This window comes from Phragmites australis, chromosome 2 (assembly GCF_958298935.1).
Source record: "Phragmites australis chromosome 2, lpPhrAust1.1, whole genome shotgun sequence".
Lineage (NCBI taxonomy): Eukaryota > Viridiplantae > Streptophyta > Magnoliopsida > Poales > Poaceae > Phragmites > Phragmites australis.
The window spans coordinates 40,685,763-40,828,390 of record NC_084922.1 but is presented as its reverse complement, the minus strand read 5'-3'; the positions used below and the strand labels follow the sequence as shown (position 1 = coordinate 40,828,390).

Below are 142,628 nucleotides of genomic sequence, written 5' to 3'. Positions count from 1 at the left end.
GGCCTCCAGCGGATGTCGTTCATCGTTAGCTCATCAAATTAGTGAACGAAGTTCGGGTACGCGCGATGTGTCTGCACACTAGACCAAGACGGCTGTGGAACCAAACTAAGTTAGACAAAAAAAAGGAAGTAATGAACAATTACGTGCAAAGTTCAAAGCTCTTACCCTATGTCTACACCACAACGATCCCATAGTCGGGCCGTTGACACTGTCCGTAGGGAACTAGTACGTGCTATGGTCCACAACGGGTTTGTCAACGGTAAAGCACTCGTATGACCACATCTGAAGCAGTACTAGAAACCAGGTGAGAATCGTGTCATCGCCCGTCTTTATGCAGGTGTCACATAGGCCACAGTACATCGCAGCTAATACAATAGAAGCCCAACTATACTACGGGACCTCCCCCGGGTTGGCATCTGCAACCTTTTTAGCGTATGGGATCATGCTCTTCGAGACTGTGTTACTGTCGGCCTCGGTGAACATGATCTATTCGAACAACCACATGAGGTACGCCTCCAAATGGCGGGAGATATCCTCTCGCATGCCAGTGGGTGGATGTTGTCTACCTATCAAAGAAGAAAGAAATACATATATGTTCATAGGTTAGTAACGTAAAGGAGATGACAAAATAGTACAAGATGGACATACCACAAAATGAACGAGTAAGGTCTTTATCGAGTTGTGCTTCTCTGTCCCTGAAAAAACCCTAAAAGAGGCTAGGTTGTCCCTTCGTTGAACGATGACAAAGAGTCCCACCAACTCATGGCACCACACCATGCCCACATCTCTAGCCCCAACAGCGACACCCACGCAAGGGAGGCCCATCAGGAGCTAGACATCCTCGAGCGTGGGTGCCATCTCTCCACACGGGAGGTGGAACACGTGCATCTTGGGATGCAACCTATCGACACAGGTCGCGAGCAAGGCCATGTCGTAGCTGAACCACGTGGGTGCCTCCGATCACCCACCAATGCGTCCACCTCCACCAGTCGACACAATAGAAGTAGCCCAGCATCACGCCCACCTCCATCCCGTGTGTCGGATGAGCTCATGAGGGTTGACGTGCGTTGGATCCCGAGGTTTGTAACATTTTATGTGGCTTGTTATCGGTGTTGCTGGCTATTTGTATTATGTTTGTAGGCACCATGATGCAGTACGAATGGTGCCTAACATTGAACGAAGGGTCAAGCAGCTCCTGTTACGCCATACCTGTATGTTCAAAAGTTACTTATAGTTTCATAAGAAAAATAAACTAAGAGTAACAAGTAATCGTGCAACATATAACATGAGATAATAGATTGTTCAAAGTGTACACAAATATGTTAAAGAATCACAACTTAACATGTTACAACCTCAAACATAGTGATAGTGTCACTACTACAATAGCAAACTACAATGTTGTGCACACTAATGTCCATCACAACGCGAATTACAACATTAATCAAACTCAATGAGTCGACAAAGATGACAAATGATGGGGACGAGGACGTCTCCCATCTGTAGCTGAGCTGGAAGGACCTACTTTTGCGGGGTTAATACTTGGAACGGCAATGACACATTTCTTGTAAGTGTGCTATGTTCCGTTACACTTGCTGCACCATTTCATTCGACAATCGGATTCTGCTTCTTCCATATCATTGTGGATCCTCATAGTCATGCGTCGTCTCTTCTTTTGCTTCATCTTGTCGGTATCAAGGATGAACACACAATCGGGCCAAGGTTCCTTTGTAAAATAATCATAAATCCCAAAACCATAGACCTCATGGTTCCAGGTGTAGAACATGGCTTCCTTCTTGAATTAGTCAGAGATGTACCTTTGAGTCATCATCCCTTTCACACCACACACAGCAATCACATGTGAGCATGGCTTGTACAGTAACATCAGCTTGTAGCATATGCAAACGCATGTGTCATCGAAGAGGGAACGCTTGCTCCCCGGTCAGGCGCGCGCGATCGGCTCGGCACATCGCTGCCGCTAACTATGCTTGGTCGAGGAAAGCATATCGTGTTCGTTCAGCAGGCTTCGTGACCGGACGTGCACCATACTATCATTCGATCACCCTTGTGCAGTAGCGAAATTCTGCGAGTCTTGTGCTGTTCATCAGAAATATCCGAAGCTTTAATTTAGCCAAAAACATTGTACATCAAGATCCCTGTCATAGTAGCAAAATTTTGTGACTCTTGTGCTGTTCATCATGAAATTATATATATTTGTTGCTTGATGTACAAAGGATGAGCAAAGCATGAAGTTTAACCTGTGTTCGGTGACACCATCAAGAGTTGATCGGATAGGTGTTGTCGATGTACAGTAAGTTGATGCAGTGCCAGCCTGAAGAAGATGTCGATGTAGACTTGGCCGGTGTGTAGACGATGTAGTCGTGGGTGAGTCAGTGCAGCTGGAGGCGATGGTGATGACGACGGCGGTCTTCAAGTCGATCAGCGCTGCATTAGGATCGGGAAAGATTTGTTAGGGCGTTTAGAACCTCATGTGATTAGTTAGCCTTGCTAGGCGCCTAACCCCCTTATTTATATGGCGCTGCTCGACTCGGGACCGCAACCATATGTTGGTTACGCCTCCAATCGTGGCGCGTATGGGGACGGGACTCCCCCATCTCTCGGTCTCGTCAGTTAGGATACATTAGCTGTTTGCCAAGATCAATTCCAACATTCTCCCTCTTGATCGTAAGGCTGACATCATAAGCCCACTCTCAATTGAAACAACACTCCAAGGCAAAGCATTACAGCAGCTAATGATATACCGCTGAAACACAAATACCTATAGTGTATCACTCCATCTCGAAATGAAAATTCATTATTACTAATGGGAGTTGGTTTGCATTATGGTCCACTTATCCATAATCATAGGCGTTCCAATAACCCCATGCAGGCAACATGATCACGAAAAATATGAGGTGGTAAGCCTTTAGTGAGTGGATCCGCAAGCATTGACTTAGTACTTATATGCTTGACACTTATTGTTTGAACCTGGATTCTATCTTTCACAATATGATACTTAATGTTGATGCGTTTGACAGCACCACTCGACTTGTTGTTACTCGTATAGAAAACTACGGGTTGATTGTCGCAGTGTAATGTAAATGGCTTTGAAATACTGTCGACCACTCTTAATCTCAGGATAAAGTTCTTTAGTCATACAGTCTGCCCGGTAGCCTCATAACATGCTACAAACTCAGCTTGCATCGTTGACGATGTCGTAAGTGTTGGTTTGTAGCTTTTCCACGAGATAGCTCCTCCAGCGAGGGTGAAGATATAACCTGACGTGGATTTCTTAGTATCCACACACCCCGTAAAGTCTACATCCGAATAACCAACAACTTCAATGTTATCGGATTTTCTAAATATGAGCATGTAGTTCTTAGTGCCTTGCAAATAGCGAAGGACTTTCTTAACGGCTTTCCAATGGTCCAGTTCTGGATTTGACTGATATCTTCCAAGCATCCCGGCCATGAAAGCTAAGTCAGGGCGTGTACATACTTGAGCATACATAATGCTTCCAACAGCTGAAGCATAAGGAACTGACTTCATCTGGTCAGTTTCATATTGGTTCCTTGGATATTGAAATGTCCCAAACTTATCGTCCTTAACAATAGGAGCAGACGTGGCAGAGCACATATGCATATTGTATTTCTTCAGTACTCTGTCAATGTATGCCTTTTGAGACAAACCTAATACTCTTTTGGACCAATCTCGGTGAATCTCAATGCCAAGAACGTAAGAAGCTTCACCGAGATCCTTCATATTGAAATTAGTTGAAAGAAATCTCTTAGTCTCAAACAACATATCCTTATCGCTGCTGGTCCCCTTAAACTTTACATAAATGCAGTTATCAACTTCATTTTCTTTAAAGCCAAAATTTTTAATGACTTTATCAAACTTGAGATACCACTGCATGGGCGCTTGATTTAGATCATAAATAGATTTCTTAAGACGACATCTGAAATGTTCCTTACATTCCATGACAAAACCTTCCAGCTGAGTCATGTAAACATTTTCTTCTAAGTCACCATTAAGGAATGTCGTATTTATGTCCATTTGATGCAGCTCTAAATCATAATGCTCTACAAGCGCCATAATTATTCTAAATGAATCTTTACTTGATACAGGAGAGAAAGTTCCATTATAGTCGATCTCTTCTCTTTGTGAAAAGCCTTTAGCTACAAGCCTTGCTTTGAACCTTTCGATGTTCCCCTTAGAGTCATGCTTTGTTTTATAGACCCATTTACAGCCTACTATTTTGGCTTCGTCAGGGATTTCTACTATGTCCCATACATCATTATCACTCATAGACTTCAATTCATCCTTCATGGCACTAAGCACTCAGGCGAATGCTCACTCTTCATGGCATCTTTATACGAGTTAGGATCTTCTGCTTTCCCTATGTCATTAACATCCTCATTCATATAGACAACATAATCATTCGAGATGTGTTACGTTGTGATCTCCTGATCAGTTCATTAGGCACTGCAAGACCAGGACTGGGTACTACAGGGGACTGCTGAGGCAGGAGTAGAAGAAGCAGGTGCCTTGAGCGCCCTCTCCGCTGTCTTGTCATGCTTAGCGATGAAATGCAACTTCTTCTTAGAGTTGTAATCTCCTTGGAATTTCCTTTTATTTTTGGGGATGCTAACTTGATTAACAAAATCTTTCTTTTCAGCCCTCAGTCTCTCTTCCTCTTGAACACACATCACGATTAAGTCGCTCATAGTCCATTTCTCCTTCCAAGTATTATAGTTAATCTTAAATGGAGAAAATTCAAGAGGGAGAGAGGTCATAATGAAATGGACAAGAAAACCATCAGAGATTTTTTTTTCCATGCCCTTCAGTTTGGCAGACATGTCTGTCATCATCATGATGTGTTCTCTTATGCCGCCAGACCCAAAGTTGTACTTAGTGTTGAGGAGCTTCTGAATCAATATACTGACATAAACTTTAGAGTTGCCTTTGAATTGCTCCTCCACGGATGCCAAGTACGTCTTAGCCTTTTCTGAGGTTGGGATTACTCCCCTTATAGCTTTTGAGATCTAGTTCCTCATAATCATTAGTGACATGGGGTTGGACCGCTCCCACTTCTCACAAAGTGCATCATAAGTTTTCTTTAGTTCATCATAATTCTCCATGCCAATGGCGGGAGCAGTCAGAGCGTCAACCCTGAGTGCATAGTCAAGGTCCAAAACTCCAAGGATAATGGTCATCTTAGCTTTCCAAGCGGGAACATTATTCCCTGTAAGTTGCTTTATGCCGTCAATTGTGGCGGTAACAGAGGAAGCGTTAAGAACTGGAGAGGAAAAATTGGGCCAGATTAGAAATTTATCATAAGAAAATAATTTGCACAAAAATAACCCTACGTTGCTCTGATTAATCATGCCAAAGAATTAAAACTCTAATCCGCATCACCATTGGGTAGAAAACGGAAAAGAATTTGATTAAACACATAAAATAGTGCATAATTACAGTCAACTTTGGTCAGAAAGTAATTATGAACCTACATAAATTGATCATAAAATTCTCCAAAAAAATCTTCACGTTGGTTCCAATTCAACCAAATAATTAATTCATAATTTTTTTTTGCATAAAACATCATTATTTTGGGCTATTTTCAATAGAAATTCCATTACATAAAAGTTAAGACGTTAATAAATCACTGGAAAATCCGGGAAAAAGAAGAAACCCAAAACTTGGCCTTGCAACCCAAAAACAAGCGTGCAGCTCGTTTCCCTGTGCGTGTGTTGGCCCGGTCGAGAGCGTAGCCCAACCACCGCACCCGGCCCATTTTTCGCGAGCGGCCAAGCTCAGCCCAGAGCATCGGCACCGTCCATCGCGATCGAACGGCCCACCGGTGATCAAAACCGCCGGCCTCCCCGAAAACCCTAACCCTATCATTCACTCCTCTCCGTCTCATCCGAGAAATCCACACGGCCTGGAGAGGAAAGGCGGCCACTGGTCCAACAGCACCGGTGAGAGAGAGAGAGAGAGAGAGAGAGAGAGAGAGAGAATGAGAAGAGGGCGGCACTACGGGCCTACCCGCCGGAGCGCACGTGCGACCGAGGTCGTGCGCGCCTCCGTCGGTTGGTTCTGTGGTGTTGCTCGTGTTGATGGTGCGTGCGGCGAGAAGGGGTTCCAGGCGGCGGAGCTCCGGCGAGCACACACACAAGACGGAGACGCAAGCTTCCGAGGAAGATCCACATGCACCCGAGAAGGAGGAGGCGAATCCACCGGAGGAGGAGGCCAATCCGATGACAGCATAAGCTCGCAAACACGTAAGGCCCCCCTCTCTTCTTGGTTAGGGCTTTGATTTGGGATTTAGGGATTGGATTGGGGATTTTCTTTAGAATTTGCATTAGGGTTTTTTAGGTTTCCCTAATTACTCTCATTCTTTAATGCTACCCGAGGCCTAATAGAGCTAAAACCCATGCCAGATTTGCCCATTCCGAACCCCAAAACACACATGAACATGCATTAATCTGAGGCAAAGAACCCTAATTCATGAACATGTGTTCTAATCCATCACTAATTAGGCCTAAGATAGGTCAAACATAATCATGAGCATTTAAACTGAGCCTAATATGAACTTAAACACATAATTGATCATCAATATGCTTAATCCGATCAAAATTAAGACTAATTGACCACTAATAGGTGTCAACCGAACATAATGAAGTCTTAATTAAGCATAATTAGGTCTGTTTAGGACTAATTTTGGCTCTGATACTATTGTTATAGCTTACGAGTCTTAACTCATAATCATTAGCCCTAACAATAGACACACGTAATTGCGGAAGCATGAAGTCTAATCTGCGTTCGGTAACGCCATCAAGAGTTGATCGGATAGGTGTCGTCGATGTACAGTAAGTTGATGCAGTGCTGGCCTGAAGAAGATGTCGATGTAGACTTAGCCGGCTTGTGGAAGATGTAGTTGTGGGTGAGTCGATGCAGCTGGAGGCGATGGTGATGACGGCGGCGATCTTCAAGTAGATTCAGCTCCGTGTTAGGATCGTGAAAGATTTATTAGGACGATTAGAACCTCACAAGATTGGTTAACTCCGCTAGGCGTCTGACCCCCTTATTTATACAACGCTACTCGACTCGAGACCACAATCATGTATTAGTTGCGCCTCCGATCATGATGCTTATAGGGACTGGACTCTCCCCATCTCTCGATCCCGTTAGTTAGAATATGTTAATTGTTTGTCAAGATCAATTTCAACACAATCAAGTGACATCTCCCGTCACTGCCGCTTCACCTGGACGAGGAGAGGGCGAGGCTGATTATCACGTCGAAGCAACACAATCAAGTGACATCTCTCGCGAGTTGATTAGCAGTGTCCAGTGATTAACTCACATCCAGACATCCAATCAAATAATACATGAATCTCTGTACAAAATCAAATGGCTGTAAATGACCTACGCTTATGGAAAAGCCGGCTAATCCACATATAGCAAAACTGTTAAAAAAAAAGATAGCATTTGAAACGGTGCTATGCCCTGTGGCATCGGAACGTAAACTTCGTGGCGTCTCTGAGGTTCCTCACAAGTTTGCAATGTCTGCCACAAAATCATATTGCCCGATCTACGAGGACTTTTACAGACCTGACGTCCCAAGCAATCAGTTGGCGTCCAGGTACGCCACATTGCTCGGACGAGAGCGAGACACGAGAGGATAAGAAACGGCCGTCGCAAAGAAGCTGCGGGACCTTCCTGTCCTTATCCCGTCCCGTCCTGGGCCGGCGCGCACCCCGATCCCAACTCCAAGGAGTGCACCGAAAGAAAGCAATCAAAGTTCTCCCCGGGTCGGGCACTGGATAAACGAAAGCAGCATGCCGCCGTGCCGCGCCAACGCACCCCACCTCACGCGATCCCCAGCCGCCCGCGCGCGCCACGCCCTCCGCTCCACTCCTCCCCCACGCCCCGCGCCCTTCCCACCGCCTCGCGAAACCAAAGCGGCCTCGCCTGCCACCCCCGCCCACAAATATTCCCCGCCTTTTCGCTCGTCGAGTCATCTCCCACCAGGCCACCACCCGAAAACACCGGCATCCGGCTCCATTCTTCGCCCCCTTTTATACGTGAAGCGGCCGGGCGATCGGATCCTCTCTAGCTTCGCGTCGCGGGTCAGCTCGTTTGGTCCAGAGCATGTGCCACCCGGGGCTGCCGCCTCTGCCACCGGGCTGCGCGGTACTCAGGCGGCGGGAGCCGCAAGCGGGCGCATCGTCTCCGCCCTCGGCCGTGCCGCGGCCGCACTACTACTGCGTGTGCTCGCCCACGGCGCACCGGGGCTCGTTCCGGTGCAGGTGGCACCGCGGCGGCTACGAGTGGGGGCGCCGTTGGCCGCGCGTGGGCACCCCAGGGCGTGCCGAAGGCGGGCCGGACATACAGGCGAGGACGGCGGCGCCGTGACGGTCCTCGTTCGGCGTCGGGCAGCCGGGGTCAAGCTGTATGTGTGTGTGTATGTGTAGTGTTGGTCACTCGCCTCATGGCGCCTTGTTCTGCACTGTGATGATGTAAACTGTACATAGTGCGAAGTTGTCACAAGTAACAGAAACAAACATGTATACATGACTCTATACAGGTTACAGCTTTAAGATTTGTCCAGAAACTGGCATGCGGTCGTGTATTGATTCAGCCATGAGAGAAGAAGAGCATCAATCGTCAATCGAATCTGACACTCAGATTTCAGAGTCAACTAGAATCGAGTTCATGCATATGCACAGGCTATTATTATATGAAAAAGGATTGCAGCCTGATAGCTGTCAGTCCATCGTGATCCGGCCGGGACCTCCCTTCAGTGAGCTGTACAGCTGCCTAGATCGTTTGAAGCCGAATATATCTGTAATCCTGTACGTTTTCGGTGGATCAGCTTCGGCGATCGCCTTCTTGAACTCTGCCGAATGGTTGCAGCCGAAGACTTGCACGCTTATTGTCCTCCTTTGAGGTGCGTCCACTTTTATGTACTGATCGAAGAATTCAATGAATTCTTCTTTCTTGAGCTCTCTTAGGGAGCAACCTGGCAAATGTTATTCGAGATCAGGTGTCTTGACAATTAATGACATGACTTTCTTTTAGAAAGAAGTTATTTTCTGTTTCCTCTAAATAGCATTTAGTAACAATGATAAAATTTTGTGAAAGTTTGCTCTCCTCTTACAGTATTCTTGTTTGCTTCGTACTTGATGCCATTTTTCTCTCATCATGTCATGCATTGTTGTCAAAAGGAGAACACTTACCTTGGACTCGACCCTATCAAACTTGAGAGCTCCTGCCTCGATCTCTCCCCAGTAAAAATGAGATTCCTCCCACAAGTTTTTAAATTTCTCCAGTTTGGAATCAATCAGTGATTTGACATTTCTCTGAAATAAGAAGTCCATGTCAATGCCAGCAGTGCAAATGTCTAGTCGAATAATATCAAGTAATGCCCTCTGATTATGGACATAAAATAATCAAGTATTGCATTAAAATGAAACATTATGGATATGACATCATATTTCTGCAATCTTTTTTCTAATTTATAGTTCTTCATTATTTTGATCCTTGGTACTAATACTGTATATCCCTTCTATGATGTAATGATGTAGACATCTTGTGCCAGTTTATAATCCATTCTCTAAATCAAGTTTCCTCACCAGTTCTGAGTCTTGTAGTGGATGTCGCTGCTTAACATTCAGTAAAAAGATTGTAGATAGCGTTTTGTGAATTAATTATGAGAGGGATATTTGGCATTGAACATCACATAACTAAGAAAAACATGAGAGCTCCATTAGCTCTGAAGGGCAAATTGGAGCCACTAACCTTAAAATCCTTGTCGGACAGTTCGTGGATTTTGCTTTCAAACATCTTGAAGAATTCATCAACTCTAGCATCAAGGTAAGAAGGATCCTAGCTGTCCAATATAACATCAGCAGGAGAAAACAAGCGAGAGTTTATCATATCAATTACTCTAGCTTTGAACTTGTACCTTTACTGTGGACTGATCAATAACAACATGGAGTGCCCGGACTCCATAGTCGGATCTGAAGAATGATAACATTCATGGTAAGCTAGGACTCCAAATGGTCAAATTCAAATGTGAACTAAACCTTCATGCTATTCCTAAAATGAGAAAGTAACAAGAAATACATGGAAGACAAAACCTCTGGCATATACCTTAGAGAAAGACTTGTTATATACCCAAGCTGCTCAACGGTTCGCAGCTGGTTGAAGGTAGGCTGGCTGGCAATTAGAGAGAATAGCTGAAGTTTGATATTCGAAATGGCATCGTCCTGATGTACCTGAATATATAAAACATGTTAGTATCCTTACTGTTATAGAACGTTACTGTTACAGAACGTTATGCATTCATCTTGGAACGTTTCTTGACTTTCTTCCTCCTTAAGATATTAGGGTCATACTAGTTTTCTGCCCCGTGCGTTGCAACGGGTGCCGAAAATTTCCCATTACGGATGTTATTGACTATCTCCTTGATTCTCTACCTCGTATAAAGGATAAATGGATAATACATTAAAGAAAATAAAAAGGGCCAAAATGGTCAGGCTTTATACATCTCACACTCAGTTGCACTGCTATATTTACTAATTAGATATGTTATTAAGTAGCTAGAGCATCACTTGGTGGTTGAAGAATACAGCAACTTCCCAATAAAATCTGTATGGGGTAAAAAATATTATTGTTAAATTGAATCCTTGTTGTCTTTATTTTTGCATGTGAGAACAATATTGTATCACAAAGCTTTAAAATTGGAAAAAAAGGTTAAAAACTTAAAGATTCTACAGAGTTTATCCACAGCGTTCCAACTATCATTGGACTGATAATAAGCAGTAAATAGTTGAGAGCAGGATCACCAACAATTAATCGATTTGGTGAACATGAGTTTTGCACCAAAGGTTTGAACGTACCAACCACCAATCAGTAATAAGTTTTTGATCAATATTGCATCTCTAGCACCACGTAAGTAGCCCTCACCTGAATATATTGGACGATTGACGAATTCTCATTTTTCGGATTTAAGCCCTCAATTTGGTAGTAGCATTTTAACTCATTTCAAGCATGATAACCCTTTTAGTCAGATATTGTGATGGAGACATGGGTTTGAACAAAGAATTGGGGGTATTAAATATAGTGTCTTCAATCTCCTGGACTATAGATTTTGTGTCACTTGGTTCAATATTCCCTACAAGGTGAATAAGTAAGATTAGAAATGCTTCCCATTTAAGTCTCATGGAAATATACTTAAACCATGATTAGCATAAGTCTGCCAAACCTTGAACATAGCATTCCAAAAATGTCTTCGATAGAAAGTGTGGTACAAACTTCGCAAGAGAATCTGATTCAATCTTAGAAAGAGGTTCAAGTTTCTCAACTACAGGCCACTTTTTGTCTTCCAATATCAAAGAGACATAATATGAAGCTTCAGAGTATGGTTGGATGAAATTGAAATTTTAGTAGCCCTTGACAGAAGTTTCCTGAGATTGTAAGATGTTGGTCAGCAATTACTCATGAAAGAAATCATCACACAAAATGACAAAAGACCATTATGTTCAAGAGTTTGAAAAGACCCGGCGCAGCACAGGTTATCCTAGATATAATATAGAGAAACCACAGGCCAAGCATGAGGTTTGAAGAATATATTGCAAGCTGCAACTCCTGAAAGTACAATTGGTAGCAACAATCCACAGTATACATTGCCCTATTTTATTGTAATTACGATGTGATAGAATCTGCACTTACGTGTCACTGACTATGCATGAATGCATCACAAACTGCACCATAACAAAGCAGTTAGACCATTCAACTGGATGGGATTGAGCTACTTTAGACCATACCCATGCTACACTTAACAAAGCTTACCTTTTAGTTTTTTGGCTGGTGAGAAATAAAGCACTGTATTGGAACTGAGAATGCCGTCAAGTTTCTAGCATTCTCTATGACAAGAGGGTGCCACAAAAACTAAAAGGTAAGCTCTAAGTGTAGCAGAGATGTATATGTTGTGATGGATTTGTGACCATATAAGAAATGATCGGATCCAAAATAATGATATAGGCAATATCAATTGAAGAAAAGCTTGTCCAACATCAGTTGGGATGGTACCGATCGATAAGCGCGTGAACAATGCTTGTGGTGTGCGTGTGTTTGTGATGAACTCAAGAACACAGTGGTTATCCAGATTCAAACCTTCCAAAGGATAATAGCCTTACGTCCTATGTATTTTGTTATCAGTGTTTCTGAACTGGTTACAGATGAGTCCCCCTTTGCTAGACCTGTTCTCCTCTTTATATGCAAGAGAATGAGAACTTACAAGTTGGTCATTTTTTGCTGACCCATATCTAGCTATATGTACTTTTCTTAGGCCATCATCACGCAGAGCGTGTGCTCCGCACCTTGCGCCGGTGGTACTATAGGGCCCTTCCCATCCTCTTGGACGCCTACACTCTTACCTTACCTCGGTAACCATGCATGTCCTCTCGCTATGCGCCACAAGCTCATCTGCCAAGCCATTATGTCCCAGCCTTCCGTGAGTCTACCTGCAAACTCATCCACTTGTTTGGTTGTTCTGCAGACCATGTCTCATCTATCATGTGGTGCTAAGTTGGTTCGTAACACCCCACTCCATAGCAATTAATGCTACGGGACGAGACACTGTACATCTGTGCCGGCCACGACTTTGTTCGTTGGAGGAGGAGCCTCGAAAAGGAAAACACTTAAGTAGATATCACTAAATACGACTAGTAAGGGATGGTCATGGGATCACATTAAATCACAAGGAGGCTAGTCGTGCAAACCTCGCGCTGGTCGTGCAAGCTAAGGGCTGGTTGCACGATGGACCAGGGTTCAGGATATATCCCCCGCCAGACGTCATATCCCAGATGGAACCTGTTAGCTAAGATGTCCCCTTACTTAATACTCCGACATAAGCCAACTCAACACTTCAAAACAAAATTATTGATACTTTTCATTCCACAACAGTGGGAGGCCGCTCTGGAATTCAAGCTACATATCAAAGACTTAAGAAGCTCTTTACTTGGATTGGCCTCAAGTCTGCTGTAGAAAATTTTGTCAAACAATGTGCCATATGTCAGTAGGAAAAACATGAGAATTGCAAGTTTCCAGGTCTTCTTCAACCATTGCACATCCCTGCTAGTGCATGGCAAGAACTGTCAATGGACTTCATTGAGGGATTATCTAAAGCAGATGGCTATTCAGTTATTCTGTTAATTGTGGACGGATTCACTAAAATTCCCATTTTTTACTCCTGCAGCATCCATTTATAGCTCAACATGTTGCTAGGGTATTCCTCAATAACATTGTCAAGCTTCATGGAGTTTCACTATCCATTGTTTCAGACAGAGATAAAGTCTTTACAAGCAATTTCTAGCAAGAGTTGTTTAGACTTATGGATACTAAATTGTAGTTAAGCACGACTTACCATCCATAAACTGATGGTCAAACCGAGCATGCAATCAATCGTTGAAAATGTTCTTGAGGTGTGCTATTCACAATTCACTGACAAAATGGTCCAAATGGCTAGCACTTGAAGGGTTTTGGTACAACACTAGCCACCACTCCTCTCTCAGTTGTTCCCCTTTCAAAGCCCTCTATGGTGTTGAGACAAATTATGAAGCCATACCTAGTCTTCAGACATTAGATAACCCTGATGTGTCAGTCATGTTGCAGCAAAGGCACTTATATTCTGAATTTCTGAAGAATCAATTGGCCCAGACACAAAACAATATGAAATTGCAAGCCGACAAGCATCGCACACCCAGACAGTTCTAGATTTGTGATAAGGTGTTACTTAAGTTGCAACCTTATGCTCAATCTTCTCTGGTAAACAAACCTTGTTCTAAACTTTCATTCAAGTATTTTGGTATGTTTCTCATCACATACCACATTGGCTAGATCGCATACCGTCTTGTCTTGCCTTGCTTGATACTTGTAAGATCCACCCGGTATTTCATGTTTCACAACTGAAGCTATTTGTGAGCAATTATACTCCGATGTTTGCTAATATTCTTGACTACCAAGATTGGGATTCAATGAACCTTCAGCCCAAGCTCATCTTGGATCGCCGAATGGTAAGGAAATGGAATGCGGCAACGACACAGATTCTGGTCAAATGGCTGGTCTTCTCTCCCGGAATCAAAGGCAACTTGGGAAGATTATACGTTGTACGTCAACACTATCCCACTGCTCTAGCTTGGGGACAAGCTGTTTCTCAAGGGAAGGTATTGTCGTGGCTGGCGGTCTGGATGTCTCTGGCTCTATAGAAAAGAAGGCGGATTTCTAAAAGTACGTTATTGTAGCTTGCCCGACAAGTTGATGAAGGTAGCGTTGCCCAGCTGATGTGTGCGCGCGTGAGTTGGAGTGGTGTCCAGGTTGTATACCTGGAGTGTGGGCCATGTTGGCCAATGAGTGATGAGGAGTATAAATATTGAGAATATCGTTTCAAATTAGCTTTATGCAATAAACATGTATCTGATCCTCACCAACTTATTCTTGTTCTTCCTGTTCTTCTTCTTCTCTGCAAATCTCTCTCTCCTGTGAAATTCGCTTGCTACCCGCAGTGGCTACAGTGCCGCACTACGTGCCAAGCTACCGGCTCCGGTAACATGTCACGAGCATTCTATTTGCAGTGCAATTTTTCGCTTTCGCGTAAGTAAAGTTGTTCGCCTCGTTCGAAGGAGTTCCAATGGCGGTACAAACACAAAGGTTACAGTACCATTTGCTTACCTTTGCCTGCTGAGGTGTAATCGCATTGCACCTGAAGCGGGATCCAGACTCCAGAGGCGCACGTATGCTTCGGTGACCAATCAGAAGATGACGGTACGTGAGCTACGAATCGAACTTCGAAATTTTGCTCCAAAAGATCAAAAGTAGCTGGTTAATAAGTTGATTGCGACTTGATTAACGAGCATGACGAATATCTCGGCTCATTCGGCAATCGAGCAGAGCTAGAAGGACGGCTCGCCCGACTCGTTATGGTATGTAACAAGCAAGCCAGGCGCCGGCTCCAAGCGGTCAAGCTTTTCGTCCATCCCTAGCTGGCTAGAAAAGCATTGTTGAAAAAGGAAATTGGAAAAGAACAACGATCCCGTCCGACTAACCCTGCACTACTTGAACTATGGAAGCATCCACAAGTATGGATCAATTTCTCCAGGCAGAGCATCTTAGAGGCAGAAAATTCTGTAGTCCCATCTTTTATATTAAAAACCTTTATACATTTCTCCACGAGAGGATGCACGTAGTAAACCGTAGACGCAATTCTTCTGAGTCCCACGCTTTCCTGCAGAACATGACGCACCGAAATTGAACGGGGCTACGAATACGAAGAAGGCGTTGTCAGCGATCGTCAACCAGGACCCATCGCACTTGGCGAGCAGTGAGCAGTCCCAGAAGGGGCGGAGCAGCTACTTGACTACTTGTACAGCACCCGGCCTGCACCGTGGGCGCCTGGACGGCGCGCATCACAAGTCTTGTGCTCACAGTTCACAGTTCCAGCGCGCGAATGGTGAGTTGGTGACACTTCTGGTATTAAAACCTACAGAATCACAGTTCCGGCACAGAATAAAATAGCCGAAGAACTATACTGTTAGCTATTGCTGGCACCAATTGTAAATGCGCATGTACATAGTAAACTTAACGATGGAACATATCGTTGTAGAATCCTGCCAAGTCTCTATTGTATTTCCTTCCAAAACAAATAGAACCAGGTACCAGTGATACATCTCGGTAAAGCAATCGTGCTTCATAAACAATACCTACTATTTATCCGTGTAGATGTTCGAAAAATAACAGGATTGATTCTCCTCCAGGAACAACCAGTACAGGCTCAATGACAGAAGGTCGCAGGCACCATTTGGCGACGCTAAACACATGTTTTTGTTCACTGTACAGATGAATAATTACTAATACCAATTGAGTGTTGAAACTTGGTATCATCTGCAAGGGCTTAGGCAGGAATTAAAGGCTATGGAGGAGAACCTGACCAGCTAGCAGCTGAATAAACACCACCTGTTGCACACCACTAGTTAGTGTTAGAATGGTCCGGGGTTGGGGAATCAGTAATAAGCTCCAACTCTATATCCTGCTGCTTTTTTAGATAATCCTGTGCTGTTGATGTGATTATCTTAACAAAGAAGTTCACAAGCACAAGCCATACTATACTGTTCCAGACCAATGTAAAAGAGAAATTCCACTGTTTGTCCTGTACACGGTATATTATAGAACATTAATGAACCGGTAAGAGAAAAGGAGATGAACAAAACCAAGATAACAATTAAGGGGCAGCTAAGACAGGTAATCCAAGCTCAAATGACCACGGATTTGAACTGAAGATACCAACCTCCATTTGTGAGGACGGTGAGACTGGTGCTGGTGGCGATAAATACTTCTCTTTGGCAGCGTGGAGTTTGGCAATCACAGATGGCAGGGTGGCAGAAAACCCAGGAATGTGACCAAATATCCAGATTAATTCCTTTTCCATAAGATACAAGAGTTGATTGTTGCACAAAGACACAATAAATAGTGTCTGTGGGAGAAGAAAAAAATGCATGTCAGAACAAAGGGTGCTGCAATTATTAGTGTCAAACAACCTGACAAATCAGGTATGTACAAGTACAAGCCAAAATGACTAAATAATTCGGTTAAGTCAGGTACCGTAAGAAGCTTAGCCAGAGAGGTTTCTCAACTAAGTTCACCGGGATTTTCAGGACTAAGATTAGAAGTACATCACGTAATTTTATACAAGCTTTAGTGAACTTAATATTTAATTTCAGTGGTTTTTTATCTTCTCTTAATATGGCGACCAAATAAAAAAGAATCAAACCAAATCTAGTTCAACATATTAAATTCAGTAACGAGTTATCATTAGGTTTATTTCATTTTCAGGTTCAACATTTCTTATAAAAAAAATCGAAATTCCAGAAGAAGAAAATAAAAAAGGGCAGGGATTGAACAAGAGCACGTGGCTGACTGAGCGCTCACCCTACTAATATAGAGCAAAGCAACTTAGGCAAATCCTGCCATATTTTGTGCTGAAATTATATCCAAAGGACCAGCATTGAAGGCCAAACATGTGTAAATCCTAAAAACCAAAGAAGATTCTCCATTTGCAATCTATTTCTACTTCGGTTTTTGCTGAGATAGCTTGTAAGGTTTCAAAATTCGAATCCAAGTGGACAACAATGATCACATACAACCCTACAACGCATAGAAGAATAGTTCAATCTTATGAAGTTACTACAAGACTGTCTTCTCAAAGCTTAAAAAGACTACTACGGTACTACCCACACATTCATATTAATGGAAATCTCTAAAAAATACACAAGGCCAAAGGTGACAATGGAGTGTGTGGCAACAAGTACAACAAAGTCACGTAACACAGTCGCACGTTAGCAATTATTATAAAAGTATGAATATAAGGTAGATGCCTCACCTGAATATGAGTCTTGATGATGGCCTTCCCAATCAAAGTTGCAAAAAAGAACTGCCAGAAGTGGACGCCAAATTGCCCACACATAATACCAGCAAGGTCAAAGAGTGGGTTTGGAACCTATAAGGGCAAGAAAATAAGGCAAATTTTTACCTATCAGGGACTAGAATAAAATATTCCTCGTAGAGGAAACTTATGGCAGCTATTGTACAGAGAATGCTTCTTTAGCTTATTTGTTGGTGTTGTTTTTATCAAATAGACAAATACTTCTATACAACATCCATACAAATTGACAAGACAGCATGGCAGACAGGAGACTAACCGAAGCAAGTATCAAGATAGTGAAGAAGTTGAGATGTTGAGAGTGAGAAAGAAGCCATCGCTTGGTTCGATTAAGAGTGGATGCTACTGGCCCATCTTTGGAAGTAGCAGCATCCAGCTCCTTGACAGCTTTTGACTCACTTCCTGACAAGCGAGCTGCAACATGGCATAACATCCCTTCAGAATAGGCAGCTTAAAAACGAGTAAAAGAACAGAAACTGAAATGCCACGAATAGCCTTTCTACTCTTTCCAATAATTCACAGGCAACACTTCTAGAAATGGTTTTTCTAAGATTCATCACACACACAGCTCCACTGCACCTCTAATGTACTACCCTAAATAAGCAACTCTAGTATGTCAAGATGAATGGGAATGGCACTGTTTTCATTAATTGATCATAAGAGTTTTACACATTTAAGAGAAAAAGAAAACAATAATTCAATGTAGCAAACACTAATTATGCAATATTTAAGTTGATGAACTTTAGGTGCCTTAAAAAGGACATAAAGTCCAATGTTAAATGAATATAGTAACAAAAGGACAGCATGTTACGTAATACAATAGCAGAAGAGATGTATCTGTTGCTGTTGAAACAAATCAGTTTAAAAGCAGCACAGAGGCTAGTAATATTATTTGTACAGAGATTAATGTTGTAGAGCATATAATAGAATATCATTACTTTTTTATATAAAAAAGGCCTTGCAATTTTACCTGCTCGTGATATAAAATAAGGTGGGAGCTCGCCAAGCGCAGTCCCAATGCCCCAAAGAACTGCTTCCAGCTGTATCTGAGGTAGTAAGTCGAAGACTGGGATCCTTACTGAATGAGCTGATGCTGGGTACACAGGCGGTCCAAATTCTGAACATTTCTTGTCAAGCCACGATGGCCCAACTTTAAGCTGTATGGTATCATATGGAGCCATTTTCAAATCAACCCGGCCACATTGAACAGCTTTAATAGTGAAGAGAGCAATATGAGGGCCCAGATACAGCACAAACGTATGCAAACCAGAACCTGCATTTTAGAATTTAAATCATCAGCTTTAAAAATAAGATTATTTTTCTGTTTCAGCAATAAAATGTTTCAGATTTGCGTGTTCTAGTTTCTAAATTTAACAGTTGGCGAGCACTAATTGCAACATGTGTTGGCAAACAAACCGGGTGATCGTATAGCCCACAGAAAATCATGGCAGCCAGTAAAAACTCCACCAAACAACAAGAAGAACGTGCATAGCGAAAAAAGCCATATCCTTCCAGACTACTAATAGTTAACCAAATAATATTTTAGAATCTTGACAGAGTGATGTTTCAAGACTAATGGAATATCCACCGATGACATAATATACCTTCCAAAGACAGGAAAGGAAAATGCATCAGCATTCTGCGTATTTATTTGATGTGGCTGCTCTGCACAGACAGCTAGGTACATACAACATAAGTTTATAAGTCCCAACACAGTCAGATTAAATGCTAACTATAGTACCAGTCGAACTAGAGGGCGAATGAATATAGATGGAGGAGGTGAACATCATGTGCAAAAGCACCATTCACAAAAACTCCATGGCACTAATTTTAACTGGTTAAAAGGTTCATTCAGAATATAAATCAAAACAGAGAGAATAAGTCTGTGAACTGGCCAGGATCCCACGAAAACTGTATACTGACAAGTGAAAACTAAATACTTGTCACTTTTGACTTTAATGTTTAAGTTTTGACCAATAATAATTTTTAAAATTCAGTGAAGTGGCAATACTATTGTTAGATTTATCATCTAAGGCACTTGAAGTATGTTACATATTCATAACTGTTTGCGTATGTATTTTTTAAACATTTACAGTTAAAGTGTAAATAACAAAGACAAAAAGGTGACCAGTGAAACCACTACTGACTGCAAGCTTGTGATATTTATTTCTCCAGTAGGTCAGCAACATAATAATATAGAAATTGCTGCCCATTGGTCACCTTCATCTTAATAAGGTTGCAAACACAAACTAAACAGGAATTTGTAGTACATGTTTTCCTTAAATGCAATAGATTTAGCAATAGTTACCAAAAATAAAGTATGCCGACTATCCTCTTTTTTCCCGTCTAACGAACTTAGAACAGTAAGTATATATGCTTAAAGCTCTCAATCACATCCACTGACTATGCAGTTAAGAAATAATAACCAAAATACTAGTAGGATCAAAAGGATCAATTAGCAAACACCAGCAACACTTTATTCATTTTATTTTGCTTTCTTTTTTATTGTAATTGAACTCCCAATGTTGTGAGGTGCAAATAAAACTTGCCTAGTCCAATTGATGAAGCCACACCTAATGAAACCCACCACAGCACAAATTTTGCATAATTAAGGAACTCCTGCATGCGTTTCAAGAAAACAACGTTAGTGCTTACATTACCAAGATGCTATCAAAAAAATAGTATTTCAAGAAAATACAAGATCTTTAAAGTGTATATCATCTTTGTTCAATATGTTGACTTTGCAGTAGGAACTCTATAAGAGTTAGAAAATACACTAACAGGTGTTCTTATCGAAATGCCTAGTTGTATCAGCATAAACACCAGAGATTTAAAAAAACATTAGAAGGAAATGCAACACACCTTCTTATGCAGGTCATCTGAAACAAAGAGTAAGATTCCAGGAGCTACCACCAGAAGAATTAGGAGAACAAACAAACCACCCTTACTCAGGATATATGTTGCTAATCTTTTCAAGTACCGTAACATGGCTAACATGAAAAAATGTAATGTTCTGAGTGGCTGCTTTGTAAGTGTCAAATTCTCCAAGTCCATTTTGTGTTTCTCCCGAATTTCTACAAAATAAAGAAATACATGAGATAAAAGAAAACCAGACCAACAGCACCAGTCATCACAACAACCAAAAACTAAATTAGTTCAACTACTAGTATTGTAGTATGTCTGGTTATCAAAAACGACAACTCACACTGCCATTGACAAATGCATAAATCGGAACATAGGTCATCATTTGTTACAAGTTGCCTTGCTTTGGAGGGAAAACAAAGGTTTAGTGCAGGCAAGCAGTTAATATGGTACCAGGGGATCTCAGCCCTTAACATGATACAACATTCACACCATTGTCACAAATTCAGTGCACCAAAAAAAAAAAGGCAAATTGATTAGCTATTCTTTGATTTCAGATTTTGAGTTGTGCACATCTTACTGTGTCTTATATACCAAATAAAGTTCTTTGTACAGCCAAGTTTGATGCAAATTCATGGTGTCCTAGTGTGCTATCGAAAATACAACTTAGTTATTCAACAATCAATGCAACACATCATTAAATTGCAGAAATCAGAAAGTAACACCCACATTCCCATAGTTATCAAAATTGCAGAAACCAGAAACTAAATAACTACATTGTCGTCGCAAATTTGCAATGCACCAAAACAATGTAGACAAGGTGGTGACTTGTTTAGCTATTCAATGGTTTCAGACTTTTGAGTTGTGCACATCATGCTGTCATTATATAACAAGTCCTCTGTAGAGCCAAGTTTGATGCAATTCATGCGATACAAAACCAACTAAGCCATTCAGCAATCCAAAATAGGCATCATAACATGCAAAATTCATATGCGCTAGTTGCAAGAATATTTGCCATAATGGCATCAAACATGCTTTACCATAATACTAAATTAGTGCAGGGTATGTGCAATGCACTGATCCGCATTAGAACCGGAACAAATCGTTATATTCCCAAACACACAGACATCACCATGCAAGCACCAACGCAACGAACCGGACATATTGCACTTCCCACTTCACAGTTATCCCCAATCTCACTCAACTACAGGTCCACTCCAAATTTTTCTCCCATTATACACCGATTTCAAAGAAAACCAGTCAAACCGAGCAAGGAAGCTAGCTAGGCCGATCTAAAACACCTCACAATGCCTTAGCGCCCGCACGCATGAAACCAAGCCAAGGATCTCACCGGGGATGACGCTGCCGCCTACGTTAGACCAGCACCGAGACGGCGGTGCCGCCGCAGACATCTTCCGGCGCCCCATCGCTCCCCCCTCCGTGACGCGCGAAAACCCTAGATCTGGCGGCTCGAGGGCACCAGAGCCACCATGGGCGCCCGGATCGGACCCGAAGCTCCTCTTAGGGCCCGGGGGCGGCCGCAGGGGATGAGCCGGATCGCTTGCTAGATCGGAGAGGCGGCCGCGGCGGAGGCGCCGAGACGGTGGTAGTTCCCTCCCGTGACCACGTCGCGCGGTTCGTTTCAAATTTTTTTTTCTTATTTTCCTTGCTCCGGTTGGTCTTTCTGGGGGTAAGCGACGGGGCCGTTTTTTCCGTTGTTGCGGGTGGGGGAAGGAAACAATTTTTGTGGACTCGCGTGCTGTGAAACTGGGCCCGCTTCGGAGAGGCTACTGACGCTGCAAAGTGGGGCCCGCGAGTTGTCTGGCGTGGTGGGTCCGGGTTTCAGTGACGGGCAGTGGCGTGTCGGGGTGTGCGCGCGGAGTAGAGCTTGTGAGCTGCGCGCCGAGACGCGAGGAGCCGGGAGTTTGTGAAGCCGGAGACGTGCACGGGAGGGGTGCGGTGCGTGCGTGGGCGGGATGCCTTGTTGCTAGCCGTCGCTTGCGATGCCTTCTACTTGAAAAAAAGGACAATGCTGTACCTCCATTTCCCGACGAGGATCGAGTTTGCGAGAAAGAAAATTTCCAAGGTTCACATTTCACTCCGATCTATGGCACGGAACATGCATAGATCAGTAAGGCCTGGCCTGCCTGTAACGTGGCTGAACCGAGCCTCTGATGTATTATGCATTGCGTTATTACTATCCACTTCACGTAGAATTTAAGAAGAAAACATTAAGTATGTTTCAGGTAACAAAGAATTTATTTATTCAGGTAGAAACTTGAGCGGAATAGTTAATGGTAGTGATATAGTTTATACTATATTTTTTAAAGTGGTAGCGTTGAATGCACAAGCCTTATGATTTCTCATTTTTTTTCTCAATGCAGTGTGTTTGTTTGACCGTATCTCTATAACAAAGTAGTTGATAGTTTAGTTGATTTTGGTGCAAGTTCTATGTCCCTGAAACTCGAGTTGTTGATGGACAAATATTCCTGAGTTTGTGCTTCATTTAACCGTTAGTCATGATCAGCTTGGTGTACTTTGTTAATGGAAGTTCATTTGTATCTAAAGAAAAAGAACGATAGTTGCCTTGCTCCTCATAGGAGGGGGGCATGTGCCCCTTGTGCTCATCAAATCCATGTACAAAAATCTCCTCTTCTAATTTGTGTTGAGAGTATGAAATAATATAATTAAAGTATCTACAAGCTACATTATTTATGCACTGTTGTCTATACGGCTATATCTACTAATAAATATTGCAGAGAAAGAAGTAGATGCAAAATGCACTCGTATTCATCTCAGTTACAGGTACATATACAAGCGCAGGAGGGCGACCGTGAGTAACAGATTGGCCTACATGCATGGATCATGTGCGTGAGACTAGGAGGGTAGGCGGCAGTGCCGTGAGAACTGGTAAGAGGCTAACAAACTAGCTAACGGTTTGGTGAACAATATATGTTCTCCTATACCCTCACCCACCCCCACCTCAATTTGTGCATTCTCTGTGAAAATGCACAAGCTGGATCGGAATTCATCAAAGAGCGTCGAAGGCAGTCCCTTTGTCATGATGTCCACAAATTGGTGTTGAGTCGGGACATGTAGGACACACAGCTGACCGAGAGCCACCTTCTCGCGAACAAAGTGTATGTCGAGTTCAATGTGCTTGGTGCGGCGATGGTGGACCAGGTTCTCCGAGAGATATACTGCACAAACATTATCACAATACATCACAGAAGCTTTGTTGATGTCAGTGTGCAGCTCGTGAAGAAGATTTCTCAGCCAGCAACACTCTGCCTTTGCATTCACCACTGCCCAGTATTCCACCTCCGCGTTGGACCTTGAGATAGTGATTTGTCACTTCGAGGACCATGATATCAGCGACTCTCCAAGGAAGACGCAATATCCGGATATCGAGCATCACGTGTCTGGACACTCGACCTAGTCCGCGTCCGAGTATGCAATCAGCGAGGTCGACGTCGAGCCAGTCAAACGGATGTCGTAGTTGAGAGTGTCACAGAGGTATCGCAATATGCGCTTGACAAGGGCCCAGTGCTTGTCATGCGACGCTTGCATGTGGAGACAAGCCTGGTTCATGCGACGTCTGGCATTGTTAGGGTTAGATAATGAATAGCGTCTACTATGCTCTAGTAGAAAGCAACATCAAAAGCGAGCTCGCCATCATGCATAGACAATTTGGGCTTGGTGTCGATTGGAGTGGATGCTGGTTTGCAATTGCTCATCCCTGCGCGTTCGAGGATGTCTTCGGCATATTGGACTTGATTTAAGAAGAACCTATTTTTTGTGTGGGTTACTTGAATGCCGAGGAAAAAAGGAAGTGGTCTGAGATCCTTCATTGCAAATGCGGAGCTGAGCTTGGTGATGATTTGTTGGAGGATCATCATCAAAGAAGCGGTAAGGATAATGTCATCGATGTATAGAAGAAGATAGGCCATGGTCGAACCGTTCCTGTACATGAATAATGACGAGTCCACCGGTGGAGTGGAAGCCAATTGTGCGCATGTGTCCAGCGAACTGTTGAAACCAGGCCCGTGACGGCTTTTTCAACCTGTATAGTGACTTGGTGAGTAGGCATACATGATCAGGGTGTTCAGCATCAACGAAGCCAGCAAGTTGGTAGAAGTATATGCGTTTAGCGATTTCACCGTGCAAAAACATGTTCTTCACGTTGAGTTGTTGGTGTACTGGCCAGTTGTGCGATACCGCGAGATGAAGGATTATACAGATCATGGCTGGCTTGATGACCTGCAAGAAGGTCTGGTTGAAGTTAACTTTGGATCATTATGTAAACCCACGGACGACCCACCTAGCCTTCCGGTGTTCCAACGAGCCGTTGGGGCAAAGTTTGTTGTAGAAGAGTCACTTGCCGGTGATGATGTTCACTCCATGTGGTCGAGGGACCAGTGTCCATGTTTTATTGTCTTGCAGGGCCTCAAACTCCTTCATGGCATCTAGCTATTCAAGCCGTGTTGTCGGTGGGTGAACACCGCAAGCGAGGATCCTGAGGGACCCCCTTTGAGATTCGGCCGGGGGGCTGATTCTGGATCTACCTCATACGTGAATTTAATGCGAATATGTGAGATCTAGACGGGACGGATGATCGTCGGCTAGTGAGAGTAAATTCTCAAGGGATTTTAGACAGGTTCGAGCCGCACGGAGCGTAATACCCTACTCCTATGTGTATGCTACTAATGCTCTTGGAATGCCTTCTTCTGGATCTCTGTGTTACAAGGTTTTTTGTCTAAGTCTAGAGCTTCGGTCGTGCTCCAAGCTTGGTGAACCTCTGCTCAGCTTGGCTTCTCAGAAAGCTTCTCAGACTTGTGTGTTTTATGCTCTCACTTGTTCAGACTTGTAAAACTTGTCCTTCTCCGGAGTGCACCCCCCCCCCCCCGTTATCTTGTTTGGGGAGGCTTGGCGTGCCTAGAAACGGGGGGCACGGGTCCCCATGAGCCATAAATGGAAAACAACTATCATGGGCTACAGTTTGATGTTACAGGAGGTTGAAAATGCGCCCTCGGTCGGTCTTGTCTCCCATTACGCCAACTTTAGCAGGTGCAGGGGGGCCACCAGGCAGCCGCCGAACAACCCCGCATGCCCGCTCGGTTATAGCAGGTCTGACACAGTAGGGGGCAGGCGATACGCCTCGAGCTCAGCGGTAATATCTCCGTTTCCTTTATGGGCCCCGCAGGGTGACGCGCGATGGGACCGGTCGTATTAAATGTCCCCACGCCTTCCTGTCAGGCGGTGGCAGGGACTGACGTACTTAGTACGACAGGCGTGGGGGGGGAGTGGTTGGAAGTGACAGGTCACGCTCTCTCTTAAATGCAGCATCGGATCTCTCACCAATTAACACCTCACTGTTGAGCTCTTGTGGGGTCCACCGGCAAGGGGGGCTTCTCAGGTCCTCGGGGAACTCTGGGTGCTTGGAGGACTACTGTTCATAGCCCCGAGTGCCCTCTCCCGGATATATCTTTTCTCGGGTCCTCGAGGAACTCCGGGTACTCGGGGACCACTGTTCATGGCCCCGAGCACCCCTCCCAGAACTGGCTCTTCTCGAGTCGTCGGGGAACTCTGGGTACTCGGGGACCACTGTTCATGGCCCCGAGCACCCCTTCCGGAACTGTGTCTTCTCGGGTCCTCGGGGAACTACGGGTACTCAGCGACCACTGTTCATGGCCCCGAGCACCCCTCCCGGAACTGGGTCTTCTCGGGCCTCAGGGAGATGGTCCCCGAGGGAAGGCACCACGTGGCATTCTGTTGTTCTAGCCTCGGGACTCGGGACTCCTGGTTCCCATGTCACCGACACGTGTGGATAGAGATCGGCGTAGTAGATGGCGATTGCATGGCGACATTCGCATATCGTGGGTTGGGATTAAAGATCTAACTCGTGCATGTGTCACCATCAGGTGGTGAGGCGGTGCTATAGTTGTAGCATGTGTTGAGGCTGTGGCGTGGCCGATGGACGGAGATAGAGCTAGAATGTTAGTAGATGACATGGTGACTATGTTGTGTGCTAGAACGGCCTACTTAGGAGCCGTCACAAGTGTGGCATCGTTTAACGGAGCATCGGGCGCAGGAGGCATCATGGTCACGATGTCATTTGTTGATGTTGAGGGGTGCATAACGGGCACCGCCGAAGCTGATGAGTTGGCATATTATGGTGGCCAGCATTGGCTGGATCGCGTGGGAGTCTCTACCGTCACGACACACGTAGTGGTATAAGTAATATGTCTTGGATGGGAGGCGACGTGGAGCTAGTGGGCGTTGGCCATGGAGCTACGACCTGCTTGAAAGGAAATTTCGCCTCATCGAAGTAGACATGACGGGAGGTTAGTGCACGCCATGTTTCAAGGTTGTAGCACATATATCCTTTGGTTTCAGCCAGGTAGCCGATGAAAATGCAATGAGTGAAGCATGGCACTAGCTTATGTGGAGTTGTGGCTGTTATGTTTGGGTAGCATAAGCACCCAAACACACGTAAGTGCTCATATGTGGGTGGGCAGCCAAAGAGGAGCGCATAGGGTGTGTGGTTGTTACATGATCGATATAGGAGCCAGTTGAGTAGGTATGTTGCTGTGGCAAGGGCATCCAGCCAAAACACGGGCGGCATAGAGGCATGGAAGAGGAGGGTGCACACACTATCATTTAGTGTCTGGAGGACGCGCTCAATGCGGCCATTTTGCTGCGATGTGTACAAGCAGGTGAGACAAAGCACAAAGTCGTGAGCGGAGAAGAATGAACAAGACGCGGCATTATCGAACTCTTTGCCATTGTATGTCTGTAAACTCATGATAGATAGCTGAAATTGCGTACAAAAGCATGAAAAGAGATTAGAGCATGGAGGACATTAGATTTATGTTGCAAGGGGGGAAGTCCATGTATAATGTAAGAAATCATCTAAGATAACCAAATAAAACTTGAATCCTGAATTGCTTATTATAGGGAAGGTCCATACATCAAGTGTAGTAGTTGAAAGGGAAAAGAGTAAACATTCTTCAATGTGGGAAAGGGCAACCGTACATGCTTGCCAAGATGACATGAATGACACGTATGGTTGTCAGATTTCTCACAAGAGTAATCAAAGGACTATAGAATGTGATGTAGTGGAGCATGCCCTGGATGACTAAGCAGGCGTGCCAGAGGTCAATGCTGGCATGGAAGGAGTTGTCGTTGGCGAGTCCGGTGAATGGCGCACGAAGCGGGTAGAGATCGCCGGTGGAGTCACAACGGAGCAGAACCGTCCGGGTGCGAAGGCCCTTGATTGAGAAACCACACGGGTCAAATTCCATAGATACCGAGTTATCTTTAGTTAGGGCATGGACTGAAATTGTAAGACCCCTTTCTCAGGATCTCCTGTGCCTCCTGTATCAGTCCCTGGATCAAGTAGCTGATACGCACAGTACAACAGTTGTAATATCACAGTCAAGCTTGAACATAAGTGTTACGGTTACAGAGTACAAAGGGTTACAAACCATAGCGTATATATTACAAACTTGGCCGAACGACCAACAAAAGCACAGTGGAAAACAGAACCCAAACCACAAGCAGCTAGGGTGCGAACACAACTTTAGAGACTACTCTTCAACTCCGTCCTCGCCTTTGACGTTGGTGGGGCTGCCTCTTCATCTGAATGACAGCAAGAGTGAGCACAGAAGGCACTCAGCAAGCCCCATACTATTTTAAGGTGTTGATAAATGCATAAATGGGTGATTCAAGGATAAGGCTTTACGGTTTAGTTTTATGCGTAAAGCGGTTTATGCAGGTATTCTATTGTATCATTTATTATTGATTTTAAATAGTTTAAAACCAGCTAACAAGCTTTATCTGGGGCTTTTTTGTCCTGGGAGGGGTTACACCTCACTCCGCAGTCCCTATTATCACATCTGGTATACATTTAGTATCATACAGCTTCTAGCGGGGTAAGCCAGGAAACTCATCACACGGACATCTAGTCCACACACTTACTCATCAAGACACACGCACCCAGAGTCTAGTCATCAAGGTTACTGCTTTCGCATGTCCATGGACGTGGGCACAGCTATTCGAATAGATTTACACTCTACAGAGGTTGTACAACTTTACCCATGCGATATGCTCATCCTCCAACCATTGCAAGCGGAGGAGCGAATCATACCGAGATCCTCTAAATACCTTTCCTGCTGGGCTTTTCTATGAGACACCCCAAGTACTAGAGACCATGTTCAGAATACCAGATTGGCTAGGATGTCTCTCGAAATATTCAACAGAGGGCTATATGGACACTTGGTTTCTCGCTGCTCCCCAGCCCCCTAGTATTATGCCCAACTCAGTCCAGTGATAGAAGAGTCAAGTCTTGTTCATTTAGGACGCATGGTTGCACGGGGGTGGCTAAGCATGACGGCGCAATGACTCGGTCCTTAATCGGCCAAAGCAGGTATCTTCTGGCAATGAACACCACAAAGGTGACTAAGCCACCAGGAGCGTCCTCGTCTAGAGTACTACTCCACCTGCCCCCGCCAAAACAGTTTTCACCCATTTTTATACATCTCTCACAATATCCCACACGATGTCAAGGATTTCACAACCATCACGGAATTCATACCATCAAGGATTCATAGTATATGAGTTAACATTGATAATAGTAATTCTTATCTTCGAGGAGAAATGTTTTAAAAGTGACATCTCTGAGGAAATGTATTCCATCCTAAGCATGCTAGATATCAAGGCGTCGCCCATCGTTAATATATTTAAAAACAGGTATTCTGAGGGTGATATGTATTCTGGATGATGACATGTAAGGTATGTCATTGTTGATAGGATTAACTACTACAAGTAGTTTGAAAGAAAATACAATATATAGCACATGCGATAATAAGTCTGGATTTAGTTGATCATGTATATTATTTGAAAATCATAGGTTCAGTATGATCAAGGAGATAGGAGTTGCCTTCTCCGAAGTTCTCTTCAGAGTCTTGGTTGTAGTTTGGATCCTCCTCGTTCCTAATGCTTTCTGCGTAGCACTCGCAGAACTCTGGTTGCTCTGCAATTACGACAATGATCAATAACGGCTATACTAGAAAAGAACTAAATAATACCAAATGGAAAACCAAATGAGCCCTAATGGACAACATAATGTGACAGATGAGTAGATCTCGATTTTAGATGAATTTCGGCGAAAGAATCGCCGAAATCGGAGCCAGAACGGATAAGTTACGGCTCCCAGAAGTTTTAATCTAAATTAAATCGGAAAAAATATTAAATGGCATTGTTCATGAGAGGGACCCACTGGTGAGGCCCACTGAACAGTACCTGGGCCCACATGAAAAGTAATGGGTGGGACCCGCATGAACAGTACTATTTGGGCCGATATGGGCCTAGACTGGGCTGAGTCCGGGCCGGGCTGCACAGTGTTGGGCGCCCGCTGGGGTGCGACCCTTAATGGCTGGGCCGGTCTGGCAGGTCGACGGTGCTCGAGCCGAGTCTGGCTCACTCGGCCAAGCCGGGTCACGGCTATTGGCAGGCCCACGTGAACGTGTGGGCGCGTGGCGATGGCTGGCGCAGCGCGAGCGGCGGAGTTGAGGGGAAGGAGTGGCCAGTGGCGAGAAATCTCACGATGGCGCGTGCGGGGAAGCTCGCCGGCGTGGGATTCCGAAGGGGGTTTCACGATGCGAAATCGACACTGAGCTTCTTCGCGGAACGGTGAATGCAGTGAGGAGCATGTCGACAGCGGTCGGCGACGAATTCGGTGCCAGTCGGCAGCCGAAGGGGCACCAGCGTGGCCAAAAATCGGGCAGCGCTCCCATATACAAGGAGGCACCAATCCGCACCGAAGGAGGGGCCTACGGCTTCTAGACATCACGATACAACGACCGGCGACACACACGGGGCACTAACACGTCAGCGGCGAGCTAAAGCGCGGTGGCGGAAGTTATACACATGGCGGTGCATGGCAACCAGCCAAGAGAGAGCTTGGGGGCGTCTACGCGCTATCTAGGAGGGGGCGCCAGGGGCTTGGGATGCTCACCGTGCTCAAGGACGGCGAGGAGTGGGATGGCGGCCGGAGATTCGTCGAAGAGGTGGCGGTGATGCTGATTGACTGCTGGCGCGAGCGGGCTTCTGTCGAGCTCCTGGCGAACGGATGGTGGCTTAGGGACGACAGAAGGGCTCTAAAGCTCACTGGCAGCACGTGGTCGGAGGTTCGACGGTGGCGAGGTGTGAGGGTGTGAATGGGCGACGACGGCGATGGAATGTGGGGAAAGGAGGAGAAGACAGACTAGGACGACGCTATTTATAGTGGGAGAGGGAGCACGGGAGGGGACGGTGTGTGCGTGACGTCGAGCGGTCGTCAGTGGGCAGTGCGACGGTGAGGTGGTGGAGCGGCGCCCACTATTTTTCCCGCAGCGTGGGCGCTCTGTGCCGGCCACGTGCGGGCAGGGCGCAAAAGTCGTGCGTAGCCAGGCCCTTGGATTGCGGGGAAGAGAGAGCAGAGAGGGAGGGAAAAGTGAAGAGGATGACGGCATGGGGGAAAGGGGCAGGTGGCTCGCCGGCGTGGGCAGCGCCAGCGAAGCGCAGCGTAGCGCTGGAGGAGGAAGGCGATCACGCGGGCGGGGCGTGGATGTGCGACACATGGACAGCTCAGCGCGGGCGGGGCGTGGATGACGCTGGCGCGCGCGCGGCCGCTCGGCTGGGCCGGCCGTCGTGCTGTTGGGCCGAGCGCATGGAAGAAGGGAAAGGAGAGCGGGTCGGCTGGCGGGCTGAAAGCAGAGAGAGAGGAGATTCGGCCCAGGAGTGAAAAAGAAAAAGAAAAAGGATAAGGAATTAAATTCAAAAGAGAGATTTGAATTTGACTTTGGATTAGGATCAAATCAATTGGAAATTTTTGAATTATGAGTTAGAGATAAAACTCTGAGATTTGGGAATATGATTTGAATTTGAATTTGGACTTGGGATGGAAAGAATTTTAAGAACGGATTTGAATTTGAGAGATATTCAATTCAAACTACCACTAAAAAATGCATCAAAACCAAAAACCAAACGCAGACGAATCAACTTAAGGCAGAGATTACCTTAGTATAAAATTGAAGCATTTTGGAATACTTAGCTAATTAATAACAGTACCAATACTCACACACATACTTCCTTGATTTTATTTGGTTTTAATTTACTATAAAAAATTTAAATTTGCACTAGATTTTGCTATTTAATTAATATGCTAAATTCATTATGTCACAGAAATCAAGTTTTTGATTAACTGAGGTGAAATCAAAACATTGTTGAGATGTAAAGGGGATAAAGAGGTAGCGATAGTGGCTCGACTGGCGAATTGAATAGGCAAAGGATCATCATTACCGAGTTGTGGTCGATTGGCGGGTCATGTTGTTGCCACTGTTGTTGGATGCACGATTTCGCTCATTTGACGTCTTGCGTTTGTTTTGGCGCTCACAACCACCGGACGGAGAGTTGGACGTCGAGGAGGGTGGTGTGGTAGCAAGGTGTCTTGGAGTGGTGGAGGAACCAACCACCAGGAGTGCCGTGTGTGCCATGCGGTTCTCTTCCTATGACATATAGGATCTTATTTGGAGGAAGCTAGGTGGTGGCACCTGCGATGTCAGGACGAAGATGGCATGACCGACTTTGGAGTTGAGGCCTCGCAGTGTGTTGATCATGAGTGCTTGGTCGGTGATGGGTGAGCCGACATCGCGCAACGTGTCCACGAGCTGCTTGAGGCGACTATAGTAGTCGTTCACGGACATGTCCCCTTGGTAGAAGCTGTGGAACTCTTGCTGGGCGTAGACGGCGTGTTACAGAGAGTTGTCGAGGAAGAGGTTGCAGATCGTCGTCCACACGCCGTATGTTGAGGCCTTTGGCTGTGTCACCATGTTCATGATCTCCTTGGTGACCATCGAGTAGAGCCATGAGATGATACTGGAGTCCGTCTGGATCCAATGGGCGTCGTCGAGCATCACGATGATGTCCGTCATGCCGTCGATGTGGCTAGAGAGACCGAACTTCATGAAGGTGAGCTCGAAGAACGTACGCCACCGCATGAAGTTGGTTGTGGACATGACAAGGGTGATAGGCACATCAGCGTGGATGTTGATCATGGCGATGGGCGAGGGGCTGTGGTGCAACGACATGGGGAAGAAAGGGGTTGGACAAATTCCCAAATCATCCAGAGGTGGAGGAGCCAGAAGGGCTCGCCATGGAAAACGAGAGGGAACGGAAGAGTTAGAGATTGGATCAAGGTTTGTGTGATACCATGTTCAGAAAGAAGTAGATACAGAATGTACTCGTCGTATTCATTTCAATTATAGGTACATATACAAGTGCAATAGGCTACATGCATGGCTACTCGTGAGTTACAGATTGGTCTACATGCATGGATCATGTAAGTGAGACTAGGCGTAGTGCTGTGAGAACTGGTAACTGATTCTTTTCATTAGATATTGTGGAATTCAAGGAAGTTGTATGCCCTGTAGCTAATAAAACAATGTCGAGGCCTACTTTGTTCATTCTTTATTATACTTTGTTTCTGCATCTTTTTCTGTTCAACTTATTGGCTTCAGAAGTTTATTCTCACAAGGAATCGTCTCCATGTGTTTTTGCTCTTGGTGATGCCCAATGTATCTGTACGTGTACCCTTATATGTTCGATACATAAATGTTATGCAGTGCGAGAAATTTTATGTTATTTCATGGATTGATTTATGCAGACTGATGTGCATACAGGTATGGCAGACAACTTGTAAGTGAGCGTAACACTTGAATAAGCTTCTTTTATTCAGTGAAACCCACGAGGAAGCCATGATGATCAAGTTCATACTGTCACGCACGCACTTTTCGTTCTTGATTTTTTTCTTTTAACCGAGTTCATTTGCCGGTTTTATACACACCAAGAAACACATTGATAGGGCGTCAGGGAGCGCACCTCAAGTACTAGCACCAAATAAGTAAAAATTAAGTGGCAGCGACGGTGATCGAGCAATAGTTGCTTCCTTATGACCATTGTTAGGTGCTATGTCAGATTTCTCAGCTACTGTCCATAAAGCAAATCACACGCATTTAACATATTTTATTGGCCACATGGATCACATCAAACGGATCCTGAACGGCCCACCCAGTTAATATATCAAACGCATTTGGTTTGGCGAAGCTTTTTTACGACGCGACGTGGTGCCTGCAGATCCTTCAGCTGCTGGTAGACTGCACAATGGTAGCCACAAAAGCATGGCCGCAACCGCGCGATCGATGATGGATGGACAGGGCGAACGGGAAAAATGAAGAGCTAGCACACGTGGATAACGAGCTCCTTTTCCATTCCACGTCCGGTGACTGGGAGGAGATGGCGAGGCTCGGTCGAGGCGTCGGTTGTTGCTTGCTGGCTAGCTCACCCGTCTGGTAAAATCGATGGCGTGCACCGTAAGAATTACCCGAAGCATGCGTTCCCACGCCTCCAGGCAAGCATCATGGATGCGAAGGAAAGGGGGTGGGGGCCTGGGGGAGGGGGGGGGGGCTTGTGGCGCAAGCGTTCGGTCGTTCGGTGCCCTTGCCTGAAATGTTTATTTCTTTAACCCCGGGATATGTATCTTGCTTAATCCGCTGGTGAACAAGGCGCAGAAGAAACCAGCGACGATTGATGACTCTGCCGGGTTGCCTTGTTTAGTACCTTGATCGGGCAAATGAGAAACAGTGAAGTCCTATACAAGATGCAGTAGCAGTACTAGTTTATTTGGCGCGGGAATCTTGTGAGGGAAGGATCGCACGCGAGAGATCGATCCGCGATAGCGACGGGACACCGTAAGACTATGCCTTAAGGATTCTGTTCGTAAAGGAATTATTTATTTTAGCGTTTCAATAAAAAAATTTCACGTTTCTTTCACGAAGAGTTTTTTAAATTTATTTCTTTTAGTATGGGATTCTCTCTATTTTCATTTTACAAATATCTTTCAAACAAATTACTACAGATGAGAAAAAATAAAAAAATAGAAAAAAAGAGAATTAGAAAGAAAACGAAATAAAAAGTGATTAATATTCTAAAGATAAGCATGGCAGCGCTCAGGGCGGGGCTCATCGATCGTATGATTGAGGCGCAAGGGAGTCTGGTGCGGCAGGGAGCACCGAAACGGAGAATAGTGTGGGAGGCTTTACCCAAGTGTAAAGCAAGCCGAAGCTGTGCGGGTTACTTCAGCAGCTGGTTGTTCATATACACTGAGTCCACTGACCAGTGACCACACCACGCCAACTGCCTCTTCTTCTCTGCAGCAGCAGCAGTTCTTCACATGCTCGTCGTCACGACCCATGCGGTTTCGCTCTGCTATAGATATGAGATGCTGGAGACGACGGCCAAGGCTCGCCATGGGGGGGCTACGGTCTCTGCTCTCCCCGCTGAGGAGGCTCTGGTGCCGAGTGAACGCAGTGCGGCGCAAGAGTACGTGGTTATACGCACTTCTCCCAGTCCGTTCTTCCGGTTACTTGTTTCTTCTCTTTCTGAAAGATGTTTTCCCGGTTCCTGAATTCTGATGTCTGAACGACAATTCTTTGTGCTGTGTGCAGAGAGAGGAATCTACATCCTGTACGACGACGTGAAGTCGTGCCAATGCGAGGACGTGCACGTGCTCTGGTCGATCCTCGTGGAGTCCCACGGCCTGCCGCCACCGACGCCGACGCTGCCGGTGTTGAGGCTGAAGCGATGAGGGACGATGAACGCGCCGGCACCGCCTGAATAATAGTCGAAGGTCGACATGGCCATGGGAGGTGAAGTAGTAGTGTTTTTCTGAATTCTGATGTACACAATGTTAGTGTGTGTGTCGCCGGCGTGCTGCTCTAGAATCGTCCTGCATTAGCGCCTCTTTTGGAGGCTGATGAGACGAGAGTGGCCTGCGGTAGAGTGTAGCTGCTGCACCGGTGGCTTCATGAGTGCGGTGATGGGCTTCTTGGAGCGCACCCCTCGTTTGATTTCTCGTTTATTCTAGATTGTATTTGCATGCAGTCCTTCAGTTCGTCTCGCGTTGGAAGAGAGCGACAGAAGTAGGCAATTTTCTGAACCTGCTATCACCATTTTTTTGTGTTTTTGTTTATCTTCGCTTTGTGGCGCCTCCAGTTTACACTCATTTCGTACCGACATTTGAGCAGCATACTGAGCCAGACTGCAGGGATATAAACATCCAAAACACACTTATTAGAACTTGCATACTTGGTAGCCGGCCGTCCTCTTAGAACTGTACAAACTCTGTCGACATGGGCCAGTCCAGACCTGGAGAACTTGCGCTGGCCTCACAATGTTGGGCCGGCCCAACTTGCGAAACTACATGACAGGCCTTCGACCCTGCTAAGCCGGCGAGACAAAACCCAATGCCCAGCCCAATGGCAAAGGGTGATTGATCCAAGTGATCTTGTTGACACGGCAGAGGACGATCGATCGAGCGCGACCGATCGCATAGGCGAACGAGGATGGACAGCATATCACAGCGAAAATCCATAGCATTTTGGAGCTAACCAATGGTACCAGCTTGACAGTTACGAACGGGTAAAACGCACCCACAGGGGCTGCCACGGTGAGCCATCTCCAACTCGGACCTAACATCTCTCTGCATCGTTTACACCGCCGCGCCGAACCGAAGACCAGGCCAGCACAGCACGAGGCCGGCACCGCAGAGTTGTGCCCGTGTGCCACGCGCGCGCCGCTCCGCCAACGCAGCGACAGGCCAAGCACCAACGCCAGCCGGCACCGGCGCCGCAAACCACCCTCATCTCACGGTGAACCACCCACGCCAATCATTGTGAACAACCCGACCGCATTGCTCATTCATCGAATCGACAGCGGCAACAAGTCGGTAGCAGCTTCTTGCCGCTGCTTTCTCAGCTCCTCGCCTCCCGATCCACAGAAGCTAGCGAGAGATGGCAGGACAGATGAAGGCCAAGATCCTCGTCGTGGTCGTCGCCTTGTCTCTGGTCGGCACGGCTTCTGCAGCCGACGCGCCCGCCCCGGCTCCCACGTCCGGCGCCACAGTCGCCGCGCCGGTCTTCGCCGTCGTGTCGGTCGCCGCAGCTGCTTTCGGCTACCTCTTCTGCTAGAAGTGTGCATAGCCCACAAGCTTATTATTATTCGTTTTGAGATTTGTTGCTTCTTGAGTGCGTGGATGTATTCATATATTTCATCTCCTGATTCGAGGATCACTAAATGACAGCCAAGACCACCCGATGCGATCATGCGATTGTCACCGTCTTGGGCTCAGGCCCAACTACGGACTAGGCCGTATTGGGTTGGTGTGGCCCATTCGGATGATTGGCCTGTAAGAGCTAGACGTCGTCCAGGAGAGTAACCAAACATTGAAGAACCAGAAATAGGAACCTAACGGTGAGCTGCAGCTAGACGAGTCCTTAGGGACTTGATCTACCCTTTCCCTATCCTCTCCTCTTCCCTGTACTTCCCAATCCACTCTCTAAGCTTTTAGAACTTTCTCCGAGACTTGTATTGGTTGATTCGACTATTAAACTCCGATTTGAAATTGTTCTTGTGTGTGTTGTGTGGATTTAAGTGCTTAGATCATTCAGGTTGGTAACAACAAATATACTACTTATTTTCATCTGCTAGCTCACGCGGTAGTTGGTTTGAAATTTTCCTGGGTGAAATTGAGCAAGGACAGACTAATGAGATTTTTCATTTCAAACTCAAAAAAAATTTCTGGGTGAAATTGGGCAGTCCCTCTCGACCCGCATCTCGTCGGAGTACTGCTGCTTGAAAATTTCCCTTTCTAGCTAGAGGTTTGTTTCGCATACAAATGTGCTACCTTGTTACAGACCCGAGGGCCATAGACAAGTTTAGAATAACTAAGTTTCTACTACTCACAGATTCTGAGTCTCCTCCTGCGATCAAATACTTTGAGGGCAAGTGATCTTCCGTTTCGTGCTAGTTTTCCCGCCAAGCACATAGGAACGGAAAAGGCTCGGCCCAAGTTCCAGCTCAGTTCCCTTTTCCCAGCCTTCTCACTTCTCAGTCGTTTCTCTCTCTCTCTCTCTCTCTCCAACCCCCTCCCCCACAGCCCCGTCCAGATCCAGATGGGACCTCCACTGCTGCTCCACGCCGCTCTCCTCTGACCCCGCCCTCTCCACCGTCCCCACCGCCGGCGTGATCTCCTCTTTCCCCACTGCCGGTTTGTCCCACCGTCCCCTGCTGCCGTCCACCTGGAGTGCAGAGCAGCCGCCGGTTCCCCGCTCCACCCGCCGCCGCCGTCCGCAGAAGAGCCCCGCCTCCTGGAGTGAAGACCCGCCGCCACCGCACTCCACAGAAGCTGCCGCCTCCGCCTCCGCCGCCGCCGGAAGGAAGACCCGACTCCCTGGACTGAAGCCGTCCAACCCCCACCATCAAACATACATAGGTACGGATTGGGTTGTCCATTTCTTCAGTAGCAGACGATCTAATAGGAGGGGGGGGGGGGATTTGTCTAATACTAATCAACAATGTACAAATGCTAGAGTGATAAGGATTATAGCGCGGGCAGTTCTTGTAGAATCAAAAAGGTATTTGGGCCTCTTTGACTCCTATCTTCGGAGATACTAGAGGTCATACGAGCGGGTTGCTAGATCAAGGCCAGACGATGGCTATCGCCTACGCTTTGGAAAACTGGTGCCATGTGCTCCATTCCACTGCCAAATTGATTTGGGTTGCCAGATACGTGTGCAACACAGAACGTGTCTTTTCTGAAACTACAGAACGAAATGCATGTGGTTATATGAAGTAGCTTCTAAAATGTATGGTTTTCTGAATTGACATAGGAAAATACATGTGATTCTATGGAACAACTTATAAATGCTGTCGTATTCTATGGATGCAACTAATAAATGTAGAATCTTTCACAACAATGTCATGATAATTGTGTCATAATGATGCGGTTGTGGTGGCGGTGAGATAAGGACCAGAAATGGTGCTGGGCTTGATTGACCAAATCACGTGTTTTGGGGGCAAGCCCAATCTTTTTGACTCCCCTCCATGCCCGATGGGGTCTCACATGTGTCCGACTCAAACCCCATTAGATAAACCTAATCGCTCAGCTTAAACCAAATCATCCTCACAACACATCACAATGCTCAAGAGATTCCAAAAAACGACTCTGTTTAGTCCCTTTGCAAGCTGTCTGATGCCTTTTTGCCTTGTTTTTGTGCACTTTAGTCTCTGTGAGTTCCTAGAACTTACCCAAGAATAGACTGCACTTTGTTGCTTGCTTTCTGGTTCATGGATCCATTGCTCTATAGTTTGTGCACATTATTTCTTCTCAGCTAGACAGGCGGTCTTATGCTTATCAATTACTATTGTTTATTTATGCTTTGCATATACTATACAGGTATAACAGGCTTTAACATTATTGGTTATGGATTTATTTCAGACGGGATACACTACATTTGTCTGTTTGGATTTTGCTTCCTTTTAATCTGTCACTATATCTCTTGTCCTTCAATTATGGCAGCTATGGTTGAAGGGTGTGTTGGTCCAAGTGAGCTTCACCTGAAGAAGGAACTCACTGCCTTAAGAAAGGCACGGTTCTTGCGTGATCCTGAAACATGCTCATCCTGGAGGTCCCCTTTAAGTTCTAAATCATTCTTGACAACTTCTGGTGTTATACATCACAATGAGATCAGTGGTAGTTTATCTCAAAAGCATACAGAGCCAGCTGCTGCGCCTCCCAGAAGTGAAAAGAAAAGGAAAAATGTTTATCTCTACAATTGGAGGCATCATTCTAACAAATCCAGTGAAAGTGGGATAAAGTTAGATGCGGATGATAGACAAGCCTCAACAGTATGTAGCCTGGAAAGCCCATGCATTTCTAATGGTATGGACTCTATGAGTGACACATGCCTGGAAGTTCCTGTCAGCATATACAGTGTTCAAGGCTCAAATTCATGCACTCCTGTTAAAAGAACTATTAGAAAGGTGAGGAGGAGTTCATTCTCAAAGAAAGGAGCAATCAGAAATTCAACCGTTTCAAAGTTGCTAGATCTCCATGTAAACTCTGGTGAGCAGTCTGAGGATACTGAGAACTACAACTCAGAGAATCACGAGCAGCTTCAGAAGGGAGGCTATTTTTCTCGCTCTACATCACCGCTATTTGCTGCGTCTGGATGTCTTAGCTCATCGAATCCTTCTAAGCTGTTGAGAGTGTCAAGAAGAGAAGGATCTTCCTTTTCTTGCACTCCGGTCTCCACTAGCTCCTATTACAGGTACAAAGGCAGGAATCCTAGTACTGTAGGTTCATGGGATGGGACAACGGCTGCTTCACTTGATGACGATGGGCTGAACCAACCAGGATTGTTGAGAAGTCAAAGGTGTGGCATTCCTTGCTACTGGTCAAAGAGGAGTAAACACAATGGATCTGAAAGGAGTTGTTCTCCTTCACTTTCTGATACACTTAGAAGAAAAGGCAGCAGCCTTTTATGTGGGAGTCAGACAATGCATAGAAGGAAGAAATCATCTGGCTCCAATAAATTTGGATATCTTAAAAAATCTTCCCAAGGTGTGCCACTGTTGGGTGATAGTAGTCATTTTGCTTATTCATCATTTGATTCAGCAAGTGATGAAGTCTCAACCATCTTTGGAGAAATAGATCTGGAAGCTTTGAGTCGTTTGGATGGTAGAAGGTGGTCAAGTTGTAAAAGCCAGGATGGGATTGCACTGTCTGTGAGTGGAGCTGATCATGTAGTTTCAGACCACAGAAGCTTGAGCCAGAAATATCGACCAAGGTCATTTCATGAAATTGTTGGTCAAAATTTTGTAGTACAATCACTTAGTAACGCCATAATAAGGGAGAGAATAGCCCCAGCATATCTGTTCCATGGGCCACGTGGGACAGGAAAAACATCTGCCGCAAGAATATTTTCAGCAGCTTTAAGTTGTGCTGCCATTGGAGAGAGCAAACCCTGTGGAATTTGTACAGAGTGTAGTGACTTTTTCACTGGAAATGGAATTAATCTAATTGAGGTTGATGCTAGCAACAGAAAAGGTATAAACAGAATTAGGCACTTGATTGAAAATATACCACCGTCTGCAACTTCTTCACGATACAAAGTATTTGTTGTTGATGAATGCCATATGGTATCTTCTAAAGTCTGGTCAGCATTTATGAAATTTCTTGATGAACCATTACCTCGTGTTGTCTTCATATTTATAACAATAGACCCTGAAAATCTCCCTCGTTCTGTCATATCACGTTGTCAGAAATACATGTTCGCCAAGATCAAAGACATTGACATAGTCTGCCGGTTGAGAAAAATTTCTGTGAAGGAAAACCTTGATGTTGAATTGGCCGCTTTAGATTTAATAGCACTAAATTCAGATGGATCGTTGAGAGATGCAGAGACAATGTTAGATCAGCTGTGTTTACTAGGGAAGAAGATAACACCATCACTTGTAAATGATCTGGTGAGTTATTTTTCAGATCGTTGGATATTTTTGTCCTTTTGAAGCTATCGATAGTGCTCTATTGTGTTTATATATGTTAGTTTCACTGAAGTTTTCTTTGGGACTTGCACATGTCTAAATGGAAACATGATAAGTTTATCCTGTTTGATGAACAGACAATAACATGCCGATTACCATACGGCATGTAGATATATGCTGAATAGATTTGTTTTCATTCAGGCTTTACTCAATGTCTTGCCTTTTTTTTCCCTCACAGGTTCATGAGCTTTAGCTTTCTGTTTTCTCTGGCATGAACATTCACAAACTCTTTCAGTCAGGCTTCTTTACTCAATGTCTTGCCTTTTTTTCCTCACAGGTTCTTGAGCTTTAGCTTTCTGTTTTCTCTGGCATGAACATTCACAAACTCTTTAGATTAGACTGTTAGAATGTTCTCTTTTTTGGTCAATTGCCGTACTTTTTTTCTTTTTAACAATGAATGAGGCGACCTCAGTTATCTAACTATGTTGTGTTTCTTGCTTGCCATACCAAATTGCAAAAGGATGTTTGCATATAATAATGTTGCGATTGTCTTCAGGGGTTAACATCTGTAATTTATTCATTAATGGAAATCAGAATTCAAAGATTCCGCATAGGTCCGTAGCAAATTGAAAGTCAGAATGGCAATGCCATAATCGAAACCGTCTAGCAGCTTGAACTTCTTGTTCTGTTATTCAAATCATTATGATACATGAATATGTTCTTTTTTTTGCTCGTTTTTCAATTTTAGAATTGTTGCGCTATTCAAATTAGTCACACAAACTTTAAACTTTGTTTATAGGTTGGGGTTGTATCCGAGGAGAAACTCCTTGACCTTTTGGAGATAGCCATGTCATCAGACACTGCCGAAACAGTCAAAAGGTCGAGAGAGCTGATGGATTCTGGTGTTGATCCAATGGCATTAATGTCACAATTAGCTGGGCTCATAATGGATATCATTGCTGGGACCTATAGATTAGCGGACCCTACTTGCAGTGGAGATGGAATTGGTGGTCGAAATAGTGAGTCTTCTTAATTTACTGATGCAATCCTTTCAAAGCAATATTTTTGAGTTATTGCTGTCCATTGTTTACTTATGCAGACATTCATTCAGTATCATCATGCTTTCTTATACTTGTGCATTACTTTTTTTGGAGTTATTTAATAAGGAAAACAGTAGAGGAAGGCCCTACTGTGGTATTTATATATTATATAGAAAGAAAAGTAGCACACTGTACTTATGATTCTAATGCCTGTCAGATATTGATGACTTCTTTTTAGAATCAAAATATTTATTAGCAACTTCGTTGATCTTTTGATATTGCACTAGCAATACTATATTATATAGAAAGAAAAGGTAGCGCACTGTACTTATGATTCTAATGCCTGTCGGATATTGATGAATTCTTTTTAGAATCAAAATATTTACTAGCAACTTTGTTGATCTTTTGAAATTGCACTAGTAATACTATGCATACAAGTAAATGTAATTGTCAGACAAAGTAAAATGATACATTCAACTCAGCTTCACTATTATCTTGTTTGGTTGCAACCGTAAACATTGAAACTAAGTTAATGAATTTTGATGTTTTGGAATCTGTATAAAGAAATAAGAAATGAAATGAGCTATAGGCTGATGTGCACACTAAGCATATATTGTCATGAGCATACTTTAGATGACTCTGAACCCATGCAGCGTGACCATGCCAATGCCCGGTAGCCGCACCACAAGGGCAGGGATAGGATAGATTCTAGGAACCTTTATATATTTCTTGCTTAATGAAAACGGATACAATCTCCATCTAGATATAGATGAGATGACTTGACCTTTAAGAAACCTATATAAAAAATTAAGGAAATAGATAACAACTTAATGTGATCTAATCTAATCTCTAAGGTAACAAACCACCCTGGGTCCTGGATCCTCAAACGATGTGTTCATCTACTCGGGGGTTATATCCGAATTCTGAAGTTCTGACACATTTTTGCCTTCTATAGTAACTGATGCTGAGTTGGAAAGATTACAACAAGCATTGAGGATTCTTTCTGATGCTGAAAAACAAATAAGACTTTCAAGTGAGCGTTCGACATGGTTCACGGCAGCTTTACTTCAGCTTGGTTCTGGTCATAATTCAGAAATAACCCAATCAAGAAGCAGCAGTAAGCAAAGCGCTAAAGCAACCAGTGAAACTGTGATGGAAGCAGTGAGAGAATCCTCTGCTAGCAGGACTACATTTCATCCTTTATTCACTTTTCGCGATTCAAAGAAAACATTGGATCTCAAAACAACCAGTGGGCACTCCAGTCCTCGGGGCCTTGCTTCATTATCTTCCAGGATGAGACCCAATGACAACGTGATTTATGGAGAGTGTAGGTCTGTTGATAGAGCATTACTGGATTCTGCTCAAACAAGTATTTCTTCTGAGCAAAGGCCTATGAATAGTGGAATCTCTGATAACCTTACCCGAATTTGGAAGAAATGCATAGAAAACTGCCACTCCAAGACATTGCGGCAGCTGCTCTATGATCATGGCAAACTTGCATCTCTCAAAGAATGTGAAGGTAAACCTGTACAGTGTTCTCATTCTTGTACCTGCTCATTTTAATGCTTTTAGGCCTTCCATGGCAAGCTTTAGGCCCTACCTCTGGATTAGAGCTGGAGCTTCCTGACCATGTAGGGTAGCTCAGCTCCACTGCATGACTGTAAGCTTTGATTGATGACCTAAAGCTCGAGTCGGATAATAGGTTTTGCATTCCAACTTTACAACATGCTAAAAAGTAAAAATTAAGGGTAACTAAGTTGCCCCAAAAGTTGAACAAAGTTGCATTAGATCTGTCGCTTGTAGTCCCAACTTCATGATGAAATAAATGCAATCATCAGATTTGTGATGGATATGAATTCAGGTTCCAACTTCTTGATTGGAGCCATAATTTCATAGCTTTAGCTTCAAAATAGGATAGCGCTATAGCTTGGCCAAACAGATGCTGTCATTAACTATAATTGGTTGATTTGGTAAATACCACATCCAAATTAGGTGAAAGATGCAGAACACATTAATCATATTGACTGGTGTTTAATTGTTGCACATGCCAATATAATTCATGAAATTCATGCACGTGTCATTTGTTTGATCGAACTAGAAAATGTAATGCTTCAAACATGGGGCTGGAAAGTTAGTCCACCTAATTGTTTGTTGAAGAATCGAATTGAGTTCTACGTTTTAAATCCAGGAAAGCAGATATTGTAGGAAGCAAAGCAGTTTAGGGCTATTCAATGTCTCTAAGTTACTAAATTAACTTTCTGAACCTTTTTCTGAAGAAATCTCTATTTGGTAATAACTTTAGGTGTAGGTCCCTTGAAGCTTTCACATTCTACTAGCTTAGGTCCAAAGTCGGCATTCTTAGTTACTGGCAGTGCAACCAACAATAGTGACCCGTGGATTAACAGATTCAGCATATTTGATGCTTAATTGTGACCAAACCTGAAAGTTGTGCATTGAAAGGATTCTTGTGACCAACAAGAGAGTTTTCCTCCTTTTGTTTTTCCTTATATGTGCTTTTCCTAGTGCACAAGCTATTCATCCGCCCAAACTAGATTTTGATAAACTTCATTTTCAGGCACCATTGTTGCTTTCATAGCATTCGAGGACAACAATATAAAGTTTCGAGCCCAAAGATTTGTTAGCAGCATCAGAAATTCAATGGAAACTGTACTGAAATGCAATTTGGAAGTCAGGATTGGTTTAATGCAAGAATTTCTTGCCGGAGGACGAAAGCATGATAACTACCCGGATGAAACAGTTGAGTCTGATGTCTTGAGTTACTCAGCAAACAGTGAACGACTAAAGGGAGTTCTGAACCCATCAAGAAATTTAGATTATTCTGAAGAGATTGGTAAAAAAACGGAGCAATATAGCAGTACTTCAGCTGCCGGTGGTGGACTGCGGTCAAACAATGTTCCCATGATCATCTCTGATGGAAATTCAGGAATACATAGAATAAGAGGGCAGGTGGTCTCTGTGGAACAGTCGAAGACTGCAGCTCTTGATGAGCAAAGGTTAGAGAGCGCATGGCTCCAGGCTGTTGAGAAACACACACATGGTATGTTAAATCAAGCAAGACCTGCGAGAAATCAAGTGCTTCCACAAGCTGGTAGTCACCACCACGGGAGCTCCTCAATGCCCAGGCCCACGCCCACCATTGTTCCCTCAATGCATGTTGACAAGAATCTGACTAATGAAATGAAAGCCTTAAAGATCAGTGACAGTCATGGTCCCCCCAAAAGCCAGAATGTACAAATGGAGAATGGTTATGCTATTTCACCAAGTCTCTTGCACAGAAACAACCATTTGGCGAATTGTGACAATGAGAGTGTGTAAGTAACAGATTTACTTTTTTTGACCTACATGAAACCAGCATTATTTTGTGATATTGTCTTTAAAAAATTGGCAGTGCTACTAGAAACAATAAACAGCTGCATTTTACCTGTAGAGAAGAAAATGTAGCTGCGTATTACTTACAAATGGCAGCATGCTAACAAAATTTCTTATTTTCTAGTCAAATTAAATGATGAAACTTTTGAAAGTGGCATTGAAACATGTATAAATCCTTGCATTAGACAACTCCATCAGTCCATTATTCTGCCAATTTGGAGTATGGATTGCTATATTGATTTATGCTTATTATTCACTTGAGCTAGATTAGAAATGCTACTTTTCTAACTTATGTACTTTTCTGTGCCTCACCGTTCACAACTTTTTGTGCCTTTCCTCCTTTCTAGGATTTCAGACTTGTAATGCTCACTATTTGCATGCCTAATTTACAGGGTTTCTGAGTCCGGAGCATCAGGTTGTCACGGGCTCTTCCCCTGCTGGAAAACTGAAAAATCGAAAAGAAGAAAGGTAAATCTGAAATGCGCACGTATTGAGATGTTTCTTTTAGCTAACCTCACGTCATCTCATTTGATTCCTGTTTTGTAAAACAGGGAAAAGGACAGATACGGTTGAGGTCCTCTTGAATTGGCAGTTGATGATAAAGGGAATATTGTCCCTGGGCTGCTGAAAACGGTTGAGAAAATGCCGTGCCTCACAAAGCCGCATTGCTTCATTCTCTCTAGAGGATTTATGATGACCAAATCACTATACTTTCCTTGCATCTGTGATTCTGCTCTGAGAATTCGGCATTTTCGACGCACGAACTCAGCAAGGGTCATCAAAGTTGGATATTCAGCGGAAATGTTGACGGGCATGCGGATTTTAACAAATCAATCTGATTCATTTATGTTTCTTGTACAGACATTTGGATGTGTAGTCCCTTTCCAAGTCGCAGGGCCGAGGCGCTCGGCGCAGTTAGCAAACATGCATTAGTACTTTATTTTTTGTGCATTATCTTTGGTACTTTATTTGACAGCATCCGAGTTTACCTTTCATTTGTTATTCTACCAACCCTTTTTGTTAGACAAATGGAAGACCTTATGTCGTTGACTTGTGATTTTATTATCAAATTTGTACAAGAACTGGCAGCTCCTGCATTTATACAGATTTATCGCTTTCGTATAGTTAAAGCTCATTTTACACCCTTCAACTATCTTTCGTGTTTGCTTTTCAACCTTCAATTCCAACACTAGACATCCCCTCACCCGCACACCCATTTGAAGGCGGTCCAGCTCGTTGTCTAGCTCGCGCTCCAGACGACCGTGTCGCCCTGCGAACTCGGATCCTCGGGAGTTTATGATTAGGCTTAGCCCCTCGGAGCACTTAGGAAATTAGCAAATGTATAGACTCACTGGATTACTTCATATATAGCTGAGTACACAGGTTGATCGAGAGTACATGAACCAAGATACATACACTCTCAACCGGCAAATGTGTACGCCAACCGATGACAACATACCCAACAACACCACGTGAAAATTTGAAAAATGCTGGTAAAAGGAACGATCAACTGATATATGTATACTCCGGGGCGGCAGTGAGCGCAGCTGAGCCTGCGCAGCTGGAGTCGACGCACGCAGATCAGCAGAAGAGGTACCCAACCGCGGCCGCGGCGAGCGTGCCGACAGCGAACGCCGGGGCGGCCGCGGCGGCTCCGGAGGAGGGGCCGGGACCGGGAGCCGGCGCCTCGGCCGCGGTGGCCACGCCGACAAACGACGAGGCCACGACGGCGACGGTGGCGGCCGCGGCGAGGATCCTGAGCTTGAGGGTGGCCGCCATTTCGCTAGCTAGCTTCTCGGGTTGGTGCTCGAGGAATTGTTTTGTGGGGAGGGCAGGAACAGCAAGAAGCTAGCGAGCTTTGTGTGTTGGGGATGGGAGGAAGAGAAGGGGAGGCTGTGCATATATATAGCTGGGGGTGGAGCCTTGTTTAGGCAGAGGCTAGCCTTGGAAACAAGGATTCTTGGCTGGAGTTCCACAGGCTGGCCTTGGGCTGTTTTAATTTTAGGCTTGCTATACGACTAGCTGCCTGCGTGGCCGGCCGGTTTCTGAATGAAAATGATCATTTCTTGGTTTGTTGTGCCGGGACGAACTAACTACATGTGCACCCGCGGATCCGCCAACTGGTGCAATTATCATCGACGATTCGATGCCGCCATTGTTAATTGTCAGGCGCCTTGTTGCTCGAATATCGCAAGAAATTCGTTGCCAAACGTTGGTTCCGGAGCTTGTTCGCTTGTTTAGATTATGTTTGGTTGAGTTTCATTTTCTAATTCTACATCAGATTTTAAGATTATAAGTTAAAATAAAATGTTTTAAGTATTAATTTTTAATTTAAAATAGAAACAAGATGATTCATCTAAATATACTTGATGTAATTATAGTTCTAACTTTATAAATTACTAAAGTTAGAAATAACTAGCTTTAATAAATTTTAAAACTAAAGCCCTACCAAACATGTTCTGTGATGTTACGAAAAAGTCCAATTCAGAGCACAGCAATAATATGGTCGAATCAAAATTTACAACATGCCTAGCCCAATTCACACCTCAGAACTTGTGCTCACGGCGCTACCTCGTCTGCCTGCGCCCATATCTCTCGCAGCGGCGTCGCGCCGTTGCAACTGTGGCCCCTGGCGCCCTGCTAGCTCCGCTGCAGACTGCGGTTCATCGCGGCCCCGCTTCATGCTTTGCTTCCGGCTGCTGCTCGATCCGCGCGCGACGCGACACAAAGACCCAGCGCTGTTTCCCGCCCTCTTGAGTCATCGTGCTGCCGACGCCGACGCCGACGCCGACGCTGACGCGCCGTGCGCTGCGCCCCTTCCACAGCCAGGAGCTGGCCGTGCCGTACGCACGTTCCCCGGCTCGGTCCTCTCCTCGCGCGCTCCCGTCACGACTCGTGTCTGTCTACATATCGTTACGGTGACGCCCTCGCGTCGTCCGATCCGGATTCATACGCACGTACGCACGTACCTGTTCGTTTCAGGAAAAAAAAAACTACCTGGGTGGCCAGAGCTAACTGGGGCTTGCTGGAAGTATTGCACCGTTGGGCTGGAGCTGGAGTATCATGCACGTTCGTGTAAGTGACCCAAATATATCAAACCTAATTACTACTATAGAAACCTCTTTCCCTATTGATTTTAAAACCGACAATAAACAACGAGCATTGATAGTCTGTCGGCTCGATGGATCGACAGTGAAAAGGTTATCATTGTCGGTTGAAGGATTTGGCCGGTAGTGATACTTAAGGCATCACTGTCGGTTGAAGTCTTCGGCCGGTATTGATTCACTGGAATCACTACCGGCTAAAGGTTTCAGCCGGCAGTGTTTTCCCTCTCCTCCCCCCTCGGTCCTCCCTCTTTGTACTACCTCTCTCTCTCCTCAATCTCTTCGTCTCTCTCAATATATACATACAATAATACATATATTTACGGTAAATCAATAATAAAATCATCTTCATTAATAAATAGTAATGAACACATATTAAGTGTCAGGTATTGACAAACGCACATATATACATAATAGTTCTCACAGATCACCTGTAAAAAGTCGGTCAAGTTGATCCAGTCTAGTATCCCTCTACCTCTCTCGCGATGAGCACCGTGTCTCCGCACTGACGACTGATGGCGTGTGTACATCCGGGGACTTCGGTGGGTCGATGGTGGTAGAGCGGAGGACCCGACCATACCTAATAGACCACAGCGCCACCTATGCTCCAGGCTTACCTACGTGTCAAAGACATCGAAGTCCTGAATGCCTCTATGGTTTGAGCCTTCGGCCTCCTCCGCGGCACACTGACAAGCTACCCTCTCGTCCTCTTCCTCCTAGGCACATTTACTGACCGCTGCTTCTTACTCCTCCTTCGCATCATCGCTGGAAGGCCATTCTATCGAATAGTCATCTGACGATACCAACTTCGCATCATACAAAGTAAATCATATCATTCATTAATAAATAGTAATTAATATCATTTATCAATATTGTGTCAATTGGTTAAATATAATACATTGTCAAGCCCCTTTGTGGCCTTTCTTCTTATCGAATACTCTCTACTAGAAGGTACGATGTCATCTAAAGGTCTCTCACACCTAGACAACATGATCAGTTCATGAAACTAGCCATTTGGATTGATAACATATTACAAGAAGAACCCGGTCATCTGTTCTTGAAGGACATGTATTTCTATATGTTGTAACACACTTGTTTGTAGTTTGGAGCGTTGCATTTGAAGAATCGAAAGAATTAGTCCTTAAACACGTGTAGAAATAGAAAAGAAGATATCGATATGTTATTTCATACCTCAAGATCATTGAATCTAACAACATCTCCGTCCAGGCTGAATGCGTGCATGAAAGTAAGAATATAAAACGCAAGAGAATGTTGTCAGGTGGCTACCTTATACACTTCAAGAGGAAATGATTCGTCAATGAAATGAATTGAACATTTTTATTCAGTAGGAAATGCAAGACATGAATATGGATTGTGTACCAAAAAGTCGGTTTTTACATTATACTGCTTCCTGAATGGAAATGTATAATACTCTTTTTACGGTATCTTATGTACGCCATGTACGTGAATATGAATACTAATTAAATTTAGATGCAATCATCGAGAAGATTAAATGATCAAGTTAACTTATTTAGCATATCGATGAGGTGTTGGTAAGTCGTCTTATCTCTCTTTTGTGAGTCCAAGACAATGATTGTCGGAGAGTGAACTCCTGTCGCAGGGATCCCGAGAGACCCCTTTTTAGAGATTCGGCCGGAGGGATGATCCTGGAAAAGCTTGTGTGGGAAATAAGCGGGAACGGAAATAAATGCGATGGCTAGTGGGAGACGATCACCCTAATGCAAGGAAAAGTGGGTACGCCGGGTTTTAGACAGGTTCGGGCCGCACGGAGGCGTAACACCCTACTCCTGTATGAGCGATATATTTATCCTTGAAGGGGATTCTTCAAGGAGGTATCTGGTTCTAAGGGGAGAACTGTTTACAAAGAGCTTGAGGCTCTTATGTTCTAGCTTAACTTGAGCTGGTTTGAGTGTCTGTCGATCTATCTTTGGCCTGGTTCGCCGGAGATTGTTGGTTGTCTGGTCTCTTGGTCGTCTTGTGGTCGGGGGCTGTTGCTCTCTTTCTTTTAGTGTTCTCCATCCTTTCCTTTTATAGGCGCGTCGACCTCAACATATCCTGAATGGGAAAGAGGGGACGCGAATGCCAAGGTGCCACGGAGAAAAAGGCGTAATCATTTCATCTTGGCGAAGTGACAGGGGCGGTGGAGAAATGCGGCGCGCATTCGACCACCAGCCGCTGCGGAAGCCTCTGGGCGCCATAAAAGGGGCCCACCGGGCAGCCTCAGAGGTGCCCGGTGCGCCCACCCCGTCTTGTCCTTCTGACAGGGCGGGGTGGCTGACGGAGCGCTTTGATCCTGGCAACGTTATCCCGAGGCACCCGGATGAAACGGGACGGGACCCGTGCATTTAATGGACCCACGCCTCCCCCCCCTGCCAGTACATGGTAGGGTCTGACACTGGGGCGTGGGCAGCTGAGAATGTCAGGATGTCAGGATGTCAGGCCGCGCGTGCCTATTAAATGCGGCATTGGGCCTTTGACTGGATGACACCCTGACGACGGGACCCTTTGGGTCGTCGAATGATCTTGCGCGAACCTTCGGGGCACCGAGTCCTCGGGGGCCGCCACGTGCAGCCCCGAGCACTCTCTCCCGAGCACTTCGGTGGGACCTTCGGGGCACCGAGTCCTCGGGGGCCGCCACGTGCAGCCCCGAGCACTCTCTCCCGAGCACTTCAGTGGGACCTTCGGGGAACCGAGTCCTCGGGGGCCGCCACGTGCAGCCCCGAGCACTCTCTCCCGAGCACTTCGGTGGGACCTTTGGGGAACCGAGTCCTCGGGGGCTGCCACGTGCAGCCCCGAGCACTCTCTCCCGAGCACTTCGGTGGGACCTTCGGGGAACCGAGTCCTCGGGGGCTGCCACGTGCAGCCCCGAGCACTCTCTCCCGAGCACTTCGGTGGGACCTTCGGGGAACCGAGTCCTCGGGGGGCTGGCGCGTGCAGCCCCGAGCACTCTCTCCCGAGCATCTGCGGATCATCGGGGAACTAGGGTGCTCGGGAACCAGAGGCGGCGGCCCCAAACACCTTCTCCCGGGACTTAGCGTCTTCCTACCTTGCAGGGTGGTGACATGTGGCGGATGGCCGGCCGGGTCTCGGGACTTAGGGACCCCTGGTTCTGAATACACCGACAGTAGCCCCCGGGCCCGTTGGTAGCCGACGGGATGGAGACTACGAATGGGCCCTTCGTCGCGACCGAGGCCGAGGCTGGTGCGGACGCCATGTGGCAAACTCTTGAGAGATGGCCCTTGCGGAAAAAATGAGTAGACGCGTGTCCTCACAACTTCCGAAGGGTATGATGACCATATGGGCGGCACGCGCGGTTGCCGCGCAGATCGAGGAAAATACGCCTGGCAGCCGCTGACATCGCGCGATCGGCGGGGGATTCGCCTGGCAGTTGCGTCGATCGAGGCGACACTTCGCCGAGCGAACCGTCTTGGGCGGCAGTTTTTGAATTTTGAGCTATAAAAAGGAGGAATGGATCGGACCGTTCCCCTTTTTTACGCTCTCTCGCACTTGCGCTCCTGCCTTCTTTGTGCTCCGAAGCCCTCAGGAAACTCCCAGGCAACCGGAGCATTCTCCATTCTCTCTCTTTTCACCACCAAAAAACATCCCCCATATTGCCGAGATGACGAGGGTTGGAGGAGGACGCCGGGACAAGACTTCGGATAGCATCTTGCCGGAGTCTCGTCTGAGGAACGAGGAGGCGGCGGATAAGATTAGGAAGCTGCTGGTTCCGGAGGGTCAGGAAGGAGCTGCGGTGGTGAGGCCGGCGACTCTGACGCCGGCAACGACCGTCCCTGGACGGACAGTCCTGTTCACTTCTTTCGTGGCGGCGGGGTTGGTGCCGCCGTTCTCCGCCTTCTTCCTGCAAGTGCTGGAGACGTACGGCATTCAACTGGTGCACATAAGCCCCAATTCTGTCGTGGCGTTGGCGGTCTTCGCGCATCTCTGCGAAATGTTCGTGGGGGTGATGCCGTCGGCGACGCTGCTTCGCCATTTCTTCGTTCTCCGGCCGGTGGGAAAGAAGAGGGGGCACTCCACGGCGGACATCGCGGGGTGCTGCAACCTTCGGCTCCGGGAAGGCCTGGGGGATCATTACATTCCCCAGGTGCTGCGCAGCAAGTGGGAGGAGTGGCGGCGGGACTGGTTCTTCGTCGACATCGACCCCCACGAGCGCCTCGAATTGCCAGAGAGGGCGGCGGAACCTCGGCGATCGACGTGGGAGGCACCGCCGCCAGAAGACGCGAGGCTGAAGCCGGTGCTGGAGCGCATCTTGGAGCTGCGCGAGTCCGGGATGACCTCCGTCATGGTGGTCGTGGATTTTCTACGCCGTCGGTTGGCGCCCTTGCGAGAGCGGGCCCGACCAAGCTGGTTCTACACCGGGCCGGAGGACATCACCAGGACCCAGATTGGCGCGAGCTGGGATCTAGGGCAGGCGGAGCTGCGAGGGATGACCCGAGTGATCACCGAGACGGAGGACATGAGCCGGGCGGAGCTCCCGTGGCCGGAGATGGCGCTCTGCGCCAATCCCAACCGGGTGGCCATCATGAGGCGGCTGCCGGAGTTTGACGCCCAGGGGCCCGTGGACCGGCCAAGAAGCCGGAGTCCTGAGGCCTCCGAACTCCCCGTGCTGGAGGAACTGCTTGGCGAGGAGGTCGCTGGTGGCTCGGCACGGGCCAGTGAAGGGGTCGCCGCTGGCGGCAACCGCCGTGCCAGAGAGGAGGGCGCCACTGAAGTCGTTGAGGAGTTGGCGCCGGGAGACCAGGGAAAGCGTCCCCGGGCCTTGATCCTAGTGCCGGACTCTCCGCCGTTGCCGATGGCAGCGGCGGCATTTCCGGTGCTGGAGCCGCGCCTGGTGCGGATGGGGCCTGCATCAGCGCCCGCGACCCGCACGGCGGAGACCGAGACCCGTGCGGCGGCACCCGAGGCCCGCACGACGGCGCCCATACCCCGTGCAGAGGCTCAGCCGAGCCCCCAACGGAAGAGGCGGCGGGAGGAGTCACTACCGACAGCGCCGGATCCGGACATCAGGCTCCCAGCGGCCAAATGGCGGTATCGGTGAGTCTTCTTGCTTGCTTTTCCATGGGCATTTCCGGCCCGAACTGAGTTTTGACAACTTTCACTTGTCTCTCGTAGGCCGGCTGCAGGCGCTGCTGTGACGGAGAGAGAGCAGGCGCCGGGGCCAGAGCCGAGCCTGCCCGCTGCGACGGCGGAGGCCGGCATAGGAACGGCGGAGGTGCCAATTGACGTGGCGGCCCCTGGGAGAGAGGCGGAGGCGGCGGCCGAGAGAAGGGCGCCGGCGGAACCTACCCCGGGCGCGGAGAGCCCGGGGCGGATAATGGTGGAGGTGGATGTTCTGTCGGGGCCGGCGGACAGGGCGGCCGATGCGGGAATGCGGCCGCCGTCCGAGACCTTGGCTCCGGCGGAGACTACCCCGGGGAGGCAGAGCCCGGGGTGGATGGCGGCGCAAGGCCCGGCGGAGAGCTCGGCCCCCCTGGAGGCATCCCGCGGAGAAGCCTGGGCCCCCCCAGTGCCCGGCCGGCCTGCCGATCCCTTCCTGGCCGCCATTAAAGGCGTCCAAGTAGCAGTCGGGCAGCTGGGCGCAGTGGTGAAGGCCAAGGAGGGGGAGCTCGAAGCCGAGCGCGCCCGCCTGGTACTGGAGAAGGCGCAGCTGGCGGGCGCCCAGGAGGAGGCCCGTGCGGCAGCTGCGCGGGAGCAGAAGTTCCTAGAAGACATCCGCGCGGAAGCCGCGCGGGAACGAGAAACTCTGAAGACCGCGCGGGCAGAAGCCGCGCAGGAACGAGATGACGCCGCCCGCTTGGCTGAGGCGTCGAGGCAGCAAGCTGCCGAGGCCCTTGCCAGGATGGGGCAGGCGCAGGAGAGGGAGGTGGCGGTCGCAGCCCGGGAGCAGGCCGCGGAGGAGCGGCAAGCCGAGCTGGCCCGCCGGGAGGGCGCGGCCGAGAAGACGCGCGCCGACCTCCAGCGCTGGGAAGACGATCTCCAGAAGATCAGAGAAGAATTCAAGCGCTGGGAGGAGGACGTCTCCATCCGGGAAGTGGACAACGAGCTATCGGCGTCCGGTCTTGGTGCCCGGGAGGATTCGGTGGCCCAGCAGGAGGATGTGCTAGCCCGGCGGGAGAATGAGCTGAGTCGCCGAGAAGGCGAATTGAGTCGCCGAGAGGGCGAAGCCGCTGTCGCGGCGGCCGCCGCGGCCACCAGGGCGGAGGAGAATGCGAGGCACGAGGCGGAACTGGCCGCCCGTGAACGCGCCTTGTCCGAGATGGTGGCCAAGGCGAAGCAGGCTGCCGCCCTTGCCGCAGCTGGCGGTTCTTCCGGTCCGGCCGGGGACCAGGGACTCGAGGCACAGCTGCGGGCCGCCAAGGAGAAAATCGAGACTGCCTTTGTCTCGCGGGTCAACCTTGAGCATATGCTGGAGGACATACTCCGGCGGATGCGACGGGCCGTGGAGAAGGGTGGTCTCGGACGGCTTGTCAACGACAAGAAGGGAGACGGCCCCGCACGACAAGTGTTGGGGCTGCAGCAGGTCTGCGAGCGCCTCGAGACCCTGCCCTGGGAAGTCCAGGAACTTGCTGCCCGGGAGGGGCGTGGCTTGGCACATGCCGTGGCCGAGCACGTCCTGGCCTGCTACCGAAGCAGGGACCCGAACTTCCCATTGGAGCCGACGCGGGAGGGAGTGGTCGAGGCTGAGGAGGAGGCCGCCCGGGCAGCGGTCCGGAGTATCGCCTCCGTGGTGGCGGCCGGCTTCAGGCGAGAGGTGCCGCCGCCGCCAGCCCCCGGGGACGACTCGGAGGATTCAGCCGACGCCTCTGCCGCCGACTAGGCCTTCTGTGCCCTCTTTTCTTTTGCCGTCTCAATGGATGTAAATATTAGGAGTGAACCCTTAGAAAACGCCTTGTATATGTCTTGTGAATATAATGGCAGCTTTTCCTTGGGCTCGCAACTCCAATTTCTCTGTGTGTTTGATGTTTCTTCTGGTGCTCTGCCTGGAAGTCCCGGGGAGTACTCAGTCGGGCCGTTCCCGACCTTCCCATCCCCGAGAAATGAAGTTGTTCCGATCGCTGACGTTGGCGCAGCCAGCCCTCAAGCTCTCGCGAGTCCGCACTGCCTAGGTTAAGAAACGAAGACACAGACTCCCTTGCCCGGGAGATAGATCGATCCTGCTCGGAACACGCCGTGCCTAATGAACACTTTTTTACTTTGCGACCACTCAGTTAGTAGAAGGGAGACGTGTGCGGGCGAGAATGTGACCAAGAGTCCTCGCGGTCCGGTGGTGCCCGGGCTTGAAACGGGCCGGACCGAGCACTGACAGCCTGCCCCCGAGACCTGAGCTCCGGACTACCCGAGTGGCTCGAGCGATAGGATTACCCAGGGTACACGAGGACTCGGTAGTGCTCGGGGTCCTTAAAAGCGGACCGAACACCACGACCACCACGAAGGGCTTCGGTCAGACATTATCGCAAGCACGCTACTCTTTTCTGCAAACCGCTCTGTCGTTCTGGGAAAAAGTAGACACGCGGCAGGGTTTTTTGCGTGCGAGGAGACCACCTCACCGGACAGATTAAGGCGCGAGAGCCCCCGAATATGACTCGGGAAAAATTTTTTTTACTGAAAGTAGATTTGTCTGAATATAACCACTCACCGGACAGCTGTCGGCCTTTCGGCCCACCGATCCAGGAGGGATGTGCTTCCGAGCTCGGGTGCCCGGGAACCCGATTCTTTCAACGGAGCGCCCGAGCGCCCAGAGGCCTACGAGGCTCCTAAGGTCGGGTGATCTCGACCACCCAAGCCTAAGCGGTAGGACCACCCGAGGACCCTTAGGGCCGACCAGAGACCGGGGCATTGAAGCCCTCGCGGCCGAGCTGCTCGTGATCGCCAGCCTGTGAATTAAGAGAAAAAATAGGATTTCTTTGCCTGGTGCGCTCTGCCAGTGCGGTACTTGTTATAGACTACTCTTGCTTTCGACCCGAGACCTCTCGAACACCCAAATCGGCTGACAAGAGCGGGCAGAGGCATAACCCAGAGGTCCTATGGTTTGGTGGCGCCCGGGTATGACAGACCAGACCGAGCACCGACAGCCCGCCCCGGGGGCCCGAGCTCCGGACTACCCGAGCAGCTCGAGCGATGGGATTACCCGGAGCACCCCGAAACTCGGTAGTGCCCGGGAGCCTGTCACGACACCGAACACCACAGCCTACCATGGCGGACGTAAGTCAGCGGCGACTGCTCGCATGCATACCGATCGGGATTCTTTTGTCAGCGGGGAAAAAGAGAGAGCGAACTTTTTCTCGCACAACCGAGCTCCTCACCAGACAGATTAAACATACGGAATCCAGAAAAAGTATTTTGACATAGCGATTGCTTATTGAAAAACTTAATGTGCAATATTTACAAGGTTGGGCGACAGCGACTTACCCCACGGGGCGAAGCCTTCAGACTGCTCGGGCGGGGAGAAGCCCCCGGCCTTGCTAACCTGAACCGCGAGCACGACCATCTACGGGTAGAAGCGTCGAAGATGCTCGATGTTCCACGGATTCGGGAGTGGCTGTCCTTCCTCCGTCGCCAACCTGAAAGAACCTGCCCGGGGGACCGCGATCACGGTGAAGGGACCTTCCCACACAGGGGACAACTTATTCATTCCTTCGCGCGACTGGATGCGTCGGAGAACTAGGTCCCCCACCTCGAGAGACCGGGCCCGGACATGGCGCAGATGATAACGCCGCAGACTCTGCTGGTACCGAGCCGCCCGGACAGCAGCACGCCGCCGGCGCTCTTCCAGGTAGTCCACGTCGTCGCGCCTTTGATGCTCCTGCTCACCCTCAGAGTATGCATGCACTCGAGGGGAGCCCAGAGTGAGCTCGGAGGGGAGGACTGCTTCGGCGCCGTAGACGAGGAAGAAAGGAGTCTCCCCGGTGGCGCGGCTTGGCGTAGTCCGATTGGCCCACAGCACGGCTGGCAGCTCGTCTACCCATCCCTTCCCGTGCTTAGCGAGCACGTTATAGGTCCGGGTTTTGAGGCCCTTCAGAATTTCCGCGTTGGCGCGCTCGACCTGCCCGTTACTCCGAGGATGAGCGACGGAAGCGAAGCAAAGCTTGATGCCGAGATCTTCGCAATAGTCCCCGAATAAGGCACTAGTGAACTGGGTGCCGTTGTCGGTGATGATCCGATTGGGGACACCAAAGCGGCTAGTGATGCCGCGGATAAACTGGAGTGCCGTGTTTTTGGTCACCTTGATGACTGGGACCGCCTCCGGCCACTTAGTGAATTTGTCGATAGCGACATATAGGTATGCATAGCCCCCGACTGCTCGGGGGAATGGACCCAGAATGTCCAAACCCCAGACCGCGAAAGGCCATGACAGGGGAATGGTATGGAGAGCCTGAGCTGGCTGGTGAATCTGCTTTGCATGGAACTGGCACGCCCTGCAGCGCTGAACTAGCTCGGAAGCATCCTGGAGAGCTGTAGGCCAGTAGAAACCTTGCCGGAAGGCTTTCCCGACCAGCGTGCGGAACGATGAATGACCACCGCACTCGCCCTCGTGGACCTCAGCGAGAAGATCGCCGCCTTCTGCCCGAGAGATGCATTTCAGGAGGACACCTCCTGCGCTACGTCGGTAGAGATCCCCATCTACTATGGCATAGCGTTTGGACTGCCGAGCAACCCTTTCGGCAGACGCCTCATCCCCAGGTACGAATCCCGAGCCCCACCGCAGCCCGGAGGCCGGCGATGAGACCTTCATACTCCGCCATGTTGTTGGATGCGCGGAACTGCAACTGTACGACGTACCGGAGCTCTTCACCCGTTGGGGAGGTGAGAACCACTCCGGCCCCTGTGCCTTTCAGCGAGAGGGAGCCATCGAAGTGCATAACCCAGTACCCGGGCGCGTCGTGCCCAGGATAGGCAGAGATCTCTTCTGGGATGACGCAGGGGACAGGCGTCCATTCTGCCAAGAAGTCGGAGAGTGCCTGGCTTTTGATTGCCTGGCGACAGACGAAGTGTAGGTCGAACTCCGCCAACTCAACCGCCCATTTGACAACGCGCCCGGTGCCCTCCCGGTTCCGGAGAATGGGTCCCAGTGGATAAGTGGTAACCACCGAGATCTTGTGCGCCTGGAAGTAGTGGCGCAGCTTCCGGGAGGCGACGAGCACGGCATAGAGTAGCTTCTGCGCCTGGGGATACCTTGTCTTGGCCACCCGGAGGACCTCGCTGACTAAGTACACCGGTCGCTGTACCCGGCGGGCCCGGATGGTGGCCCCACCCGGGGGGCTGCCACAGCCCCCAGGGTCGGCGGTATGGTCGGGGCTGGCCGGGCACTCGGGCTCGATTCCTTGGCTGGGAAGAGCAGTGTGTTCGGGCTCGACCCCTTGCCCAGGGGGAGCCGCGAGGATAAGTGAACGGTCGGGGGCCTCTGGGAGCTGGGACCCAGCACCCGGCCCCGAACATTCGTCGCGCTCCACCACCAGCACTATGCTCACGACCTGTGGAGTGGCCGAAACATAAAGTAGTAGGGGCTCACCTTGGGAGGGAGCCACCAAAACGGGTGGCGAGGTAAGGTACTTCTTTAAGTCGCGGAAGGCCTGCTCGGCTTCCGACGTCCAGTCAAAACGACCGGATTTCTTCAAAAGCTTGAAGAGGGGGAGCCCTCGCTCCCCGAGCTTGGAGATGAAGCGCCCGAGGGCTGCCATGCAGCCGGCGAGGCGCTGAACCTCCTTGAGTCGAACCGGGGGTCGCATCTGCTCGATGGCCCGGATCTTCTCCGGATTGACCTCGATTCCTCGGCCAGAGACCAAGAAACCAAGGAGCTTGCCCGCCGGCACCCCGAAGACACATTTCTCCGGGTTGAGCTTGAGGCGGGTAGAGCGGAGACTGTTGAAAGTCTCGGCAAGGTCCTCGAGCAGGGTGGCGCGGTCTCGGGTTTTGACCACGAGATCATCGATGTAAGCCTCGACGTTGCGGCCAACCTGCGAGTTAAGAGTGATACGAATGGCGCGCTGGAAGGATGATCCAGCGTTGCGCAGGCCGAAAGGCATTGACATGTAGCAATAAGTCCCTACCGGGGTAGTAAAAGCAGTTTTTTCCTCGCCCCCTACGGCCATGCGAATCTGGTGATACCCAGAGTTTGCATCTAGGAAGCACAAAAGATCACATCCCGCAGTTGAATCTACGATTTGATCAATGCGAGGTAAGGGGAAGGGATCTTTAGGACAAGCCTTGTTAAGGTCGGTGTAGTCCACGCACATGCGAAGCTTGCCGTTGGCCTTCGGGACGATGACTGGGTTTGCTAGCCAGTCGGGGTGGAGGACTTCTCGGATGAATCCGGCGTCGAGGAGCTTGCGGACCTGCTCGCGGATAAACTCCTGGCGCTCTGGCGCCTGCCGCCGGACCTTCTGCTTCACTGGGCGGGCGTCCGGACGCACAGCCAAGTGATGCTCGATCACCTCCCTAGGGATCCCGGGCATGTCGGACGGTTGCCAGGCAAACACGTCCACGTTAGCCCGGAGGAAGGCGACGAGCGCGCTTTCCTATTTGCTGCCCAGGTCGCTGCCGATACGGACAACCTGGGTAGCGTCTTCGCCCACCTCGACCTCCTTCGTTGGAACAGAGGTGTCGGCGGCGAGTCGGGGTCTGGATGAAGAGGGTCCCGGGCCCCCTGAAGAGCCATCAACCTCGGCCTGCGCTGAGACCAGAGCCATGTATGATTGTTCGGCGCAGGAGACAGCGCCGCCGGAGTCGGCGATCACGGAGATAGAGCCTGCGGGGCCGGGCATCTTAACCGTAAGGTATGCATAATGCACGGCCATCATAAACTTGGCGAGCGCCGGACGCCCGAGGATGGCGTTGTAGGGGAGAGGGAGCTCCGCGACATCGAAGAGGACGCACTCCGTGCGAAAGTTGTCCCGGCTCCCGAACGTGACAGGCAACTCAACCTGCCCGAGGGGCAGGGAGTGCCCGGGGGTTACTCCACAGAAGGGGAGTGACGGCTTTAGGCGTCGGGAGGATACTTGCAGCTTCTCAAAAACCTCTTTGGAAAGGAGGTTGAGGCCGGCGCCACCGTCGATCAGCACTCTGCCGACCTTGACATTGCAGACAGTGGGGGATACTACCAAAGGTAGCTGTCCCACGGCTGCAGTACTGGAGGGGTGATCAGCCATGCTGAACGTGATCAGAGCATCCGACCACCTTAGGGGTCTTGTGGCCTCCTCGCTCGGGGTTGCCGAGCATACTTCGCGTCGCATGACCTTGATGCCACGGCGCGAGCAGGGTGTGTAAGCGCCCCCGTTGATGAAGGCGACGGTATGCTCGGGCTCCTGGAAGCCGAGCTCGGCGTTGTTGGGGACGACCTCGGCATCGCCTCCTCCGCGGGACTCGTCGCGCTCCCTCTGGCGCTGCTCTACGAGTCCTTTGACCGTACGACACTCCGTGAGGTCGTGCCATCTGGTCAGGTGTATGGGACACCATTTACCTGGCTCGGGCCCCGCGCGAGCGGGGGCCCTCGCTGGAGCAGGAGCTCGGCCAGGGGCCGGGGCTCTTGCTGGAGCTGGCGCCCTAGCCGGTGCCGGGGCCCTCGCGGGCACAGAGGCCCGAGGAGGAGCCCGAGCAGGGGACCTGACGGGGCGCCGATCGACACCCGGCCGTCGCTCTTGCCGGTGATCGGGCTCTTGCGGCTCTCTGTGAGCAGGGACTTGGGCTAGCTCAACGGGAGCGGCCTCGCGCTTCCTTCTCTTTTTCTTTTCCCGCTTATCAGAGCGGGAAGAACTTGGCTGATCGGAAGCGGGGCGAGGAGCATGCCACGCCCTGGCCTCCACAGCCTTGGCGCACTTATCGGCCAGTGCGAAAAGTTCCGCAGGGGTCTCGATCTCGTGCGTACCTAGCTTCTCGAGCATCCGCTCATCACGGACGCCCTGCCGGAAAGCAACAATAACAGCATGGGGGGCCACTCGCGGAATAGTGTTGCGAACCTGGCTGAAACGCTGTATAAATCGCCGTAGCGTCTCCCCTTCCTGCTGTTGGACGGCGTGGAGGTCGCACTCCAAACCGGGACGTGCGAACGTGCCCTGAAAGTTGGCCACGAATTGGTGGCACAGGTCATCCCAGGAGCCGATAGATCCTGGGGGTAAGTTCATAAGCCAAGAGCGGACGGAACCCCTCAAGGCAACATGAAAATAGTTTACCATCACCTTTTCGCTGCCTCCGGCCGCTTGGACGGCCGTCGTGTAGATCTGGAGGAACTCGACGGGGTCGATGGACCCGTCGTACTTCTCCGGCAGCTCAGGGCGGAACTTGGAAGGCCACCTCACCCGGTGGAGCTCGGTGGTGAAGGCACGACAACCGGTGCCGTACCCCGCAGCACGAGCGGGGGTTCTCGGTGGCGAGTAGCGGCGAGCCGGGGATCCCCGGTGGTCGTGGGCCGGGAGAGAGGAAGCCTGGTCCTCTGCCCCAACCCCCTGCCGGGTCTCCCGCTGACGTTCGAGAGTGACTCGGGCATCTTCGTGGCCCCTCCGCTCGTTAAGGTGCAAACGAAGGTCCCGGGCTTCGGACATGGCCAGGGGGACGGCGCTCCGCCTGGAGACCCCTCGGCCCGTGCGGGTGTTGCCCACTGAGGAGCCGGCTCTGGCGGTACCGTGCTGAGAAGTGGTGCGAGGACTCCCGGCCTGCACCTGGCGACGAGCAGTGCCGACCAAAGCGACGACATCTTGCATCCACCGGCCTTCCGGAGTGTTTGGCGTGGCCTGAAGGGGCGGGTGTCTGAGGAGAGCATGTGCTGTAAGCAACGCGCTCCCTGGGCTGGCCTAACTGAAAGCGAGCCTGCGCCGAGGCGGCACCCGACGTGGTCCAGAGGCGGACCTAGCGGCCGGGGTCCCGACCACCTGCTGGGGGTCGGAAAGTACGTCGACAGCGGCGGCGGCGCTGATGGGCCCAGCGCCTTGATCCCCTTGGGCGGGAAAAACCGCGCGCGTGGATGGCGGCTGCCGCGGGCACGCAGCAGCGACGGGGCTTTCTCGGTCGTGGGGCAGCGCTCCGTTACTGGAAGTGGAGCCGGAACGCTGGAGACGGTGCCCACCGGCCATCTTTTCCTGTGGAAAAAAAAGTGAAACAAACAAACAGTCGGAGAGTGAACTCCTGTCGCAGGGATCCCGAGAGACCCCTTTTTAGAGATTCGGCCGGGGGGATGATCCTGGAAAAGCTTGTGTGGGAAATAAGCGGGAACGGAAATAAATGCGATGGCTAGTGGGAGACGATCACCCTAATGCAAGGAAAAGTGGGTACGCCGGGTTTTAGACAGGTTCGGGCCGCACGGAGGCGTAACACCCTACTCCTGTATGAGCGCTATATTTATCCTTGAAGGGGATTCTTCAAGGAGGTATCTGGTTCTAAGGGGAGAACTGTTTACAAAGAGCTTGAGGCTCTTATGTTCTAGCTTAACTTGAGCTGGTTCGAGTGTCTGTCGATCTATCTTTGGCCTGGTTCGCCGGAGATTGTTGGTTGTCTGGTCTCTTGGTCGTCTTGTGGTCGGGGGCTGTTGCTCTCTTTCTTTTAGTGTTCTCCATCCTTTCCTTTTATAGGCGCGTCGACCTCAACATATCCTGAATGGGAAAGAGGGGACGCGAATGCCAAGGTGCCACGGAGAAAAAGGCGTAATCATTTTATCTTGGCGAAGTGACAGGGGCGGTGGAGAAATGCGGCGCGCATTCGACCACCAGCCGCTGCGGAAGCCTCTGGGCGCCATAAAAGGGGCCCACCGGGCAGCCTCAGAGGTGCCCGGTGCGCCCACCCCGTCTTGTCCTTCTGATAGGGCGGGGTGGTTGACGGAGCGCTTTGATCCTGGCAACGTTATCCCGAGGCACCCGGATGAAACGGGACGGGACCCGTGCATTTAATGGACCCACGCCTCCCCCCTGCCAGTACATGGCAGGGTCTGACACTGGGGCGTGGGCAGCTGAGAATGTCAGGATGTCAGGATGTCAGGCCGCGCGTGCCTATTAAATGCGGCATTGGGCCTTTGACTGGATGACACCCTGACGACGGGACCCTTCGGGTCGTCGAATGATCTTGCGCGAACCTTCGGGGCACCGAGTCCTCGGGGGCCGCCACGTGCAGCCCCGAGCACTCTCTCCCGAGCACTTCGGTGGGACCTTCGGGGCACCGAGTCCTCGGGGGCCGCCACGTGCAGCCCCGAGCACTCTCTCCCGAGCACTTCGGTGGGACCTTCGGGGAACCGAGTCCTCGGGGGCTGCCACGTGCAGCCCCGAGCACTCTCTCCCGAGCACTTTGGTGGGACCTTCGGGGAACCGAGTCCTCGGGGGCTGCCACGTGCAGCCCCGAGCACTCTCTCCCGAGCACTTCGGTGGGACCTTCGGGGAACCAAATCCTTGGGGGCTGCCACATGCAGCCCCGAGCACTCTCTCCCGAGCACTTCGGTGGGACCTTCGGGGAACCGAGTCCTCGGGGGCTGGCGCGTGCAGCCCCGAGCACTCTCTCCCGAGCATCTGCGGATCATCGGGGAACTAGGGTGCTCGGGAACCAGAGGCGGCGGCCCCAAACACCTTCTCCCGGGACTTAGCGTCTTCCTACCTTGCAGGGTGGTGACATGTGGCGGATGGCCGGCCGGGTCTCGGGACTTAGGGACCCCTGGTTCTGAATACACCGACAATGATCTTGCTCAAGTCTAGGTGGATGACAAAGAGAATCTAATGAAAACTACAGAATATATCACTATAAAAAATTAGTATTAGAATTAAGTTGCCCATAAAATGAGGACACCCTGGCGTGCAAACATGTACTCATAGCTGTATGGTAAGAGTACGAATTTCTCATGTTGGTGGTCAAGCAGACACTTCAATAAGTAGTCCTCGGTGAAGTCTGGATTCTTCATTACAAGTTTCTAGTTCACAAGCCCAGGATCAATGAATCATACTTTCTTATCTAAGTCTTGTTCGTATACTTGGATCTCCATTCTACGAAAGAGAGAAGTTAGCTATGCAATTTCAAGGTACAATATCATATAACATGAATTATATGCATAAGTCTCTTACATAGTCCACGCTTTGACTATAGCCACATCGAGGTCATCTTCCTTATACAGTTCATTGAAGTGCAAGAATTCCAACCAGAAGAATCCATCCCCTTTGAGGAAATATTCATCTCTGTATCTTACGAGGAATGCTTGAAAACCCTGTCTGGATTGCTCCAAGTACTATTGCTGTAATCGACACATTTGAATTGTAAGAATTCTTTCTATATCTGGTTTGACCAAAGGTTTGCTCAACTCACGGCCATGTAACATCCAACTTTGATATATCCACTCCTATATCTACTCCCACAGTAAGTCGTGCTAGTTCCTGTAATGTTTTTATTGAATCAGCCAGGAAGACTGCAATTCTTGGAGCATCCTTAATGATTGAGCTTGGTTTGCTCTTGGCCTGCTTCTTGTTGATACATTCATAGTCAATCGGCGACTTACATGAAGTCGCCCTCATCTATTCAGCTTTAGCCATTTTTGTGAAAAATTTCAAGGCATCTTCAGGCACACAAGCTTCGGTGGAGGTGGTGGAGGATGGAAATGAGACGTGACACTGGCGTTCATAATCTTTTTTGTTTCCTCAGCAGTGAGTGAATAGATATCCTTGAGTTCCACCAACTTCTTAGATGCCACCAACTTCTTAGATGATGTCGTCTGCTTGGATGTTGCAGAACCTAATCTTGTTTTCTTATCTAGTGGCTGTCTTCTTGAGCGATGGACTTCTTTGAGGCGATGGCTGAGGAGATAGAATTCTTTTGGGAGATGGCTGAGGAGAGGGAGATCTTCAAGGCGACGACGGCTCGAGATGAAGTGGAGAGTAGAGATTCTCGGGAGCTGTCCCTAGTGGAAACACTATGTAGACCTTCTCCCATGCGATGAATGTGTGCTCGTACTCTTCTATAGTATTCGCACCCTCCTCTGCAGGGTAGTCCACCTCAACATGACGGTACTGGTCAACTGTCTCGTCTACTTCGACCACGGTGTAGCCCTCCGATATCGAACCCGTGCAAATGTTCATGAGAGTCGCAGGGATAAGCCACGCTGGAAGTCATCTTTATGATAATGTTCCTAGCACCAATGTGTAGTTAACACGGTTTCCGTGCTGTGATGAGATCCACGGCATAAGTGATGGAGTCAGCTCCTGGAACTCCCGTGGACGCACAGCTACTTCGATGACCACCGGGGCTGGAGCGTGCAACATTAGGAAACACTGCTGGTCGTTGTGAGGAACCGTCCAAATAATATTCTAATTAATCACCAAGAGGATCATTATTCATAATCACAACCTCGATGATTAACCAGAATATCATCCCGGTAGTCTCGGCACATATTTTGTGGCCAAGGATCGGAACACATGCCTTCCAACATGTACATCGCAACATAGCTTAATAAAGAGCGAGTAATAAACATTTACATTACAAGTATTAAGCATGCAACTGATTTTAACAATTTACAACAAAAACGAGCTAGGAGGAGACAAAACCCCACAACTCCTAACCACAAAAAACTACGCAGCGGAAAGTTAAACTTATAAACAACAAAAGAGAATGGCGTCGTATGCCCTTAGGCACCGTCCCAAAAGCATGACCTTCAGAGTAGGATGCACTACTCTTGCCTACCACCCTGGTCGGCAGGCACAAAGTAGCCGAAAGTCGCCTCTTCCTCACCCGCAACACTTGCATCAACTTAATGGCAGCACCCTGAGTATGAAGATACTCGCAAGACTTACACGATATGGGTATATAATATCCCGACTCCAAAGGTTATGTATTTGAAAGTGCATCTAGGCCCCCTAAGTGGGTTTTGGCTTATTGATGACAAAACGATTAAGGAACTAACATGCTTATCTAAGTTATGAACAGGTTTAAGCATTAGTTGAAAAGATAAGTGACGTTTGACGCCCGTCGAAACAAATGGAGAATCAACGAAGAGTACTCAATAGGATTTAAATTCTTTTATTTTTGAAATTGAGTCTAGGATAGCCGCTCTATTAAGAGGGTTGCATTTGATTGCTTGGTTAGTGTCTCAATGCTCAAGATATCCCTTAGAACCAACTAGCTGCGAGACACAATCACCCACGGACACCGAGTTTATTCTGCAAAATTTCACTGAGTCCGGATACTCCGGTGTTCACCGGATACTTCGGTACTCAGTATTTAGTCCGGAGTCTCCGAGGTACACTCCGGCAGAGAGTCTCGGTTACGGTTTATTTTTATTGGAAAAAGACCGGAGTCTCCGGTGTACACCGGATACTCCGGTAATTTATGGGTTAACAGACCGGAGTCTCCGAGGGAGACTCCGTCAGAGAGTCTCGGTTAGGTGTTTATTTTAATTGAAAAGGGCCGGAGTCTCCGGTGTTCACCAGATACTCCGGTAAGAAATTAAGTTTTAACCGGAGTCTCCAAGAGAGACTCCGGCAGAGAGTCTCGGTTAGCTTTTAATCTTTTTGATAAAAAGGACCGGAGTCTCCGGTGTGCACCGGATACTCCGCTACCTAGAGAGGTCAGAGGGTCCGGCTAGTCTCCGGACTTAATGTTTTTGGAAGCCATGTCAGGACCGGAGACTCCGGTGTTCACAGGAGACTCCGGTAATCTAACAGAACTGTAACGGCTAGTTCTGGCACGTTCTGTGACCGTACTGATGCCGTTTTTGGATTTAGGGCCGGATACTCCGGTGTTCACCGGATACTCCGGTCAGTTCTGACAAAACAGTAACGGCTAGTTTTTTAGAGAGGGCTATAAATGCTCCCACACCCCATGGCATTTAGTGCTTGCTATTGCTGGTGAACTTTAGACCTCTTGAGCACTTTAAGAGCATTCAAAGACCCTCCAACCACATCTAGTGCAAAGTTTGCAAAAATTTAGAGAGTTTGATTTTGGAGAGGGTTTAAGCCACTTGAGCATTGAGTTCTTCATCGAACATTCGCTGCGATCATTTCTCTTGAAGCTTTGTGCTTCTAGATGGCAAGGCATCGCCCGTAGAGACCCAAACTTGTGGAGTGCCACGGAAAGTTTGTAAACATCTTCGAATTGAGTAATAATTTCTAGTTTGATCTTGGTGGTCGCTAGAAGAAGATAGGGTTGGAAAAGACCCGGCTCTTGTGAGCTCCTCAACGGAGACGTAGGCACTTCTTTGTGAGGTGGTCGAACTCCGGGATAATCCCTTGTGTTCGTATTCGTGCAATTTGTTTTATTGTGTGAAATTTGTGATTCATCATACAAATTGCTCTAGTGATCATCTTGCTAGTGTTAAGTGTTATTCTAGCTCTGTGATATCCAGTAGACCTAGCTTCAACCTTAGATTCTAGCTATTTGCTTTAATTCGTAGTTGTTCTAGAATTCCTGTATAGACCGGAGACTCCGGACTAGACCGGATACTCCGGACCAGACCAGAGTATCTGACCTTCACCGGAGTATCCGGCAGATTTAATCCGCTGTTTTAGTTTTAATTTTCAGAAAAGCCTAGTCACCCCCCTCTAGTCACTTTCAGCATTGAGCTGTTAGCAAGAGTAAGCCACAAGGTTAAGTAAAACATATGCGGTAAGCAACCTAGACATATACGTGTGAGCACATATACTTAACCAAACATACCATTTTACCCTGCAATAACAATTAAACATAATGCATCTAAAATAAACGTAAACATGGCTGTAAGAACCAAAACCACCTCGAACCGACATACCAACCATCTCGTACCAATGCGGATAAGCAATGGCATGCTCATGACCAAGAGCGCGGCAGTTCGAACTGTTTATACACCATGCAGGGGGATACTTCTAAACCCACACGACTTGAGGACCATACGGCTTGCATGACCATGCCGGATCATACGAGGGGGTACTCATGTCAACCTTTCCCAACCAGCCCCAACAGTTTGCGGCATGCATCGCTCGGCGCAGCGGTACTAGAACTACTCCCGGAGCAAACTAGTACCACTACAAGCCTGCTCGCTCACACCGTCGATGTTCAAGCCCCAAAAAGCCACAACTGCGAAAGTACACGTCTCGTCTTACCATTAGATCGTCATGTGGTGACTAAGGAAAGTGCTAAAGCCGACTACACCGACAATTGGTGCTTAACCGGTGCAAAGAGGTCTATGGTGTCTGGTTTCCTCTACCGACCTACCCAGGGGAACTCCACATCCGGGCAGGACAAAACACCTCCTAGCACCGCCCACACCTTGTCTCATACTCACCACTCATACAACCAACACCAACAATCAACCACGGTAACCATTGTGAAAGTAATTTAACCTATAGCTCGCGAACGATGGGACGTTCCACCGCTCGACTTCTACCGAGGATCTATGCATTTCTAAGCATCTCGCATCACTTTTAAGTTAGACCTTATCATGAATAAACCCAGGCTACAAGGATATAGATCAACAATAATTCAAGGTAGAGACAATGCAATCAACATAGGTTGTACCCATAAAAGCCCGACATCGACTTCCTATATATGCAAACCTATACATAAGCATAATTTATCAATATTTAGACTTTATTCAATTCAACTGACAGGGTGCAATATGTTAGATGCTTGCCTTGATGCACTGGCTCACCAAGACGAGGTGCGCCGGGATCGTCCTCGCTCGCTGGGATCGTCAGTTCGGCGTTCTCTAAAAAGGATCAACGCGTGCAATGCAATGAGTATGAATAAAGTGCAAACATATGCCACAATATGCATATAATGGATGAAAATATTTTTTTTCTTGATAGAACAAGTCATAAGGAAACTAGCAAAATTGGATTCATTAATTTTGGACTCGCAAAGAACCAACGGTGAATTAACGAAGCTTTATCCTAATTAATTCACTTCATAAAATTAATTAAATTTTTCATGGCTGGGGACATTTTTAATAGGTATATTAGGTTATTATGAAATAAAAAAATTGGTTTCATAATTTTTGGAGCTACAGAGAATTTATTATGAATTTTAGAAGCCTCAAATCGCCTGATGAACAGTAACTGTGGAAGTTCCGCGAATTTCTGCGGAAGTTCCACGAATTTCTACGGAAGTACCGGACTGTGGAACTTCCGGAAAATTATGCGGAACTTCCGAACTTTCCAGAAAAGCTCTATTTTGGGGAAAAACTTTGCCAAATTGATTTACAATCCTCTCCAATCCAAAGGGGAATATATTTAAGATGGTTTATCGAGTCTAGGATTCACTCATCAACCTAGCAACTCGATTCTCAACTCAAATCTCATCTAAATCCTCTTTTTGTCCAAAACTTCAAAACTCATTAACTTTGCTCCACAAAATCGACCATCCAAATCACGAATTCATGCCATGAGGAGCCTAAGGGACTTACCCAAGATGCTTGTAGAGTTGGGTGACCACCGGGGAATGGAGGAAACTGAGGGAAATCGAAGAACTCTAATGTTCCTCGTGCTTCAACCAAGAACATCAAAAGACATCAAATCCGACTTGAATCTTTCAGGAAAGAGCAAACTAATTGAAGGGATATGAAGCTTATGAGCTAAGGATCGTGCGAATACTACATGCATACCTCAAATCCTTCTCTTGAGATCGGATTTTGGGAGAAAGGGAGAGAGAGTGAGAGAGGGAGTGAGAGCTCTTGCTCTCCTTGCTTTGGCCAGTTGGGAGAGGAGAGAGGCACGAGAGTGGGAGTGAGGAAGCAGGTGGGGCTGCTGCCCAAGTGGAGATGGGGTGGTGGGGTCACATGTGGAGCCCACGTTTTAAGGAAAAGGTCCGTTTTAACTGCGAATTCAATTATTTTCTCTCCCGAATTTTCTTCTCTCATCCAATTGACTTCTAACGAAGTGCATTAGTATTCCCAATTGCAATTACGCAAAATTAAACATAATGCTTAAAAAGCATAATTATGCTTAATTGCGTGATTAAGGATTTAGGACGTGACAGTTGTTCCTGTTCGCTCACAATGGCACCCCGTTCACGCATGAGGGCTTGTCATAGTGCTTATGTTATTTTTTCTTCTGTATGTCCCCTCTCCTTTTTTAGCGCTTGTTTAAGCGTTCTATCATCCTAATTTGTTCTGCCTCTTGTTCTGTATCTCGCTCTTCTTGTGATCTCTTTTGACTCTTGTAATTGCCGATGTCGCCTGGCAAACCATATTTCCAACACATCACCCCAATGCCTTGTGTGCAATCACCGTGCTCCTTGTTTCACAGGGCCAAGGTGAGCTCGTCCCTATCCTTGTCTGGCTTGAAAGATTCTTGTGCAGATTACTCGTGAGATTCTGCAAGCTTTTTTTCAAGATCTTGCATCACTTCTGAGTCTTTAGAGGTCGTAAAGGATAAGTTTCTATCAGACGAGTAAGAAAAACCCCTCCCAAGAAGACTTATATCGATCATTCACTCCAACCCTCTATCTCAGGCTTGACACCTCTCTCTCACAGTTCATCTTGCTATTGTTGTCACTTCCTTTCATTCCTCACGTACCCACGACTACCGACTTTGTAGGGTATAGGTTCTTCTTCAAGTTTGCTTTGTTCATCTCGCTCAACCTCTATGCTTCTTTCGATAACTTCTACTCCGCAAAAGGTTTGCCAATGATCTTCCAGTTGCGGCTAAAGATGCCCAAATGGGCCGTGCCTACTGGGCTGGCCCAAGGCACGATACTGTAGGCACGGCACGGGGCCATGGGTCGTGCCTGGGCTGAGCGCGCGGCACGGTGTGCCGGCACGGCATGGAACGACCAGGCACGATCCGACCCGGCATGCATGGGGCCTGCTATTTTCTATTTTCTATATTTTTTAATTTTGTAGCTATTTTTTATCTAGTTTCTATTTTTATCTCATTTTTATCTATTTTCTATATATTTTTAATTTTGTAGCTATTTTTTATTTTAGCGGGCCGGTTGTGCCGACGAACCGCTCGTGGCGCCGTGCCCACCGTGCCTATCGTGCCCATCGGGCCAACCGTGCCACCGGACCGCAATCGTGCCCGGGCCGACCCAGCACGACACGGTGGTCGACGGGTCATTTCGTGGGCCAAGGGGGAGGCATGCGGGCCAGCATAGCATGGCCCGTTACACTAGTCAGGCCGTGTCATAGCTGAGCCCATGCCGACCCGACCCTAGTGGCCCATTTGGCCATCTCTGGTTGCGGCCATTTGAGGAAATCTAGCATTATACCTTTCTGCACATATGTTCTATTCAATGTCCCCTTTTAGTTCTCAAATGAAAGGCACATGATAATTAGCATCTTACGCTTAACTACTATGTGCATATATTCATTTTGGAAGACTCGCTAAACACCGAACAAATGAATCAGATTATCCTATATGCATATGTTTATTTTAGAGCTCTCTGGAAATAATAGTCCGGTGTGTTCATTTTGTGAACACCGGATCATCCGGTAAGGCAAAAGACTCTGCTCTAAACTTTCTGTGAACACCGAACTGTTTTTCATTGTTCTCACCGGATTATCTGATGTAGCACCGGACTAATTTTGATATGAGCACCGGATTATCCCTTCAGATAATTTTCAGTAGAACAATGTTATGTGTTTTAGTCATAACTTTTCGCTCTGAACTTTAATTTTGCTCTGAACTTCAATTGTGAAGAGCTCTACATTATTATACAGAAATTCATCCCATTTGATCACATCAAAATTAATGGAACAAACCTAATTCATTTTTCTCTTTGTTCCGGCTTCGGTGACTTCTCTTTTGTTGCATCTATGAGCTCTACTAAAGCATATACTTGACAAACATATTAGTCTCATTAACTATATTATTATTAATCACTAAAATCACATACATGCCCTAAGATATTCCTCTACAATTTCCCAATGGTATGTTCGCTATAACTGTGTATTTAACTTGTACGCCGCGGCTTGTACCTGAAAATAATCCACGCCGTTCTTATACTCTGTGCTCACACGGCTTGCATCGTACATTCATTTTCTATCCATATATAATTATATCATTATTGTAAATTCAAATTTATAATATATAGAACATTTTACGATCACCAACAAATAAATTAGCTCGTTGTCTCCTTTTGCATGCTTTGGCGTCCGCTTTCAATGAGTATTTATTGGTATCATCCCTAGAAATTTTCTTTATTATTCAACCTCTTATCAATGACTCATTAAAAACATAAAAAATAAATATGTTCATACATAAAGTTTCTATATTGGAGCTTGCTAATTAATTAAAATATCAAAAATACAATTGGATCTTGCTACATACCTAAATATCATGGTGAAATTTTCTAATTCATTAAAAATCAAAATAAGGGGTAATATCAATTTGGGTTTTTTTACTAACTGAAAGTCCTTGATGTCGACTAGAGGGGAGGTGAATAGTCATTTCTAAAATTTATAACTCAGCAGCGGATTAAACAGTGTCCAGAGACTCCGGCTCAATCCGGATACTCTAGGTTCCGGAGTATCCGAGTTCACCCGGATTATCCAGACTATATAGGAACTCGAAAACAAAGTAAATTTAAGAGAATCTACTAGAGACTATGAGCTATCACTGTATCTCTAAGATGGATATGTTGTACTTAACAATAAACCTACACTCAAATACTCGCAAGCAATAATATTGAGACAAATTCTCAAATAGCAATTTGAATAAATAACTTGCAAGAATTTAAATGAAGACAAGATTTAAATCCGAAGTTCGGCCACCTCACAAAGAAGTGCCTACGTCTCCGTTGAGGAGCTTACAAAGAGCCGGATCTTTTCCAACCCTATCCTCACCCAAGCGACCACAAAGATCAAGCTAGGGTCCTTACTCAAATCGTGGGTGATACAAACTCCCTGTAGCACTCCATAATGATTGGGTGTTTTACGGGTGACCTCTTGTCGTCTAGAAGCACAAAGCTTCAAGAGAAAATATTGCGATTCGCAGCTTGGCAAGAACTCAAAATGCTCAAAGATTTTCTTTTTACTCTCTTACTCCAAATCTCACTCCTCAAACCAAACTCACAAATCTTAGCAAAGATTGGGCACTAGAGGGGTTTGGGAGGGCTATTGAATGCTCTAGAGAGAGTGAATGCACTGGTGGTTCAGCAAGCATTGAATGAAAGGGGGTGAAGAACTATTTATACTCTTCCCCCAAAAACTAGTCGTTAGTGTGCTATTCAGACAGATTCGGAGTATCCGGATTCACCTGGAATCTTCGGGTAGCACAGAAAACCACGCACCTAACTTGTCAGAATTAGCCATTACACTGAACCGGAGTATCCAGGTTCACCCGGACTCTTCGGGTAACACTTTGAGAAAAAACGGCTAGAACACTAGTTCGGAGGATACCTGGAAGATCCGGAAGCATCAGACCTCGGAGACTCCGGACCAACTAAGAGATTCCGGCTAAAAACCTTAGCTAACCGATGGTCTTTCTCGGAGTCTCACTCAGAGGCTCAGGGACTTAACAGCATCCAGAGTATCTGGGTTAACTCGGAGACTCCAGGCTTAAAATTAAATCGAAACCGAGAGCTCTTCTCGGAGACTCACTCGGAGTCTCCGGAACATTTGCACTGTCCGAAGTATCTGAGCTATCCCGAAGACTCCAAGTGCAGAAATAAAGCCAAACCGAGAGCTCTTCAAGGAGTCTCACTCGGAGACTTCGGAACACCTACAAAGTCCGGAGTTTCCAGACCAACCCGGAGACTCCGGAAACAGAGAAACATGCCCTATGTTTCCGGTGTTTGTGAGTAATGGTGTCTCTTGAAAATTGATTTTCACAAAATACTTTGAGCACTGAGATACTACCAAAACTTAGAAAAACATCACTCTTAATAGTACGACATTCTTAAAACTCAAATTCAAATTAGAAACAAGTTCTTCATGTCGCTTCTCCTTTCTTTTTGAGGGTCATTGACTTCTTTATCCTTTTCAACGGGACTAAAACATATTCATACACTTGATAAAACTATTAGTCTCTTAATCGTTTATCATCAATTGTCCAAAACCCATAAGGGACCTAGATGCACTTTCAGTAACATTTTGAGTTAATATGCTAAATATAAGATTTAACTTGGGGATTTCAACTTACTTAGCTCAAGAAGTTTCTAGAAGCTTGCTTGCTATTTGGAAAAAATTCAGGATTCACTTATCAAAAAAATAAAAAAAAAGTAAATGAGCAAATAGAGAAGAAATAAGAGATTTTGTTTGAATAGCTAGAGAGAGCTTATATAGATCTTCTTCTTGACAAAAATGAGCTTAAGTGGTTGGGGAATCAAAGAGTGAGAAAGAATGAAGTGGATGCTGTCATATGAGAGTTTGTGAGAGGGAGAGAAAGTTCTGATCAAACTGTCTGTTAGCTCGAACTTGAAGAATGTGAAAAAGGGGGCATCACTGCTGATTTATTTAACCAGCCGACAGTGATGTTATGCTATCATTGTCGGTTGGTGGATTAAGTTGGCAATAATAAGAGAGCAAAGCATCACTGTCGGCTCAATCTATCAATTGATAGTGATGACACTTATCACTACCGATTCATAAGCTACAATAACTGATTTTTCATGCAACTTACGAACTGACAATAATGTCACATCATAAATCTGATTTTGTAGTAGTGAATATACAGGATGCATTAATAATTGACACGACCAGCAATTTTAGCTGCGGTATCCTCAAACCAACAAATATATTCCACCGCCAGACTGAACAATCCCGAGCTAGTCGCGGCATTTATTGGTATGGTCGCGTCAGGATTCCGTGAGGAACACGGCGGAGGCAGATGACGGCCGTTCCGGGGAGCAGTGGCCGGGCCTGCGCCTGTGCTCGGCAGCAGGCCTCGCGGGGGAGGTGGAGTTGCGGCCCCTGTCGACGCTGACCCGGGCGCTGGTGCTGCTCCGCATCCGCTCCTTGAATACCCTGCACGACTGCATGTGCGAGTGCAGCTGCTGCGGCTTGAACTCCTTCCCGCACTGCCTGCATGCACGCCGTAAAAGATGCGTGAGGCGGCAAGCGTAATACCACCAACTCTCAAAATAGATGATATTTTAGAGTTAAAAACAAATATTAATGTGAGAGATAAAATGATCATTTTACATTCTTTTAATACTATTTATTGTGTGAAAAATAAGATTTGTATTGGAAAGAAAGTTACTTAATGGAGGAAATAAGATTGAAAAATTTGAATTAAAGTTACCTCGAAACCATAAAATACTATGTATTTTGAATATTATAGAAGAGACTAAAACATCATCTTTTTTTACGAAAAAATATACGGTGGACAAATCTCAATAACTGCTGGCGAATCGTGTTATACAGTACACCGGATCACTAATGTTCAATGGAGGGCCTCTTTGGTTTGGACCTCAAGGCATTGGTCCGGGCGGGGAAACTTAAGGCCCATTTATCCCGACCAGGCCTTGTTAAAAGCCCGTTTAGATGGGTGACATCCTAAGCTGATGCTTGACACGACGTCAAATTTCCAGTATATTCAAGGTTCGCTACAAAAGAAGAAAACTAGTTCGTGCTTCATAGTTCATACATCAATATCATCACTATTCACTAACCACCCAAAATCCCTCATGGCCAGTGTTTTAAAAAAGCACGTCTCGTAATTTTCATCAACAGAAGTTTTAAAAAAGCACGTCTCGTAATTCTCTGGCACGTTAGAGGAAGATTTGATTTTGGGGCTCATTCCTTACTGGACTCAGAAGAGATCCTAGAGAGAGGCTGACCCAACCAGGAGACCGACGAGGGCATCGTCGGCTACGAGTGATGAAGGACGGTCGGTGTGCCAGTGTAGGATTGAGAAAAATGACACTGAGTTAGCATAACAATGGGTGGTGCCAACAGTTTGGTAACGGAAGCATCGTTGAAGAGGGATGGAGAAGGGCAAGAGGTAGGGATGAGCACACGAACTCCTTGAAGGGCGGGGAAGCACGAGCATGAGGGGAGCCATTATCTTTGATATTTTCCCCATTTTTCTGTGTTAACATGCAATATCTTTGATATTTTCGCTTCGCCTAAAGTACAACCGCCGAGGATCGGCTGGGTGCTAGGTAGAGCCCGACCGCTCGCCTAGCGCAGAAACAGGTCAAAAGCGAGACCGAGCAAACTGCACGCTTGATCGGGGAGCGAATCGCACAATCGGTTCAAGAGAAACGAGCGAGCCTACAGCTGTTGCTTTGTACCGGCACTTACGAGCATCGCGGGAGAGCAGCCGGCTTGTGCGCGTCGGCCCCGTCTCGCTTCTTCCCAACATCTCGCTTGCCCTGCTGCTTGTCTTTCCCGCCCCTCCGCAGCCTCGCCTTCCGGCCCACGCTGTCACACGCACAAAATTAACAAATCATTCAAACGAACCATGCTAGCCTAGCAGTTCCAAACTCCTCAAATTTAACAAAATTATCTCATGTGTAATATAGACGTGGTTCCTCTGATGTAACTATATGAGGTGATATTGTCACTGGCACGTAGGCCAACTCGCGCGTGTATGCCTCAACTCACCGGAGGCCACAGCCATCCATGCCGGGGCACGTCGGCGTCGGCGGCCACTCGTCGCCACGCCGCGCGACGGGGAGGAGCGCTGCGTCGTCGGCGTCGGCCGCGCCGCACGTCAGGATGTTGTGGAACGCCCGCGCCACGCGCATCCTCTGCGCCTGCTTGCCCACCGCGTGGCTCCTGCCGCCCGCTCCCTGCAGCTGTTCCTCCGGCGCCTTGGTGACCGCCTTCTTGATCGCTGCTTCCTCCCGCCGCTGTTTTTGCTCGTGATGGTCCTGTGACAGGTCGGTCTTGAACGGCGCCGTACGGCTCGCGGGCTCGCCGCCACCAGGCGAATCCTGGTCGATCGGCGGTGGCGGATTCGGGGAGCTCTCGCCCGAGTCTGGGGTCAGCACCACCTCCACGGGGCGATTCTGATCGTTGCACGGCGACTCCTCCTCCTCCTGCTGCTGTTTCTTCTCGTCTGGTACAAACAATACGTCAAATTGTTAACACGCCGAAATGATAAGAAAACCAGGCCACAAACAAAATCAAAATAATAAAAGTTCAGGACTGGAGTCACCTAAAGACGGAGTCCTTGGCGCTTGGACGCAGGGAGGAGGTGTTCCCCGGACGTCGCAGCCCTTAAGCACGTACTCGTTGTCGGAGACGGGCGTGATGAGGTCGTCGTCCTTCAGGTCCTGCCACACGTACCCGGCCTTGTACTTCCTGATCAAGAAGAATTTACGGAAGGATCATGCACAAGGAAACGACATGGCTGTACTGATCCGGGCGGATCAAGAAGCTATTAACAGGTAATCAATGGAAATAAAACACTGCCGAAGAAAGGAGATTGCAAGAGAGGTATCCATGATCACCAATGCACGAAAGGAAAGAATTGCACCACAATTGGTTCATGGATCATACCGTTTGTAAGACCACGAGAAATTGTCCGGCATGTCCTTGCCGCGCAGCTCCGAGAGCCACCTCTTGACATCTGAATGGAACACGAACGGCACGAGTGAGCCGCATTGATCATGGATGCAAATGGAGTTGCCAAGGAAGGACAAGCGAAAGGCAGGCACGTACCGCGGAGGCGGACGCCGGCACGGTTGAGGTGGCTGACGCGGAAGAGGTGCGGGTGGTCCGTCCTGCCGCCGCGGCTCAAGAAATACACCACGTTGATCCTCCTCACCTCGCCGGCGCCTGCTCCCCCCTTGTGCCAGTCCATGCCCTTCTCGGTATCGCCGTCGACGACGACAACAAGAAGGGCAATCCAAGAGAACAAGAAGATGCCACCAAATCAAGGTCTATTTAAATCGCTCGCAAGATGCAGACGAGGCTGTTCTTTTGCCGCAACTAATTGGCTCTAATTCTTATGCGCAAGAGGGCAAAGAGGGAGGCCGGCGTGCATGTGTCAACCCAGGGATTCAAGAATGAAACGAAGAGCACCGAGCGTGGCTCAAAATGTTGGCCTGGGATTGGAGGATTTGCATGGTAGAACTAGAATAATACTACGGGGGAGGGTCAGGCAGGCCCCCTCCCTAGCTTAGGCTGGGGAATCTACTGAGGATTATAATACGACGATGGGTGCCTTGTGTTTGTGTTTGGATGGGGGTAATCACTATTTATGTGGCGTGGTTTTGGTGATCGATGGTGATGGTCCACCTCGTAGAGATGGAAAGGAATAATCACCGATCGAGATCGTGATGCATTCCTTGTATGTTTTTGCTTGGTAAATTTCTCTTCATCTCTTTCCTCTGATCTTTTCTCACCGCGTTTGATCAACCGTTTTGTCATCTGCTAATCGCCATTAGAGAAGTACAGTGCAATATGGACTTGGACAATCGTTTGGGGTAGTGTAACAATACTATAGGTCAAAAGTAGAAATCAAAGCTGTTCTTTTCCTCATAAACAGGGGGGGTGAAAACGCATCAATGTGGGCGGTCAATAAATAGATTTTTTTTCTGTGCAAGTTCGTCGCTAGCTGCAACAGAAACTTGAGGCGGCCGTTATCTGCATCTGTTGTTCCTCGACTCGAAGTAGTCCAACCTCGTGAGCTCCAGGAGCAACCGTGACCACTTTATCTGTATCAGAGTATGTTAAATTCGTTCAACAATGTTCATTCAACAATGGCGTTTGCATTGGCAGCATCTAACTAGCATTTCTCAAGTGCATCACATGTATCACACTTACCGTTTCCATTTTTTATTTTGTCAAAGTTCGCCAGCGCTGGGAGACAAACTGCTAACATCGACCTTATACGAATCTGGAATCTCTACTCTTCTGAAGAACTTCGATCTCCATGAACCTGCCATTTGTTTTCACAGCGTTCCCGGGGGCAAAGAAAAACCTTGCCTGGTCGCTCGTCGCCGGACAACTACGTCCTTTTCCAACTCCTCGCAGGCTTGCCACGGTACGCGCCCCTAGGATAGCACAAATCGAGCTCTTTTGTTAATGATCGCCGTGCTGGTTCGTAGACGTTGATATTGACGGTTGCAACTGCTTCAAGGTGCATTGCAGCGTCGCTTTCCAGGTTTTTCTTTACTTCCAAACTCCAAAGTCACCAAAGCGAAGTGCCGAGCGTCAGTGGCACCACGCAGAGGAACTATAGCGCGGCCCAACCCAACCCAAGCAACAAGAGCTGTGCTTGTTGGACCACGGTAGAAGTGGATTTTAACTGGCCTCGGCTCGATCGGCCGGGCCACTACTATATATTCCCCGCACTGGTGTAGCGTGAGTGCTGCCAGAAAACAAACCATCGGTTTGCAATTTCAGGGAAAGCGTACTGCAAGACAACACCCAAACTGCACGATGTAATTTCCTGTTTGCCTTCACTTATTCAGCGACTTGCATTAGATCTTAATTCTTAAACATGCATACCGTCTTGTGCTTGTGTTCAAACAAACGGTGCATTAAATATATATGCCGGATGCAGAACAATATCTGGATCAAACCATGGTCATCTATCTGATCCTGAGACCTGAACTTCAATGGACGACTTGCTGTTTGTACTGTAATCTATATATATATATGCTGGAAACATCATCAGCAAAAGACAAACAAGTTCATGTACATGTACAGATATATCTCTGGGCTGGTACGGACGCACGTCGTGATCAGGTCACAAATATGACCGACGGATCGCAGCAGCACTCGTCTATCAGGAAGCAGCAGCACAGAGCAGCAAGGCTGTGTCCAAGTTAGAGAGACGCGAATGAGCACAAAATCAAATACGACTTATTTTCTTTCAGCTAGTGATGGTTCTGGCTATATATCGATCCTACAAGCTGAATAATATTAAATCCTTTTTCTTGGAAATATTTACTTTTTTCTCGAAGTAATATCTTTAGTTTGGTTGAGAGAGGAAGCTATATTGTTATCTAATCTAGTTGCTGACAGAGTCTACTCGGTCCAGGCTTTTAGCTCATTCTGTTAGGGAGTTCGTTTTTCAGTCAGCTAGAGAAATTGAGCACGAACCGGAGCTAACGTTGGTCGTGCGCGTCCGTGTGCAGCCGATTCGGAGTTCGTGGGATGGCACGAACAGATCATGCCGAAGAAAGCTCACCACGTTTCCATTCCATTTTGCTAATAAATAGAGAAGAAATCCCGAAAAGCTGCGATCAATTCAGCAGCACAAACATCGAGCCCCTTTCTCTGAACTTCTCTGAAACTCAGTTCTTCAGTAAACTGTTCATCGTTCTATGCCTGATTTCGGTCAGGTGCTGAGCAGAATTTCAGAGGAGGCCAACAAGTAGCATCAGAACCGCTAATCGATCCTGCCGTGATCTCGCCACGATGTCATCGTCCCACGCTCCAACCCGATCAAGGACTCCGCCAAGCACTCGCCGCCGATCGACAACACCTCCGCGCCGACCACGACACCGCAACGCCGTCGGCCACGAGCAGCAGGTTCAGCGTGTTGTGAAGGAAGTCAGCGGTCCGGCCAGTGACTCGCGAGAGCTTTCGGCGGCAGCCTGTGGCCCTGTGCTAGCTGCTCATCTGCGCTGCTTTTAGGCGCTTGGAATTGGCCGTGACGGAGAAGTGTGGCCAATTTGGACAACACAGTGGCAATTCGAGCCACTTCCAGCATTCGTGCCTATGCGAGGAATTCTGTGAGTGATCAAAGAGCCTTTCGATTGCCATCTAGAAGGCTGGCGCTATTCAGGAGGCACAGCAGTGAATCGGGATTACAAGAGAACATCACGAACATGGAACGTACTGATCTTTGGTGAAGTTAACACTAGAAAATGAAAAAAAAAAGTAAAATAAAAAAACTGCAGTGCATGCTTTAGTTTTATGACATACACACTTATTTTGCTTCTGAAAATATACAAAATTACTTACGTGTTTAAATCAATTTGTTTTTTTGAAATTTGCTTGTAGCAAAATTATTCATAAATTAGTTTGTTTTTTATTGAAAATATGTAGTCCCTAGGGTGGGACGGTGGGATGACTTCAGAGTGTTGGATGCGGATAATATCGGTCTATCCTTGGCAACTTTCTCTCTTGTTGAGTAATCAGTGATTTAGCTTTTCACCATATCGGTCTATCCTTGGCGACTTTTCGGATCAAGCAATTTTAATTATCAAGAGATGTTTTTTCATTCGAGGCTAACTGTTTGCTTGTATGCCAACTGTATCTTGTAATTGACCTCAATAAATCAGTATATGCATTAGCTGTTTTTTTTCCCCTGATTGATTGTTGACTAGTGTAATATAGTTCTTTGATGTAGCTTACAGTTTTATTCAACATTTCAGGTGATGGTGAAGTATTTACATCGGGCAAGGGTACACAGGGTCAACTTGGTCATGGGAACATGGACAATATCCCTCATCCAAAGTTTGTTAAGTTCCTTGAAAATCATAAAGTGACCTGTGTGTCTGCTGGATGGAACCATTCTGGATTTGCTACAGGTCTCATAGTCTTCTATGTTTTTATGTTTGATATATTACATGTGGCATTTCTATAGTACGGAGTATATTGCATGTATTTGTTTTGTTTTTCGACAAAGATTTCATCTTTCCTTGGTATTGGCATTTTTTGTTTGAAAATAAAAAATTGCTGATGAGCTTTGCTGTGATGTTTCTAGTTCGTATGTTCAGATTCTGGACAACTCTTTCGTGTGTGGAGATGTCTCGTTTGGACAGCTTGGCACTTGTGATAACCACTCAAGGAACTTGCCTTTTGAAGTGGCATACTTTACCACAAGACATGCTGAGAAGCTTGCTTTTGGGATGCGCCATTCTCTTATCCTATTGAAAGGTAAGTAAAACCATGGCCAGTTACGGTGAACTTGGGCTCCGTCCAAAGCGAAGTTTTTCGGTTGGTTAAGCATCCATGACCGATTGTGGACTGCATCCAGGAGGAAAAGTCATGGTCTTCAGGTGGAGGATTCCTGCACTCATTGCTCGCAAGTTCCGAAGACCACATAACACTTGCTCCTCTATTGTGTTCAGGCTCGCAAGGTCCGGTGGCGGTTGCTTAGGCGTTCAGGTCCCTGCTGAGGGGATTTTCTTGGTCGACTGATGGTTGGACCTTCGTATCAGAGTTGACAGTGAGTTCTGCAAAGGTCTCAACTCATTTGTCCTTCTCATCTCTTGGTGTATCTGGTTGTCAAGGAATGATATTATTTTTAATAGCCACCGCATCACCTCTGATGCTTTGGTGACCCTTATAAGGGAAGAAGCTGCACGTTGGTGCTCTGCAGGGACGAAGAATTTGGCCATCCTTTGTGAACACCTTCGTACTTATGGTTCGATTGCCTAGCTACTGATGTCGCTTAGTCCCTTTTTTCGTTGCTGCTAGTTCCTATGCATTAGTTAGTCTTGCCGCACCCCACTTGTGTAATTTGACCGGTTTTGGGTCGTTGTACTAAATTTTATTTTGCTCCTTTTTAATACAAAGATACGTAGCTCTACTGTGTATTCCAGAAAAAAAAAGTTATCAACTTAGTTTTTTCTTCTTCAAGAAACAGCATGCTCACATATCCCCTGCAATTTTGTTACCTTCCAAAACCACCCATTCAGCAATCTTCCTGGGCCATAGCCAAGATCTACACTGACTCATTCATAATGCCTATTCTATAGTTCTAACTTCTAACATTCTTGAGAGTTGAGAGGAATTATACCTTCCAGAACCACCCATTCAGCAATCTTTCTAGGCAATACCCAAGATCTACACTGACTCATTCATAATGCCTATTCTATAGTTCTAACATTCTTGAGAGTTGAGAGAAATTATTCCCAATCCCACATTGGTAGGATCTTTCACGTCACATTGTTGAGGAGGAAGTGCCTAATTGGCGTCCATTGGGAGGTACACCACCTTATATTTATCTGTTATCTTTGCAAATAAAAGATCTGAATGAGCTTGCTGTGATTGGCAAAGGCCACATGATGTGGCGGCATGAATCAGCGGTGTTAGATAATCTTTTCATGCAGCACAAGTGATGCATATGCAGGACATGTTAGAGGTGTTAGATCATCATCACAACTGTAGGATCAGAGTTTCACCTTTCTGCACTAGTGATGTATATGCGGGAGATTTTTAGGCATTCGATCATCAAAGCTGCTGATTCGATGTGTTAGGGCATCTCCAGCGGAGCCGGTTTCTGCCGGCCGCAATACTGTACCGTCGATTTTGCTGATCCGTACGGCTGCATACGCGCTCCAGCAAAGTCGCTATCGAGCGGCACAGTATTGCGGCCAGCAAGTGGACGGAGGTTGGCAGCAGCAAATTTGCGGGAGGAGAGAGGAGACCGCATCACTGTTTACAGAGGATGCATGTGGATCCGAAAGAAGGAGGAGAGTAATAAAAAGTAGTAAATAAGATAGCTGTTGAAGATGAAAAAAATAAAGAATACTGTAATAGTATTAGGGGATAAATTTTTAAAATATTTATTAAAGATGACCTTAGATCATCTCAGAATCTGATCTATGAGAATTTAAGGACTGGACCATCTCTCTTACTTGATATATTGACATATTTATCAAAATTTCCATCTACGTTACCATTAGATGACGCTGTTAATCTTCTTTTCTCAGATAATTCAGTGTACGGATTTGGCTCTGCAAGACGGGGACAAGTTGGTAAATGCGTTTCGAGAGCCAAAAATCATATAATATCCCCAGTCTAATTGATGGTTTTCCAAACTGTAAGATAGTAAATATATATATGCCAATGGAGATCACAGTGCTGCATTGAATGTTAAGCCTTGTAAATTTGTACTCATCCACTCTTGCCTTCTCTTTGATCTTTGACTATAATTTCCCTTTCATTGCATGCGGCAGAATCTGGTCGTTTGTACATCTGGGGAAGGGCATTAACTGGACAACATGACGACGACCAACCTCGGGCGGTGTTACCCTCTTCGAGTATTTTTCTCAAGTGGCATTAGGATGGCATCATGCATTAGGAACGTGTTTGGTTGCTCCATTCCGCTTGTGTAAATATCTGTCGGTGCAGTCGTTCGTATCTAACCACGTGTTTGGTTGCCTGGACCGGTCCTCTCACCTGTACCTTTCCGTGCAAATGCATGAGCGTGTACGTGTCGGACCTGACTTGTCCAGTGAAAACACATATTTTTTATTTAACTTTAGATTTTATTTAGATACCAGAGTGATTCAAAAATTCTAAATATTTTAGTAAGTAAATTAGAGCCCATTAGCAACCCATTTTAATTAGTTTGATAAAAAATCTAAGTTAATATTTAATTAAAATTCTCCAAAAATTATAAAAAAATTCACTAATATTCTTATCATGTGATGTACTAATTTATAAAAATATTTTCAATTCTATGTTATTTGGTAAAAAAATGAGTTCCTTTATAATACAACATATACTCATGCGGACAACCAAACATAATCTCTTCTCAATCAGACTGAGCACATATAGTTAACCAAACGAACCCTACTGCATCTCTCTAGTCTATCTGAACTCAAACTGCATGACTCATACGAGTCAAGTTTAAGCATGCTGGCAACCAAACATGCCCTAGTTTTATCTGGTATGTGTGCATTGTGTTTCATTTAAATCGAACTATACTTTCTGGAAATGTTGTCAGATTTGTTGCCATTTCGTATTACAGAAGGAGAGTTGTTCACCATTGGTGTTTATCGCCACCAGAAGTGGGATCTCCCTGTGTCAGGTAATGCAGCGGTGCAGCAACCAGATATAAGTGCAACAAGCAGTACTCATGATGGTAGTCCTTTCATCTTTGACCATATTATGGTATCGAACACTCATAACTTTCAAAAGTTTCTCTTCTTCATCATCATCATCATTTGATGGTGTTGTAATACTGTTTTTCGTCAATCAAAGCCATATTTGTTCCACCTGATGATACTGTTGTGTTCGCGCCTCTCGCATCCTCTGAAATTATGTTTGACATGCAGAGTCACCCTCTTTGTCAACTTTGGAGAGGGTTCCCTGTATTGATGGAGAGCAGGTGGTGCAAATAACAAGTGGAACTGAACATTCTGCTTTGGTAACAAGTAGAAGTTCTTTCAAGGGCTGAAATTGCGCACATAAAAAAAAAAATCCACGATGAAACTGACTAATTGCTCTTGCATCCTTTATCAGATAAAGGAACAGTCTTCACCTGGGGTTGGGGAGAGCATGGACAACTTGGTTTGGGTGACACTTCTGCTCAGGTGGTTCCTCAGTAAACATAGGTGACAAGGGGCCACGTACTTCTGGTTCACTTGCGTCTATTGTGGGAGTGGATTTACCATTGCGGTGAAATCGATCTACTGTCTGGTTAGTATGTAATGTACCATGTTTTCCTTTCCAGTTTCCACACAGCACGTGAAGGATAAACACCAGATACTTTCTTGTGATGCCATTGGTCAAGCTGATAAGAAGGATAAACACCATATACTTTCCACACAGCACGTGAAGGATAAACACCAGATACATCCAGATATTTGTGCCCAAATATCTTCATGTTGTGATTGTTGTCCAATCCAGGGAAATGATGTGTGCAGGACGATTGGGTCAATGTTGGATGGATCCCTTTACCAACTGGCTTGTTTGAGCAAATATTTGGGCACCTTTCGTTTGAGCTACACATTTGACTTCTCCTTTACAGATGGAACTGAAAAAAATAAAAAGGAGTATGCCGTTCAGTGTCAGTTCATCATTGCATCGAACCATATTCTGGATTGACAACAAATATACAAAACAGTAGTGACGCATCTGGTTCTTGAGACAAAAGAAAACAATATTCTTGAATGCGCTATCTCCAAAAGGGTCAAGCTTCTGAGCACAGCTGACCTTCGAGTGAGGACAACACAGTAGGAACTAGATAGCAGCAACCAGCACCTTTTCTACAGAATCCGGCCATACGAAACGCTAGTAGACGCTGGTCTACTGGCCACATGAAGATACACGACTCTTAAGCAAACCAAACGGTCCATTCAACCAAAACCTGAATATTCTAGCCATGCATTAGCTCATAGTTGCTACTAGTCTAATCGAGAGTAAACTTAGAGAAGTGTGTCGAGAGTTTGAACGTGGAAGGGTCAGAGAAGTCCTTGATCACGTGGTGGCAGGTAGTACGATCTGGTCAAGAAAACTTGCATGCCATGCTGCCTGCCAAACGCGACGTCTGCCCTGGGATATTCCGGTTGGATGTTCCGCCTTCGATCTCGACGTCGGCGACGGGAACGGGGGCGCCAATGGGATGATTACGGGTCGGTTTCGCCTAACTTTGGGTGATCTTGTAACGGTAGCATTTGCCTGGATGGATATTCCGGGTCTTCCTGAATGTTCTTGAAATATTCCAGCTTGTTCTTCTTTCTGATTACGTGGTTTTAGCAGTTGAACGAGTAAACTTTCCGTGTTTTCCTTTTCCTCATTTTTGGTTCGACACGTGGAATTGATGTTGTGTTGGATTTGGGAGCAAAGATTTTCGACTTTGACGGCTGAAACTGAAAGTATGGCGATTCCTACACCTTTTGGGTTACCACTTTTAGAACCTAAGGACATATGATTTGATGGATACCTTGCTTATTATGGGATTGAATGACTGGATGTCATCGACAAGGGTTCATCCAAAAATTGGTGCCAGCTGATAACACCCGTTTTATCCATAGCTGATATCCCTATTTTTGATACTACTATAGAAACCTCTTTTCTTGCTCCCAAATCACTGCTAGTACCAACGGATGGATTAATTGTTAATCACTTGTAAACCAACAGTGATAAATTTACTATATATATAAAGGCGCACTATCTCCTCTGTCTGAGTTCGAGTAGAGCACATAGAGTCAACAATGATACTTAGGGTATTACTACCAGCACACACTAAGAATCGATAGTGATACTATAAGTATTACTATCGGCTGCGGCTATGAACCGGTAGTGATAAAGACTATCACTGTTTGTTCCTAAATTAACAGTGATAATCCAAAATTGGCAATAAAGCTAGTTGCGAGCTGGTAATGGTCACCTCTGTAGTAGTGCGACCATTATTTCATAAGCGTATTGTGGTTTTTCTATCACATGTGCAACGTATATTTATGCATTGGAACATGTAAATCCGATTTTTTAACTTTGGCTCTCAATTTCTTTATAAATTTTAATTTTACCTTACAATAAATGATATAGATTGATTTATTTTGAAAGATACTTCATGTATTGTAATTTTTGCTAATTTTCATACAGATGTTAGAACAAAAATCACTGGACATATTTGTATTTTTGTAAACCGTGTCAATATTAAAAAATAACCTTTTATCAAAGGGAGCGATCAACAGTTAGGAGAAGATGAAAGACATCTTTAGCAAATTAACAGAACAAGTGATTGCCACCATACAAAGTGACAGCTCATAGCATCTCATTAACCAATTTCAGACTGAATAAACTTTTTGCAGAGATGTAGTTAAACGAAAGGACAAGAGCATGGGTGCAGCATTATGGTACGAATCCAAATAATCTTACTCCCAATATGCATACTATTATGTTATTATATTCAAGCCTATCACATCACAGTAAGGCTATTAAATTGATATCTAGAGATAACTCTTCTCATACAGTGTAGTTTCTTACGGGCTCTTAAAACAATGAATTTTTGTTGTGTCTATGAGAATGGACCTAAAATGTTAGAATTATTGCCGGAAAATAAAAATCTGTTTAATTCTTTATCACGGCAACTAACAATCTTACGTGACACTTATTAAATATGCATGATACCACCCGTTAAGAGTAGACTTACACTATTTTCTCCACCTCACAATTTCAAAGTACGTGTCCATGTCCTTAAAAAGCATGTTCCATCATATTTGTCTACTGAAGGAAGTCGAAAGCGTTGTTAGTATCGGTTGCCGAGCACAAACAAAATAAAAAAGAAAATAAATAGGGCATAAACAAAATAAAAAAAAGAAAATAAAGTAGGGACACATATAAAAGAGAAAATCTACGATTTGCCATCGAATAACTACTGATTCTACAATCCGCCATCGAATAAGTTCTGTTTACTTCTATACCATCGAATAAATGTTTCAGTTTCTTATATGTCATCGGCTTCCGATACTGCCTTTCGCTATACTGTTTATGAACAGTATCCGAGAATAAAAAAAGTCACAATAAAATATGTCGAATTTTGTGCACGTTCTATAATTCATAATCAACCTATTTTAACTGTATTCACCTAAAAATACTGTGTAAAATTTAAACTAAAATTTCTCAAAATGAGGTACTTTTGTAATACTGTGCATTACAAAGAACTAATTTTTTCACCGCGGGAGATAATTTTAGAAATTATTACATCACATTAGAGGAATATTAGTAAATTTTCTCAGATTTTTTGTAAATTTTTATGAGGCTTAAAAATTGCAAGAAGTTGCAAAAGTAGTACATTTTGAAGAATTTTATTTTGAATTCTATACAGTATTTTTAGGTGAATACAGTTAAAATGGGTTGATTATGAATTATAGAGCGTGCACAAAAATCGACATATTTTTTAGACTTTTTTTTATTCACGGGTACTGTTTATACTGTTTATGAACAGTGCAGCGGAGGGTAGTATAATATTTATTTGATGGTATAGAAGTAAACAGAACTTATTCGATGATGGATTGTAGAATCTGTAGTTATTCGATGGTAAATCGTAGATTTTCTCCGTATAAAAACCGGAAACGGATGACGAGAGAAAGCTTCCACTTACGCAGTGCCCACTGCTCACAACCCCTCCGGCCCTCCCAGCCTTCGGCTGTTTCGCTTCCTCCACTCTCCCCAACGAAGCATAAAGATGTCAAAATTCCAGTCTTGAGGAGCAAAATGTCCAAGAAAGAAGCATCCCTTGTCCAGTCATAGGCTCATAGCCCATTTATTTCCGCGGAAGACAAGGGAGCGAGGGGATGAAGGGGCGCAATGGTGGCAAGATTAAGATTGGTGTCTGCGTCATGGAGAAGAAGGTGAGCGGTTGGGCGGGCCTTGTGCGAACCTGTAATTTCCTGGGAGGAATTTCGAGTTCTTCCTGGCTGTGTTTCTTGGGGTCGGTTATGCGGGGCTGCTGCTGCGGTATGATCAAATTACTATCTGAGCGGTCGATTAACCTTTTTTCCTGTTGGAAACTTCGTAGGTGTCGTGTTCTCCCATGGAGCAGATTCTTGAGAGGCTGCGCGCGTTCGGGGAGTTCGAGGTAGGACTGGAAATAGGTCGTTCTGGCGGATTATTGTGTGCGTTTTGTTTTGTTATTAATAAATTTGGTGTTTTTTAAGAACAAAAAGCTGGTATGACCAAACATTGAAAAAAAGGTTCGATTTTAAGCCAGCGCAAGGTCCACATCTGTCTCTTTTGCCCTGTTGGTGTTCAAATGTCTGAACTCTGAAACTAGTTCAGCAGCAAGTTATTTAACTAATTGTCTTGTACTGAACATCATCATCATCAACAACAACAACTACAGCTTTTGTCCCAAGCAAGTTGGGGTAGGCTAGAGATGAAACCCACAAGATCCAACTAAAAAGATGATGAAAAAACATCAAAGATAAAAAATAATATGCATGCTTTATGGATGCAGATTATAATTTTTGGTGACAAAGTCATTCTTGAAGATCCCATTGAAAGGTATGCTGGACAAGTGTGAAGGGAAGTCCTCTAAGAAGTTTAATCTTGAAGTTCTCTGCATATCGATGAAATTTAAGTAGTGAATTATGCAGGCAAAATCTTACTTGAAGCATGAGGTTAGTATAGATATCGTCAGTTAAGAGAGTGATTGACAATATCTGTCCACATAATATACATGATTTGGGAATTTTTGAATTCGTGGTGCTAAATAACTCCATTATCCACGAGCTTTATAGCAGATCTCAGGTTGGCAATGGAGACCATATTCTGGGTGATTTTTCTATTAATTTTTGAGATTTTTTTCAGTAAATCTTATCTCATGTTGATTCAATTATGCCCTTTTTGTCATCATATATAGGTTTATTTCGAGTTTTGTGCCAGCATTATTGTTACTGACACCATCTGAAGTTCAACTTCTGGTACTAATTTATTATACTAACTGCTACTCCTTTTCTTTTTAGTTGGCCTTTATGTGATTGTCTAATCGCTTTTTACTCAGCTGGGTATCCACTAGAAAAGGCAGAGAAATACGCTGCTTTACGCAGGTTAAATACCTTCCCTGACTCAAGCATGTCATTTTGTAAGCAAAGGATCTAAATATACACTGATAGAGTATTTTCTAGTACTATAAGCTTATGATTATGGTTAAAATTCTGATCCATGTGTGACTTCTGTATGGATTTACTAGTCTTAATCCAGATACACTTTCATTTTAGTCTGCAAGGTTTGCATCATTTTGAAAGAATTTTTATGGAACACCATCTTGAATGTTTCTCTGATATGGTTTCCTCTGAATTCACCCTTGACTAACAGTTCTATCTAGACCGACGCTTCTAATAATAACATTTCTGGAATTCCTGTCATCGTGGAATTTATCTGCCTAGATGAGAGTTCCTATATGCACTTTCCCATTACTGAAGAAATGAAAGAAAACTTCAGAAACCATATTTCTTTCATGTATATTTCTTTTGATTCTTGTTTGGGAAAACATGCAAGTAACTAAAGGGCCTGTTTTTGTCATAAAGAAAAATAAACACATTTGATTACAAGCAAGAGTACTCATGCTACCCTAAGGAGTTTTGTGATTTGCTGAAGTAACATTTTGTGAATATTATTCTTTAGGCCTTTTATAGTCAATGAATTGGCCCCACAGTACCTCCTTCATGACCGCAACAAAGTATATGAGGTATTAATATCACTAGCACTAGCGCTTCATAGAAGTCAGACATCTTTATTTCAATATTTATTTATTTTTCCTGTGGGCCTCAAATGAGTTTATATTGTCTCTGTTAGATGCTTTAAAGCTGGATTATTTCTTGCTATTTATCATGGGGATGACAATTTAAACTAAATGGAAAACAAAAATCTTCCACTAAGTTTTCAATCAACAGAATACAAAAAAGATGGCAGCAAGATCGTCTCTGAACGTCTCTTGAAAAACCTTAAAATTCCAAAATGTAACCTTTCTTTTTCCAGAAACTATGATTTAGTTCTTTTCCCCCCCCTGCAATCTGTGTTAACCTCAAGACTCTACTGCAACCTCCTTGACATTCTTATGTGGAATTGTTCATACAAGTAGTATCTTTTTTCCCAATAAACACAGGAATTCGACTAGATTGAGATGCTCAAGAAATTGACAACAATGAGATAACCACATTTGATTGGTTTACTCAGAGATATGTATTTTAGTATCTCTAGCTACGACGAAAAACACAAGTCTTAGTTCGTATAGCTGCGTATGCTTCATGAGTGTTCTGGAAATTTGGAACTGTTTGATTATGTACTGTGCTAATATTTGGTCATAACTTACTAGAACCTTAGTTTTTTTATTGCCCACTGTACTCCGGTATTTTGGTAATCTTATTCTTCAGGAGCACTAAAGTATTTATCTACTTGGCTTTACTGCCGTGTCTATTTCCTTTGGCTTCCTGATACAACACTGTTACTCAGTAGCAAATATTCTGGGATCCTTTCATGGGCAACAGATGATTTTATAATCCAATTATACTACAGAAGGGCCTAGTGAACTCTAGTATGCAATGTACACGAAGGCTTTATCATCCTGTACCATAGTCCAAACATATATTCTCTTGTTCCAGAATGTTGATGTTTCGGTTTTTGGTTTTTTAGCAACTTAAATTGTTTGGAGTTCCTGTTCCAACCTATGCGGTTGTCAGAAGAGAGTACCCTAATCAAGAGCTAAACTACTTTGTTGAGCAAGACGATTTTATTGAGATTCATGGGATACGGTTTTGCAAGCCTTTCGTGGAGAAACCCATTGATGGTAACAACTCTTAATTTGATATGTTTGTAATAGTCTTTTCTTGCACTATTTCTTGTTTGTTCTTCTCTGTCATCAGTCTTGAACTATGAATAACAGCAGTCATTTTCTTTTAGCCCAATGCATCAAAAATTGAAAATTTTGGCACTATATCTAAGAAGACTAAGCCTGAAGTCAAGCTAGGATGCTTCATTTGAACTATCTACTTGAGAAAAGGAGAAAAAACCCATGCTATATATCACTGTGACTCACAACCTTGCGAATATCTTGCACACATTGAAAACAGAGAACGAAAAAATGGACCGGTGATCGAACCGTGAGTTCACTGGTTCAACTACCGGTTCAAATAAAATAATAAATAAGTTTTTTGAGGTCACATTGAGAGAAAATAAATATCAAAACTGAGTATCCCTTTGGAGTTAACACTTCACATAGTCCGGTTGGTTGGTGGCTAGTGGAGTAGCTCGTGTAGCTTTTCCTCACATCTTGTGTTCGAGTCCCCATGGCTGCATATTATTTTTCTCATTCCAATTGCAAAATGGGTCCAACCGCTACCGGTTCAATAGAAAAGCCTCCGGTTCAACCTGGTTTTCACCGGTTCATACCAGTTGAATTGCATGGACTATATTTAAGCTGAACCGAAGTGAGGTCGCTGGTTCCGGTTTTTCCTGGTTCAACCGGTGACCCGGGTTGGTTTTTTGTTCTATGATTGAAAATAAACATGGAAAAATACCAGAGCCCAACCAACACTAGCTCTTAGACTTCTGTCCAGTAATTTATCAAAGTTCTGTAATGTATATCATTGACATGTGGGCCTGGGCCTTGCAATGCTACAAATCTAATTTCAAAATATTATCTGGTACTTTCAGCATATCTTTTGGTCGCAGAAGCATCTACAATAACATTGTTGAAGCTTTGACGGTTTGAATAATGCCAAACATTAAATGTATTTACAGTCTGGACATTCTTGGTGAACTTTGTATTTAATACATATTCTGTGATATGGTTAGATGACTGGCGGCAGCTTGTTCACCCTCTCAACCCAGCAGGACTCGTTCCAGCAAAGAGGGAAGCTTTGAGTAGCTGTATTAGATGGAAATTTAGGGTCCAAGGACCAGAGTGGAGGCAAATTCGCCCTCCAGGTAAATCTGGAGGTTCTGAACAGCCGGCGGAAGGGAGACTTTGTTTATTTCTTTCTTGCCTAATGAATCCTAGCACAACCGGCTGCCTTTATAGACTAGGCACCATCTAAGAGGTGAGGCCAACAACGTGGCTAACAAACAAAATCAAATCTGGCCTATTACTTTATCCCTAAGAAAGCAAACTTACTAATCTTATTTTCCCTGGTACCTTGCCTCATGTTCGTCTGCTGCTACTGCGCGCGCTACGGTAGGCGCGGTGCTACAGTGCCGTGCGGTACAGTACCAACCCACGCCATAACATTCTGAATTCTGATCGTGACAGTAGTTTATTTTCCCTATTCTTATCAAATATTGCACACAGGTTATTTTTCATAAATTGTGTGTTTATATTCAATGTGGTCTGCACCTCGCACTTCTATTGCGAAGAACTTTCCTCACTAACTATCCAATTGTTCTGTAATCAATTCTGAACTTTGGATCATTTCTGTATGTGAGTTAGTACCGATGCATCCATGCATATGTCAGTGTCTGCAATGTTATTGCCAAACTGTTGATCTCTTGACTGCAATGCACCTATTTTCTACCCTATCTTTGTAAAATGTAAAGTAATAGAATAAACATGTTCTGCTCCTTACAATTTTTATTGTATGAAGGAGATGACCATAATATAATGATATACTATCCTAGCTCAGCTGGAGGAGGAATGAAAGAACTGTTCCGTAAGGTGAATATCTGTTACCATTAATTTGCTCTTATTTATTTGTAGAAAAATTTGCAAGCAGGATCTTTATTTTTACAGAAAATTCAAGTCGATGCCATAGCTAAGATATGAATGTGGCCACTATGATATTCTGTATTTCTGTTAGCAACTTCAGTCATCCCAAGCAGTTATAGATAATATAAGTCAAAATAACCTAGCAAGCACTGCTTTATATCCTAATATTTTGCTTATCTATTTTGTTCTTGGACTGACACCAAAATCTTCCTCACTGACATAGAGTTTACAAAAATCCCAGTAAACTAGTATCTTTGATACTTGTAAAGTGTAGTATAACAATAGATAAATGCCATGATATTGGCTTCAAATGGACAAATAATATTTGGCTATTTTTTCTCAACCAGGTCTCTTGTTACTAAGGTTACTTCTCGGATATAAATGAATGAATTGATGTCTATTCTTCATCTTTGCATTGATGTTTACTTCAGAAACCGGCAAAATGAACTGACCAGATGAAAATTTTGTAGGTTGGCAATAGATCTAGTGAATTTTATCCAGATGTGAGGAAGGTGAGGCGAGATGGATCCTATATTTATGAGGAGTTCATGCCTACAGGGGGAACAGATGTCAAGGTGACAAACCTTGCTGACGTATTTACTTCATCTTTTTCTTTATTTTTTTCTCATGCATAAAATGTACGAAAGAAAGCTGTACCAACATAGCTAGCCCCAAGCCCAGGTTAAGGAGGAGGGTTGTGATAGGCTTGGCGAGCCAACGTAAGAAACCCAACCACTCTTATGGAGATAAAACCCAACAAAAATCCGTTAGGGCGTAACCCTCTTAGCGACGCACCATATCTGAACCCGGGTGTGGTGTTAAATGGCAAGGGCAGGGCCATCACCCCTTTGGTGACACGTCGTATCTTGATCTGGATACAATGATAAGTGGGCAAGGATCGGGTCGTCGCATCCTGAGTGGCGCGCTACATCGGCACCCGGGTGTAGTGAAAAATGAGCAAGGGTCTTCACATTTGTCTCGACGGGTGCGAAGAGTAAGGAAGCTAGCCGAACCAAGTAAGATCCGTTTAGGTAGTTGGAACGTGGGGTCCCTAACAGGTAAGTTGCGAGAGTTAGTTGATATTGCGGTTAGGAGACGTGTAAATATTCTAGGAGTCTAGAAAACTAAATGGAAGGGACAGAATGCAAAGGAGGTGGAGAATACCGGCTTCAAGCTATGGTACACGGGGATCGCAAGTAGAAATGGAGTTGGCATCTTGATCGACAAGAGCCTCAAGAATGGAGTGGTGGACGTCAGGAGGTACGAAGATAGGATTATCCTTGTTAAGCTGGCTGTTGAGGATTTGGTTTTGAACGTTATTAGTAGCTCGTATGCCCCTCAAGTAGGTCACAATGAGAGCATCAAGAGGCAATTCTAGTAAGACCTGGATGACATTGTTAGTATTGTGCCTATTAGGGAGAAGCTCTTCATAGGAGGAGACCTTAATAGCCATGTAGGTACATCTAATGTAGGGTTTGAAGGGGTGCACGGGGGCTTTGGGTTTGGCGATAGGAACCAAGAGGGAGAGTATGTCTTGAACTTTGTTGTGGCCTACGATCTGATAATAGCTAATACCTTTAGAAAGAGAGAATCCCATTTAGTGATCTTTAGTAGTGGCCACCACTCTAACTAGATTGATTGTCCTTGCAAGAAGAGAGGATAGACATGCTTGCTTAGATTGTAAGGTGATACATGGAGAGTGTGTTGTCCCTCAACATAAGCTTGTGGTGGCTGACTTTCGCTTCCGCATACATGTTTGACGGGACAAGGGTGCCAAAATCGCAAGAATGAAGTGGTGGAAGCTTAAAGGAGAGGCGGCATAAAATTTTAAGGAGAGGGTTATTAACGAGGGCTCTTGGAAGGAAGGAGAGAATGCAAACGATATGTGGATGAAGATGGCAACTTGCATTAGGAAAGTGGCTTCAGAGGTGTTTGGGGTGACCAAAGGAAGCAGATGCGAAGCTAAAGACACTTGGTGGTGGAACGAGGATGTTCAGAAGGCTATCAAGGAGAATAAAGAATGTTTCAGATGCTTACACCTTGGCAGAAATGCAAACAACATAGAAAAGTATAAAGTGGCAAAGAAGACCGCAAAACGAGCTGTGAGCGAAGCAAGGGGTCGAGCTTATGAGGACCTTTATCAGCGGTTGGGCACAAAAGGAGGAGAAAAGGACATCTATAAGATCGCCAAGATCCTTGAAAGCAAGACGAAGACGTCAACCAAGTCAAATGCATCAAGGATGGGACCGGTCGACTTCTGATGAGAGATGATGAGATCAAGACTAGATGGCGAGAGTACTTTGATGAACTGTTCAATGGGGAGAACGAGAGCTCTACCATTGAGCTGGATGAATCTTTTGATGATACCAACATACGATTTGTACGAAGAATTCATGAAGCTGAGGTTAAGAAAGCTTTAAAAAGGGTGAAAGGAGGCAAGACGATAGGCCCTGATAGATCCCCATTGAGGCGTGGAGATGTTTTGGAGACATTGCGATAGCATGGCTAACTAAGCTCTTCAAGCTAATCTTTCGATCAAACAAGATGCCCGAAGAATGGATGAGAAGTATATTAGTACCAACCTTCAAGAATAAAGGAGATATCCAAAGCTGTACTAATTACCGTGGAATTAAGTTGATGAGCCATACAACTCAATGGGAGAGAGTTATTGTGCATCGCCTAAGAAGAATGATGGGCATTTGTAACACCCTACTTTACAACTAAACATATTTTATTTGAATATGGAAATTTTTGGCAGTATTTCCTCTATAGTTGCGGTATAACTGATCACACAATTCACAGGCAGACAATATATGATATAAACAACGTAACCACAACATATATCTATCTACACTATATACAGGATTACTTCTTCAAGTACAAAGCTTATTACAGCACGAACGATATACTGCCAAAAATATGGTTTTCAAACATAAGTTTAGATTATCGGTATTGTGATAAGGTAGTGCGTGCAACTACCAAGTCCATTCCCAAAAAATGCACGTCAACAACCTAAGCGTACCTGAACAAAAAGTGAGTTAACGGGGTGAGATAAGCTCAGCAAGTAACGGCTATAAATATAAACATATCTCACTAGATTAAAGAGTATTTCAGATACAATCATTTTTCTCACCATGAAAAGCCAAAACAATCTTGATTCACCTGTCAACGGAAACACAACAACAAACTCCAATACGGTCTCCCATATATCATGGCACTAACCCCTTTCGGATTCTGTATTCTTCAAACATTATAATAAATGTATGAATTCCATGACGCAACTCCATTTGAGAGTTTTGCGCTGGACGATGCCAACCTCTCATGCAACTCCATATACCGGTACGAATCACGCACAATGGCAGTGATCGGCCTTTATCACCATATGAAATGCATAAATGCAAATGTATGTATGTGAATTGACGTCAATTCTTATTTTTCTTTTGATGATTCTTTTTCATGAGTATCACCACTACTAGTTCATAACATCAACGATATACTCAAAATCAATGAAATGACTTTGATTTAATTCGTCAAATGCGACATCATTCATCATATGAATAAATTGGAAAATATCAGATATTTCAATTTTATCTGCGAATGAAGTAAGACATGAATATAAACATAGCATTGAATTACACCCCCACGTTACTTGTCTTTTACCGAAGGCGACGAAGGAATTTGATTAGATACGCCGGAAGCACTACCACCTGCACAAACACATTTTAGTACTAAAGCACATCTAAAACACATATAAATGTGAAGCGTCATTCCTACCCCTGAAAAGGTCGCATACACGTTAACACTTCGGGACATGCCGAACAGAAACTCCTAAAGCATAAATTGATGTGACATCCCTACTCCAGAGTTGAATTAGAATTCTTTTACTGGTTAAACCTTATTTGATCAAAAGGAATGGATATCTAAATTTGGATGTCACATCTTCGCTTTAGCGACGGCTATCGAAAGCAATTCGGATTATCGATCACGCATCCGATGGAAATCGAATGATTCAATTGAATCTCAATTGCCTAGGGATTATGTAGGAGTCACCTTCGAAGGATTGACGACAAATCCAGCGAAATCAGAAAATTTCACAATCCTTCTTCTTTTTTTTCCTTTTTCCTTTTTTTTCTTTTTTCTTTTTCTTTTCTTTTCTTTTCTTTTCTCCTTTTCTTTTCTCTTTCTTTTCTTTTCTTTTCTTTTCTTTCTCTTTTCCTTTCTTCCTTCTTGGCTTCTTCTTCCTTGCTTCTAGCTCCTTCTCACTCGGCGGCCGGCACAGCACAGCGGCGACGACTCGTAGGCGCACGGCGGCGCGGCAGCACACGACGGCGGTGGCGCGCAGGCCGGTGACGGCAGGTGCAGGCTGGGCTCGGGCGGCGCGCACGCGGGCGGCACACACAGCGATGGGGAGAGAGAGAGAGACGAACGCGAGACGAACGCAAGAGGCGTCTGGATGGATCGGGTTGAGGGCCGATCCATCCGGTATTTATCCTCTTTTTTTATTTTTTTTAAAAACAATCAACGGTCTAAATTTATTAGGCTTGCTACGGGTCACAAAGTGCTCGGAACGGACATGAATAGCAAAATGGGTTCGTCTCGACGAGATGAACGCAACCACGGTCTCCGATCGTCCATACGAGCAACGGATCAAAAAGTCAACTATTTGGTCAAATCTCTTTTTTTCTCTCAATTATTCGGTATTACAGCATTACCAAAAACTAATTTGGTTTCATGCCTGGGAGGTTGATCATGGAAGCAATTTTCTTGATAAGGCAACTTATGGAAAGATATAGGGAACAAAATAAGGATCTGCACATGGTATTCATTGACTTGGAGAAGGTTTACGACAAAATTCCGAGAAATGTCATGTGGTGGGTCTTGGAGAAACAAAAAGTCCCAACAAATTACATTACCCTCATCAAGGATATATACAATAACGTTGTGACAAGTGTTTGCCCAAAGATGTGTGCTTGTCACAGCATTCAATACATGTCTTTGGTCTTTGGGCGTCAAAAACACGCCAATGCAGGGACTCAAGAATCTGTAGATTACGAGAAAAGGGACCGTACTCTTCTTGGAATCTGGTATTTATAGGAAATGTATCTTCACTAGGATGCCTTGCCGATGGTACCAGGGTGGTTTTGACTCTTTCACCCAGCTTCCGCGTGAAGCAATGGTGCAACAAGGCAATCATTGAGTGGCCAAACTTCCTTAACTTTGACTGCTCATATATATAGAACTATTTATAATTGACACATGAAAATAGTACCATCAATTTTTTATGAGTACTTTTAAGTATACCTTTTACTTATATATCACTATGAAAAGTTGATGGTCAAAGTTGCTTATTGGAGACCGTGTTTTGTCCAAAGAATCATATATTGTTGAAAAGAGGGAGTACCTCACTAGTTTTATAGTAGTAGCAGTAATAGTCACAGTATCTTCTTCAAAGGAAGGCAGTTATAGATAGATAGATATTTACACACTCACTTTGTTAGCTGGACAATTGTACGCGGTCGGTTCGAGTTGTGTTCAAAGAGGTCATCATCCTTGGATCTTGGCATATTTTGTTACAAAGGAATATATGCGTTTTCTGACAAAGTTCATCCAAATAAGCATAGTTGGAAAAAAAACTGCCTGGAGCTGATATGTTACTTCTAATGGAGAGTCCTCCATGAAGTTATTACCACATCTGAATACCTGGCTTCTATATAGTAACGCTCTCTGATTTCACATTTTGATTCTTTAGCATTTGTTTCTGTGTTATTGGATTGCTTGTTTTATCTTTCTTAGGATTGTTCTTGGTCCTGCAGACCTTTGTACAACTTTTGTTTTGGTATTGGAAACCTCTGTACAGCCTTATTCTCATAATAACAATATTTTCAGTGGTGTCCTCTCCTACTGTTATGCTAAAGAAGAAGAAATGCTAAGCATGGAATCTAAGGTTTGTAGGTTTATACAGTTGGGCCAGGATATGCACATGCTGAAGCGCGCAAGTCTCCAGTTGTGGATGGGGTTGTCATGAGAAATTCTAATGGAAAAGAGGTACCCTTCCTAGCCTTGTTGTGACAGTATTCGTCTTGTTCTATCAATTAAATCTCAGTGTTTGACATTCCGATCGAAACTTTAACCCCTTATATGTAGAAAAGGGTGGGTGTTTTTCCTTTATTTGCTGTTTGGTCTAGATTCATAATTTAGCACCATTGCAATATAATTTTTATCTTGCTTGAAGGTGCGCTATCCTGTTCTATTGACCCCTACGGAGAAACAAATTGCAAGGAGCGTTTGCCAAGCCTTCAGACAAGCGGTACAGTTAAAATTACTAGGTTTTTTTTTTTTTTACTTATTTTGCACATTAGATGTCCATGTTGAACAAGTTCAAACCAATCCGCAGAAGATGGCCGTGTTCTATTGAGTAATGCACTTCCTACATGGTCCATAATTTGTAATTGAAATCAATCAATAAACTGGAAGAGTATCTCGAAGATCTACTTAGCTAACTCCCAAATTACTGAACGATAGCAACTATGCTCGTTGATGCACTCTAGTTCAACTATTGCTGTTCTCTAGACGAGCAGAATCCCATCTCTAAGATGTCTGCACCAGGGTTACCCTACAGTAACCAACATGATTGTTTTAGGTTGTTTTGGTATATTTAAGATGTAATCAATGAGATATGTTGTTTAGTGTTAAGGTGTAGAAAATTCGAAGCAAATTTATAGAAAAAAAATCTAATTTAAGAAATAACTGATCAGTAACAGCTCACTTTCCGAAACTGGCGGGGCGTGAAAAGCTGTCAAAAAGGTTATTTGTAACCGTGGTCTGAATTTCCCAATCATTTCTTTCTGCAGGTGTGTGGCTTTGATCTTCTAAGGTGTGACTTGGGGGAGGCAAGATCCTATGTATGTGATGTGAATGGCTGGAGTTTCGTGAAAAGTTCATACAAGTAAGCATTCCATGTCACAGATCTGTAACTTTTCATGCTGGGTAAGACTTAAGAGTCCTTACTATGATGATGGTGAGCGCTTCCATAACTCCAGGTACTATGATGATGCTGCATGCATTCTAAGGAAAATGTTTCTTTATGAGAAAGCTCCACATATTTCATCTACCATTCCTACTAGTCTTCCATGGAAAATCAGCGAGCCAGCCCAACCATCAGTTGCTGTTAGAGGTCGTGAAAGGGGAACTGTTGGAATATCTAGACAATCGGAAGAGTTGCGCTGTGTCATAGCTGTTATACGCCAGTAAGGATAATCATTAAAAACTTAAGATCATCAAATTCTATAACCATCAAACTGCTTTCTGATACTATAAAGGCTTGCCTACTTCAAATTATGCAAGTGGGGATCGCACACCAAAGCAGAAGGTGAAACTGAAAGTAACTGAAGAAAAGCTTTTAAAATTGATGTTGAAATACAATGGTGGAAAGGCGCATGCGGAGGTGTGGAAACCGAATCAATCTTGGTTTTTGGTTTATTCATAGTGTTTGTTCATTTACTTGCTGAACAATAGTCTTATTGTTACTTTGCAGGCAAAGCTTAAAAGTGCCTTACAGCTGCAAGATCTATTAGATGCAACAAGAATCCTTGTTCCGTGTGCAAGTTAAGTTTCTGGAATGTTAAGATTGCTCCTCTTTTATGGTTTATGAACCTTTAATCAATCACCTTATCCTAGCTATGGATCTGCTCTTAACTCTTTCGGAGTATATTGGGATATCTCCATATATGGTAGTTTATGATTGATTGTAATCCCAGAATACGTGCCTTATCTCTAGGAGAGGCTTCTTGTCCTCCAATCTTTGTACTCTATATAATCCGCCCTCGAGGCTCAAGCAATACAATCGACCACATTAAGCCAACTCTCATATTCTTTCATGGTATCAATTTAGGTTTCGGTCCTAGCTCCAAAACCATCACTTCCGCCGCGCTATCCCCGGGGAGATCGATCTCCATGATCTCCGCCGGGGGCTGCACAACCTGTAGCTAGGGTTCATGTGGCCGATCGTGTCGATCAGCTGCCCTAGAGATTCTTTTACCGATCTGTTGATCGGGTTTTTCTCTCTCGCCGATCGTTGATCAGCGTCTTCTCTTTGGTTTTTCCGATCACCGATCGGTTTGTGTCATCCATCACCCGTCGATCTCGCGCGCCTCTACTCCGACAATCGGCGTCGACTCCACCGGCAGGCTCCTCGTCTCCACCCGTGCGGCATGGTTGGGCGCTCGACGCCATAAGGGACGCCCTTACGCGTCGATGCCCCACCACTCCGCCAATTGGGACACCTCCGCCACGACCACCTCGCGCGTCCTTAGTTTGATCAGCCGATCGCGCGCGGTTCCTCCCGGTCCCCGTCTGCACGCGCCGCCGTCGTTGGTTGAAAGGACAATGATGTCGCCTAGAGGGGGGTGAATAGGCGTTTTACAAAAATTCGTCCCTTTTTACCGTTGGCCTAAACTTGCAGCGGAATATAAATTAACGGATTTTTCACAAGTGAAAAACCTAAATATGCTAGGCTCAACTAGTGCACAATCACTCTAAATAAATGTGGAAATTACAATCCTAAGGTGACAAAAATTACTCAATTCTAGCAAGAGATATGCAATAAAACTTAAATTGAAAAAGGCTGAAAACACTGTTCATATGCCTGAAATTACTGTTCAACCGGAGTCTCCGGTGTAGTCTGGATACTCCGGTGTGTACAGGTTCGGAAACTCCGGTAAAGTCCGGATTCTCCGGGTTCAGTACAGAACTGAGCCCGAAACTGAATATAAAAGATGGGTAGAGAGTTCTAGCTCAAACCAAGTAATGTCGTGTGTTCCCGGAGATGATTCCACGTAGATTCACAGAGAACCTACACTCAAATACACACAAACAAGTAGATCAAGCAATATACACAAAGATTTGAGCAAGAACTTAAAAGTAAGGAAACAAGAGAGGAGACACAAAGATTTGTTTCCTGAAGTTCGGATTCACCACCGTGAATCTTACGTCTCTGTTGAGGAAGCTCCAACGAGCCGGGTCTCTTTCAACCGCTTTCCTCGATCCACTCTTGATTTCTTCCCTTGCGGAGGCGAAATCGAGCCCTTCACAAACTTCCGCGGCAACCCACAACCTTGGGTGCTCGTCGGCGACGCCTAGCCGCCTAGGAGGCTTCACCTCCAAGAGTAACAAACACGACGACGAACTTCTTGCCGAGAACTCAAGTGCTCAAGATTGGATTTTATCTCACTTGCACTCAATCTTCCAATCTCTCAACCCAACTCTCTTTTCTTCTCAAATCACACACTAGAATGGAGTGGGAGGGAGTTCTTTTGGCTCTAGAGGATGTTCTTTTCGTGCCCTTGCAGCGGCCCCAAAGGATGGGGTGAGTGGGGTATAAATAGCCCACTCCAAACAACTAGCCGTTACTGTTTTTGTCAGAACTGACCGGAGTATCCGGCCCTAAATCCAAATACGGCGTCAGAACGGTCACAGAATGTGTCAGAACTAGCCGTTATGCTCTTTTCTGGACTTCTACCGGAGTATCCGGCCTACACCGGAGTCTGCGGTCGGCACTTAACCCAGAAAACAGCCCCGGAGACTTCCCGGAGTCTCCGGCCACTCCAGGTACCGGAGTATCCGGACTTCACCGGAGTCTCTGGCCTTTCCAGGTACCGGAGTATCCGGCCTACAACGGATTCTCCGGCCACAGCACAGCTGACCTCCGAAAAAAGGCGATAACTTTTGATCCCGGAGTCCGATTTCGACGATTTTGGACTCTATGGAAAGCTTATTCAGAGGGCTACACATCCCAACTGAATTCATGACCTAAAACACATAGGATAAAATTGGAACACTCCAAAACCCATTTTGGACACTTCCGCACTTCCCGCTCCGGACTCTGTCGGAGGATGAACTCCTGTCGCAGGGATCCCGAGAGACCCCTTTTTAAAGATTCGGCCGGGGGGATGATCCTGAACGAGTTCGTCGGGGGAATAAATGGAAACGGAAATAAATGCAACGGTCGGTGGTGGGGGAATGATCGACCTAGTGCAAAAAGAAATAAATGCACCGGGGTTTAGACAGGTTCGGACCGCTCGGGGGCGTAATACCCTACTCCTGTGTGGATGCAATATACTTCTTTGAAGGGAATCCTTCAAGGATGTGCCTGGTTACAAGGGTGTATGGCTAACAGAGAGCTTAGGGCTCCCTTGCTCTAGTTCTACCCGAGCTTGCTTGTGGTGTTCTTCGAGAGTGTCGGGTTGGTTTTTGGGTCTGTCTTCCTGTGGTTCTATCTTGGTTTCTTAGGTCTGTCTTCCTGTGGTTCTATCTTGGTTTCTTAGGTCTGTCTTCCTGTGGTTCTATCTCGGTTTCTTAGGTCTGCCTTTTATACACACGCCGACCTCGACTTACCCCAAATGGGAAAGTGGGGGCACGAGTTCCAATACGCCACGGAGAAAGGCGTTATCATTCCGTCCCGGCGAAGTGACAGGGGCGGTGGAAAAACGCGGTGCGTGTCCGACCACCCGTTATTGTGGACGTCTTGGCGCCGTTGAGAGGGCCCACCGGGTGGCCACAGAGGCGCCCGGCGCGCGCACCCTGTCTTGTTCTTCTGCCAGGGCAGGGTGGCAGGCGGAACGTTTCGATCCTAGCAACGTTATCCCGAGATACCCCGGATGATACGGGACGGGACCCGTGCAATTAATGGACCCACGCCCCTTTGCCAAAGCATGGCAGGGACTGACACTGCGGCGTGGGCAGTTGGGAATGTCAGATGTCAGGCCGCGCATGCCCATTAAATGCAGCTTCGGACCTTTGACTGGCTGACACCTCGCCGACGGGTCCTTCCGGGTCGTCGGGGTGTCGGGTGATCTTGCGCGAACCTTCGGGGAACCGAGTCCTCGGGGGCTGCCACGTGCAGCCCCGAGCACTCTCCCGAGCCCTTCTGTAGATCCTTCGGGTAACCGAGTGCTCAGGGGCTGCCACGTGCAGCCCCGAGCACTCTCTCCCGAGCACTTCCTGTAGAACCTTCGGGGAACCGAGTCCTCGGGGGCTGCCACGTGCAGCCCCGAGCACTCTCTCCCGAGTACTTGGTTGTTTGGCCCATCGGGGGACTATGGTACTCGGGGGCGAGCGGGCACCCTCCCGAGCACTTTCTTCCCGGTACTTGGACTCTGCGGGTCATCGGGGAACTGGGGTGCTCGGGAACCAGAGGCTGTGGTCCCGAGCACCTTCTCCCGAAACTTAGATTTTCCTCATCTTGCAGGAGGGACTTCGCGAGATAGTGACACGTGGCAGACGGCCAGCCTGGTCTCGGGACTCAGGGACCCCCGGTTCCTGATACACCGACAGACTCTTAACAACAAACTCTCACTTTGGGTTTGGTTGGGAACTCTTGAGCACTGAGACACGACAATTAGCTCACGTTGCATCCCTCTTAATAGTGCGGCATGCCTATACTCAAATTTAAAGATAAAACACATTTGAACCCATTTGAGTATTTGAAAACTTTTAAGTACCGCTTCTTTCATTCAAACTTTGAGAGTTGCCAACTTCCATATATTCTTCACTCCATCTTTTCTTGATTCTTCATGTAATTGATGCGAATCACCCATAGCTTCTCATGGTCTCACACGGTCCATTGGCGCAAAGCTTCACTCGCTCTTCACCACCGCCTTGGTCCTTCGGCGCCAAGCCATTTGCTTGCCCTTCACCACCAGATGGTCCATCGCAGCCGAGTCTTGCTTGCCCTTCACCGTCTTGCCATAGAAAACCATTTTGTATTCGACATCTTTAAGGAATTCACTTTTTCATATATGGAGTCCATTCTTGTTCTTCACTCTTGGCATATATGATTTCAATTCAACTTATGCCTTCTTATGGATCCTAACCCTAACTCACTCTCAAGCACAAAGCACATGGGTTAGTTCATAAAACCTAAATGACAACATTTATACTTTAAGTTACTTGATCTCCACAAGTAACTTATTAGCCTTCATGCATATTGTCAATCTTCATATAGAACCTAACCCTCACTCATTCTTAAACACATAGCACATGGGTTAGTCCATAAAACTCTATTAACAAGTCATACCTTTAGTTACTTGATCTCCACAAGTAACTTAGCCTTCAAACTTATTGCCAATCTTATTGAGCTTTTTCTTCTTCTTACGAGCATCACTAAAATCTCAATGACTTTTGATGCAATTATTTGAACTCATGGCATTTCCCAAAGAATCCATGCTTCATCATTTATGCATCTCCTATGGAATAACTTAATAGCAATTCTCAATATGATTGTTAGTCCATAGGCATTGTCATCACTTACCCGAGCATCACTTAGAGCTCATTCATCTCGATGCATTTTCAATCTCCCATTTACCTAGAGCTCATGCATATCTCTCATCCATGCATCACCTATGGAAAAACCTACTAACAAACTCAACACCATTGTTAGTCCATAGGTATTGTCATTAATTACCAAAACCACACATAGGGGCTAGATGCACTTTCATTGGTTCGTACACGCACGACCTTCCCGAGAACCGGGGCTATTGTTGCATCGCCTTCGGGCCACAATGCTGTCACCCGTGGTTTGTGCCTCCGCAGCGCCGCCACGCCCTCCCAGGCGTGGTCCAGCCAATGGTGGCTCTCGTCGTTGCCCTACATCGTCGTCCCCTTGCGCCACAATCCTCCGGCCAAACGACACCACCTCTGTTCGGCGCACGTGGTCTTCATCATGTTGATCGGGTTTCTTCGCTGGCTTCTTCGAGCACTGCCGTCATGCCTCTCTCGGATACAGTGTCGCCACTCCAGGCCGTTGGTTCCGCCTCACATTCAGTCTCCGGCCACCACAACCTCATCGCCGGCGTCGTCATCTCATCTCTGACTACGTTCTTTCTACTCCAACAACCGCTGGCTGCACCGGCACTCTCCTCGTCTTGGAGGCCTTCTCTGCTGGTCCCTCAGACATTGGCGCATGGTTGTGATGGTCCCTATCTTCGCGCGTTCATTACTAGCAACACCGGTGCGTGCCTTCGTCCCCAACGCATTCTCGGGCCTGGCAAACCCGGTGCACACCTTGTTCTCGACGGCATCGACCTCTTCCTCAACGATTACCTCGACTGCATCACCGTCTTCTTTCCTAGGGCCTCCTTGCGCCCCGTCAACATGGCGCCTCCTTGTGCCCGTTGCTTCAAGTGCGGCTTCCTCGTCAACGGCAAACCCGAATACGACGACATCGATCACGGCTATCTCATGCACGGCATCCTCAACCACGGCTACTCGCCTCGCTCTCGGCTACCCCGCCATCAGCACAAAGAGCTACCATCTGCATGAGCTACTCGTCAGTTTCTCCAGTCACAACATCTGCATCGTATTTGCGCTCCCGTTTTGACTATGGGGGGATGTCACTTCATCTTCCTCTCCAGTCTCATCATCTGCGACGCTCCCGCTGTGACTACGGCGGATGCTAGAGTATATTGGGATATCTCCATATATAGTAGTTTATGATTGATTGTAATCCCAGGATACCTACCTTATCTCAAGGAGAGACTTCTTGCCCTCCAAGCTTTATACTCTATATAATCCGCCCTCAAGGCTCAAGCAATACAATCGACCACATTAAGCCAACTCTCATATTCTTTCACTGTTCTCACTATTTACCATCCAAGTGATTATGTCATTTGCTCCCATAGGTTATTTGGTCTGTGTCAAGAGTAAACTAGAGAATGTGTTAGGATCCTGTGTGGCATTACATTTCTGGTGTAGCAACTTTGTTTGAGAATTGGACTACTGTGCTGTGTTGCATTATGCCGTGGAGTCAGTTGTTTCTGGAGTATATTTGCCATATTTGATAATATAATTGTTTTGATTTTTAAAAAGAATGCTACTACTTACAAAATAATAACAATGTCAAAAGCTCTTAAAGTCTTCAGGCTCCCAAGTGGAGCATAAAAGACACTATAAGTAGGATGGTCAGCATGGTAGAGAGTCAAGATATGTAACAGTACAAGAAATAGGAGTAGAAAGGGATTTGCACTTCTGCACTGATCATATCGAGTAGGCTTTGCACATGGACATTAGAAATAATCAAACGACTCAATCAGGGGTTCAAAATTTTCTGACAACTTGATCCTATCTTCTTTGCTGTGTATTCCTCAACAGGTCCAAATGCACAAGTCATTATTACATACACAGAAAAATAAGATACTAGCAGCTATGTCTCCCTATTTGGCATTTCAAGTGCTATAAAATATGTATAACTTTTTGTTATAAAAAACATTGCATCTACCAGATCATAGTTCATGATTCAGACATAATTTTACCTTTGGATATTAGAATTCTGTCTATATGCAACAGGATTGGTTAGTGTCCTGATTTCTGCTGATAGTTGATATAATGTCTAACTGCTGTAACACTACATTATTGTCCTTAACTTTGGAATATGAAGCACATTTATAAATATTTTCTCTAGTATGTCTTCAATAAAATGAGAAATTTATTTATAAACTTCAGATCTGGTCGTGAAAGTGATAGTGATGCTGAAGTCGAGCATGCAGAGAAACTCCGCCAAGTTAGAGCAGTTCTTGAAGAGGTAAAATAGTTGCTCAAGTATTAACAGGGCTATCTCTCACTAACCTTGCAAATATGAATTCGTCTATGGTAAGGTGGGCTAGATTCATCTTGAAAGAAAATACCTTTCCGGATTATAAATGCTGCCTGGCACTCGCATGTCAAATCATTATTTATTTAAAAAATTATTTTAGTTGAAGTAAATAACTAGATATAAGGACTGTAGTTAAGCAAAGAGTGTTATATCTTCATTCTTTTGCATTGTTCTCTTGATGAGGTACTTGTGCAGTTGTGCCGATTGCATAGGAATATGATAGAGAGGTTTTGTCTAGACGTGTGTATGTACTACTCTTTTGTACATGTATTCTCTACTTTTTTCTGTTCTTCCTTATTAATTTCTTTGAAACTTACAATAAATTCTCTGACATGTTAGTTTCCCTATGGTCTTCAGGGTGGTCATTTTTCAGGTATTTACAGGAAGGTACAGCTGAAGCCATCAAACTGGGTCCGTATTCCTAAACATAACGGAGAAGGGGAGGAGGAGCATCCGGTTGAAGCCCTAATGGTTCTTAAGTATGGTGGTGTTCTAACTCATGCAGGAAGGAAGCAGGTTGACTTTACTTCACATGTTGAATTTTCTGTTAGGTTTGGACAAGAATAATGGATACTGCTATCTGAATTAGATGGCAGGTGGCATTTTGTATGATTCATGGGTCAGATCTCGATGTCCAAATGTGCAAATTATCAGTTTGACAAGTTGGTATTAGTTCTTGCATGTTCCAAAATAAATGCAACATGTCTGATGAGTTGTTGGTTTATTTCACGTAACTCTTATCGTGCCCCTTTTCTTTGTTGGATGCTCCTGAAGTTTTGATTGATTATGCAGGCAGAAGAGTTGGGAAGATACTTCAGAAATCACATGTATCCAAGTACGTCCTACTAAACTTTGTTCTATTACATCAAATTGTCTATATTCTCTACTATATCACGCTGTTGGTTACTGAAGGAATATCTTGGTTCGAAGATTGAGTTTAGCTGAAATTCATGTCTGAACTGATTAACTAAACCTTTCCATAAGTTCAGTCTTCACTAAAATACTATCTTTCAATCTTGGTTACTTTCAGTTTTTCTGTGCTCCTTTGGCTATCAATTCGAAGTCAAGAACTTAAAGAACCCAAATAATCTTGACTGAAAATTTTAACAAATCTTTTTTTGGTTAGATTCAGTAAATTCAGTTTGGTTCCTTTGCTGAAATTGCAGCTGATTCTTGATTTTTGGTTATCAATTCACGGAATGGTTTGGTCTCTTTCCCAATATTTATCTTTGGTGCCATACTCTCTTTATTTTTTTTATTTTTATTTTGCTTTTTGTTGATTTGGCTACCATTTCTGCTCAGCCTTCACTGAAATTTGTCTTCTGTCTGCCAGTATTTTGCTAATCATCTGAAAACAGCAGGATTATCTTCATTTTCTTGAATGATTAACACCATTTTCTATCATTTATTTGGTGCTTGTTGCTCTTCGGTTAATTTTTTGCAACCTTTTTAGGTGAAGGACCAGGATTGCTTCGCCTCCACAGTACATATAGGCATGATCTGAAGATATACAGTTCAGATGAAGGTCGAGTCCAGGTAAATGATATTATATCTCTTGCAACCCTTGGTTATCGAAGGTGAAAGACAACTAAGATCAATGTAAATGGTCTCCACTCCTTTTTTTGTATAGTTAGTCATGTTCTGTGTCAATCAAGATACTGACAGAGATGTCCAAGAGTTTCCTTGTCATGGAGTAGTTGCATTGGTAGTATGCTGCCAAGTGGCAAATATAGTATTTCTGAATCAGTAGTACGCCTCCAAGTTTATGCTACTATTACAATTTTTGGAAAAATATAAGAGCATGGCTCATGAGTACCTACTAGCAAGTCTTCTAGGTACCTTCATATACTTGTGCAAGTCTTGATATACTGCAATATAAATGGTAATGGTGTGACTGCTTGGTGGTATTATCCTGAACGTTTTTCTCAAGACCACCCAACATAGTGTGACACTCGAAATATAAGATTATCGTGTTATAAACTGGTTCATTTGTAATAGGGTCGTTTCATTGAACCCAATTATACTGGACAAGTGCCGGAGTGTTGCACATTACACATTCTCTGAAAGAGCTGATTTTCCAGTCTGTACTGTCTTCCATCATTCTTCTTGTACCTTAGCTGATTTTGGATGGGTTTCTTACATAATTTTAGTTTTTGTATTTTAGATGTCTGCTGCGGCTTTTGCAAAAGGTCTTCTTGATTTGGAGGGGGAGTTAACTCCAATCCTGGTTTGTTCCTCTTCGGTAAATCTATGTCAGTCAGAGCAAAGCAGAACTATAGCTCACCAGATTTTACGATCTCCAGGTTTCACTTGTCAGTAAGGATTCATCTATGCTAGATGGACTTGAGGATGGTACTTTTGAGATAAATAAAGCAAAGGTCTCCTTCTGACACAGTTACACATATTTTCGAAATTGTTTTTCCAGTTTTGAAACTTTAAATTGGAATGACAAGGGAATCAAATGACCATCTCACACTGCACACTGGAACTCAGAATATCCAATGACTCAATGGAGTCAACTGAGAAATTGGGGTAAACAATTTATAAGAAGTATGACTTTGTCTTCAAAATCAAAAGATGTGGTTCATCTAAGTAATTGGAAAAAGGGATGGAACCATTTATGACAATATTCAAATGTGCAAAGATAAGATAGAATGAGACTCTCCATGTGTGTGATTCTGTGTTAAGATTTGGATAATTTACAACTGTTGTTTCCCTATTTCTCTAAAAATATCTGATTTTTCCAGGCTCGGTTGCATGACATCATCACATCTTCAAATGTTGCAAATTGTAATGAACATGTGGAATTCCCATGGATGGTTGATGGAGTTGGAGTGCCAACAAATGCTGCTCAGCTTCTCACAAATTTGGTGTGTACATTAAATAACTTCATTTTCCCTTGAATTCTTTAGAGAGGAAATTCCCAATTTCCCATGGATTCTTATTTTGTTCTGTATCACTATGAATTACTTGTTGTATTATTACTATCCTTGACCTCTCTGGGTTGCTTCTGAAGCTACATTAATTGCCAAAACAGCCAATAATTAAAACAGTTGCATCCACTATAACGATGATAAGTTAGCATTGTCTTATCAGGCTGAGTTGATAAAAGAAATAACTGCCCAAGTAAAGTTGCTTTCCGATGATGAAGATGAGAAGGCTGCAATAAACAGTGATTCACCAAATCATCCTTATGATGAAGCAAAGGCACTCGGGAAAGCAGAAATTGATATGGGCCGTATTTCTGCTGGATTTCCTTGTGGCAGTGAAAGCTTTCTTTTGATGTTTGCCCGTTGGAGGAAACTTGAGAGGGATTTCTACAATGAAAGAAAAAAGTATGTCTTCCATTCTTTTGGCATTCTTGTTGAGCACTTAAAGTTCTCTGAAAGAACTGTAGCCTGGTGTAACCACTGCTGAAATTTTCACTATGATGCAGGCGCTTTGATACTACACAGATTCCCGACATATATGATTCTTGCAAGTAGGTAACCTTATCTGTGTTTCCCTTTGCAAAGGAGTTGAGAGTCTTCTGTCTATTTATATCCTTTTCAGCTATTGTATTCAGATCCATTCAATATTTTCTTTAGAAGGAGCTTGCAACACATTAATTCTTGCACCCTTACCAGCTGTGGTATAACTTTTAGTGCTCTTCTTGGAATCAAATTTTTGCAAAGAGCTATTGCCTTTGTTTTCTGATAAAGATCATATAGAAGTATTAAGGAAAACGATAGCTTGTTGTGTTTGGTATTTGGCAGCTTTGTCCATCTTTTGTCTCACTTTCTGTATTTACACAATTGAAGCCTCAGAAGATTGCAATTTTTATTTATGTATGGCATCTTCATCTTTGTACTGATGTATCATCTTCCTAAAATATAGTTTTTGTATGACAGGTATGACCTTCTTCATAACCCACATCTCAACCTTACTGGTATAAGTGATCTCTTCAAAGTTTCTCAGGTAACCGAAATAGGTTTTTATACCTTCAAAATCTACCTTACAGTTTAAACTGTGTACGATATGCACCTGCTTCTGCCTATTCGTGAAATGCTTGACCTTTGGCCTGTTAACAGTCAATACTATTCATATCTAATGGAGTAAATAGATGTAAATGTTATTCCCACCTTTGACTGGAAAACCTCAAGAGCTGAAAGGTCCAGCCTGTACTAAACAAGCATTGAAAGAGCTGAAAGTTCTGGCTTATTAATCTCTGAAAGAGGATTTTTTTGAAGGCACAAATTTTGCCCAAAGTTTTCTGGGTAACGGCCCACTGTTATTTAATTCCCAATATAGCAGTCTGTTGCTGACTACCACCCATTGGTGATACCACAGATCAAACAAAGTTGAATGTTGGCCTATTTCTGTTTACTCAATGAACTTATCACCTAATATAGAAACTAATGAAGAAGATCAGGATATCTGTTTTTGGGCGAGGCCAAAGGTGAGTAGTTTGGCTACAGTAGATGATCTCAGTACATTGTGCTCTAATAGAATCATGCACTACCTATTATCCTCTCTAGTAAATTTAGCATACTTAAGTTGAATCCTGGATTGTGAATTTGAAGCTTGCTCATTCCAATGCTGTTCTTAATTCATTTTCTGCCCAATATTTCTAACTGTTCTGTTATTACTCTTTCAGTTGCTAGCTGATGGTGTCATTCCAAATGAATATGGAATAAATCCAAAGCAGAAACTCAAAATTGGCTCAAAGGTAGCATCTTGTATTGCATTCAGATTATGCAGTATTTGTAGTATGAGAGGGAGGGAGGGAGGGAGATTTGTTCCCAGACAAGAATGAAATAAGATCAGGTTTTGCTTTTTCTGGCCATAATCATGTCACTGTTTCTTCTGTCATTTTCTACAGATAGCACACCGTTTATTGGGAAAGATTCTAATTGACCTGCATAACACGAGACGAGAAGTAACCTCAGCTACTGCTGAATCTAACACATATCATGATCCAACAACAATGTCATCTGCAAAACGGAAGGAAAGGTGTTATTATGAGGAGGTTAGGAGTGAATGTTTTGAAAGACCTATCTCAAACAAGAAGTCAATTGATCTAGATGATTCCCACAAGGAAACAAAATACTGCTTAGATCCAAAGTAAGTAACTTACTAAGGAATTCCAGTTGTTTTAACTTTTGAGTTATACAACAGATATCAAATGATTTTATTGCAGATATGCCAATGTGATTGAACCTGAGCGACGTGTTCGAACAAGGCTCTACTTTACATCGGTATGAAAAGTGAGAAGCAACTTTTGAATGTGCTTTCTTGTTTTTTTGGTAACATATCATACAAGACATGTGTATTGTCCTAGCCCTGTCGATGTAGTATTTGAACACTCTGAAGTGATACTTTGCTTAAAACATTGTAGTACTAATCAAAGCTTACACATAGTAGTTCTTGTGCAAATTCATCATGACTATATCGTATTGTAGTACTAATCAAATAAAAAAATTGCCCTACCAACTACTGAAAGTGCCTTTCTTGTAGTTTTGTAAAATACTATTTGGTAGAGATACTTCATTGCAAGTATGTTTCCTGGTTTTATTTCCTTTATATAATGTTTTTCCTCCCTCATAAGCATAACTCAGGATTTTGTTCTCGGCAGGAATCACATATACACTCTCTAATGAATGTACTTCGATATTGCAACTTGGATGAGACTCTGGATGGAGAAGAGAGTCTTGTTTGTCAAAGTGCTCTAGATCGGCTGTTTAGAACAAGGGAACTCGACTACATGAGTTACATTGTGTTGCGTATGTTTGAAAATACAGAGGTATTGGAATTTTCCTAGTCATATGTGTAAATCATGTACCCTTTTATTTGTTGTCAGCAGCTAACTTCACCAACAAGAGACACATCAATCCAAATTTTCCTCTCTCCTTTAGAAAAATTTATGTTAAGGAAACTCAACGTGTCCTCAATTCCTCATCTTAAAAGGAAAACCATAGGCCATGAGCAATTGAAGCCCAGTTGATCTTTTACATCACTTTTGTATATTGTTGCTACCCTTTGTTGTATTCAATGTGGATCTTTTTGTATGAACCTAACCCTAAGAATTCTTCAAACACTGATACAAAGCAAATGCCGTGATGGCACTGCATCTAAGGCCCTATTTGGCACAACTTCTGCTTGTGCAGAATCCAGCTTGTTGGATAAGCTGGTGGTGCTAGGAGTATTAGATTCCTTTTCCTATTCTGCACTAGAGTCCTTTTCATATTCACGCGTCCCCCTCATGTACTCATATATATTGCCCCCTTGGGGCTATTATTTAATGCAATTGCTATTCACTGCTTCTCAGTTGCAGTTGAATCTAGCTGCACTAATATAATTGATATAATGGACAAAAACATGCCACTGACTACATCAGGTGCATTTAGTTGCTTGTAGTGCTTCTGGAATTCATTCCATAGTAATCATGAAAATAAATAATGTTGTCGATTCTTTTCTGTAACTTTTAAGGCTTTTACTAGCATAATATTCTCAACTCAAAGTGAAATAAAATGTTCTTTGCTGACTTGATGGAACAATTAGGAGACATGAGAGGCATATCTATTATGAAATAATGCTGATTCTTTTGCCCAATCGCAGGTGTCTTTGGAAGACCCAAAGAGGTTCCGTGTAGAGATGACATTTAGTCGTGGTGCAGATATAAGCTCCTTAGAGGTAGTTTCAGTTCCTTTCAAATTCTATGCAAGATTTCATTTCAATATTTCTATTGATATACATTTATCTATTTTCCATGCACACATCAATAATCACACGATTCTTATGTTTCCATACAGAGTGAAGCCAAAGCATCTTTGCTACCGGCTGACCACACAATGCAAATTATGGAGCCAGAGAGATTGCAGGAAGTCGGATCATATATGACCTTAGAAAAATTTGATAAAATGACTCGTCCGTTTGCAATGCCAGCTGAAGATTTTCCACCAGCTACTCCTCCTCAAACTTTGTCAGTCCGTTTCTGCAAGGATATTGAATTACAAGGAGGAATATTGGTTAATCTCTAGCCCTGTTACTAAGAACATTTCCACCAGTGAACAAAAGTGTCTTTGTCTTTTCCTTCTTTATTCTAGTTGCTTTCTATTGATACAATGGTGAACCATTGTTTCTAGTAGGAATTCCTGATATAACCTTAGGGTGTCAGTTCCAGGGTTCCAGAAAAACGCTGAAACTGGAACCGGCTTAGCCAGCATTTTCCCTAGGACCAGTATTAACCCCAAACATCAAATTTGGAAAAGATATATTTCAGACTCTTGAAATTTTATGAGACAAAACCAACCTGTTTTGAGCAAGGAACCGGTCCAGTTCCAGTGATGTACTGGTCTTAATCCTCGTAATCCGAAAAGAGTAGGAAGATTACAACATGGCAATGATTTTTCCTCTGTTACCACTTGGAACAGTTTGATTCTGTGTTGCAATATTGATGTTGATTAGATGTGGAAGAAACCAATCTGTGGGAATATTTGTAGGGCCTCCACATTGCATGGGACATACAGAAATTTAATGGTTGGTGTTCCAAATTTACCTTCAATCTGTTTTGTTCACTTAATAAACTTATGTTCAGTCAACAATCTGGAGACATGCCCTTTCGCTGCTATAACTGGTGTATATTGCTACTGGTTCGTGTTTGCATGTATGACATAATGGGTCCCTTTAGAAAGAAGGCTAAAATGACAAACTAAGAAGTGCAGTGTCAAACATCTTATTGCAAAACATGTATGACATAATTTGTATAAGGAATACATGTTAAATGTAGAACTACAGACTTGTTAGGGAATTAGATGTTGGCTGGTGTCAATGCATGTCTCTATACATAAAGTTGAATTTATGTCAGAACCAATCAGCTACAGTTAACAGGCTGTCTGCTTCTGTGAACAATCAATCAGGTAGAAATTAATAGAAGACTGTTTACTTCTGTTGGCTGTCAGACAATTAAGCAGGCTGTTGCAGTCTTATGAACAATCTTTCAGACAGATGTCAATACAAGGCTGTTTTCCTCTTTGAACAATTGATATAATTTGGCTGTCTTGTTTTTGACATTGACAAAAAAAAAAAATTGTAATGTTTGATTTCTCGTTTGTATCTTAACGTTCGACACTTTACTACCTGGGATTCTCCCTGATTTTCTTTTTACTTATTTGAAAATTTGCAGCAGCATAAGTCAGACATGCTGAGTGGTATGCCAAAAAGGAAGACCAAAAAGCTTCAAGAATAGCATGTAAGCGCCCAGCTGGGCTTCAGTTTGGTTGAGTCATCATATTGCTTAATAAAAAGGTTCACTTGAATGTTTTGCCAACAGATGAAAGTTTGAGAGCACTCTGAAATCCTGCACATGGGTTGCTAGGGCTGCGCGATCACGCCGCAGGAAGAATATCGACAAACATAAGTGTGAAAGCTGGCGGAACATTGCTAGGTTGAAAGTGTTGTAAGAGGTAGCTATCCTAGTATCGGGCGCGTATGATCGTTGTAACTATCCCGGCCGTTGGTACGGCTTTGTAAACTGTTGGTTCTTTCCTTAATTTTAATGACATGCAATTCTCCTGCGTGTTCGAGAAAAAAAAAAAAAAAAGCTGGCGGAACATGTTTTGCAGATAGTTATTTTGACGGACAGACTACAAATGCTGGTTAGTTATGTGACAAATCATTATGTGGTACATTGGCAGTGACAATTCAAAGGAGAACTTCCAGATTCTATTGATCTATGGAACAGTAACTATTTTTTGAATTGATTGAATCACTTCTGCTTGTGAGCTTTTTTCTGGCCAAGCCCTTCGTCATTTTGAGCGCCAGAGTGCTGTGACTATGGTTATCATTTATGGTAGTCTAGTAGATTTCTTTTGTGATAGGCAAATAGTACATTTGGTTTACAGCACTATGATAGTACTTTGTGTATTTTGCAAGGTAGAACATTTTATACTGTGTGCTACTATGTACCATCCATTGGGATAGGTGTAAATAACACGCCTAAAGAGGCATAAAAATTCACCATTTTTCCGTAAAAGCTCCTTCCATGATACATACTGAAGACAGGTGACAGTTGTGCACTATAGAGCAACATTGCAACTTAGCCATGGCATACACAGGCATAGCTAAACTCCTAGTATTTTTCATGACTAAAGCGGGTTCCTCCCTTCCCTAGTGGAAGGCCAACTTACTAGAACAGATCATCATAGGCAACTATTTCTCGCGCTTTGCAGGTTGCTTCTGGATCTGCTTTGGAGCTCTTGATGGCTGAATCCTCAACCACATTCTTCTTCGCCGCATCATGCAACGATCGCCCAGTTGGGTCGGCAGCTCGAACTAAGCTTTTCGAGTTATTAGGCGCCTCGCTTGCCTGGACAACTAAGACCTGTATAGCATGAAAGAAACAAGAATCTGAGAACCAAAGAGCAACGTAATGTACCAAGGTTTGTGTAGTTTGTAGGATTTCCCTCCAATTTTGTCAGAAATTTTGCGTTGGCTGCTGGAAAATTGCCTGATGAGTAACCTTTGGCAACCATAATGCTAATAATACTATGGGGCCGTACGCCTCCAGCCGTGACCTGAGCTCTATTCACGCCGCACACGGGCGGCAGCCCAGCGACCATCACAATTGATGGCTGCGGAGCCGCGGCCCCGGCAGGAGCCGGAGCGGGCTCCGGCTTGTCAACCTCTAAATCCGGTGGGCCACCTCGGAGGTGCTTCACCGGCGGGTTAGGGCTCGTGCGCCCGCGCTTGCCCCTGAGCCGTCGGATCATGGCCGGTGTGAGTCAGCACACTCTCCCTAGCCTAGTCCGCACAGATGAGGCCGCCAGGACTCGGGACATTAGCGGTGTTGCGGGTTGGGGACCTGTGGGCTGGTACGGCTGGTGGCGTTGAGATTCGTGCAAAGTATTAATACCATTATATGTCTAAGGCAAATCAACGATAAGAACAGAATATGCAAAATATGTTCATTGTAAGTGAAATCCCTTGGATTTTTTCTCATATATTTCTTCTAATCTTTTGAAAATATATTATTTCATTTCTTTTACTTTTGTGTTGCATTACTTTCTGTCATAGGCAGGAGATCAAGACTTGCTATATAATTAGTAGATATAGTTGATAGAAGTTAGATTTGATTTGTATTAGAAGATAGAGTTTGATTACTTTTCAATTTAGTTGGAGATAAATTAGGTAAGTTAGGATTTGGAGTTGAATTTGGATTGTATTCCCCATCTTTATAAAGAAGTAGCCACACATCATTGGAATCAAGTAAAGAAGAATTAATCTAGTCTCCTCAATATTCTGAATCACCCCAATCTATAGTCTAAGCCCCTCCTCTAGTAGTTGACGCCGCTTGGCTATCCTCCCGATGAATGTATATCCTTCTAATGATTCTAGGATCATAACATCTGGTATCAAAGATCAAGTTCCTCCACCCTCCCACGCGCCATTTCCACCTCCAATGAGCCCCAATCAGAAGATATGCTTCGCAACCTCCTAGCCGGCCAACAGGTGCTATGCGCCTCCATTGACTGCACGGATCATCGACTCGCAGAGACCTATCGGCGCGTCATCGACATCAAACTTCAGCAACGAGCGCACCACCTCACCATCACGCGCCTAAAGGCACAACCGACTCATCTTCATCCACACACGTGCCGGCTGGCAACGACTTGCTGCTTAACCCACACGTCGGTGAGTACTCCAGCGGCCTCAGTGGTAGACCGCGTACGGACGTGATATGGATCATGCTTGGTTCAAGCCACCCCTGCATGCCAACTGTTGGGCGAACTGGCCGAGGAGAAGATGATCGTGGCTAAGGAGAAGAAAGTAGCAAAGTTTGTTGCAGCGTTACCACAACATGTTGCGATGGTGGCAAAAGCGTACAACGGTTTTGAGCGGAAGGAGGTTGACGGTGCCTAGCTTCTTGGCCGGTGCGGACGCGATGCGAAGGCGAAGCCCATTTGGCTTCAAGACAGGGTCAACGACTATACGTGGGTAGCCAGGGTAGGAGAAGACGGCAATGGCGACAGCTAGACGTAGAACCTGCAAATTCAGCAACAACATCATGTGGAGTGGGTTAACTCGTTCGATCACAGACGTGGATGGGGTCAACGCACGACGACGTTCGATCGTCATGCGCACGTGCAAAGACAAGTGGCACGGCTCAGCAAAAGCCGCTCGTGGGCATATGGGTGTGAGGCTACACACAGTTGACAGGGTTACCAAAGGATATCGCCATGGTCACCACCACAGCTCAAGGATGAGCTGTCTCGAAAGTAAGGGTGGAGATGTCATAGGTAGGAGATCAAGATTTGCTATATAATTACTAGATATAATTGGTAGAAGTTAGATTTGACTTAGATTAAGAGATAAAGTTTGATTAATTTTCAATTCTACTAGAGATAAATTAGTTAAGTTAGAATTTAGAGTTGGATATAGATTGTAATTCCCCCTCTATATAAAAGGGCAGCCACGCATTATTGGAATCAAGCAAAGAATAATTAATCTAATCTCCCCAATATTCTAAGTCACCCCAATCTATAGTCTAAGCCACTATAGCAGCCGACGTCGTTCGACTATACTCCCAGTGATGTTTATCCTCCTAATGATCCTACGATCATAACACTTTCACTGTTTTTTTGGCAAATTCAGACATAGTTCATTTGTTCTGCCTTCTATGAGAATAGAAGCAAGAACCATGAACAAATGGTAAAGTCAAACTACGTTGAGGACACCACCATACAATCTGTTTACTGTTCCAAATCTTATCTTTCATCTTGATCAGGAATTGACAAGAAACCTCAATGATAGCGTCTGAATCATGCTCATACCTATAAGAATGATACCTACAGTTTAAATACAGTCACAGATGAGACTGCATTTTTCAGACGCACCAATAGGACTGCCACAGCCATCAATGCCGCCAGGCGTTTGCACACAAATGGGCATGTGCACTTGGTTTGCACACAAGCAGCACGCAAAATGAGCTCTGAAATGAACTGCTGCTTCACGCATGGATGCACAGCTACAGAAGGGCTCTGAAATGAGGAGCCTCTCCAGCTACTAACAGCCTTCCAAAGCTCCGAATTTCAGATATCTTTAGTCATGCACATCCGGGCAAAACTGAACATGCTCCAGTTGGTGTTTCACCACAGCATTTGCTGCAATTTGATCTGGGTTTATTCAGGCCAGATCAGGAGAGCCAACATGTGCAGCAATGGTTCTATTTGAATTGGCTCCGAGAAGTCCCTCCAGCTGCTTTTAGTGTTGTTCCTGCAAACCTGCTCCCTTCGGCACGTCTGACCGCAGCTCTCGTTGGTTTATATGCAAATGTGCTTAGATCAGGAGGGCTGTCCACAATTCTCGTAGTACCTGTGAATTTGCTCCGATCATGACGGCAGACAGTAGATGCCTTGGGTGTGTATGCAAACGTGCCCAGAACAGGTTGGCCATCAACAGCATCTGTAGTTGTGATTTTGCCCTGATCAGAAGGAACAGTTTTCACAGGCTTGTATGCAAATGCGCTGATATCAAGAGGGCCGCCAGCATTTTTCTTATCATCACTTGTATATCTGCTTTTTGAAGGAAGCCCTCGATCTGTTTGCTTAGTTGTACATCTGAATTTGCCTTGTTCTGGAGGTGTGAGAACAGATCTGCAACAGAAATAAGCATGCTATAATAAATAATACTTATTCGTGACAAAATTGTACTATTTCTGGTAAGAAAAACCGTCCATATTTGGTTTATTAGAAGCTTTAGAGCCACTGAAAAAAGTTCTAAAGCTGCATACCTTGCAGAAAGTGTGTTCTTCACATCCTTTAAAGGAGCGCGAAGGCCACTGGCACGGGAGCCTGCGTATCTGAAAGATGATATCAATGCAGCGAACTTATCCATTGATTTTTCCGCAATGCCACTGTACTTATTCACATGGGAAACATTGCATCCAAATCTGCCTTCAGTTTTTATGTTCGTATTATCAAGGCGATCAGTATCGCAATCTGCAGGAGTTCCACACATGATATAACAGGATTTAAGATCAAACAAATATATTAGGAAAGACTTCTTAATGACAATCTGTCAAATTGTTATGCTAGGATACAGAAAGAATCACATGTTCACAAAGAAGATCGAGAAGCACCTAAGATTGCATCTACGATTACACCAAGCTTACATGTGTAACTTATTGGCCAAATGGCATCTCAGTGCTAAACTTTGATTGGGACTTGATATATTATAATAAATTAACTGTTTAAAAAAAGCTTTGTATGCTGAAAAGATGGCCATTCAAAGACATGGTCATTAAGCTGACAAGTATTATTGAAACATGCACAACATCTGCAAGCATGAAAATGAGTAAAGTATGCCATCGAATTGCATGTGCAGTAACCAGAAACAGATGAGCCTAGGCTAATGTTTCTTGCCATCCTTTCACGTATGTCTGATCTTCACATCCAACATAGCAACAAAACAAGAGAAGGCCCAAATTCTCAGATAAAAAAAATAAACTAAAAACAAGGTAGACTATTACCTTCATCAACAACTGGACTCAAATCAGAATTAATCGGCTGCAATGTTTCCTGCTAAAAAGCACAATTAAGATCAGCTATGTACATGGTACAAACTACTAGTTGCCATATGACGATAGGAAAGAAAAAAAAAAGACAAACAGTCACTTACATCTTCAAAATTGTGGAGACCAGAAAGTTTTCTTCTCTTCAGCATGCCAGAGTTCCTCAGTTGACCTCCAGAAAAAGTATGATTACCAGTTTCACAATCCTCTTTATCGTCTAACTTTTCTTCTTGATTTGTGTGGATCCTCTTTATTTTTTTGAAGTATGAACTCCTTACGGTAATATCTCTATCAGTAGAGGCAGCATTGCTTTCGGTATAATGTTGAATTGGTATAGATGGTTCCCTGTTGTGTGGAAGTAAAGAAGGCTCTGATATCTCAGGCAACTTTCCTAGAAAAAGAGAAAAGAGACATAAATTACTAGAACCAATGCCAAGATTATTTTGATTTTGCATAAATAAATTAACCTGGAACATGATTTGCAGATTGAGTCATGCATCAACTATGCAAATCAGAAGTATTACCCGCTAAGCAAGAACCTGTTGGTATTGTACTTCCGTTGCAATAGTTGGCCTCAACCTGAATAGACAAGTAGTAGCTTTGAGAACGACAGAAATATGGTTGCTGTAAGAGCGCACGACTAGGACAAATTGGACATGTAAGGGTAACAAATTGATGGGAAATACAAATACCTTTCTGTCTTCAATGCCTGTGTTATCAGAAGGAGGATCACTACCACCATCAAGTGAACTACATTGGGGTGAAATATTGGATGAATCATCACGGGGAAACTCACAGCTGAAATGCTCAGAACTACATTGAGAAGCAGAACTGATTGGATCATCTTGAGTAGGTTCAGAGGTTAAATGCTCAGAACTACATTGAGAAGCTTGAATGTGATTTGCTGGCAAGCTAGTATCTTCAATTGAATCAGGGGTGCCAGAGTCTTCAGTTTGAGGACTGGGCAAAGAAGACTCATTCAGTATTTGCTGCTTAGGTGTAATTTTAGGTGCCCTGAATTTTCGTTTTGCCTCAAGCGATGCTAAGCCTTCTACAAGTCAAGGATAATCCAATAGACAGTAGAGTATTGTGTGCAAATGATGCAAAATAAACCCAAGAAAAAAGTTGGTAAAAATATTGTAGCATACTAGGATTTGCACATCATGTCAACACCTTCATCTGTTAAAAGATTGAGGAAAAATATAAGCTGTTCTTAAAAAAAGCTAAGACATGTCTGGGGACCCGAAAGGCACTTATATCAAGTTATACATGTAACTGAGAGTTCACTATAGTAAATAAACTTGATTGATGCAAGGTTTTCTTGATTGAAATTGCAATATGTTGAGGAGGATACAGAAGTAGTTTGTCAATATATTTTTCTGCACAGGCAAATCTAGCCTCTTCCTTCCATTTGAAGGAACAATAGACTCTCTCGTTGGATAAACGTTATCAACAGCTGGTGCACTGCAATCTGGTTTGGCCTGCAAGAAGACAATAAAGGAAAGTTACGAGTAAATATTGGTAATTTGCATGTCCTGCATGGCAAATAAGTGTTTGCTTGTAATCTGTAGTAACAACTGACCCAAAAACTAGTATGTTGAGTAAAGCTTTTTTTAGGGGATGGGAAGAAAAAGTAATGTGAAACCATGACCACCTGTCTCTACTCTCTAACAAATTATCGCATTTCCATAAACCCTCATGTTTGTTTTGTGTCTGTATATTCATGCAGTTATGTTGTGCTTTGCCATGTACACCTGCATGTCTGCAAGTGCGCACAGCTCAGAAGCAGTGAGGAATTAAATTACATTTGGAAGTGGAGGAACAAAGAACCAGCTAACCAAAATGATCAATTAGCAAAGCATGTGATCTGAATGGGGAAAAAATAACATTCACATAAATCTGCAGTGGCCGAATTCTTTCTGAAAGAAGCGAGGCAGGGAAACTAATAGCACCAAAATGGAAATGGACAAGTACCTCAAATGGTTCCATTGTAAGTGGATCAATGTTCCCTAGAGCAATGCCTTTGGCGACATTCTGTGGTAACCATGTACAAACCAATTAAGGAAAAGCTCTGGTGCATGAGAGTTTCTTCCGAAATTGCACAATTTGAAATTATTGAGAAATACGACGGCAAGGTAAAGCCTATAGCTTATTTCTGAACTCAACTACATGCCATGGTCATCAGATAGGATGACCTAATAATAGAAGGAATCCATCCTCACAGTATATAAAACAGAATATAATCATAAGAGCTTTAAAATCTAAATATATGCTTGGAAAAGGATATGGGCCCAAAAATTCCAAGTCTTCACTGATGTCGTGAGGAACACTTGATAAATGAACGATATCTTCTGTAGCAGGATCATATACCCTTTGGAACTTAAAGGCCCAGATTGCCCTTTTGAAGTTCTCTTCATAGTGAGGTGGAACAGAAACAGCACTGTACCTCAAGTGCTTGATTACCTGTAATTATACATGCCAATGAAGTTCTCTTCACTGGTTGTCAAGTTTTTACTAGATTTGAAGGTAGCATGTGCAAGTGCAACAGAGAAGACAGGGTTTACCTTCTCATGACACTTAAGCTTTTGGATAAGTGCATGAGCTCGTTTCACACCCATTCCTGGCAATGAGGGGAGATAGTCACAGCCACTTAAAATACACATCTCAAGTAGCATTTGTCTTGTGAATCCATTAAAGTCAAGCTCTCTATTTCGCTCTAATCGTGTAATCTGGAATTCAACACCTTGCCCAAATTTGTCCATTTTGAAAATAATCTGCATATTAGAATTAGAGGTACAGAGATTAAAGGGCATACAAGCTATGGAAGCGACTGAGTACTGAAAAAAATTATGGAGGATGTTGAGCACAGAGAAAAGGGTTGTAATAGTTCACTTACTCTAGAACAGCCAAATGGTATCAAATCTGAATCTTCGGTGATTACAGCATCCACAAGTTTGTTAACAGATAAGAATGTCATTTGTGCATCTGCTTCATAAGGTGCAACAATATAATCAACCTTTTCTTTCTTCAGTACCTGCATCGTTGTTTGAAATAATATTGAGAAGTCTACCCAAACAATCCCATTCCTGTAAGAAATACTTTAAATAGATGATAACCGTTTGGTAGCATTACAGGAATTCACAGCTATACCTGGATCAGTTCAGAAGCAATTCTAGGTGTAATGTCAACAGCTTTCTGATAGCACTCAAAAGCAGCACGTGAATTCCCAGCTGCTTCATGTTCCCTGGCACGCTCAAGATTTTCCTTTCTCGACCTGACGAGTAACAATTTTAACAATCGGATAACTCATAAAACGAAAAGAAAATTCATCAGAATAGAAAGTGTAGCTGGAGACCATTAATAGATCCACCATTTGGCAGTAAAATCATAACTGCATTATACAGGTTGAATGCCCCAGGTGACCATAACCATAGCTATATGTGTATTCAATTACATTTAAGATTGTGTAAGAGTAATGCAAATGGTCATTGGCAACTGAAATATGTTAGGTTCTTTGTGAAGCCCCAAAAAGGAACATACCTTGCACGTTTCGTCTCTTGATCGCTCTTTATTGGCAGAAGGCCTCCATCAAATATAAGAATTGGTTTCACGCCATAATGACGCAACATATTAACCCTATGCATGCAGTACTCGATATGCCTGGTTCAATTTCAAGGGGAGAGGAAGCACAGGTGAGTTTACGGTAGAATCCCAAACATGATAATGAATTAGGGCTATAACTCTGTGATCTTCTTTCGTCTAAAATATTATATATCGACTAAAAATTACAACTTCGATTTATCTAAATTACAGCTGCACCATAAGATATGCCAGTACCCAAAAAGAACAGCAATGAATGCGTTAATGTTTACACTTTTTTTTGTGCACAGACAGACCATTTTGGACAAATTTTTCACAATTTGAAATGGTGATTTATTGGAACTAAAGAAGTGCGATGCCAACCGAGTGAACGACAGATCTTCCCAAATAGGTTTATTTGATCCAACCCTAAACATACAAGAAATCTTGACACTGGGTCAGATAACAAAAAAAAGGTAAATGGGCTATTAAATAGAGGCGAAACAAATGCAATGCAAATCCTTTCCGCAATCCCTGGGAAACACAATCCATCGCAAAGAACCACATTTCCTAGATTCGTCAACCAGGTTTCGGCGAATGGCGGAACGGCTCAAGAAACCCTATCGGGGCCGATACTGGTCCAAGAAAGGGGCAGGAGAGGGACCTGGTGGTGGGGATGCCCTTGCAGAGGCGGTCGCCGCACGAGAGGGCACCCTTGTGGAGCCAGGAGTAAGTGTCGACGGCCACGGTCTGCCCCCGCAGCTCCTCCACCCCGATGGGCGCCATGATCGACTTCAGCTGCGGCAGCAATCCCTGGATCCCCATTGCCGCCGCCGCCCTCTCCTCTCTGTCTCCGCGGATGGGGCTGGTGAAATGTGGAGGCCTTTTTTGGGGTTTTCTTGGAAGGAGAGGAGAGAGAGAGGAGAGGGCGGGAACCAAAAGGCGGGTCAGAGGCTGGGAGGAGGGAACGAGGGAGGGAGGAAAATGGAGGGCCTTTTCCTTCTTTTTCTAATGGAGGTAATCACATCAGATCCAAAATAAATCCAGACCGTTGTTTTTGTAATCGAATGGTTGCGAGGTGTGGACAATGGTAAATTCTAAAAGACGGATGGATTTGTGAATAATTCTATTGATAACGTCACACTAAGATGAAATTTGACGATAATGACTAATGATGTGCCTATCAATTATACCTTATGTGTAACGTCTGCTACCTGAAGATAAACATAACTAGGATTACAACATCTTCACATAAATACAAATACCCACAGGCAACTTAGATGGTAATAACTGTTTGATCTTCAGACATTATCTTCAGCAGATATTTTAAAAATTTATTTTTATAATATTATTATAGCATCTCCTAATATTATTACAATATTCCCTATTTTTCTATCTTCAAAAGCTAACTTATTTTCTACTTTTATTACTCTCTTCCTTCTTTAAACTCATAATCATTCTTTATAAACAGTGTTGAGAGATGTACAAATATGGAGTATGAAACGAGCTATTTACCGCCAGCCACATTACTATCGCAGACGATACAGTTCCTGCTGAGTCATTTGCCGCCAGGTCGGTAGATACCATCCTGCTCGAGCTGCCCTTAGGCATTTTTTTTCTTTAGGCCACATTTAGAACATAGGATTTTTTCAAAAAGGGGAAAAATGCATGGATCTTAATTCCATATAAACGAACATATTTGAGCGTCTGGAATACAGGATTGGCAAAAGAAATTTTCTCAAGATTTGATTCCTTCACTTTGTTTTAGAGGAATTTAAACATCACTTCAACCTCATTCTATCTCTTTCTTTTGTAGGATCGACGCAATATTTCCTCCCATACATGCAAACAGTGGCCCCTCAACCTTCTTTTGTTCTCGGATTTCCATCCTGTTCTCTCATGTTTTATTTCCCTGTTTTTTCATTTTTTTCTCCTCGATTTTATAATAGCAACAGCATCTAAATTCTATCAAATTATTTCTCTTGATCCAATTAGCTTTTATAATCCCAAAAACCACCGGAATTTTCCCGTGGGTATAATCAAACCACCGGTTCTTTTATAATGAAACCGTGGGTATAATCAAACTGCGAAAGAGAGACAGAACACAGAAGAAAGGCCTGGCATTTGAGAATGGAAGCCGTGGTGCTCCATGAACACTGAACCTTTTTTTCTGTATGTACAGTAAGAATGCTCATGTCACGGCAACTCTTTACCCGTGGGACTATGCAGAGACATCTGAACTCTGAATACGCCAACAATAAAGAATCGAATCACAGTGTCAGTTAAACCCCTGCTATCTACGTGAGGCGCCAAAAATGAGCATATGCACAAGAATGACAGCAACTCCGGAAGGTATCAAGCCCCAGTACGATGTTCGCCGCAGCGAAGCGTTCACATCGAACTGCCCAGTGTTCACATACTGGTTCTTCCCTGACGACGTGGTGACGTTCACCGCCATCGAACCTGGCAAAACCTTACGTTAGTCGCAAAGAAGACGAAGAGGGCAATGATAAGGAACTAGAGGAAACTGGTGGTTAAAATAGTCTGAAGGGATTTGTGCTTACAATCATAATCAACCCAGCCCATTCGCATGTTCCCCAAGTCATACACAAGTATCTTATCCTTTAAAACAAGATCTGCGACAAGAGGGACCAGATAGTTAGCACCAAAAAGAAAACCATCAGGCTTTGGAGAAGTATACATGCTTGGACATTTATGCACATCAGGATATGACTATTAATGTAAAGCTAGAACTTCATAGGAATTGCTGGTCAGTAATGTTTGCATGAGAAATAGAAGTTGCACCAAAAAAGAAGGAAAAAGAAAAGTACAGAATCAGAAACCAGGAAGACTCTCCCAGGCCTACATACACTTGTCAGAACACCTATACTTGTACTTATGTTTTATTTTTCATGCAATTATTGAGCATGTCGTGAAACCACTCAATTTATTTCATACAACCATGATGTAACAGCAGCTTAAGAACTTATAGCTAGATGTGCAACCTAAATTGACTAATGCTGTCCAGAGTTAGACTGACTAACCTCCGAGTATAGTTATTGCTTGGCCCTGGTTCCTTTGCCAGCCAATGCACCACAATACATTGTTGTCCTGCAACCATGACATGATACTATAACATTTGACAGTCTACCAGAAACAGTTAATCAGATATGCAACGACTTACAACAGAAGTCTGCTGCAAAAGATAGTTCTCCGGCTTCACTGTCATCGCAACACCACCCATAAAATAAAGGGTCACAGTTGGAAACAACGAGTCAACACTGGCCAAATAAAGCATATTTGTAAGGTATTCAGCACACTAGGGGCAAGAGCTGTTAATTTTGTTCCCAGAAAGAAGAATTAAACCTGCTGGAAGTAATAAAACATTGGTTCCCTTTGCTGACAAGAGAACGTACAGATGGAGAGACTGCAGCAGCTATCTGCAGGTATGAATAATGACAGTTAATAATCGCATCATAAAATTAGTAGGTAACATAGAATCATCAAATATTGGTCATTCTATGAAAAAGATTGTGTGCCCTATGAAACTCACCGCACTAACAAATGGATCATAGGCTCCATCTGCAAGGTATGCCAATGTTGTTCCTGAATCCACGATTGTTCCCTGTGCATTTGATGTTGTAAATAAGGAGGAATCAATGGGCAGCTTTTGGCCATTGACCGCAATGTTCTCCAAATTCAAGTTGTAATGAGGCCTATTTTCATTTAAAATATTAGCATAAGAAGTGGTTAGTATCAAGAATAGAAGGAGGTTCCATAACTTTTCATCAAAAGAAATGATCATTCGAGAGTCAACAGAACATAAACTTAGCTATATTGTTGGCTGTCACAATTCATAAGTATATATTACATGTAAAATTAAAGAATTGAGCTCAAAATTCAAGAAATGCAAAGAAAAGAAGTAGGTTAGAATCATCATTAGGTGATGCAACTCAATTTAAAGACAGGCAGGCATATATTTCCAAATAACAAAATATGTGGGGGATAATGGCCCAAGTGGAAAGTTTCAGTTCTTTATAAGTTCTGGACTCAGTGCATTTCATACATAGACTACTATCCTCTCACAATACAAATCGCATCAACTTCTCAAGAAATGGGTATCTCTACTTTCTAACCTTTTATCAAGAAACGAGTTTCTACATAAGGTGAACACCTACCTCTCCAGAGAACAAAGAGACTGTACAAAAATATCAGATTGCAAGTATTTCAGAATACCAATAAATGAATATAGCCAACAATGTTATTACATTTGCAGCCATCATTTCTTAGTCTGTCTTCTCAAAGAACTACCCATTACAACCACAAGGTCACATAAGAATGGCTACTGAAACATAAGATAGTGATGCAGATTTATGAAGTTCTACACCCAAAGTAATTCCAGGGAAAGAAACTTACTGTGATGGAACAAGTGGAGTATAGACTAATCCTGGCTCCACAATTTCACCAAGCACAAGAATGCCACCACCATTGTCTGAACCTTTCAGGCAATGAGAAAACACCTTAGGGGACACCCCAAGAGAGTTCAGCTGTGAAACGACAGACAGTTGATGCTGTCCAAACCCAAAGATCCCATCAACTGCCCTATCTGCCTTCGTCAGGTCTCCTGACTGTGAGTTGCTACATCTGCTTGGAAGGAATTGAAACATTGATGAGCTGGTAAAGATGTTCTACTGACAACATTTGGCAGAAAAATTGAAGCACAGCTAGAATTGAAACTGGCACACAACTTAATTAGACTAAGAAGACAAGAACAACGCTGTGAACTCCTAGTACTAAAAGATTTGTTACCCTTACAAGACTGAGGCTGATCTTTTGGAGACATGACACTAAGGCCATTAACACAAAGCAGTACGCATGTCAGGGGATAGCCATCTAATCAAGCAGAGAAGGATCCATTGACAGCTCTAGTAACATGCCAGCACCTTTTTGCTTCAGAATGGAAGATAAAATTACAGTATATGTTCAGGTTGACCATCAAGGAAGTTGATACTTTTTTAGTGAAAACTGTTGTCCTGGGTGACAATAAGAAATGGAAGTACGCTTGTAGAAGTGACAAGCAACCTAATGGTCTCAGGACACTGACAGTTTGTTGCCATTTGATCAATCATTCTACCAACCCAATCAACAAAATTCTAAACTTACCCGCACATGTGGCACAAATTGTCAACATGTAAATGGTTCACACTATTGAGGACGAACACCATGTCAACGGTCACTACTCCTACACCTGGACCTCTCTAGCGAGGTTTCTAGTGGTATCTTTATTTGATGGTAATTTAAAATGATATATGATCCAAGGAAAACTGTACCCGAAAACAATAGAGGCAGAAGAATTAGCAGTCTGCTCATTTCCCATGACAGTATCGAAATACATCGTGTCAGACACGTAGTACCCTGATGTGCCACTCCCATCACCATAGGTGAAAGTGTACCCACAAGGGCTGCTTGGGGAGTACGAGGATTGGCAGACTGCTTCCCCTGTTTGGAGGGCAGCTGTACATCTATCATCCGAGCATGTTATCCTGGATGATGTTGATGAAGAGTCAGGGCTGAAGGACCCCAACTGGATCTGAGGAACCAACATAATAATTATTTGATCAGGAGCTCCTAGCTAATAGCAACATTGGTTGAAAATATATGCATTTGTTAAAGTCAAAGATAAGAACTTGGACTTACATTGAGTCCACTTGATGTCGGGCAACCAGTGCAAGGACTGCAAGTTACCCACAATATGTCACTGCCTGTGTCTATCTGGACAAAGAATTCCTTTGCTGGGTTTCCCAATTTCACACGGGTAAAATAGAGCCTGCAAATTCAAATTCATTTATGATGCAACAGTAAAAAAAGAGTATATTGGATTATAGACTGAAAAGAAAAATGAATCCTTGTTACAGCCAATACCGGCAAGTCCAATTGCAGAGTGAAAATTGGCATGAATTGGTGATAATGCCAAATAGTAGGTCGATCAATCACAACACAGCGGTGTGTGCTGGGTAGCAAACTGGACTGTGTGTCCTAACCAATTCCAGGGAAGGAAGAAATAGCATGCTTATGTGACAAATCACTAGATTTCATCATAAATGTGTGTCCTATGCTTAGGAACACAAGATATTCTACTACTTGAAGGCAGTTCATCAATCAGAGTAAATGCACTACATACTATGGCAAAATATATATCCAAACTAAAATGAGGAATTCAGCATAAGGGGGCCGATCTTAACATATGGACACCACAAGCATTGGCAAAAACATATGCAAGAAAACAAAATTGCTTCTCTTAGTGCAACTCCAACCGGCTCTTCAGCCGGCTTGCTATCGTCAAAAATAAGGAGTCGGCACAAAAAACAGCCTCCAACGGGCTCTCCAACTGCCTCTTCATTTTTACCGACTCACTATCTGCTCGGTTGTGCTCGCCAAATCCAGCGAGTGTCTCCCGCTCGCTATTCTCAGTTCGCTACTTCGCTACGAGACGATGACAGGTGGACCTCGTGTGAACAGTACTCATCATATCTAATTTCCATTTCAATCTTCTCTATTCAAAACTGTTATTTTTTGCTGCTCCAAAAATCTTAGAACTTTTTGTACGCGTTCCATAATCTATGTGCAATCTATTTTAATTGGATTCACCTAAAAATCCTGTGTACAATATAAATTAAAATTCTCCAAAAAAACCACTTTTATAACTTCTAGCAATTGTTAGGACCTCAAATAAATTCCCAAAAATCTAGGAAAATTCATTAGTATTCTTTTTATGTGATGAACTAATTTCTAAAATTATTTTCAGTCCTATGTTATATAATAAAAAAGTGAGTTCATTTGTAATGCTCTATTTTATATGTATTTTTATAATTTCATATGATATTATTCTTTTAATTCAATTTGAATTCAAACAAAAATTAGATATATACAAAATTTAACCGTTAGAGACATAGCCATTGAAATTTCTTTTTATAAGATACTAATAAAATATAGGTGAGTCAGTTAGCATGCGAAATTTAAATATTCCGTTGGAGATGCTCTTAAAGCTGGCAAGTTGCTGCCAGGCACTAGGCGTCTATGATTAATGGCTTAATGTTACTGACATCCCTGTGAACAACCCTGTTTCTACAGGTTGCTGGAATCTGGATTACTGTTTAACAAACTTATTTTCCTGCTTTGAATTTAAACGTCTAAGACCATCTCCAACAGATACTCTAAAAATTCATCCCCTATAACACTATTATAGCATCCTCTAACACTATTACAGCATCTCCTATTCTTTTATCTCCAACAGCTACCCTATTTTTACCTTTTATTACTCTACTTCTCCCTTATGACCCACAGACATACTCAGAGAACAGTGATACGGATCCTCAAAACCTTCGACAAATTTGCCAACCGTCAGCCCTAAAATACCGATGTCTGCAAAACTGTAGGGCTGGATCGACAAATCCTCAGCACAGTAGCCAACAACAGTGATGTGGATGGAGATGCCGATGCTCTGGGAGAAGGCATAGTAGATACTTAAAAATTCATCCACTACTGTATTACATCATTTACACTACAGTGTTTTGCAGGTTCTGTAGCACGGGAAACCGAAACTACCGGGGATGGCCTAATAAATAGGCTAGAAACAAAACAGAAGGGAGAAATCTTCGATTGTAAGGAAAAAATATCTCTTTCTTTCCATGTGAAGGAATTGACCGCAAGCAAAAGCAACGGAAGAAAATGAAATAAAGCAAGGATTGCGTCGAACGAAAACTGTCATCTGGAACCAACTCTACAAACCTATGATCCAAGAGAAGCAAAGGGCAACAAACATGGTACTGGATTACTTTTACAACCTATGATCCAAGTGAATGCATAAGAATTAGGCTCCTAAATAAGCATCGGGATTGGCACGAGTAGAACAATCGAATGCACAAAGGACGAGCAAAATTAGCAAATTCACATGATTGCTGCATTGTAAAGACGAACAGAACGAATCTACGAATTGAAGCGAAATTCACAGAACCGCAATGGTTAAAAAATAAGAAAAAGAAAGAAAGAAAAGGTAAATTAAAGAACTTCGCAGAATGCACACGAAAGCCACCAGAAATTTTTTACCGAGTAGCAGTATAAACACTTCAATCATTGCTCGTTCAACTGAGAAAAGGAATCAATTTAAGCAGCTGAAAGGACGAATTGACATCCATTATCCAATAAAAACGCGTACGAAAACAAACAGATCAATGTTGTCAGTCAAAGCAGCAATTTCAGCTCAATGCCCGGAACCAAGAAACCGGAAAAGGCTCAAATTTTCCACGCTTCCACCAATCGCAACCAAACCACCACAGGACACAAAAACGAAGCAGCTCACCCACCCGACCATGTACGGGTTGGCGGAGCCCTCCACGGGGAAGTCCACCACGCCAGCGACGGCGGGCGCGCCCCCGAGCAGCCCCCTCCTCGAGTGCCGGTGCCGCGCCCTGTCCCGCTCCTTGAGGTGCTCCAGTGGCACCCCCTTGTGGGGCACCGCGCGCTCCAGCCTCAGCGCCGAAGGAAGCGGCGCCGCCGAAGCCGCACCCGCACCAACCAGGACCACCGCCAGCACGGCCACCGCCACCGCCACCCCCGGCAGCCTCATCGGGACAGCCGCTGCGGGGTCCCGTCTCACGAGTCCCGACGCGGCGAGACGAAGGGAAAGAGCGGCCGCTCCTTGGCGCGGCGGCTGCGCGTGCGCGTAGCAAAATTTCACGGCCCTTTTTGCCCTCAAGGGCTCAAAGCAGCCTTTAATTACGCGGCGCAGCGTATATACCCCCTCCTCCAGGCCCTATATTTTAAGCGAGGTAGGATTTCAGGGGGCAAAGTGAGAAAGAGTGGGAAAGGAGCCCTTCTCTAATTTCGTGTGGGCTGTGCGCGCGCCGCCCTCTCTGTTCCGTTCCGCCGCTTTATAGAGTGGACTACTTTTCCTTTTTGTTTTACGAGATTCACAATCTTGACTGAATAATTTAATATGTTGTTTATATATCATTATTGTATCAATGATATATAGATTCAGATCTCATATATTATCCTGTCTCCTTCCTATATGAGACCGTAAGATCTCGGTGGAATCGAATGCCCGCTTACTAATAGGCAAGAGGGGACCCTTTCTCGCCCAGCCCTTTTATTTCTGGTTGCTATGATGAATTTTTCGGACACAATAAATAATATATTATAGGTTAGATAGTTATTTGATAACACATAGTATTTTTTTTTGGATCTCGTGCTTGTTTGCATTTGTTTGCTTCTTTGCTGCCTTTGACCAAAGTTATGGGTTTGGTTGCATCCTAAAGTTGGGCTCACCTTGGTGTTAACTAGTCTAATAAAGAACTATAAACAATTTTTTGTTAGTGTCATTTGGCATTCACCTAGGAACTAGCCCAGAGTAAACTACTCTAGAACATACATTTCTCCGTCGATGTAGACTTTCAGAGTTTTCGACAGCATATTCAGCTATTGCGCGCACAGAGAAAGCGTGCAAATTTTGATGGTTTGACATCATTCCCGTGCACTGAGAAAAAAGTAGGAGACAATAATGCACTAGCAACTGATCCACACTATATATGAAAACAAAAAACTTTAGTTTTAATGGCCACAATATGCCAACCTACCTGAAGACTTTGTTGGACTAATAATCTTTCTAGACCATTTTCGACAAGCTAGCGTGAAAGTAAAGTTGAATTGCTCTTTGATCCCAAAAAAACTAGGAAAAAACGTGCATGACTGGGTGAGAAACTTCCGAGATGAACCGGGAATGTTCATACCCAATGATCAGAATCCAGACAGAAACCTGGATGTCAAAACAATGACTCGAGCATCTTTTTCTTCTCCATTGATGGGGCAGGTACAAATCTTCATCCAGGTAGGTACCATGCCCTTGTTGTTGTTGGGAAGCTGCTGCCCTGCACTGGACGCAAGTGGTTGGTTGGTTTTTCAGATCGAAAATATATATATTGAAGTGAATAGGAAATTATCCTTGCCATGCACGCATGGTGCATTTTGCTGCTTGCAAGGCGTGCCATTGTCAGCCTCCGGCAAGCGATTTCGGGCACGCATTCTCCCGGCCTTTGCCCAAATATATTTCCGGAATGAAAAGTATAACTTTGAGCTGACATTTATAAGAAGAGATCATGGTCCTATCCGGAACATAGAAATTTCACACCAATGTGGTAAACTTGACATGAAACAACATTATCTCCCCGAGATTTCTATTAGATTTCTGAGAGCTAATGAGATCCACCTTTTGTTCATATATACGGTGCATAAAAAACCAGGTTTTTTATATGTAATCTTCTAACCTAATAAATAAGATGGCTAGATCTCTAACAGATTAACCTAGAATACTTGATCATTTTTATTTTGGATATGTCACTGAACACGGTTGAGTCTTGAGGTAGGTGCACAGGGTTGGTATTTTCGGCATCCTAAGATTTGTTTGCCGTTTGGAAAGATGCCAAATGGTTCCACCAAAGCTTCCAGTTTCTTGTGTCCCGTGCCGTACTAGCCGGAGCAAAGAACAACCACGGCACAAGGCACAGGCTACAGGTCGTACCGTACCAGTAGCATGGCTAGAGAGGAGCGGGTCAAGCAATCGATTGTGCTACACGGAATCTATCAATCTAGCGTGTGTTGTTCCTAGGTCTCTCAACGCAAAGTTCTCAAGCACGCAATGTCTTGGGTTCATTTGTTTAGTGTAGAGTTGAGTTGGTTAGGAAAAGAGTTGACAAAAAGATCCATCTTTTCATTGATACTGATGCAGTCTTAAGTGTAATAGATAGATGTTGTTTATTGTGTAATGCAAGCGCCGCGCATTCCTTTCGCAAAGATTCTCTTTAGAATAGTTCTATGATGATGGTAATAATGATCATTATTTTTAAAATGAGCTTTATTAATTCTTATTATTATATAAGTATAATTGCACAAGAGTTTATCTTCGATCTTTATATAACTAAGATACACATAAACACGTTATAGCAAAAATAGCTCTATTAAACCATGATCGTGATTTTAGTGATTAATGACAATATATTTATTGGGACTAACATGTTTGTCCAGAATATATGTTAGCAGTTGTCATGAATGCAATACATTAAGAAGTTACCATAGCCGGTGCATAAGAGTTTGCACTCATCAGAGTATTTGTGCACAGAGGCCGATAGACTCACCGGATAGTTCGGTGCTCTATGTGTTAAATTCACCAGAGTATTCCTAACAAAAGGAAGAAGACTAAGGATCTTACCGGATAGTCCAGTTATCTGTACTAGGTAACACCGAAGCATTTCTTGCAGAGAAGAATGCAAGTGCAGAAGACTAAAGATCAACCCACAAAAAGTTTCGATGCTTGGTTTGTGCATACTGGAGTATGGCACCGGAACATTTCTTGCAGAGACGATCGCAATTTGCTGAAGAATGAAGATCAATTCACTGGATAGTCCAGTGATCATAAAGATAGTTGCACCGGAGTATTTCTAGGGAAAAAAGAGAAGATTCAACTCACTGGATGGTTCGATGTAAATAGAATGAACACCGGATGAATGCACCGAAGCATTTTAAACAGAGAGACTGCAAATACTTAGATGGCTCAAGATAACTCACCGAAAAGTCCGGTGATTGATTTGAAGGCACACCGGAGTGTACAGTGTTCACGGAGGCTATGAGTGAAGTTCCAACAGCTAGTTTCTGAGTTTATATTCATCGGATGATCTGATGTTAGTACTACTGTTTTCACCAGATCATCTGATGTTAACAGCTTTTCTGAGCCATTAGAAAAAAATTAGTTGGCGGGTTTGAAGCTATAAATACCCCTCAAGTCAGTCATTTATAGGTATGGCATGCTGCTAAAGTCTAGAGGAAGCTCATATACACTTAAAAAGATATCTAAGCCACTAAAATACTTAAATTGATTATACAAAGCAATTAAGCATAAGATTAGAGATTGTTTAGTATTTATAGGCCTAGAGTAAGTTATATATAAGTGCTACAGCTAGAAGAATGTATCAATGAGTGATCTTAACTTGTACCGAATGATACATCGGTGTCTTGGAGTCTTGGTGACTCATCAGCATATTGGACCTTGGTGGCTCAAGCTTATTGACCCTTTGACTTGGTGTGGAACGGTTGCAAGACATGTATATGGGGACACGGAGATCCTTGCTTTGGTAGCTCAAGCTTCGAAGTGATCACAGTGGCAAGTGACTGAAAAAAAAGCTAGTGGTGAGACCTTGCCTTGGTGGCTTGTTAGCTCATCGTGTTTAAGACCTTATCTTATTGATTTGATAGCTCAAGAGTCATGATCCGAAGAGACTTAGTGACCGAGAGTATATCCTTTGTGGAGCTCTAATGTGGATTAGGGGTGATATTCATATCATTGATATTACGGGATAAAAATATCTTGTGCCTAGTTTGTCTCTCTATCTTATTTATATTTCCGCGTTTACATATTTGTAATTTAACTTACCAGAGTAGGTTACAATCCTCTTGAGCAGTGTATTAGACACACTAGATAAATCTAGAGCATATTTAGATATAAAATTGATATAGATTTATCTTATGAAGCTTTTGGAACTAATTTGTTTTAGTTTCTAAATATCCTAATTCACCATTCTCTTAGGATATCATCATTTCTCACACATGTTCTAAACAATAATGGTTAGTACATGAGACATAAAATAAGCAGAAGTCTCAAGTACTGGTTCCCAAAGAAGAAAACTTGAGTTATAAAATTCTGCCATTCATGTGCAACTGAATACCATAGGTGTTGATATTTCTTGGCCTACCGGATGGCAATTTTGACACTTTCAGGAATTGTATATGTGTAAGAATGGTAATCGAGTATGACAAGTACGGATAGTAGTCGCACATATTCGTATCTACCAATTTTTACCTGCTCGCGGGCAAAGAGCGGCCTCCAAACCTATCACCCGTGGGTACCCGTCACTCGCGGGTATACCTATTTACACGTTTGCCGCAACAGATATATCCAACACTGTCACAAGCTCTATGAATTATTCGTTCATTCTATACAAGAATAGTGTAATGGTTACAACAAGACAAATAAATAATTTTAATAAGACATATAAATAAGTTATTTTAGCCTAAATAATTCTAGCAAGACGTATACTGAACTTCAATATGACCATCTACTCCCAAGAACAGCACAAATGTCCACGTAAATGAATATTTGAATCGACAAGCACTTCAAAGGCTCAAATAAACATGTGAATATTAAACAAGGACATCATCAGAGAACTATATAGCTATACAAGTTTTATAGGTATGAATACGTCTTACCCATATCTGTATATGTCTACCTGTCGGATAGTATTTTTTATCTACTATATATATCATACTTTATTCAGGTACTTACCTGTGAACAAATAGGTAATCGAGATAAATTGATATATATATATATATATATATATATATATATATATATATATATATATATATATGTGTGTGTGTCCCCCCTCTCTTTTAGAATCTGGTCGCAGAGGGTTGACCAGTTCAATCAACAGGAATTGCTATTGTACCGAACACTAGAGTATCCGGTGGTTATTATTGTGAGAATCCTAATTGGAAGTTAAGCAAGTCAACTCAAAACTAGGAAGACAAATCATTGTTCAACAGTTATCTCTAGTCAACGAAAAGTAGTTTTTTTTTTAGGATCAACGAAAAGTAGTTGTGGCCAGCAATGTTAATTGCTCGCTCTACATAAGTTGTTGATCTCCATTAATAAAAAAATTTCTACAAACAAACTTTTTCCGTATAATTAAGTTTCGATCATATCCTTACTCTCTCAGATATAAGCTGAACCTTTTCTGTAAAATTATCTCTTGCATCCTATTATGCTTTCGTTTCCTTCAATTTTCTGGAATGGGATTCGGTGAAGTATGGTTGGATTTGAGGCGGAGGGATTAGATCTGATGCCACAACATTGCTACAGTACCGATGCTACAGTATTCACGTCTACAATACCGTACTATAGTGCATTCTGCTACAGCATTTGAAGTTACGTTGCTATCATCCTTTCATATTTCACTTCTCATCCTTGACTTCACGGTACTAAAGTAAGAGGATTTCGATCCCAATTTTCTATCATTCTACGATAAAGTCATAGGACGCACAAAGTGATTTACGATGAAGTCGTTACGATAAAGTGGTTTGCCAAGAGCTCTAGTGAACAACAGGTAGGAGCTCTAGCGAAGAAGAAAATACTAGCAACCGTACCGAATATTTTCTCTAGAGAGATAACGCACAAAACTCTTAGGCTCTCTAGTCAATCCCACTGCACCGTAACCACGGACTGACAAGTTCATCCAAAAGTCTAAACCGTTAACGCTAAACAGACATTCCTCTTGGTGTTCTATGCCTAACCACATCTAGTTAATCTCAAACTAAACATCTACCTTTGGCGTTAAGCAACATCTGAGGAGGGGGGGGGGACACCGGTTTGGAAAAGGAAAGATCCCTGAAAAGGAGCAAAGAAAAATAAAACCTGACAATAGATGTAGACATATCACCACTGGCTTTAAAGCCAAACCAGAGCCCACGGATTATGCATATCAAAGTGTCTGTGACCAATCATCCAACAAAAGGTGTCTCTCACTCCAGACCCTACAAACAGGCCGGGAAAAAAGTATAGAAATCGCAATGACGAGTAGTGGTACAGTGCCTTTGTACGGCAGTTTTCAAATACGTGCTACGGATCCGGAGACCGGCAAAGGATCATCTGCACATGTTCGGTGATGCTTGCTGCTGGAATTTGTAGTGTAGGAGAAGAAGACAAGAGGGGTGTAATCTGCTGATCAAGCAAAGTAATATGAGGGTTACCTTGTGTATTTACAATTCTTTTCTACGAACCGATATATTGTGTATACAATATTATCTGAATTACTGATCAAGTTATCTGATGACGTTTGTACCGGTCACTTTGTGTCTCCATTGGAACAGTTTCTTGTGTAGTGGTTGAAGTTAACTCGATGCTTGTGACATCAGAAGGGATTGATTTTGGGCCACACTTTATTCTGTTTTTCGTTAGTGACGAGGGGCATAGTTTGCATGCATTATATACACCGCTCTAGCATCACTGACATTAGGATTTGAACCGGCTGTGCGAGGGAACAACCCCAACTAGTAACCAATGGCAAAAATCCAAAAATAGATAATATACACGATAATATTTACTGAAATAGATAATATATTACCGTATTTATAAATTTATCATGTGTATTCGATACCTTATTTATCAAAAATCTATTTTCAGTACATCGTACACCGAAAAAGGTGAGACCAGCCTATATTCGATACCTCATGTGCCGAATATGACAAATATGGTGCACAGTGCCATATTGGGCTGGTCCACCTTTTTTGGTGCACGGTGTATTGAAAATAGATTTTTGATAATGCATGCTAAATTTATAAATGATAATATATTATCTATTTCGACAAATATGATCACATATGTTGTCTATTTTTGAATTTTTGTCGTAACCAATTGGCAGCATGGGGTTCTTGCTATTGAGATATATACACCAATCAATTTACTTAAATATCTAAACTAATAGAGAAATATAATCAATTTAGTTATACTTTAATGCTTCTCCTCACATCTCAGACGTGAAAATAGAAGTCGATTGTAATTTTTTATTTAATTGTGTCTGCTAGAACTTGAACTCGAGACATCTAACTTTGATACCATATGAAACTGCATACAATAGCCAATTCATCAAAAACCTAAGTTGATGAGAAAATATAGATGATTCATTATACTTCAACACATGCATCCTTGATACATTATCTATTAACCTAAACAGGCTACAAACCCACTAGATTGTATTAGTTTTCTGTAATGTCCAAAACACATTCGATAAAGAGATTAAAAAGAAGAGTTCCTGGAACCAGCTCCCCAGGCCGGCACCCAGGCACCCAGCGCTGCCCCCCCCCCCCCCCAGGCGCCTCTGTTGTTGAGGGTGTGGAGCCTCCTCTAATGAAAAAAAAGATTAAAAAGAAGTTACGCCAGTGACATAACACTGACACTCAATAGCCAACCCATAGGTCAAGATCCCTTAGGCTAGTGCCTAGTAGCTATCAGCTACATCAACACCCAACTTGCAAACTCACAAGTCGCAAGTTGCAACTTTCCACCCCTTTTGGTCCATTGGAAAGAGTTCACGTCCTCCCACTTAATTTGTTCGACAGCAACAAGCACTCCCTCCACTACGGCTTGAACAGAACGGGCCGATGCAAAGTTGAAAATAAGGGTATGTTGTTTTAGCTGTAGATTGTGAAAAGCAGCTTATAGATTATGGATTGTAAGAAGCTGGATTGTAAAATCTGGATTGTAAAAAGCTGAATTGTGGATTGTTAGAATCTGGTGGAAAGCAGATTGCTGGATTGTTACAATCTGTGTGTTGTATTGTAACAATCCAGCTTTTCCAACCAGCTGTTTGTTTCAGCTTTTGGATTGTGATCAGAATCCAGCTTTTACAATCCAGCTGTTTGTTTCAGCTTTTAAATTTTGATCACAATCCAGCTTTTATAATCTGAAACAAACAGGACCTAAGAAGGCATTGGTCGAGCACACGACCGAACGCACACTCAAGTGTACCTTGGCTGTCGTGTCCTGTAGTAACTAATAGCCAGTGAGCGATTCAAAAAGATGGGGGAAAGGGGGGCGGTGAAAAAAGGAGCTTGGAGTAGTGAAGCCGCTCCAGAACATAGTCTCAGTGCGTCGTGTTTAGGCTCCAATACAAACTACTCGGCCTTTTCTGTTACAACACCACACCGCCGATAAGCTCACGGAGCAGTTTGGTTCCCAA

The 142,628-nt window shown here is 44.6% G+C and overlaps 7 protein-coding genes and 2 pseudogenes across 21 annotated transcripts; 4 read left to right on the top strand and 5 right to left on the bottom strand.

The window, feature by feature from the left end:
* Positions 1-8,757: 8,757 nt before the first annotated feature.
* LOC133907004 (insulin-degrading enzyme-like 1, peroxisomal) lies at positions 8,758-12,581 on the bottom strand (annotated as a pseudogene).
* Positions 12,582-15,639: 3,058 nt separating this feature from the next.
* LOC133908877 (vacuole membrane protein KMS1-like) lies at positions 15,640-22,059 on the bottom strand. Of its 3 annotated transcripts, none has more exons than XM_062351082.1 (8): positions 21,711-22,059; positions 20,360-20,571; positions 20,047-20,125; positions 18,468-18,770; positions 17,757-17,911; positions 17,438-17,554; positions 16,346-16,531; positions 15,640-16,207 (listed from the first exon to the last, which is right to left on the bottom strand). In XM_062351082.1, exons 1-8 carry the CDS (start codon positions 21,784-21,786, stop codon positions 16,028-16,030), a joined length of 1,308 nt encoding a protein of 435 aa, XP_062207066.1. In that variant the 5' UTR covers positions 21,787-22,059; the 3' UTR covers positions 15,640-16,027. The 3 variants fall into 3 exon arrangements, with proteins under 3 accessions (XP_062207066.1, XP_062207068.1, XP_062207067.1); XM_062351084.1 differs by having other exon boundaries at positions 17,438-17,488; XM_062351083.1 differs by having other exon boundaries at positions 20,047-20,116.
* Positions 22,060-34,540: 12,481 nt separating this feature from the next.
* Positions 34,541-35,429, top strand: LOC133910112 (uncharacterized). Its single transcript, XM_062352630.1, has 2 exons — positions 34,541-34,780; positions 34,906-35,429. Exons 1-2 carry the CDS (start codon positions 34,651-34,653, stop codon positions 35,043-35,045), a joined length of 270 nt encoding a protein of 89 aa, XP_062208614.1. The 5' UTR covers positions 34,541-34,650; the 3' UTR covers positions 35,046-35,429.
* Positions 35,430-37,194: 1,765 nt separating this feature from the next.
* On the top strand, positions 37,195-46,295 carry LOC133908876 (protein STICHEL-like). Of its 2 annotated transcripts, none has more exons than XM_062351081.1 (7): positions 37,195-37,730; positions 38,817-40,765; positions 41,583-41,802; positions 42,779-43,342; positions 44,399-45,155; positions 45,606-45,681; positions 45,765-46,295. In XM_062351081.1, exons 2-7 carry the CDS (start codon positions 38,819-38,821, stop codon positions 45,795-45,797), a joined length of 3,597 nt encoding a protein of 1,198 aa, XP_062207065.1. In that variant the 5' UTR covers positions 37,195-37,730; positions 38,817-38,818; the 3' UTR covers positions 45,798-46,295. The 2 variants fall into 2 exon arrangements, with proteins under 2 accessions (XP_062207065.1, XP_062207064.1); XM_062351080.1 differs by having other exon boundaries at positions 38,736-40,765.
* A 28,722-nt stretch (positions 46,296-75,017) lies between these two features.
* On the bottom strand, positions 75,018-77,974 carry LOC133906995 (protein SOSEKI 1-like). Its single transcript, XM_062348968.1, has 6 exons — positions 77,833-77,974; positions 77,671-77,740; positions 77,320-77,472; positions 76,771-77,187; positions 76,468-76,587; positions 75,018-75,243 (listed from the first exon to the last, which is right to left on the bottom strand). Exons 1-6 carry the CDS (start codon positions 77,972-77,974, stop codon positions 75,018-75,020), a joined length of 1,128 nt encoding a protein of 375 aa, XP_062204952.1.
* A 1,074-nt stretch (positions 77,975-79,048) lies between these two features.
* On the top strand, positions 79,049-85,515 carry LOC133906988 (ultraviolet-B receptor UVR8-like; annotated as a pseudogene).
* Positions 85,516-88,895: 3,380 nt separating this feature from the next.
* LOC133908875 (inositol hexakisphosphate and diphosphoinositol-pentakisphosphate kinase VIP1-like) lies at positions 88,896-117,396 on the top strand. Of its 10 annotated transcripts, none has more exons than XR_009908277.1 (34): positions 88,896-89,162; positions 89,330-89,389; positions 89,768-89,814; positions 90,276-90,359; positions 90,937-91,000; positions 91,945-92,098; positions 93,106-93,237; positions 93,891-93,961; positions 94,483-94,587; positions 99,965-100,057; positions 100,245-100,319; positions 100,864-100,958; positions 101,053-101,259; positions 101,357-101,456; positions 101,547-101,617; positions 108,509-108,587; positions 109,017-109,175; positions 109,452-109,494; positions 110,113-110,195; positions 110,824-110,886; positions 110,963-111,037; positions 111,407-111,529; positions 111,756-111,994; positions 112,096-112,140; positions 112,550-112,616; positions 113,296-113,367; positions 113,521-113,762; positions 113,839-113,896; positions 114,274-114,441; positions 115,257-115,331; positions 115,451-115,666; positions 116,072-116,177; positions 116,824-116,889; positions 116,971-117,396. XR_009908277.1 is itself a non-coding variant. In XM_062351071.1 (34 exons), the coding sequence occupies exons 1-32, from the start codon at positions 89,106-89,108 to the stop codon at positions 116,884-116,886; spliced, it is 3,285 nt and encodes a 1,094-aa protein (XP_062207055.1). In that variant the 5' UTR covers positions 88,896-89,105; the 3' UTR covers positions 116,887-116,889; positions 116,971-117,005; positions 117,079-117,396. The 10 variants fall into 10 exon arrangements, 9 of the variants coding, with proteins under 9 accessions (XP_062207055.1, XP_062207056.1, XP_062207054.1 ...); XM_062351071.1 differs by lacking the exon at positions 116,072-116,177 and having other exon boundaries at positions 116,971-117,005; positions 117,079-117,396; XM_062351072.1 differs by lacking the exon at positions 116,072-116,177 and having other exon boundaries at positions 93,894-93,961.
* Positions 117,397-120,277: 2,881 nt separating this feature from the next.
* LOC133908874 (exonuclease 1-like) lies at positions 120,278-126,918 on the bottom strand. Of its 2 annotated transcripts, none has more exons than XM_062351067.1 (14): positions 126,452-126,918; positions 125,749-125,868; positions 125,359-125,482; positions 125,105-125,242; positions 124,773-124,982; positions 124,497-124,671; positions 124,183-124,256; positions 123,563-123,689; positions 122,901-123,256; positions 122,733-122,787; positions 122,316-122,599; positions 122,167-122,218; positions 121,429-121,636; positions 120,278-121,291 (listed from the first exon to the last, which is right to left on the bottom strand). In XM_062351067.1, exons 1-14 carry the CDS (start codon positions 126,610-126,612, stop codon positions 120,862-120,864), a joined length of 2,514 nt encoding a protein of 837 aa, XP_062207051.1. In that variant the 5' UTR covers positions 126,613-126,918; the 3' UTR covers positions 120,278-120,861. The 2 variants fall into 2 exon arrangements, with proteins under 2 accessions (XP_062207051.1, XP_062207052.1); XM_062351068.1 differs by having other exon boundaries at positions 122,167-122,215; positions 126,452-126,917.
* A 992-nt stretch (positions 126,919-127,910) lies between these two features.
* Positions 127,911-134,703, bottom strand: LOC133908873 (aspartic proteinase 36-like). 2 transcript variants are annotated; one of them, XM_062351066.1, is made up of 10 exons: positions 134,151-134,703; positions 131,485-131,614; positions 131,118-131,377; positions 130,204-130,431; positions 129,341-129,503; positions 129,154-129,227; positions 128,975-129,068; positions 128,832-128,898; positions 128,352-128,423; positions 127,911-128,250 (listed from the first exon to the last, which is right to left on the bottom strand). In XM_062351066.1, the coding sequence occupies exons 1-10, from the start codon at positions 134,411-134,413 to the stop codon at positions 128,081-128,083; spliced, it is 1,521 nt and encodes a 506-aa protein (XP_062207050.1). In that variant the 5' UTR covers positions 134,414-134,703; the 3' UTR covers positions 127,911-128,080. The 2 variants fall into 2 exon arrangements, with proteins under 2 accessions (XP_062207050.1, XP_062207049.1); XM_062351065.1 differs by having other exon boundaries at positions 128,972-129,068; positions 134,151-134,702.
* Between the last annotated feature and the right edge of the window lie 7,925 nt (positions 134,704-142,628).

Excerpts from the sequence above, each read along its gene's own strand:
- LOC133908876 (XM_062351080.1), top strand. The coding sequence starts at position 38,810 with ATGGCAGCTATGGTTGAAGGGTGTGTTGGTCCAAGTGAGCTTCACCTG. Across the intron at positions 43,343-44,398 it reads ATCTCTCAAAGAATGTGAAG|GCACCATTGTTGCTTTCATA; the intron begins GTAAACCTGTAC and ends CTTCATTTTCAG. Across the intron at positions 45,682-45,764 it reads AAAAATCGAAAAGAAGAAAG|GGAAAAGGACAGATACGGTT; the intron begins GTAAATCTGAAA and ends TTTGTAAAACAG.
- LOC133906995 (XM_062348968.1), bottom strand. The coding sequence starts at position 77,974 with ATGGACTGGCACAAGGGGGGAGCAGGCGCCGGCGAGGTGAGGAGGATC. Across the intron at positions 77,473-77,670 it reads TTCTCGTGGTCTTACAAACG|GAAGTACAAGGCCGGGTACG; the intron begins GTATGATCCATG and ends CTTCTTGATCAG. Across the intron at positions 75,244-76,467 it reads GCTGCTCTCCCGCGATGCTC|GCAGTGCGGGAAGGAGTTCA; the intron begins GTAAGTGCCGGT and ends GCGTGCATGCAG.
- LOC133908877 (XM_062351082.1), bottom strand. The coding sequence starts at position 21,786 with ATGGGGCGCCGGAAGATGTCTGCGGCGGCACCGCCGTCTCGGTGCTGG. Across the intron at positions 20,126-20,359 it reads CAGATGACCTGCATAAGAAG|CGCATGCAGGAGTTCCTTAA; the intron begins GTGTGTTGCATT and ends GTTTTCTTGAAA. Across the intron at positions 17,555-17,756 it reads CTATCTTGATACTTGCTTCG|GTTCCAAACCCACTCTTTGA; the intron begins GTTAGTCTCCTG and ends TTGCCCTTATAG.
- LOC133908874 (XM_062351067.1), bottom strand. The coding sequence starts at position 126,612 with ATGGGGATCCAGGGATTGCTGCCGCAGCTGAAGTCGATCATGGCGCCC. Across the intron at positions 124,672-124,772 it reads AGCTTAAGTGTCATGAGAAG|GTAATCAAGCACTTGAGGTA; the intron begins GTAAACCCTGTC and ends GTATAATTACAG. Across the intron at positions 121,292-121,428 it reads AAGAACACACTTTCTGCAAG|ATCTGTTCTCACACCTCCAG; the intron begins GTATGCAGCTTT and ends TTTCTGTTGCAG.
- LOC133908873 (XM_062351065.1), bottom strand. The coding sequence starts at position 134,413 with ATGAGGCTGCCGGGGGTGGCGGTGGCGGTGGCCGTGCTGGCGGTGGTC. Across the intron at positions 131,615-134,150 it reads GCCAACCCGTACATGGTCGG|GCTCTATTTTACCCGTGTGA; the intron begins GTGGGTGAGCTG and ends TTGAATTTGCAG. Across the intron at positions 131,378-131,484 it reads CGACATCAAGTGGACTCAAT|ATCCAGTTGGGGTCCTTCAG; the intron begins GTAAGTCCAAGT and ends TTGGTTCCTCAG.
- LOC133910112 (XM_062352630.1), top strand. The coding sequence starts at position 34,651 with ATGCGGTTTCGCTCTGCTATAGATATGAGATGCTGGAGACGACGGCCA. Across the intron at positions 34,781-34,905 it reads GAACGCAGTGCGGCGCAAGA|AGAGAGGAATCTACATCCTG; the intron begins GTACGTGGTTAT and ends TGCTGTGTGCAG.
- LOC133908875 (XM_062351071.1), top strand. The coding sequence starts at position 89,106 with ATGAAGGGGCGCAATGGTGGCAAGATTAAGATTGGTGTCTGCGTCATG. Across the intron at positions 101,457-101,546 it reads GTGGAAAGGCGCATGCGGAG|GCAAAGCTTAAAAGTGCCTT; the intron begins GTGTGGAAACCG and ends GTTACTTTGCAG. Across the intron at positions 115,667-116,823 it reads AATTACAAGGAGGAATATTG|CAGCATAAGTCAGACATGCT; the intron begins GTTAATCTCTAG and ends GAAAATTTGCAG.